Raw genomic sequence first — 144179 nt, 5'->3', positions numbered from 1 at the left:
TTGCATGTCAATGGGTTGAATAATACCAAGGATTGGAATGTTGCAGATGTAACAAAACATTTGAACACCAAAACTCCAACATAATCACAGTAGGATAGGAACGCCTAGTGTCCACTGCTGTACTGGTGCAGATTTGACACGCTGGCTTCATGTGGTATGTTTTCACACGGTTGCCAGTACACGCAGGCATTGTTCGAGAAGATGTTGAAAGATTTTTTTTTTTTTTTTTGAATGCATGTTTTCTGTTGCTTGTGCGTGACCCGCCCGATTGATGCCGCATATTGTTATAGTAACCTAAAACAGTAAAAGGCTTAGTGACTTCCACATTTCTCCTCACAAGAACGTTAACAGTTGCTGCGTTGAGAACAGTGCTTTGAGGCTGACGTCTCTCGTCTTTCCATCTGATCACAATCATTTTGCCTTTTTTGCCGTGTTGATAATGGACCCCGCTACAGTTTGAGGGCCTCATGCGATTGGGGTCACCAGGCGTATCACGGTGGTTTGGTCGTACAGTGCTGCATTCATCAGTTGCCTTTTAAAGCAAAATCTCAAGCAGTTCAGGTGAGGGATAGAAACTGTGTTTATACAGTAACCTCGGTCAAACAGAGTCCATGGTGACAGACAGCACAGGTGAGATGTAGTGATGTCATAGTGACTGAACTTAGTCGCATTTGGTTCCTCTACTGGTGTAAGTATCGAGTTTCAGAAGTTCTCAGGGTTTGCTTTGCATAGCATGTACAGTAGATCTTGATACTAAATCATTCCCTTTTGGATGTGATGTACTTTTATCTACAACAGTTTCCCTAGTAACCCATGAGACATTTGTCAATACTTATGTCATAATCAGGAATGTATATCATGGGCATATTTTGCTTTGCACGCTCCTCCACCATAACCTATCATCTGTGGGAGAGGAACAAAAGCTTTATATTTGTCAAAAATTTCAATCCCCAGTTTTCAGCTGATCTCAACTTTTAGGGTCCTGCCACCAAAAACATCAATATCTCAATGATTGGTGTGCGTCTGTGTGTCCCAGTTTCTTGAGGACAATCTAGAGCTAAAACGACTGGATGGAAAAATACCAAACTTGAAACTTAAGCGTGTTATGAAACACAGTTTGTACAGTTTCAATGCTGGTGATTGGCCGCATTATCATAGTAATTGTTAATAGTGAGATGCGGGTAATTAATACCGAGTGAAAAATGACAGTCACTCATAATTTAACTGAAAAAGGGGCGTCAACAGCAGCCAGACTATGGATCAGTACCATCTCTGGACTCTTAAACATCTCATGGAGCATTGTGAAGACAGTCACCAACAAGTGGAGAAAGTACGGCTCAACAGTGATTCAACCAAGATCAGGATGCCCCTCCAAGATTGGTGAGAAGGTGAAAACTGGCCAGGGAGGCCACCAAAAGGCCTGAAGCAGACTTTCCTGGCAAGTACTCGTCGTTCCTTACATTTGACAACAATCAGTTGTATTTTTTTTATGTGTGTGGGTTGTGGGGAGGGGTGGTTTAGCAAGACGAAAGCCTTTTCTCACAAAGAAAAACATCAAAGCCCAGCTAAACTGGTATGCCCAGTCTCCCATGACAATGTGGGAAAATGTATTATGGCCTGATGAGACAAGGTGGAACTATTTGGCCATAATTCCAAAAGGTATGTTGTGCTGTGTTATTATTCCACTAATCATCAAAAAAACACCATATCCAGAGCAAAGCATGGTGGAGGCAGCATAATGCTTTGGGGCTGCTTTTCTTCTGCAGGATCTGGGGCATTAGGCAAAGTGGATGGAATCATGAATATCTCCAAGTCTAATTTGGCACAAAACTGTCAAACATCTACTAGGGAACTGAAGATGAAGAGGAACTTCACCTTTCAGCATGATAACAACCCAGAGAGAGAGGTTGGGGAACATGCGCTGATAGCACGTTGCCCCACCCACCACACGGGTCGCCACCTGGATTGGGACCAGAGTGCAGTGGGTGACACCTCAGCACCACACTGGAACAGTGTGAGGTTTTTTATGTTTTTATTTTATTTTTATTTACAGTGGCTGGATTGCCATTCCTGCCACCAGCCCCCCAAGTTTTCCCTGTGAGTTGGAGGACCTGCTTGCAGGGCTGGATGCAGAGTAACATCATACCCAGGACAAAGCAATTGTAGCGCAAGGGCCTGACGGAGTAGACTCTCTTCTGGCATTTATGGAATTTGAACTGGCAACCTTCCGATTGCCAATGCAGCTCCTTACCCTTGGATCCACCACTCCACCCTTAACAACCCAAATCATACATCAAAATCAACAAAGCAATGGCTTCATCAAAGTGGAATAAGAGCCTTGAGCATGGGAAAGGCACTATATAAATACATTTTATTATTATTATCATCATCAATATTTTGGAATGTCTCAGCCAGAGCCCAGACCTTCATCCAATTGAAAATCTGTGGGGTGACCTGAAGAGACCGGACTTTTCATATCCTAAGTATGTCCTGCACACACCCACATGGCATCTGCAGTGACAGGCTGCCAGGGATTTTGACGCACGTGGCTTACTCTGATTTTTCTGGTATTGTTCAGCACAGTGGTTTGTTTCAACAATTATTTTCTTCACCAGACAATCTGCTGAACTCATCAGATTTGCAGTATTGCCCAAGAACTGTTTTATCATACAGCATTTAAATGGAATTAACAAGGTAGAGGTGATTTAAGGAATGGCAGCTCACAAATGTACAGAAGGCCAACATGGACGCAGTGCATTGTGTGGCTGCGCTCTTCCTGTCGTCACCTCCCATGTCTTTATCAGTTCATCTTTACCTGCCCAGGCAGTTCACTTGCCTGGGGAGTAATTCACGCATTGTGAAATGCTGACCTTGTTGCCCGAGTTCTTGTTTTCTTTGTGAAATAGCTTGTGCTGCAAGTCACATACAGAACAGCCATGGACATGGAGTGCAACTTCAACTACGGAAGCAGGGGAGTATTGGAAAGTTGTGAAGTCCCACTTAGACATTATCTCGTCTGTGCCGAGGCGGTTTGAATAAGTCTGGTCTCTGAGAAGCCCTGGGGCCTCATGTATAAACGGTGCGTACGCACAGAAACGTTGCGTAAGAACTTTTCCATGTTCAAATCGCGATGTATAAAACCTACACTTGGCGTAAAGCCACGCACTTTTCCACGGTACCTCATACCTTGTCGTACGCAAGTTCTCCGCTCGGTTTTGCAGACTGGCGGCACCCAGCGTCAAAGCAATGCTACTGTTCCTGTGTGGTTACACCTTATTTTCCTGACGGCTTTATAAATACACCGAAACTAACCGCATATTGTTTATTAGTGTAATGCATCTGATTGTAATTAACTTGTAACAATATAATGGTCCAGGGAACAGCCATAGTATTCCACATACCATAACTGCTTTAGCGTTGTTACTCTCACTTCTTCTTCTTCTTCTTCTTTCAGCTCCTCTTGTTAGGAGTTGCCACAGCGGATCATCTTTTTCAATATTTCTCTCACTGCACCACTCAGAGTATTTATATCACTGTATCTGAGTGTGAATCACAGCAGCAGCTGATCGGAAAGGGAATTATCGGTATACAGCTTCAAGGACACGCTGTCTCAGCCACTGCAAAATGTTTTAAAGCCTTTCCTGTACGGACCTCGCGGTTCAAAAACAGAAACCATATCATTTATAAGGTGAAATTCAGCAAAATATGTTGTTTAAACTATACAGATAAAACTTTAACTTCATTTAAATATTCTATATTCTTCACTGGGAGTGTCGTTAAGGATAGAATAATTAAACATGTACTACGAAGATATTTCAATGTTCTTTAAACGTTTTGAAGAATCGGCGCTAAGCTTACAGATGGCTTAACTTCTATTACAGAGCTGATTGTGTGGCAATCGGTTACTTGGCAAAAGAAAAGCACTGACTGCAGTGACGGCTATGCCAATATACATTGAATATAACACAGAAAGAGAAAATAACAACACAGCTAAAAACACCGACAAATTTCGGCAAAAGTTAAATGCTTGTGTCATGAGCAAGTGGCGCCTATCCAGTGTCTGCAACGGACATAGCCATCCACTGTGCATAAGCTACCTTACTGACGGGCGGGCGAAGGAGCCACCGATTCTTCCTCTGCCCAGTGCCACCACAAGCCTAGAGCCGCCCCTGATTGTACTGCTGCAATAAATTATTTCATCGAAGTGAAACATGTTTAATAATGTGCTTTAACTCCTATCATCATGAAAATGACATCACGTATACATCTCAGTATTTTAGTTATTCAGAGAGCTGTAATATCACAAATGTAATGGACTCTGTGTCCAGTTGGAGGAAGAGAGCCAGTTTAAGAAGCAAGTAGTGATTCACACACATAGAGCACATAGAAGATCAAATACAAAACAAAGCATTTAACGTGCTACTTTAATTACGATGTGATTTGAGAAACTGGTTAATTAAACAATTTTAAGATGAAGTTTATGATGTTCTACTTTAATGACAAAATAAACTACGTGATTAAAGTGGAAATGTCGAGATTGAAGTTGACATTTCGTGCTTTTTCCCCACCGTGTGCCTTTTTTCTCTGTACCCTAATAAACTTTCATATGACACTCAGACAGTGGGCTTACAACTCTTCTTTTCACGGCAACTTTGATATGTGACTTCTTTTTTATTTCCGCCACTGTGCGATTTGTGAATGTGAGCTTTCAAGTTTCTCCAACACGCTATGTCACTCGATCAACTTCCTTTTGTTGATTATACCACGGTTTATTTGAACAAATAGTATGTTTTTCCTTTGCCTCCACTTGGTATTCGCTGAAATTCTTATGTTTCCCCCGTGCTTTTCCCATTGTCTTTTCACAGAAGGCTGCGCTTAAGGGCGGTTTATATTGATTTGCATATTCAAATAGGCGTAATTCTGGGAGGATTTGGGGCGTTACATAATGCGCGTGCCGGCGTTAGTTTTCACGCTGATCGGGATTTATATAGCGGAAAAACGTGGAAGTTGGAGTACGCACAGATTACTGCATCTGGATTTTTCTGTGCGTAAACACATTTCGGCTTTTGTGTTTACGCCATGTTATAGTGCAAGTTCTACCCACGGCGTTATACATGAGGCCCCAGGGCTGGTGCATCAGCATTGCAGAGAAGGCCCTTCTTGGTCAAAGCAAGCATTAAACACAGAATTTCACATCAAATTTTGTGTAGATCATTTTACTCCTCATTATGCAATGAGTTAATTTAAAAAAAAAACTTGAGGAAAGCAAAGAAATGAGGCAAAGACCTTTTGAAGGTGCCACCCCTTTGTACTTTCCTTTAATTTGGTTGGCAATAGGGGGCTACAAAACTACCTGAGAGATTCTTCTTAAAGGTTATTGAGTTCACACCCATTGAAAAGGGACACACGTTTAAAGTGAGGTCCTCTGGTGCAGGCGTTTTACTTTAACCCTGGTAAACTGCAGGACATCTCCCAACTTATGTCTTAAGTAACCACCAGCATCACCTCCTCACATCAGGGGTATAGGCCATACATCAGACTTGTTGGCACAAGAACCAGACAATATTATTTTTAATGTCACATCATAATAAGTTTATAGAGGCTTCACTAAATCTAACTGATGGGGTTTGTAATCCCTCATCTAAGCCTGTGCCTGTTATGAGAGTATGCAGTTGTGAACAATGGCTTCTCATCCTATAGCTCTGTTTCCCCTTTTACCATCTGATAACAGCACCCAACTACTTCTCGTTACCAACTGGCCAACTCCAACTACTCCCAGTGACAAGGTGCTGATGACACCGAAACCTACTGATGACACAAGCACCCAAGTGAAGAAGCACAACACTGCTTTTGAGATGTATTGGATGCAGTAGTGGGATCAGTGTAGACCATTGGAGGGGTTGTATCCTGTACAGAATGAAGGAAATTTCTGTATTGCCAGTAGAAGACAACAATGTGGACTGCTTTTAACTGTCTAGTGGTATTTAACACATTTCAACAAAGTAGTCAGTCAGTCAGCCACAGGACTTTTGTTAAATGCTGAACTTTATTTACACCTCCCCTTTAGTACCCCACGTTAATTCATAAGATGTTAGAAAAGGACTTTGATTTCATTTACTTCTAAACTACTCATGTAACAAGATCATTAAAACTAGAATCAAGTATATGCACAAGGCCAATGCAGCTCCTCTACTTTTCATTCTTCTACCAAGTTTAACGGTGGCTTGTAGGCAGCGCTGGCCGCTCCCTCTGTGAAGTTGTATTGTTGTCAACTGACTGCTCTTTAGTTTGCGTTCATCTTTAGCTCACTACACTACAAACATGTCACTTTCTCCTGCAAACAGATCAGTGAATGATTACTTTGATCAAATAGAATGTCAGTTACAAAGCCTGATGAGTCTGGCACTGGGAAGCCATTTCATATATTCCTCTACGATAACCAGATGTTTAATGAAGATGGGATTTGTGTCCACTCCTATTTCAATGGACACAAGTTTGTGCTCAGCTGCTAGCGTCAGCAGATTACCAACCTTTGACTGTGCCCACTCCTCTGTGCACCGCTGGTGGTCTGCACATGATGCAAGCTGAAAGTTTAGGTTTTTCTAAGCCCCACATTGCTCTGATTACCCCTCAACCTTCATTTGGATAAGTAGATTAAAAAAATGGATGGGACTGTTTTTGATCACCTTACTTTCAAATTGTACTCATTTACTTCAAAGTGTTATAGCAATTCAGACGTACCAATACTAAGATTGTGATGACTTGTCTTCAGCTCTTGCGAAGCTGGACATTTAACACACACACAAACACACACTGAAAGTAGTAGTGCCCTTAGAGATTGGCAACTGTAAAGAATCCAGAATCTCTGTGTGTGTTGTGTTCTGCACAGATGCTTCTATCTAGCGCCACACTAGATTAGTAAAGGCCTTGGGTGTATTAATTAATAGCACAAACACCATTTTGTAAACACTGCTGCCTGGTAATCCCAGAAGCAAATAGTGACACGGTCAGTTGGTAGAGTCTATTACTGCCAAAGCAGAGTCCATCTCATGACGAAACGAAACTCGGGCCTTCCTGCTGAAGTATGCGCGGCTGTTGTGGCCTTCGCTGTCGCTGCTGACAGATGCTGTCGATCGAGGCCTGCCTTTCTGGGCAGGAGGCTCTTCAGATGGCTGTGGTGAATCTGTTTCTGCAAAAAAAAAAAAAAAATGAAAGGCACGTTGCTGGAGTCTGTAATGGCATCAGGATTTGTTCACCTCAAACAGAAAGCATCCCAAGTGTGTCTCTAGTACTGAAATACCATAATCAGCGCAACATGGAGGTGCAGTGCTTAGTCCTACTGCCTCAAGGATCCACGGTCCTTGGTTTGTATGCCATTTCCACTTGTGTTCAGTTTGCACATTCCCTCCCTTTGTCTGTGGGACATTCTGCAGGTGGCCTGGTGAGAGTTATGTGCCTTGTGATTGACTGGCAGCCTGTCCATTTCCTGCCTTGTGCCAGTCTTGTGTGAATACGAATTCCACTAAGTAAGGTCTTCAGCGTATACAGTATCGGTCTCTAGCAGGAACTTCCACTGTATCAAAAGTACATCCATCACACATTTGACTGGCGTATAAATTATACATTAAAGCCAAATGACATTAACCATTTTATCTAGAAGTTACTTTGCTTTTCTGCAAAGAATCTATCAGACTGAATTCAGTAATTCACAATTTACACTGTAACCATGTTATTCAAGAAATCCTGCTACCCTTCATAAAACCTAACAAGAGTGAATGTATACAGTAACATTCAATCAAATCCATCTCAGGAGCTGACTGCTACTAGAACCTGGTGGTCTGAATTGATGTGCAGACTTGACTTGAAATGCTGTGCATGGATCAGTGGTCCAGGCCCCTCAGAACTCCTCCAGCCTTCCCCCATTTTACAGGAGGCAACTCAGTGCTGGTATACACTCCAGGAGAGGCAACACCAAATATTAAATGTACAGCTACCTATTTATTTTAAGATCTATGTGTGCAGAAAAATAAATTGCATTTGAGAAATTAAAAAAAAAAAAAGTGTACAGATTCCTTATTAGTTGTAGTCCAAAATGTTACAGCGATTATTAATGTGCCAATAACCAGCTTCAACTCTTGGCTACTGCTATCCTTGTAATTTATCCTATGAATTACACACATTGTCATTTTTTGTTGTTTTAAAATATAGAAAGCAACAGTTAATGTACAACTGTCATTGTGGCTGTGCTCTTCTTCATTTTGTGTTGGAAACCAGTAGCAAAAGACACACACCTCCTGTAACTCTGAAAGAAAACCGCTAATGAAGGTACAATAGGGTGTTGTGCAAAGGAAGCAGTTTTTCTATGTTAACCTTTTTAAAAAAAAAAATAGTATTTAGTCTTGAAACCAAAAAAAGAAATGTAATGGTTTTGAAATGAGTTTAAAATTTCAATTTGGACCTTTTATTAGAAAATTTCTGAAAGGGTGAACTTTGTCTTCAGTTTTTACCGCTCTGATATTTCACAGCCATTGAGCTGCCTTAATGTGAGCCTCAGAAAGTCCGCGCCGAATGTGCAGGGACTGCCAAACAGCTTTGTCTATTTATCAATATCAAGGACAAAAGCACCGGCAGAGCGGTTTATTCTTGGAGTCTTTATTCTGATATTTGGTTCAGGCAGTATTCTTTTAGACATTTGTGTTTCTCTTCTGAACTCTCTTTTACTCCTTTTAAAGAGAAAGACCATTTATAAATGGCAGGATAAACATTATTCAAATTATATTGTTGGTTTTAAACCAACCAATATTAGCACATAACTGACCATCTCAGTATTTAACTGAAGAGTCAAGTTTCACTACTGCGCTCACTTGATCAGTATGCATGTGTTGTATACTTAAAGTCTTTACATGAAAACAAAGGCAAAGTAAGATTTTATTCAGTTGAAACTATCAGCATAATTAACAGAGCCATTAAGTTTAAACACATACAAATTGTAGATGGAAGATTTTGAAATGAATCCCTAGAAGTAAAACACTTCAATTTTGCATTGCTCAGTCTGTAGCTTTACACTCCTTGTAGTCACCATCATAACTTGGCTGATTTGAAGAAGGGCCAATAAACATCTTTGCTTTTGGAAAGCATGTTGTTCAAGAATTTCTGCTACTCTTCATGAAACCAAACAAAAATGAATGTACACAGTAACATTCTATCTATACAATCAATCTATATAAAGAGTGTGTAATGGCCATCTCAGGACGTGATTGCTACTGGAAAACGGTGGTCTGAATTAATGCGCAGATGACCCCAGAACTTGAAATGTTCTGCAAGGATCAGTGGTCCAGGCAGCTCAGAAGTGCTGTGTTGTACACCACTGTCACTAGTCTGTGGGAAAACTGTTGCTAAGAATTTAATGCACATTATACTTCACACGGTTCATGTTTTTTGAACTACACTCAAGGTTCTTAGGGGATATTCTGGTTTTCTGCACAAAGCTTCTACCGTTCATAGAAACCTGTAAACTTAAAGCAAACCACCCTCCTCCTCAGTGTCAATCTGTTCTCACTGGCACAGAGTCTGTGACATCAGTAGGGTCCTCCATCGCTGAAGCCTTCTGCTGTAGAGCAGATGTTCTCAAGTTCAGATCTGGGCCCCTCTGTGGCTGCAGGCTTTTGTTCCAACAAATTTCACAATCTGATTGATCTCACTGTTTATTGGCAGATCTTTTTCCTTTTGTTATTTCATACTCAGAAATGTGTAGGAGTGTGAAACATGGACCGCAGAACCAGGTGTGTCACCCAAGCTGGGGCCCAGGCTTCTTTTAGCCTAATATTAGTGATAAGCCAGCAATTAAAGGAAAGCTGAATTCAGAAAAATTAAACTATGCCATTAAGCAACCAGTTCAATCTGGACCAGTGAACCAGGAACAATGGTGTTTAATATAAACACAACCTTTCCCTATATTTTCATCTCATGTACATCCCTGTAGCTGTGCTAACAAGGAGGCTGCACTTCCCATCAGGCAATAAAAGTTTGCTGTGGCCAGTTGGCAGCTGCCGGATCAGCTGTGCTGAATTACACTTGGCTGGAACAGCTCGTCACACACCAAGTTTGAACAGGAGGACCACAGGTATTTTTTCTTCTCAACTACTTTGTACAGCTTTGTTGCCACATTGGATTATAAAACTTTTGTCTAGCAGTATGCCTTATTTTATTGACAGACAGACATCTGGGACTTTTATCAAATGCTGTTGGTATTTGAATTTGAAATTTGGAATTTAAGTTTTTAGCTACAGAAAAAAAAAATCGTTTTATTCTATAAAATTAGTGGTTGCAGAATATGAAAAATGAGCTTGGGAAAACTAATTTCTTTATAATGAATATGTCTTAAAAGACATTCAAAATCTTGGATGAATATAAATTGCATAGCATGGTACAGTGGCTCAAACAGAGAACATTACATTTAAGATTGCCTAATTCAGTTCCCACCTTTAACCCATTGTGTGACCTTGACAAAGTTCCATAATCTGCCTGTGCTCCAACTGTAAAAACGTGTGTGTACATTGTTGTAACATGTTCTTATCTTCTACGTCTCCTTAGTAAAATATTAAATAAAGCAAACTAGTGTAATGCTTTCCTGAACAATGGAACAAGAGTGCGTTCCATCCCCTACACCTCCAGCTACTCAAAACCATTGCTTATTTAAATTATTTCAGAAAAGCTTATTTTATTTAGGGAAGTATTATAGCATAGTGTCTATGTGGATTTTCCACAATTTCCCCCATGTTCACGTGGATTTTGCGATACATTCTGCAGTTTTCTTCCCACATTCCAAAGAAATGCATGTTAAATGGCAATTCTAAATCAGCCTTATAAGTGGGGTGTACATGGCGCCAGAGTGGTGACCTGCTCAGGGTTGGCTCCAGATTTATGCCTAATGCGGCTAGAGTTGACTCCAGTCATCCACAACCTTGAATTGGAGAAACTGGATTTGAGATTGTCATCTACTTAATTATAGAAAAAAAGCTGTCATAGGCATCAATGGTGCCAAGCAGGATAAGAGGTCAGTGAGCATTCACATCAGTGCATCTCAGTGTTGTCACACAGAACAGAAAATAGTGGCTTTGAGTAGAAAAGAGCCGTATGAGTCAGTTAGCTACAATAGTTTTAAAAATATGTGAAACCAATGTCATCCTAAGACAAGGCTGTTTTTTTTCCCCTTCCAAAAGAGCATTGCTAGAAGGAATTGCCATTACAGTCACACATTCAGGAGAGCATAAGCAGTCTGACAAATGAGTGAAAGCCACTCAGTCTGCCAAGCTGATTTGTATACTTAATGCCCCCTTCCAAGTACATAAGAACCCTTAACCCCTTATATATCCTTGTGTGAGAGCAGACCCAGAAACATTTTACATCAAGGTTAAGTAATCATGACTGTCACAGAAAGATGTGAAGTGCAAGACAAAATATTTTACACAACAGCAATATTGTTTTCCATAATACACATTTTATTACATCTCTCTCAAAAAAAATTAAAGGAACACTTTTTAATCCGAGTATAGCATCAAGTCAATGAAACGTCTGGGCTATTGATCTGATCAGTTAAGTAGCAGAGGGGGTTGTTAATCAGTCTCAGCTGTTTTGGTGTTAATGAAATTAACAACAGGTACACTAGAGGGGCAACAATGAGACGACCCCCAAAACAGGAATGGTTTAACAGGTGGAGGCCACTGACATTTTTCCGTCCTCATCGTTTCTGACTGTTTTTCCCCCCAATAGTTTTGCATTTGGTTACGGTCCGTGTCACTGCTGGCAGCATGAGGTGATACCTGGACCCTACAGAGGCTGAACAGGTAGTCCAACTTCTCCAGGATGGCACATCAATACGTGCCATTGCCAGATGGTTTACTCAAAGGCATGGAGGAGATTCCAGGAGATAAGCAGTTACTCTAGAAGAGCTGGACAGGGCCGTAGAAGGTCCTTAATCCATCAGCAGGACCGCTTTCTGCTCCTTTGGGTAAAGGAGGAACAGGATGAGCACTGCCAGAGCCCTACAAAATGACCTCCAGCAGGCCACTGGTGTGAATGTCTCTGAGCAAACAATCAGAAACAGACTTCATGAGGGTGGCCTGAGGGACAACGTCCTCTAGTGGGCCCTGTGCCCACTGCCCGGCACCATGGAGCTCAATTGGCATTTGCCATAGAATACCACAATTGGCAGGTCCACCAATGGCACCCTGTGCTTTTCACAGATGAAAGGACAGACTTGAAAGGGTCTGGAGAAGCCGTGGAGAACGTTATGCTGCCTGTGACATCGCTCAGCATGACAGGTTTGGTGGTGGGTCAGTGATGGTCTGGTGAGGCATATCCATGGAGTGACGCACAGACCTGTACAGGCTAGAAAATGACACCTTGACTGCCATTAGGTATTGGGATGAAATCCTTGGACCCATTGTCAGACCCTGTGTTGGTGCAGTGGGTCCTGGGTTCCTCCGGGTGCACAACAATGCCCGGCCTCATGTGGCGAGAGTATGCAGGCAGTTACTGGAGGATGAACGAATTGATATCATTGACTGGACCTCACACTCACCTGACCTAAATCCAATAGAACACCTCAGGGACATTATGTTTCGATCCATCTGATGCCGCCAGGTTGCACCTCAGACTGTGCAGGAGCTCAGTGATGCCCTGGGCCAGATCTGGTAGAAGATCCCCCCAGGACACCATCCATCTTTTCATTAGGAACATGCCCAAATGTTGTCAGGCATGCATACAACAAGCACATGGGGGGGCATACAAACTACCGAGTATGATTTTGAGTTGCTGCACTGGAATTTCAGCTAAATGGATTTGCCTGCCGAATTATTTTTTCACTTTGATTTTCAGGGTGTCTGAATTTAGCCCGCTGTAGGTTGATCATTTTCATTTTCATCAAATGATGTGGCATCCTTTCGTTCCTAACACATTACTCAGACCATATCGATATAGATTTTGTTTTTCCCTATTGAGATGTGATGTGTTTTCAAAGTGTTCCTTTCATTTTTTTGAGGTTTGTTTTATCTATCTGTATCAAAGTGGAGATATCAGCTGCCTTTCACTCAGATGAGTAGTTGTATACCATTTCTTACCCAGTTGGATCAAGCACTTCCTTTTGTGCACATATAAGGTTACAAATATGATTGAAAACATGGACAATACCATACCTTGGCTGGTGTGTTCCTGAGGCTCTTTGTTGCGGTCTTTCCTGCGGCCATACCAAGGAAAGCAGTGAAGTACTTTCACACCCATTGCTCTGTGCCCAGTAGGGGTTGATGCTGCTGGAAAGATGGACAGAACAATTATTAATGTACAAAGTTTACAAGTGGCTGAAGGACATAAGGCTAAACAAAAAAGGAAAACTACTTGGGATTATGAACTCGGGTTAAGCAGAATAACTACACACAGACAGAAAGATGTGGTGTAGTGTGCACCTTCTTTCAATAATCTCTCTTTGTCAGATCTTCCTATTTTCTAATAATCTCAAGTATAGATAAGAAATTTAAAACTGTTAAACTAAGAAATGTTGAAATAGATACAATTTTGCATATGCAGACGGGAGTGGTGGAGGCACATTACAATTCAAGGGTTCAGTTTATTGTAGCAGGTTAAGCAGAGAGGTTTCTTCTTCATGAGTCTCCATAATAAGGATGACATTAAACGTTGGCTCTGTATTTCTCACAAGTATTGCCCTGTATGCCAGATTGTTTACCACAACACACTCAGCTTGAAATAGAGAAATCTTTCTATTAACATGTTGGTGAACCAAGGACCTCTTACAAACACAATTCAGTACTCAAAAGAACTTGCTCCAAATGATCCCAGTCGCCAACATTGTCGACATTTTATTACAAATGAGCACTTTCACAGAAAAGTCTGTTTACCACAAAATGGCTTGCCATTTCTAAGATTATGTGACGCACAAATTCTTGTAATACCAAGGGTGCTCATTTTCTGAACCCTAGCAACCCTATAGAGGAAAGGGAAAAAAACAAAAGACAATCGTCTCAAAAGCCTACTTGAAAGCTCAAAGCACATCTATGGATTACTAATTAAGCCCCCAAATCCACATGGAATTCAGAGACAAACAAAAAAACAATGTCATGATTTGTAAACTGTACATGAAAAAAAAATAAACAGAAAGCTATAATCTTTCTGAAAAATTAAGGAGGCTCTTATACTAACACTGGAACAACTTGTATTTTTAATCTTAACCCGCACTTTATTTTGTTCAACCAAGAACTTGCCACAGTTACTGCACTCACATTTTATTGTGGTGCATTTAGATTGTCTACACTGATGCTACAATATGATTTTTTACTCCCTTTTAAGTTCTGTCATATCAAGAACAGGTCAGGTCTGGAAGCAGGCACTGGTACAGCATGTTGCCGCACCCACTACACGACAAAACCGCCTGAGATCCTGGTTGGCAACCCCCAAGGCATAAACACTATCCAGTCCCACCCTCAGGAAATGACCGTCTATCTGCCACAACCAGGTGTTTCATGGGCGTTCCCCATGGCTTGGTCCAGCCGCTTGAGTCCTCAACAAGGAGGATCCTGCAAGCCTGATCACCCACAGGGAATTGCGCCACATGGCCGTAGTGCCATAACTGATGCTCCCTCACAATGCAGTAAATGTGCCTCATTCAGGACTCCATGAGCATCCACTAATTCGACACAAAGTCAAACCAGCGGTACACAAGGATTCTCCGAAGAGACACTGTACCAAAGGAGTCCAGTCCTCGTCTCAGGTCAAAGGATAGCGTCAAAGAGTCTCACAACCATAAAGCAAGACTGGAAGCACCAGAACTCTAAAGACTTGGACCTTCATTATTTTGCATAGATATTGGGAGCGCCACACACCCTTTCCAGTGACCTCATGACCCCCAATGCTCTCCCAATCTGTCTACTGACGTCAAAGGAAGAGTCACCAGACACATGAATGTCACTGCCAAGGTAAGTTAACTTCTCAACAAGGTCGACACTTTCTCTGCAAACAGACACACTGCCAATGGCCGTGCCCAAGAGGACATTAAAGGCCTGCATCTTGTTTTTTTTATCCAAGACACTTGCAAGCCCAGATACTCAGACTCCTCACTTAGTCTCTCAAGAGCTCTGATCAGAAACATCCAATGACTTCACACAGATCACAGCATCAGCAGCAAAATCAGTGAATCTCTCTTCACCAACAGATGCTCCATAGCCATTGGACCCCACGACCTTACCCAACACCCAGTCCATGCAAGCACTGAACAGAGTAGGAGCAACCCCTGACGAACCCCAGAATCAACTGGGGAAAAAAGCAAAATTCTGCTGATGTTCACATTTGCACTCCATAAGAATCCTCAGTGCCAGGTCGATGGCAGAATTCTTAGACGTAAAACCAAACTGCTTCGGTCACTGGTAGGTGAGAAAGTGATCACAGATCATATTGAGGATGACCCTAGCAAGGACCTTACCCAGCACCGAAAGCAGTGTTCTCACGCTGTAGCTGCCGCAATCCAGGAAATCACCCTCCCCTTTCCAGATTTCCGTTTTCAAGTCAGTTGGGAGGACGCCCATCTACCAAATGGAAGCAAAGATTGCTTGCAATGCAAGGAGGACAGCCTTACCACCAGCCTGGGTGGTCTACAGCTAATTGGAGGATCAGTCTCAAGAACCGCGGACCCAGAGATATCCAGTGTCCTAGCTAGAGGATCAGCTTTACATGACCAGGTTCCAAAAGTGACATATCATAGCCTGCACTCTCTCAGTGCGTTGTCTGGAATGCTTTTATGCCTTGTTTTTTTGCTCATCTTTGTTGTTTATGCCCATCTTTTTTCTACCCCTCGATTTTCTGAATAATGTGTACTAAGAGTCAAAACAGTTTGCACCTTGTTAAAGGATGCTCTCTCATTCTGGGATATTTCTTGTGTTTTTTCACTATGGGAATGCCCACCAACTCCTAACCAACCTCAACCAAGTTCTCAGAGAAAAAGGGAAATGCCAAATTTATTTTAATTCAGAAATAAATACTATGCATAACATACAACACTGCACTGCAACACTTAGCACTACTGTACCATAACTCTGGACACCTAGGTTTGATTTAAAGGTGTGTCTGTATGTAAATGCATGTACAAAATAAGTTAAATGATTCTGGCACTGCCCCTTTAACGAGAAAGCTTTATTGTATTAGCTTGGTTAAAAGATCTGGTAGCTTTTATTTCCACTTTGAGAGTGGAAACAAGTTAACCTTGGGTCAAACTACTTTAAGTTTAATATAGCAGAGGGTTTACCAGCATATTCATAGGTCTTAAATACCCACAGCAAAGCTGATCTGTGTCAAGTATAAATTCAGTCCAACAGGCCTGAGGCCTTAGAATGAAGCTGCTCAACCTATTAATCCAGACATTACTTAATGAATTACTAGCTAAAATGAAAGAAATCTGGTCTTGCCCTTATTTATGTGCAAAAAGTTCTTAAAAGGATGAAATAATTATTTTTAATCAATGCCTGTTTTCTTTGCCATCCATGCAATCGGTATAACCCAGAAATATTAAAAAGTTCAACCAGTCCTTTGGCCACTGTTTTTAATACAAGTCTGTTAACAGCTTGAATACTACTATTCTGCAACTAATAAAAAACACAGACAATATACAATTCACACAGATAAGCTTTGGCACATTCACACGGACTTCTGCTAATGATAATATGGTGTATGAGGCAAGGGGAGGAATTCTATTCAACCCCCAAATAGAAATTTTGCTTAATTATTTATTTAACATTGGGCACAAGGTAATAAGCATTCCTGGACAGGACACACATTCATCGGTTAATTTAAACACATTTATAAAGAACTCGAGGTCCAGCTCTGAGGCTTGAGGTGGTTTTTAAAACGAGAGGGTGAAAAGGTGGCAGAGGTAAAATAAAGTAGGCAGCAAGCAAGCCTTCATAGAATCTCAACGCATACTCACACTAGGAATATTTTTATGTTGCTCGTCAGCTAAATGAATGCCTATATAGTCTGCAAAAGAAAACCAGAACAAACAAACAAACTACTCAATAAAAGGCATTCTGTCTTGGGATGAAACATAGGTCCAAATGAGTGGGGCAGCAAAACATCTCTCTAAACAAACTAATTCATTCTCTCTTTTAACAAATGGCACAGAACATCAGAAACAAAAACTAGTTGGATTTCAAACAATGTTTCATAAGACTCATCAACAACAGGAAAAAAAAAATACCGTACATAACTATTATTCTACCAGTGCATAATAATATGCATTATAATAACAGGAAATGTGCCTCATAAAAAATAAGATTTCTTAAAATGTATAATAACACACCATTCTTTAATGTGAGAATTAATAGGTAGGTTGAAAGTGATGGCACCAAGTAGCACACAAAGGTGACAGGCCAAGAAAAAAATAAAAATCTGGAGGTAAAGAAAATATTTCAGAAAATATTGCTTTAAAAAGCACCTACAGGAATCAGAAAAAGAACTGTTCAAAAATCACTGTGCCATTCAGAAGAATAGTATAGTATGTATTTAGAGGCCCTGTAACAGAAGTAAAATTATTTCTGAGAACGGTTATGTGCTTTTAATATATTTTGTATGTGAATTATGGTATTCTGAATTTTCTATATTTGGCAAATTACTAGGCTACAAAAATACCACATGTTCAATGAAGAATTTACCTGGACGTGAAGCCATGGGTTTTATTTACTAATCTACTGCATTTAACTGTTTCTCTAAACTCAAAGTGCACATTAGCAATCCATTTAAAGCATGTCAAAAGTTGCCTTCTTAGACCATGCAATTATAGTTAATAAACAGATATTAAAAGAAGGGATCCACAGTGCCTCCAATTTTAAACAATACTACAGTGTCTTAACTACAACTTCTTTGTATTGCCCTTTTGTTTTTTGACTGGCATGGTCATGCACCATCGTGTGCACTGATGGCTATCAATGATGCCAGTGTCAATACTTTTCCTAGGTCTTCTGAAGTACATCTGTGACTAAAACTTCATAACGCACGTAAAAGGTAATGCTTTTTATGTGTTAGGCCCAAGATTGTGCTGCTGAGCCATGATCATAAAGAAAGTTCTAAAATATTGAGACAGATTATTTAGGACTGCTAAAGCTATGACAGTTAAGATGTTACAGTTGTTATATTTACTGCTTCTTACTCATTCAAAAATCTAATCAAAACTTCAGTATGCTCCTTGGAAAGAAAATGAGAAACCTTAGAATCACTCTCTAGCATTGCATATACGGCTAAGTATTAGTTTGACAGGTTACAAGTCAGGTCATTTCAGCCATAACCTCCCAAATGTATAGTCAACACCTTCTTTGTTTTCAACTCAAATCATTTTAGCTTTAAGTGTAAACATAAAACTGAAACAGTGAATGTTTATGGGAAACCCAGGTTTACAAAATTGCAGAACAGTACCAAAGAAAATGACAAAAAAAATGCTGAGCTATGAAAGGTAAATGTTTTATTGTGAGCTCTGCTCTACTAACGTTTAGCTCAACTTAACTTCATTGTGTTTATTTTCTCACATTGCTATTACAGTCGACCCTTGTCATACGACCGGCCTGACATGTGAACAACTTGATTTACGACCAAAATTTTTGTTTTGATTTACGACCAACATCTTGCGTTACGACCCGAATGCGGTCACGTGTATTCGCTTGTGGGACTGTAAACAAACAGCCGAGAGCGTTCGTAAGCGTCAGTCGGAGCCCAGATACATGTGTTTGTGGACGTAATTTCAGTCAGTGCAGTGATTTATCTATATATAGAATTCACTAAGACCATGGCAAGCAAGACGCATAATTGCTAAGGAAGGAAGAGAAGGTAACGAAGGTAAAGAAAGCGATTGTTAAGGGATGTTAGCTAGCGGGCTGGTGCGGCACATGATGATGTCATCGGGCTGAGTCAGCACCGGCTTGCTTTGGAGTGTATTATGGCAGTTCACAACATGACCAGCTTTAAACGGAGTGCTCGACTACTGTCATTATTAACTTGAGAAACAGCGATCACAATCGAAACGAAGAAGGAAATTGTTCGGAAATATGACAGTGGCGTTCGTGACCGATCTCACTAATATGTACAGCATGTTGAAATCCACCATCTCGACAATTTTACAAAGAAAAGATTTGCATAAGGAGGCTCCTTCTAAATAATAACCACCTTCCGTTTCATTCTCCTCCTCCTGCAGCACAAAGATGTCAAATTAAATGGTGAGTACAGTATGAAATTGTTGTTTCTGGTAGGCTAGGCACTTTTTATAACTTTTTGATTAGTACTTTAGAAAAATTATTGGTGTTTTGGTAAATTATGCACATTATACAACCCTTTTTTATTATGAAAAGGTTAAGTAAGTGTTGCTGTGGGAGGTTCGGAGCGCATTATGGGTATTTCCATTATTTCTTATGGGAAAAATAGTCTTGACTTACAACCAGTCCTCGTGAACGAATTGAGTTCATAAGTCAAGGGTCCATTGTATAGGTTTCACATTTCACTTCAACACATGCTGTTTTTGGAAACAAGGTCAGTTCATCTTATTCAGTTCTCTTATCTTAAAAAATGTTTGGGAAAAAATATATTCAAAGCAAAAGAACAAGCAGCTGCTCTCAAATCATTTTACTGCAGATATCAGCCTCAGTAAAGCATCAGACAATAAACATGTTGCAAGTTGCAAAGTAGACTGGTAAATAGACAATTATATTTTCATAAGGAATACTCTGAAATATACAGTAGTTTTTGTAATCATTTTACAAATTTACAAAATAAGATCTAATCCAACAGCAGTGGTGAAAAAACAGGCTGCCTTCATTGCCGTTTTAATAGTCCACAGCTCCTTCAATATCACCTCAAGCTCTTTGATCTGCTTTATCCCCTACCTATCATAAATTTAAGCCACCAGGTCAAGCTCACACCACTCACTTTGGATCAGAAACACCACCATCTGTCTTACTTTCGCTAACTCCATGAGCTGAACCATGCCAGGATCCTTAAGGAGACCTTATGACAGCCATGCACACAGGTCAATTGATTTTAGCAGAGGAGAAACGCCTCTTCTTGCGAGTAAAGTGCTTGCTGCCCACATTGCTCTGGCACCTCCTCCACACACTGCACAAACTCCTTTCATGACTGGCTACTACTCTGAACAATATTGTTACTTGGCATTTCTTTATCCAGCCTCTACTGTCTTAATAATGTGCATTTTAGTTTCTAAAGATATTGCTTTACATTTTTGTAATATACTGAACAAATTATGTTTATTACTGATTTTTTATTTAATAACTTTGCATTACAGTACACAAAATCTTAACAATCATTAACAACTATTTCATGTTTTGAAGTTGCAAAAATGACTTCACAGCACTCTAGCGGACAGATGCATGAATCTGAACATGTGCCATTACACATTCTTTGTCAATTTCATTATAACAGTAGAGTGGTGTACCGTGTTAACCATAGATTGATATGGGAGAAAGTAGGGTGAAATGACACCTTTTATTGGCTAACTAAATAGATTATAAATGCAAGCTTTTGAGGAGGCTAAGGCCCCTTCATCAGGCAAATTTAGTTAGCCAATAAAATGTGTCATTTCACCCTACTTTTTCCTGTAGTAATTTCATTATAAATGAGGGTAGTTGTCAGACGATTTGTTGACTATCACTGTACTTATTAGTTTTAGAAACTCGGTTTAAAATGTCTTATATATTTGTCAATCATACTGTATGTAGATCACGAAAAATGCATGCTGTGAAATGGTTCATATTTATTTGTTACAAATTTTCTAGAAGATATGAAATGCATCTTTAATATTTTATATTAAAGGAATACATGTATTCCATTCAAGTGATTAAGTTGTTGATCTGTTATTTACCCTGAAATGCAGATAACAAAATTGCTGATACAATGGGTGTCAATGGGGACACTGTATAACTAAAAACAATATCAAGATATTCATAAACAATTCTCAAATTACAAGTTTCATCTAATCCACCTGTAAGGTACCAAGTCATATGCTGTAGTCACACAGGCACTGTACATTATAGCCAAAATAAACTGGTTCCATAAAATATGATGGTGCAGGACGGAAGTATGTTATGATGAAACTGGGCTTTTTAATTGAAAACCAGCCTGTCCCCCATTCATTAGTTGTTAATCTACAAATCCACTACTACTGCATCATGGATAAGCACAAATACAAGGCATATCTTCCACCTGATTAAGTTTTCATTTGCTTTTCTTTAACTTTTAATCTCTTCTTGCACACTTGTCCTAGAATATGCTCTGTATTGTCGATAACACAGCCAGCTAGCTAATGAATAAGTTATTACTTGGCTGGACTCTTGATCAGTGAATGGGGTTGGGAGGATCTTCAATTGAAAAGCAAGTTCTCATTACAGCACATTCCATGTTTGTTCATCCATCCCGCTATATCCGAACTACAGGGTCATGGGGGTCTGCTGGAGCCAATGAGAATTTTCTAGATTGAGTTTATTCAACAATATTTTAGAAAAACAAATGTGTTTGGGTTGTTGGGAGCATACAACTGTATACCCAACACACTGAATTATGTGACATGAGTAATGTGAGATTTTTTTTTTTAATGGGCATTTTGTTATTGCTTGCTGTCACTCGGTGTAAGTCCCCGTTGACATCCATTCAGAAATTGTTGTCTCTGTTCTCCATAAAATCATGAGAACAACAATTTTTGTTGGCCATCACTAGAAACAGTGTTTAAAAAACAAAAAAAGGAACTAAAATTCTGAACAGAGCATTTCTTTCACAGTAAAAATGCAGTATCCTACTTCAACACTGACACAACCAAAGACAGCCACCTGGATATAACAGAGGACAAGAACCAATCAACTCTTATTATGCCTGCTTAGTCCTATTCTGGTGTGTGGGGACTGGATGCCATCCTGGTGCAGAAAACAATCCTAAATAAAGCCTTAGTCCATTGCAGGATACATGCAGTTGATTCTGCACTAAACAGATAATTTGTTAAAACTTAGGGAAACATGTCAACTTCTCGTACACAGTGCCTAGGACTCTGAATCTTTAAGGCAGCAGTGCTAAGCACTGAGCCACGGTGTGCTTAACAGCAGTCTACGGATATTGATTTTTGTTCCAGCTTGGCATAGTAACCTGACAACCAGGAGAATCAAGTGCCTCCATGAGTCGGGCACACACATGCACACTTTTACATAGCAGCAAGCAACATCTTAAAAAGGCAATAACTGTGTAAAATAATGCAGTATTTTTTTTGTATGCTTCCATGGTAACGCATATCAGTTTAACTAACAGATATTTTTACTTCATTTAAATAAGCATTGTGTTAGGTTACTCATTACTTTAATAATATTATGTTTTCCAAAACCAATTTTGTTTCAAATTTTCATATTAGGCTTATTGTGTGTGGCGTAGTTTTCATATTATGGTTAAAAGTTTGATGATCGCTTATCCAAGAGTATATATGGTAACATTTTAAAAATGCATCAGATGCCTATTTTAGCTCCCACTGCTGGGTCTTCAATTGATTTTTTTCTACAACTTGAACGATTTATTTGCTCCTCTAACTGCGTACTTGTAGCACTTGTTAGTTCTTTATCATTTCTTCTTTAATTTCAAGCTAGCTAGTAAGAGTTATTTTTGCTATTTGTACTATATGACAGTAATTCTGAAATACAGACAAATCGGTCTCCTTTTAGATATTTTCTTCACGTCAAGTTAATTTATTGCAGACCACTCTTTAGCATATGAGCAGCCCACACTTACATCAGTTCAGTAAGAGGCACATGCTTCTTGTAAGATTAATATGAAACTCAAAAATGGTGGCTGAACCCACTTTGAGCTTTATGGGTGGCGATGACTTTAAATGATGAACTTAAGGTTGCAATAGAACATTAGAATTCTGACAAGTTTAAAGATTACAATAACCACAAAGAAAATCTTAGCTGTTATGACTGATTTGAAATGAAAATGTAAGTTGCTTTCCTGAATTTCAATCATTGAAGATAACAATGAAATACCTTTTCACCCCGAGACCCTGGGCAAATGTAGCATAAGAAGGCAATCTACACAAAAGAAGTTGCAGGCACAACCATACCCTACCTAGTTTCTTGCAGTGACACAAGAGTTAAATCTTCTTATCAGAAAGCGTATTTTACAGTTTTGAGTGTATAAGAATACTGCTAATACACTGAATTGTTCCTCAAGGCAGTATGTAGAAGAAGAAAAAAAAAAAGTGAAAAAATGATCGTGTGCCATTTTCAAAGGTTTAAGGTTCACCCACCTCTTTGCACAATACTTTAATTATTTTAGTAGAGTATGCTAGTGATTCCTCTTAAATTAAGACCTGTTTCAGTAAGAAAAATGAAACTAATGCTTTACCTTCATGTCTTTTTGTGAACTAGAAATTATGGCCTACTAACTGTGGAACTAGTTTTTAAAATCACATGATTGCTGGTTCAGTTTCCATCCATAAACTTTCCCCATCTCCATCTCAAGGCTTCTGGAAATTACTTGAACTGTCAGTATTCCAAATATGCAAATATTGAAAACACCATTACTATAATTTTACAGTTTTTCAAGTGAACATTATGTGTACAATACAAAAATCAAAAAATAAAAGTAGCAAAGTGTATCACTTGAAAGAAAAATGGATTAATCGCTTAAAATGAATAGTGGCTCTGGGCTTTGAGAGCCCCACTACCAGTGTCAAGCTAAAGGTGGTTTGTGGTTGGTTTATATTGTAAAGTATGGATGTGAATGTGAGTGGGGCAATTGACAGCTTGCCAAGTGTTGCTCATTTCAAGAATATTGAATAGATTTTGAATTGAATAGATGTTTTGAAAAACATTTGCGACCTGTTACACAATATCATTTTTAAATGTGTTCAAATATAATGCACAAAAGCAGCTATTGCAACAGTCCATGTCTGTCTGTCCAAATGAAACATTTTAGCCCCCCCATTGACCAATTTTGTTGAAATGCCATCCACTTATTCTTCAAGGAAATTTGTCAAGAGAGTTTTTTTGTCGTTGTTATATCATTAATAGATTGTGCTATACAGTCACCTATTTTAAACCATTAGCGAATTTGCAAGCTTGCTAAAACAAAGAAAAAACATTCCATGTGACTTCAGCTATGAATTAGTTTTACTTTTTCAATTTTACCTTTTCCTCTTTTTTCACCTCTGATAGCTAATTGCTTGTGTGCATGCGGTACGTCAATCCTCCATCAGCAAGTCTAGATGGGCTCACGCAAGGAAACGTAAACATCAGCAAGTTGTTTCTGCTTTATGAAGTATTTCCAGCAGCTTGAGCGCAAAAAGAGAAGCAATGCACCAGCATCTCACTTCTCCAGAGGCTTAAAGTCAGGGGTATCCAACTCCACACCTGTGGGGGGCGCAGTGGCTGCAGGTTTTTATTCTGACCCTTTTTTTAATCAGTGACGAGTTTTTGTTAATAATTAACTTCTTTTTTTCGTCATTTTAATTGACTTGCTACTTAAGACTCAGACCCTTTATTTTTTTTCCCTTAATTAGCAGCCAGACAATAAATAATGAGATACAAAAACAAGCCAACTCATGACCAGCAATCGGAGTCCATCACACAGTAGTAGCTGATAACAAAGAAAGATGAAAGTCTCTGTAATATTGATCAGCTCAGCTCACCAAAATACCCAATTTAGCTGGTCATCTGTTGGCTCACTTCATATCTCATTTCTGTTTGGCTGCCATTTAAAGAAAAAAGAATCAATAAAGAAAACAGAATCTTAAAAAAAACCAACATTTATAATGAAGGAAAAAGAAGTCAACAGAAATGTGTCAGTGATTAAGAAAGTGACAAAATGGAAAACTAGCAGCAACTGCAGTCCTCCAGGGTTGGAGATTGAAACCCCTGGTTTAAGTTGTAACAGATAAGTTAAATGATTTTACTACCTGTAAAAAATTATAAAATGACAGCATGGAAAAGAAAAATGTTATCTAGATATGAATGTAACACCCTGCAGTGCATAAGCCATTGTGCACAGAGCAAATAAACATTTATTTAGTGTTTATCTTACACTATAATAACCTTACAGGTTCACTGCTTGCAGTTTATAAAGATTTACTATTTTACTATAGTCCCCAGATATCCCTGGACAGTTGGACGATACATAACAATAAATAACCGAAGAATTTCAAAACGTCCCAGTTTCAACAAGCTACCAATCTAATAAAATATTGCTTTGCCAACACAAGCAACCTTCTATATTTAGATTTATAAAATTCCACAATGTAATAAGAATAATAACAGTGTCAAACGTCAGATGAGGAAAGCTTCATTAAGAACTTCTGTTGAATGCGAACAGCACTGCTAGGATGAATTAGAATCAGACAAAAACAAGCAATACTACCATTTATTTGTTTACACTTCAAGCACTGTGTGTGTATTTGTGAAAGTGTTTCTTCCATGCCCTGATCACTTTCTGATGATGATGTAAAGCAGCCATTAAACAAATGAGGACGGGCTTTATGCATGAGCATAGCTGCTATACAATTGGGTTTGGGACTTTGAAAATCTGGTCACTCAACAATTTTCAAAAGGAGTGCCACATTCACCCGATGGCCACAATGGTCTGTCACCATAATAAAATTTGCCTTTCAGTTCTATTACTAGCTAACACAAAACTAACCATTTTGCAAGAAGGAATTAACTGGTACTTGCAAACTGTCACTGTGTATGTAAGCAACAATGGTCCCTATGAAGGACACGTCCTACCCTAGCCTGTTTTCAGCCTTTTGCCCAGTCCTGGTAGGATAGTCTCTGGCCCCCACAACTGTGAAATGGACTAAGAAAGTTATATAACTGGCCTAGTAAACTCAGTCCATTGGGGGCTACAGTGTCTGCACTGTCCTCAAATGCACCTGAATGCTACACCATGCATACATTTTTTAACTTGTTTTTAACTGTGAAACATTTAATAATGATGTATGGACATTGCCCACATCTGTGTTTAATTTGCAGGGTCATACATATCAAAGTAACACAGAAATTCAGCACAGGAAGTGGTCCTGAAATCTCTCACTCAGCATATAATGCAGGATGAGCAGCTCTGTTGGGAGAGCTACAACTAAGCCACAATACTATAAAATTGGCAGCACTTTTCCCCCCATTACTGTATACTGTATATACAGTATATCATTGTGAAGAGTTGTTATTTTAATATGTATTATGCGCTTTTGATCAGCTTCATTATATCATTTTAGAAATTACTTGCCCGCCCTTAAATAATTTCTGCTACTTGGGTAAATACCCCAATTTGAAATTACTAAAATGGTATCTCTCCACATTGCCGATACAAAAAAAAACAATCAAAAGTGGGTAAATATTAATAAGTTAAAAATGAACAATCAAAAAGTAAAATGTCATATTTACTCAAGTGTTAAAACAATCAACAAAACACCAGTCCAGGTGTTCTGGATCTTCATGAGCCCATCTGCTTACACTTTGTTCATCTCACATTGTTGCATAGACTTAGTCTTGGTTTTAGATGGGCTAGTCAAGCACACTTGCCTTGTTGTACTGTAGCCACAGCAGTATTCTTTGGCTGCATCATTGGACTTGTACTATTGGAACAAAAATCTTTTGCAAAGTGCAGTTTTATAACCATTTCTCATACCATGATGACAAATGAAATGAAAACCACTGAAGAAAATGTTATTTTTATGTGTCTTGAAGGAGAACAAAACCAATTGTGTCAGTATATATTAGTTAAAAGTAAGTCCTCTCCTCATGTACAGCAACAGCTCACAATCCAAATATGTAATCATCATTAATTTCAACAGGAAAAAATAATACCTAAGTCTCTAACTGACATCCATTTTTCCCCAAAAACAAATCCAAATTCAATTCAAATTAACACAATTACTTCAATAGTTGATAATAGTATTCAAAAACACACTCTCTTTACTCTCATTAAAGACAATAAAACAGATTTTTCCCAGCTTCCACTAAGGTTTTCAATAGCTTCAGTATAGCTTTACACCATCTGGATGAAGATAGTGATGTGTCCAACTATGGCTAAAAGATCTCCCTCATAAAATGTGTTTTTACATTTGACACCTCAATCTGTGCATTGAAATCTAACAATTTCTACTTCCTACAAGTAATACTTTATATCTACTTTTTAATTTCATCTGCTACAAATCTGTGCAACTTTGTATTCTGTTCAAGTTTCTCTGTAATGATTCTACATTGTGCTGTTAAGGGACATCGACATAATCAACATAGTCGAGTGTGTAATTGCGTCAGTTTCTGCGACATGCATTGTCATCTTTCAAGAGGAAGAGATGACAGCGCCTAGTTCATTGACTCCATGTAAAAGACCCGACACTTCTACAGTATGGTAATGGTTAAAGGAAATGTCAAAAGAATATGGTGACCCATATGATTTGTAAATGTGAAATTGCTTACCACAGCAGAACAACCGCTATAAAGAGGAATATCAGAATTTTCTGTGCCAGCGTCATGCATTCTAATTAGAGCTGCAACGATTAGTCAACATAATCGACAACATCAACTACAAAAAAATCATCGATGCGCATTTTTTATTGTCGATGCGTCATAAACAGCAGAACCTTCAATAGAAGCTCCAGTCACAAAGAACCAGATTCATTTTTGTAACTGCAATGCACTACATGAACGTCTGGGGGCAGTATCGTTTGTTATTGTTTGTCAAGACTGCACACAGTCCTACCAACGAAGAACGATGTCTGAGGAGAAGAAAAATGTACAGGAAAATAAACGTGGTTGCAATGGCGAGTCGGATAGAGGAGGGGGAAGGAGATGGAAAAAAATTGAGACAGAAACTTTCTAAAGTGTGGGAGCACTTCACCGAAAAACAAAAAAAAGTTGAATGCAGATTATGCAAAGCAGGGCTTTCTTCTCACAGCAGCACCACCGCATGAGCATCTGAAACGCAAGCATCCTGGAGCTGTGATGTTGCCGTCTCTTGAGAGGTAAGTTTTAGCGAGTAAATTTATGTCACATGTTAACGTTGATGTTTGTACTATAATGATAGTTAACCCTTAAACTGACACATACTTGTGGGTTAATGTACCCCTGGACACCGAATACTTTTTAGCTGCATTTTTTAAGTAAACCTTACAATTCACAGAGAAAGTGTATCACAATTACTGCAACACTGATCATTTTACACACTGCAAATGAACTGTAAAAACTAAAAAAAAAAAACTACTGCAACAATCTTATTAAATGTTTAAGGTGCCACTGATGCCATTGATGAAATTCAGTAAATCACAGTGCCAATTGCGCTTGAACTGGCTGCACGCAAACACGCAGAAGTAAACACTGATGATTGCAGGCTCGTCTAGTGCAGCGGCTGAATCCCAGGGACATTGGTGCTGCAGTTCTGCCGAGGCCGGCAGTGGTCGTAAGCTGGCTGCTCAACAATAAACGGCACTGACTGTTCAGCTCCGACGTGCTGGCAAATTGCTCTGTGAAGCAAATATAGCCGGTTGAGGGGTTCAATGAATGTACATCACCGAATATACTCACCCCCTGCGTGCTGGCAAATTGCACTGAGACATGACTATAGCCTGTTGCAGCATTCAATGAATATACATTGCTGAATATACTCCGCTCCGGCGTGCTGGCAAATTGCACTGAGTAACAACTTGAGCCGGTTGCAGAGTTCAATGAATGTACGTTGCCGAATGTATGTCACCTCATATACTCGGCTTCAGCGTGCTTCCAAATGGCACTGGAAACTGACTCTAGCCAGTTGAGGCGTTCAAAGAATGTACTTTTCTGAATATACTTGACTCCGGCGTGCTGGCAAATTTCTTTGGGAACAGACTATAGCTGGTTCCGGCAGTTTAAGGGTTAAGTAAATATAATTTCAGTTATGTTTGCTAACGTGTTTGGAGCTATAGTAAACGAGTGAATAGGAGTAGCTGAGCCGTCCTAGTTTTTTTTATCTTCTTTTTTCGGATATTTGAGTTCATATTTTAGTTTGTCATTTTTTTATTTTGGCATAATATAGTACATGATGTGATAAACGAACACTTTTCCTTCAGAGTGTGATGATTAAAACATCTTTCTCTGTTGCTCTTTATGTTTCAGTGGTACTAAGCAAATGCGTGTACACAAGTTTATTCTGAAGAGAGGGCCTTGCACTGTTCAAATGGCTGAAGTGTTTACAGAAAGCATCCTGAACATGATAGATAGATAGTCAATGACATGTGACCTATATATATGGTTGAAGATCAGGGCTTCAAGCAGATGATCAACACATTTCATCCAGGCTACACCTTACCCTCCAGAACTTATTTTACAAAGCTCATTGAGAGAAAATTTTAATCTGCTATTACTCAGATGAAAACTGTTCTTAAATCAGCCAAGAAAAAGATTACCCTGACAGGCGATGCCTGGACCAGTGTTGCCACAGAGGCTTAATTTGGTATCACTTGCCACTTTATAAGTGATGATTGGAAGCTCATTAGCTTCAGCCTCACAACCATGACATTAGATGAATGACACACTGGGACAAACATCGCCGCATGGATTGAGCAGGCTGTGGAAAAGTTTGAGATTCCTCCAAGCAAAAGTGTGGCAGTTGTTCATGACAATGGCTCCAATGTCATCCCGTCTGCTAACATCTTGCAGGAAAAACATGGGTGGATGCCCGTCCGCTGTGCAGTCCACACTTTGCAATTGGTGATCAATAATGCACTGAAACACCGTCAGATCAGTAAAGCACTTAGAGCAGGAAGGTGTCTTGTAGAGCACTTTCAACAAAGTGAACTGGCTTCAAGTAAGCTGAAGAACCAAGCAGAAACAGATGGGGACCCAGGAGCACAAACTTGTCCAAGAGGTCTCTACCAGGTGGAACAGCACTTATTATATGATAGCTCGCCTCCTGGAACAAAGATGGCCACTGACTACAACTCCGTCTGACCCAACAGTAACACAAAGAGGGAAACAACACCTAGACCTCAAAACTGATCAGTGGATCATTTTAGAGGAGCTGGCTAAAGCTCTCCAGGACTTTGGAAGTGCTACAGTCTACTTGAGTGGGGAAATCTAAGTGACGGTCTCTGCTCTGCCTCATAGGGCTTCTGAAATCCACCCACACTGCTTATGACACAGCTGCTGTGCAAGGCCTTCCAGGCAGCTGCTTCAGAGGAGATCACTGCACGTTGGTCAAGAGAGGTCACCTTAAAAGATGATGAGCCAAAGAAACTGATCATTGCTGATCATTTTCTGTCCACCCTGGCCATTGGACCTCACTCTTATTCTATGTTAATTAATGTTAACTTATTTTATTTTCTTACTGTGTCTTTTATTTTTCTATTCATTATGTAAAGCACTTTGAGCTCCTTTTTGTATGAAAATGTGCTATATAAATAAATGTTGTTGTTGTTGTAGTATTGCAACTGCACTAGACCCACTTTTTCGAAAGTTGAAATTCCTGAAACTAGAAGAGAGGTTCAGTGTTCAGAACAAAATACAGGCTCTGGCCCGCCAGTCCATGAATGGGAGTATTACTCAAAACAACCAGTTTGCCATGGGGCACGAAGAAGCAACAGGACCAGATGATGAGGGTGCTTCAACTTCAGTGGAAAAACTTCAAATAGATCTCTAATAGCTCTTGATTCACTGCTTGGATGTGACTCAACAGATAGTGACAATGAGAACACTGAAGATGCTCACGAACAACTGATCACTAATGAAGTAAGGTTTATTTATTGAAATAAGAATACTGCATATTAAACATATCAATATTAAACACTTCAGAAGTAGCCAACTGGCTAATTTTGATCCGATATCCCATGCCAGGTGTTGATGTACTTTGGAGAGCAGCCCATCTCGAAGACAGAAAATCCTCTGTCTTGGTGGAAGGCGAATGAGGCAAAGTATCCCACTCTTGCCTTATTGGCAAAACCATTCTTGCATATTCCTGCTACCTCTACTCCCTCCAAGTGTCTCTTCTCAGCAGCTGGGAACATTGTCTCAATGAAGAGATCCAGCCTCACACCAGAGCACGTCGAAATGCTCACATTCCTACACTGTAATCAGGAATATATGAACTGAATTTTTTATAAACTGTACAGGAATTGTCTTATTTTATTTGAATTGAAGCTTTATTTGAACTTTTGGACTTCAAGACACACCAGTGGCCATTTTAGGTTAAGTCAAATGCACTTTTTTTGTTTAAAGACTACGTGCATTTTAGTTTGTATTGTTTAATGTATTTCTTTTTGATTGTTATGGTTCACACTAATATAAAAATATCTGATTATTTTCAAATTCATATGTTTCACTGGTTGTTATTTTAATTTGATTATTATTAATTTTAATCGTTTTAATGCAGAGATATCAGGGTGACATTCACAGGTAGACAGACGTGAGCAGATGAGGTAAGACATACACTGGAGTCCAGAACCGGATGTGCAACCACAGGTCACAGGCATGAAATAATCGTGACTAATCAAAAAAAACAAAAACGAACGATTAGATGTCTACCAAAATATTCATTAGTTGCAGCCTTAGTTCCAATTACTTCTACCACTTTTGATTGGTTAATAGTTGTATTCTACACTCAGTTATTTGCCTGACTTCCCAACAACAAAGCAGTAACAAGGCTCAGAAGAAGCTTATAATTAGTCAAAAATAATGTAAAAAAATAACATATGGTGTAAAGGTTCTAATTTATTTGGAAAGTAGTCATATAATAAGTGGGATAACATTGTCAGCAAGTGATTATCATATGGTTTAATGTTATCCTTTACTTGATATTAGTTAGCTATTATCAGTATATATCATATAGATTATACAGTATACTCTAAATGGCCACTAATATATTATGATTTATAAAGTTTCTTTTTAACACTAGAATCCCTGAAGCCTACGAAAATATACGTAATGCCGAACCACCTGAAATCCCCTCGCACCTCGCCAGCAGCGTCTTTGTTTTGCAAAAGTGTCAGTCAGCACAAGCAGCCTGCTATCCCATCCTCCAACGAGGCAGCTGAAGTCAAAGTTCTCATAGCTGGTAGTAATGTGTCTGGAATTGTATAGGGTAAGTAATATATCGTTATTTATAATATAACGATCTGTGTAAATGTAGGATGACAGGAAATGCAAGGCAAGAAATGCTGAACACATAACTAAAAACAGAAACGTTTTTCATGTTACAGTAATAATTGACAAAATGTTGACATGAAGTGTATCATGTGTGAAGACTGAAGTCCAAATAAACACTTTCACAAAAGATATAACAAAACAAGTGTGCTGTTATTCAAGAATATAACCGAAGAAAAACAAATTGTTCAATTTACATGTTACTGGCAATGTGTAAAAACTGAAGCCCAACTATCAGTCGATACAAAGTAGACATGACCGCTAGGCTGGTGAAGAGGTAAGAACTGCTGCCTCATAATCAAGAGGTTGCCAGTTCCCAGGTCCTCCGCGCATTTACTGTTTCGAGTAGTGAGCTACATATAAAGTATATAATAAAAACATACATTTGATTTGTAAATTTATGGTACTTCGATGATCATTAAGGACATAAGACCCCTTGCTATTCAGGAGGGTGAGAGTCTCCATTATCTGATCAGCATATTTCACCCAGGGTATTACACTACCCTCCAGGCACTACTTTACACATTTAATGGAAAAAACAATACTCTAGAGTGTGAAAACACCACTTAAGAATGTGAAACCTTTTTCGAAGAGGGAAAAAAAAAAAAAAGACAGACATTCGGAATCTCTACATATGCCTGTACAAGCATCGTCACAGAAGCATACTGAATAGTCACCCCCTACTTAATTAATGAGAACTTAAAGCTGACTTTATATAGCCCGACTACAATGCTACTTGAAAATCAACGTACAGCAGAAAGTATTGCTGCTTTGGTGAAAAGGACAACAGAATAGTTTGGTTTTTCTATCACAAATTTACTGGCAATTGTATATGGTAATGCAACAAATGTCGTAGCAGCTCTTAAGATCTTAGAAGAGAAGCATGAAGTTGCCTCTCATTGTTCTGAAGGACACCATGCTCTGAAGGTTACTCAGATCAGCAAGACACTGGGGGCTGCAAGATGCCTTGTAGAACATTTTAGAAAGAGTAAGCTAGCCAGCAGTAAGCTGAAAGCAAAAAAGCAGAAGTGGAGAAACCTGAAGAAACAGACTGTCACAATTAAGTGGAACAGTTCTTACTATGTGATAAATGGTCTCTTTTAGCAGAGATGGCCTGTGACCACAAACCTGTCTATTTAAGTGGTCGCACAGTGAAGGAAACATTACTTGGGTTTGAAAAGTAATGAGTGGTGCCTACTGGAACAACTGAAGCATGTTCTGAAGTACTTTAAGCAAGCCACCATATTTCTCAGTGGGGAGTTTTATGTCACTGCTTCTGTTCTACCCCTACTGATAAAGGGCTGCCGTACTTCACACAAAACACACCCTTTGAGTCAATTCTTATTAAATTTTTTCAGACAACTGAAGCAAAGAAAATGGGATAAAGGTGGAAGGGGGAAACCATATCCAAGGATGATGGTAAAAATGTGTGCGTCATTGCTGCTGACCATGACGCACAATTCTTAAAACAAATTCTTAACACTTATATGCAGATGATCACAGCAGTGAGGAAGGCAAGAGCCATGTAAATATTGCTGATAGCGAAATGTTGAGGAATCAGGTAGTGCTGTACTTTGGACAGCACTCCATTCCAAAGGTTTTGAGCCCACTCAAATAGTGGAAGAAAAATTCAGATAGGTTTCCCACCTTGGCCGTCTTGGTAAAGTCATATTTGTCTGTCCCAGCAACATCAACTCCTTAAGAACACCTTTTTTCAGCAGCAGGCAATACTATGGCAAAGAAAAGGGCAGGTCTGACTGCAGAGTATGTAGATATGCTTACATACCTCCATTGTACAGTAACTTAAACCCTACCGTCTCCATGGCTCAAAATAGCCTTATGTGTCACATACAGAGAAAGATTTATCGAGAAAGGGAAAAAAAGACTCAGTTTGTGTGTTGATCCAATTCAAATTGCCCTAGGTTTGGTTTCATAATCCAAAGTGTTATTTGAATCACATACAGTATTAAGATGTGTTAAAGTATCACTTAACCCGATCTTTGTACTAATGTTAGATTACTAAACAGATCATATTTTTGTGTATTGTTGAAATCAGATTAAAATAAAATCCACTGTTACTTTTGCACTTATGTTGTACCGATAAGCAGATCTAATCTGTGAATTTGATTCAAACTTTACTATTTTTGTTATGTAGTTAGAAGTCAAGCAAAATGACAACTTTTATTGCCTAATTAAAATGATTACAATATGCAAGCTTTCGATGTAACTCAGACCCCTTCTTTAGGCAAAATTTAATACAAAGACTGTAGTTCCTTGTGTTTATATAGACACTAGGACAGATACAACATTGGAAAAGCTTTAAGTGAGACATCTTAAATATAAAAAAATTAATAGACCTCTTCAGGCTAGGATTCATTAAGCAAGAGAGGAAAACAATGTATAGGCAAGATCTTTGAATAAGATAACTGTCTAACAAAGTCTTTTGAAATTTCAATGCAATGTGGGTCTGTAGACAGGTTGTCTGTGTCAGTCTGAGAGATGCAAACAATACTCATATCTGGCCATAAAACTCTTGTCTCTATTCAAACCATGTTGTAATGTGTTAAATTCTAGCATGAGTTTGACTTTCTCCCACATAAAGTGCAGTGTCAGGACATTTCATACAGAGATTTAGGTAGACCAAATTAGTTGATCTGCAGGTAAACTATCCCCTTTATGCAGTTTTTGTTATCAAACCTTTATTCTTAAACTAGAATTACTTTGATTTGTTTAGAGAGACTGAGTTTGCATACCAGTTTTGCACTTTATCATTAGAATATTGTGTATTGTGCAATAAAAGTGTTTGATGTTTGCTTTTTTGGTATTTGTTAGATTTTTTAATGGAGCAATCGAAAAAATGTTATGTTGATCAACAAGTTAGTCATTAGATTACTTAACTAATCAAAAAAACAATCTCTAGACTAAATCAGTTTAAAATAAAACTAGTCACTAGGTGCAGCCCTATTTCTACATCATTTGCTTTTTTTACTAGTTTGAAGTTACTTGGATTAGCCTGGTCACCCTTTTCTTATAACGTGATAATATTTGCTAACTTCCAGTCTTTTGGAATTACTCCAGTACGCAAAGATTTCTCAAAAAGTACACATCAATGATTTATATATGCATTCATTAACTTCATTAAAACAGGCTAATATATTGTTAAAAAAAATTCCATACAAGCCACAGCAATTTAAAATTAACTTTACAACACAAAGGTCAAAACATATAAAAGATGTGAATAATTTCTTAAAGCACAATTATTTCAGAAATGTAAGCCCTGTTTAAATGTTTTGAAACTTGATAATGCTAGAGGTGTAAGATTATACTTGTTGCTTATACAAATTTTAATAATAAAAAAAATTTACGATGATTTCCCATTTTATTAAACAAATTGTTCTTTTTGCTTCAGAACCTCTGATGATTAAATATAATACTTTAGTGTTTGCTTTTGACATACCTCCTATGTCGATGCTAAAGTACACAGTTCTTCAACTTGAGTTTAATCTGATCTAAAATTACTCAAAAATGCACAAATAAGACCATGAATTTGTAATAAACTGAAAGCTAGTCTCAAAAATAAGTAATACAATAGATTCACTGTTAAGCCTTCATCTAGTGCAATCCTGGCATGAAATATAAATTACATTCTATTAACAGTGAATAATCAAATAGTGCTTATTTCAAATTATTTCTTCTCAAATACTAACATAGGTCCAAAAATGAGTATTTCAACATTTATGCAAGAGGTGTATAGCTCACACCAAATGAACTGATTAAAAAAATAAAATACTCTCTAGCTTAAGGGCCCACCACAAAAGAGATCTAAGAAAATAATACCAAAAAAGTATAGAATACTATGTGCTGAAACCGCTTTATCATTTTTTTTTCCCCTCGCCTTGGAGTCCGAGCCCATCCTGGCTTCAACAACTACAGCAAAAAGTACAGTTTTTTTCTCTCTCTCTTTCTCTCCAGGTCCACTCCCACAGACAATTACACTCATTCATATTACACTAATCTGGCATTTCCATTCAATCGCATGACTTTGGTGTGTAGAAACAAAGCAGAGTCACCAGAGGATATCAATGTAAACATGGAGAGAAGATATAAACTCCACATAAAACCCAAACAAAAACACTCAAGATAAAATAGTTTTGACAAACGAAGTAACAAAACCATGATCACAGCATTAAGTAATTCTTTATGGCATGATACTCAAATATAAAAATAAAACAACCATACAAACATGTACACACATGCTGAAAAATAAATCAGAAATATCCAAGATGCTAACTTATATCTTATAAAAACAAAATGAATACTGAAGATTAAATTTCCAAAGTTCTGAAAGAATACTCAGAAGGATTCCTGTAAACAGAAATGGCCTAAGACCCCACTCTGATGATTTCTTGATGATGCTGGACCAAGCGCAAGAAACTGCAGATCAAATAGTTTATGACACCCATATTTTTGAAAACAACTGCTGAATATTTTTAATTAATGCATTAGAATAAAAGCTTGCAATCTGCCCTTTTTCAGAACAATACATACCTATGTTGTTTATTTTAACCTGACTGTACATGAGTATGCAATGAAATTTTGAACTGCAAACAGGCAACTACATGCCAAATAAATGTGTCTGCAAGCAGTTGAAAGGAATTAATTACTCATGCTTTTGACTAATTATGAAAGACACTGACACACTCTGCAGGGCACAGGAAGGCCTTATTAAAATCCACTCCCAAGATGCAACAAGGATTAATGTTATTTATAGGCACTTGGCTCCAAGACGTGGATACTTTCTGCCGACTAGCTCTCCAAACATTTAACTTATCCATTAGGAGTAACATATACAGAAAATAATGAGCACTTAAGCAATCTATGATTGTTTGGTGTGCATTACTATATTTTTATAATTGCTCTTATCTATCTATTATCTATCTAAAAAAAATTTAAAATGTGAATTTCCCCTTGGGATTAATAAAGTATCTATCTTTCTATCATTTTCTGATGTGGTGTGTATTTTACATGTTGACATATATTACAATATAAAATATTAGAATATATTCTCACATCTCAATGTGAGGGTGTCAACAATTTTTCAGTAGACATCAGGTGCAAAGCAGGGCAGGATACCCATATATATCACAGGGCTCACTTGTGCACACAGTTTGGTGATTGTAAGGCACTATTCACAGCTTTGTACTAGTGATTAACTCATAACTATTTCTTGTATTTTAGATGATAGGAACTGATTCCAAAGAAACATTTACATAAAACGTTTAAGAAACACATAACTGTCTGTTTTAAAATAGTTGTAAAAACAACAAATTTGTAGATAATACAATATTTACTTTATCATTTATAAAATTTCTTACAATTTTCAGATGTTTATCTAGTTTCAGGTTATCTTTTTACTTGGACTTTTACACCTAATGTACCATAAATACACAGCATCCTTGCATTATTCCAGACATGCTGACAAGTTTAAATTTAATTAAATGATACTTTAATATCTTAAGAATTTACAAAGACTCCATGCAATAAGAACTGGAATAATTATTCCATTGAAATTGGTGTACATTACTGTCCTCATTCATGCCATATAACAAGTTGACTCGAATTTGTTCTGTATTAATATCATCACTTTAAATGCATGTAGAAAACAAAGACAAAGGTGTATTTTTTCAATCAATATACCACACTCCTAACTTCATTGTAAAAGTTCTAAATTAGGATCAACTTTGCTACTCTTACTTAATGAGGCTATCCATTCCCTCATGTTTGTTTCATAGATTATGGTGAAGAAAAAAATCTAAATTTCATATAAGTGGTAACAAAAAATAAAGTAAAAATAAAGAAAACGTCCAATAGATAACTGTAAATTATGTGTTGATTAGCCAGTTAAGGATAGGTTTACAAACTAGTGTTAGCTGGGTTTGAGAATATTGATTTATATAAAGGTTACTGTGCTGTTTTATCCAATATCTTCACTGTGTTGTAGCAGACATTTAAATTTTTGACTGCTGTAAGTTGACCACACTGTAATAATCACAGCACAGATACTTTGGCATGGCATATTTCATATTTTATCACATCTGATACCATATCAACAGTAGCCATCCTCTTTTCCCTAAATTCCAGCTGTTGCCATCAGGCTGCAGATTTAGGTTTCCAAAGGTAAAGAGCAACAGATTTAAGAACTCTTATTCCTAGAGATATAAGCATTTAAAATTCTGTTACTTTTAGGGATGATGCTAAATCATAAATTATGCAGTATTATTTTGTATTATTTCGAAAGTAATTGTTCTTTGTATTGATCTTGAGTGTACGTTTATCAAATGTTTCTTTGTTGTATCTACTGGATCTCTGTAAAAATGTCTTCTGTTTTTGTACTTTACTGCTGCAAAGAAATTTCCCACTGGGATAATAAGCCTACCTAAACCTAAATCATATCACCTAGTATATCTAGTATATGTGACGTCAAGCAAAATTACACCTTTTATTGGCTATCTAAAAAAGATTACAGCATGCAAGCTTTCAAGGCAACTTGGGCCCCTTCTTCAGGCAAGATGTAAACACCCTAGTACCATTGCTGGGAAAGGCATTACACTACAGTCCTCTGTTATTTTCTGGCAATATTATAAGCACATTTGCACCTTATTAGCATGCTTAAGATTACTATAATTCTAACCCTGCAATTTCCTTAATAAAGTAACTGTCTCTCACTCAAGTAGAATTCAAATGTACCTATTCTCACATTTCTTGTTTTGACATTTACACTTTAATTATATGAACTCTGCTTTTGCCAAGTTTGCCTTAGGTCAAGTTTCAAGTTTTTTCACTTACTTAGCTGTGCCTTTACCTATTCTTCTGTTTCTGAATTGATTCAATCAATGTGCTGACCCAACTAGCTGACAGCTCTCCAACTAACCACCATGTATTACGAAATTTGAATGTTACCACACCATTATGCAACTCTCCTCTCTTTAGAAAGCTGTCATACTCACGGAAACTTGAAGGAACAAAGAAATAAAGAGAAAAACTGTTACCAACACCTTTTTCCATTAAGCAGAGAGATACAGATAAAGTAAACTGCTGTTTTTCTTCACTTAAATCAGCACATAATTTACAAATGCAAATGCCTGGGCAAAAGCATAAAATGACTTCTGAGTTAAAATATATACTTTTAAAGGTGTCAAAATGAAGTTACAATAACAATATGAATTTACACATTCTTGAAAATAAATATGGGAAAGCAGGGTTCAAATAACTGGCCTTGTGCTCCAGGTGCAATTTACACCTTTTCCCTAGAGGGCTTTCTCCCACATAACAAACATACTGCAGGTTATGGGTACTGGCAGCTCCAAAATCACCCCACCCCTTGACTATGTGTGTGTGTGTGTGTGTGTGTGTGTGTCTGTCTCCTGGCACTCACTGGCGTTTCCACAAGGTTTGGTTCTCACCCTTTGCATACGGCTTCTAACAAAAGAATTGAATACAGCAGTATCGGTACTGGTTGAATACTTAAAGAAAAAATAATTAGTGTTACTCTAAGATATACTTTTGGTTAGTAGTATAATAACTTCCAATAAAACTTTATCATAGGATTACAAAGTAGATGCCACAGAAACAATAACTAGTGCGCCACTACTAACTCAAAAACAGCTACCTGGGATATGAGGATGACAGCATATAAGGCATTAGATGACAGTCTTCAACAGGCAAAGAATGTACACATTTAACAATAATAAACACTACCAAAATGTACTACTCACACTTTATTCCAAGATTAATTTGCTGTAATCTACGTTGATATAATCGCCATTTCAAACAGTTCCTTCTGTTGCATGGGTTTCGGGAGACTTTCAAAGAACTACAAATCTGATGAGAATGTGGTACAAAGTTATAAGACCACACAGGCATGCATTGGCAAGCCGGTTCAGTTTTGAAGGAATGTCGATGGCAGAAGACATCACCGATTGAATTTTGCTCTCATACCAGTCTCGATTTCTGCTAGTCACCAGCAGGAGACCCACCTCTAAACTCTGCACAGAATTTTGTGCTTTTATCTTTATTCTGATAGTATCCTAGATAGCAAGTAACTCAGGTACAACAACTGTGAGACGAGTGATAATGGAACAGAAGTGCATTTGCGGATATCGCGAAGCAGTGCAATCATATCCAGACAGCTCGAGGTGTCCAGTCGCACCCAGCAGTGCACAATCTCGCACTCTCAAGCCGCAAGCATGCCGCGCGTGAGCTCACCTAGACGCGTGCACCCCGTCACCCAGGCGTAGACAACACATGAGCACTAAAACCGTAACATTTTGCGCCTTACCTATCTGTAAGCAAAGTGAAGTTCGTCGTGGTTTGGTATCCAGGAACTCTTGAGAAGTGTTGTTTTATTTTCTTTGCTTATAAAACTGACACATACGCCCTTCACACACTTGTGAGTTATTTGCAGACGTGCAGCCTTGAGAAGCGTCAGCCACTCCCGCCTGTATGAATCGTTTGTGACTGAGTTTAGTTTTCAGGTGAGCAGCACCAGCAGCGGTGTCTGTTTTAGTCAAACCACGCCCCCTTCCGTCTTAAAGGGCCCGTCCCGCCTTAAAAGCAGTTTGTTGGGCACGTACCTTTAAACATCAATGGAGCGGCGACGGCTTGTCTTGTTTATTTGTGATTGTTTGTTGTCTTGTTTATTTGTGATTGTTTGTTGTCTTGTTTACTCTGAGCCTTACAGAGTGGATGGCAGACAAGCAAGTAAAGGAACCGAAAAAATAATGAGCGAGTGAAAGGAGAAGCTAAAAATGAAGAATGGCGAAATTAAGGAATCGGCAAGTATTGTTAAAATGGCTAAAAGACGTACAGTCATGGCCAAAAGTTTTGAGAATGACACAAGTATTGGTTTTCACAACGTTTGTTGCTTCAGTGTTTTTAGATCTTTTTGTCAGATTTTTCTAAGGTATACTGAAGTATAATTACAAGCATTTCATAAGTGTCAAAGGCTTTTGTTGACAATGACATTAACTTTATGCAAAGAGTTAATATTTACAGTATTGTCCCTTCTTTTTCAAGACCTCTGCAATTCGCCGTGGCATACTGTCAATCAACTTCTGGGTCAAATCCTGACTGATGGCAGCCCAATTGTTGCATAATCAATGCTTACAGTTTGTCAGAATTTGTGGGTTTTTGTTTGGCCCCCGCCTCTTGAGGACTGACCACAGGTTCTCAATGGGATTAAGGTCTGGGGAGTTTCCTGGCCATGAACCCAAAATTTTGATGTTTTCTTCCCTGAGCCACTTAGTTATGGTGGTGTTCCATCATGCTGGAAAAGGCATTGTTCGGCACCAAACTGTTCTTGGATGGTTGGGATAAGTTGCTCTCAGAGGATGTTTTGGTATCATTCTTTATTCATGGCTGTGTTCCTAGGCAAAGTTGTAAGTGAGCCCACTCCCTTGGCTGAGAAGTAACCCCACACATGAATGGTCTCAGGATGCTTTACTATTGACATGACACAGGACTGATGGTAGCACTCACCTTTTCTTCTCCGGACAATCTTTTTTCCAGATGCTCCAAACAATCGGAAAGAGGATTCATCAGAGAAAATTACTCTACCCCAATCATCGGCAGTCCAGCCCCTGTATCTTTTGCAGAATATCACTCTGTCCCCGATGTTTTTCTTGGAGAGAAGTGGCTTCTTTGCTGCTCTTGCTGACATCAGGCCATCCTCAAAAAGTGTTTGCGTCACTGTGCTTGCAGATGACCTCACACCTGCCTGCTGCCATTCCTGAGCAAGTTCTGCACTGGTGGTGCCCCAATCCTGCAGCTGAATTAACTTTGGGAGACGGTCCTGGCGCTTACTGGATTTTTTTGGGTGCCCTGAATCCTTCTTCACAACAATTGAACCTCTCTATTCTAACTCAATCAGTATGATAGAGTGACCTCCAGCTTTGTCCTCTTCAACACTCTCACCTGTGTTAACGAGAGGATCTCTGAAATGATGTCAGCAGGTCCTTTTGTGGCAGGGCTGAAATGCAGTGGAAATGGTTTTATTGGGATTAAGTTTATTTATTGCAATTAATTGCAATTAATCTAATCACTCTTCCTAACATTCTGGAGTATATGCAAATTGCCATCATAAAAACTGAGGCAGCAAAGTTTGTGAAAATTAATATTTGTGTCATTCTCAAAATTTTTGGCATTGACTGTATAACAATTAAATGTATTCAATGATTGCTTTAGAAGTGCTAGCCTTGTGCAGTTTTGAAAGACGTCTATACTGTGTGAAGAACAACAAACACAGCGTGAAGTTTTGGGGTTTTTAGCCCCCTATACTGTAACCAAAATCTTTTTACAGCAAAATCAAGCAAGGACATAGAATGATGGGAGGATGGACAATTTATACAGGAGGACCGGAAATGTAAAGGTGGAATGCTGGGAAAGACATGATGCTAGATGGGAGGTTGACGTCATCATAGGGGGACTGAAGGGAAGAAAGGAACCCGGAAGTGTTGAGGCTTTTTGGCTTGTCCAGGTGATGTTACGGCGGTGGCTCCTCGTTCTGGCTGAGAAAACAAGAAGGGAAAGGTTAGTGCGTCGCCGTTGTCCCCTGGCACGAGGTGTCATGGTGCGGCTCGGGGCCTTAAACTGCTCCCCATGCGCTCGTGCGTGATATGACAGCCCAGATCCAATGAGTCGGGCGGTCCGACCTGAGGGGTTGTGAACCTGCAAAAGACCATCAGCGTTGGCCTGAAGGTTATCCCTAACGATAAGTGATGGTAAGCTTATATGGCTGCAGGTCCAAAAACCACCTGGTTACCCGGGGATTCGAGTCCCAGTGAAGGGCCATCCACTGGAGGGCAGCATGGTCCGTCACCAGGGTGAACTCCCGGCCAAGCAGGTAGTACTGCAGGCGAGTCACCAAGGCTTCCCGTTCCACCGCTGCATACCTCGTCTCCTGGTCCAACAGTTTCCGGATTAGGTAGGTGTTGAACACCGTCAATACTTTGGCTCAACACGGCACAGAGACCTGTGTCCGAAGCATCGGTCTGGAGGAGAAAAGGAAGTAAAAAATTAGGGGTTCTCAATATCGGTGCCGTTGTGAGAGCCATTTTCAAGTCACTGAATGCCTGTTCCGTTAGTTCGTTCCACACCACATGCACAGGAGCCTTCTTCCTTGTCAAGTATGTCAAGGTTGCTGCCCTCTCCGAGAAACGAGGTACAAACCGGCGGTAGTAACTCGCTAACCCCAAAAAAGCCTGCACCTGTTTCTTGAGTATCGGACGGGGCCATTCAAGGATGTCTTTTATTTTTGAGCACTGTGGTTTCACCATTCCCCCTCCTACCAGGTAGCCTAAATACTTGGCCTCATTCAACCCAAAGAAGCACTTGCGGGGGTTGATACGTAGGCCGGCTTTCGCTAGCGTCAGGAGGACAGCGTAAACCTTATAAACATGTTCCTCCCAGGTGCCGGAAAAGGTAGGCAGCACAGTAAGACTGGTAGGGCCGTAGCACTCTGTCTACCAGACGCTGGAAAGTTGCTGGTGCCCTGTGTAACCCAAATGGGAGTACCTTGTATTGCCAGTGTCCACTAGGGGTACTGAAGGCAGTCTTTTCTTTGGCGGATGCCGTTAAGGGAATTTGCCAGTACCCTTTGATCATGTCAAGGGTAGTCGGATACCGGGCTGTCCCCAACCTCTCAAGCAGCTCATCGACTCGGGGCATGGGGTAGGCGTCAAACATGGAGACCTGATTAAGGCGTCTAAAGTTGTTGCAGAATCTCCAGGAGCCGTCCGGCTTGGGTACGAGGACAATGGAACTGGACCACAGGCTATGGCTCTCTTCGATAATGCCCATGTCCAACATCCGCTGGACCTCTAATTCTACCTTGGCACGTTTTGCCTCCAGGAGGCGATAGGGTTGTTCCTGACAACCACCCCTGGGTCTGTCACAATGTCGTGCTGAATCAGCGAGGTCTGGCCTGGCGCTTCACTGACCACCTCCGGGACAGACAGGATTGCTCCTTTGAGCTCCTGTCACTGGTAGGAATTCAAATTGTGGCTGAGGTTAAGCGTGACTTTTTCAGAGAAAAGGGAGAGGGCGGGGCTGGAAGAGGTTGTTCTTCCCTAGCTTTCCATGGCTTCAACAAGTTCACGTGATACACCCACTCACTCTGTCAACGGTTTGGCTGGCTTACCAAATATTCGACAAAGCCCTTTCTCTCCTTAACCTCGTACGGGCCCTGCCAATGGGCCAGCAGTTTAGAGTGGGAGATGGGCACGAGCACCAGCACACGATCTCCTATCTGAAATTCACGCATTTAGGAGTTCAGGTTATAATTCCGGGCCTGCGCTGCTTGAGCCCAAGACATGTGATTTTTAAGTATAGGCCAGATTTTGTCTAATCTATTGCGTAACTGCACAATATACTCCAGAAGATTTGTGGAGGGAAGTGCCTCCCCTTCCCAGCCTTCCTTTAGTATGTCCAGTATACCCCGGGGTTGTCATCCATATAACGGATCAAAAGGGGAAAACCCCGAGGAGGCTTGTGGTACCTCCTGGTAAGAAAAAAGGAGTAAGGGCAATAGTTGGTCCCAGTTCCTTCCGTCCGCGCTGACTACCTTGCGAAGCATCTGCTTAAGTGTCTGGTTGAATCTTTCCACCAGCCCATCCGTCTGGGGATGATAAACGGACGTTTTGAGATGTTTAATGCGGAGTAACTTGGCCACCTCCCTGAACGTATCTGACGTAAAGGGCGTACCTTGGTCATAAGGACATCTTTCGGTATGCCCACTCGGGGAAAATAGCCCTACCAATTCCCGTGCGATATTCTTTGTATTAGCAGCTCTCAGGGGAACTACCTCTGGGTACTGAGTTGCATAATCCACCGTGACCTATATGTATTTATAGCCTCGGGCCGAAGGCTCTAGTAGTCCTACGAGATCGACTCTGATCCTCTCAAAGGTAACGTCAATAAGGGGAATCGGGACTAGAGTAGCTCAGTCCTTCCAGGGAATCTGGTGTAACTGACAGACTGGGCATGACTGACAGAAATGCCGGACCTCTTTGTTGATCCCGGGTCAATAGAACCGGAGTTTTATCCTCTCCAGTGTTTTTTTGGCCCCGAGGTGGGCACCTAAGAGGTGGCCATGTGCTAGGTCGCAGACCTCCCGCCAGCAGGTTCTCGGCATCAACAACAATTTCCGTACCTCACCTTCGTGTTCCACAACTTGGTACAAGAGCTTGTTATCTAAGACAAAGTAGGGTCCCTGTGGTGTGGAATCTACCGACGCTATGTCATCTACAGATACAACAGCATTCTGGGCAAACTTCAGGGAATCATCATTCCACTGCTCTCTTTTAAAGGACACCAGCGTAGAGTGAAACTGAAAGTCTACGTCTGTGAGAACATCGGGTGCACGGTTCAGAGCAGCACTCGCGCATCCCGGAACCCCACCCGGCTGTACTTCCAGGTCGGGGTCCGTTGCCAAAAAGCGCTCCCCTGGGCCGTCAAACGTCATCAATAGTTGCCGAGGAGCACAGCGTGGTAGCAGTTTGGAGAGTTCCCTGACCGTTCATAATCAGACCCAGCTTGTGTCTAGGAGCGGTGATGGCTTTACTGCATTTATTTTTGGACCAGTCTTGTCCCAATATAACCGAATACGGGGGCTTGGCATCACAGCGACCAACAGTTGTTTCGGAGTCCCCGTCCAGGTTATAAAACACTTCGCGGACCTGTATGACCTGGTCTCCCCATGTACACATGTTACGCTCGTCCGTTGTGCAAGCCACTGTCACGGTAAAACATAACAGTGAGCAACAATGGTAATATTGCTCCCAGAATCAAACAAAGCCACAACTGAGTACCCATTTACTAACACCACTCCCGTATTCATGACCGCCAGAGGATTAGACAGCTCACAGTACCTCTCTCATCTCACATAGCTGCAGTCCATTGGCTTTGCATTGTGGGGACAGGTGGGAAGGATGTGTCCCACCTCGCCACACTTGAAACAGCTCGGCAGGCCAGGCATGCGGTCTCGCAGCTTCGCCAGAGGCTAAGTAGCAGAAGTAGCACGATGGGTGGGCTCCGGAGTGGCAGCCCATCCCTGTCGGGCCCCACGAGTAGGCTTCTCAGACCCCCCCGAGTTGATTCACTGCCAGCTGTCACTCTAAGACCTCCAGGAGCCCGTTCATGTCACGGAAAGGGTGTCTCCGGAACCTGCTGGGTGAGGTAGTCCGGTATAGCGTACACTAAGGTTCACAGGCTACCTGCTCGACTACCTGGCGGGCCTGGTTGACATCTGGCTGTAGCCAACGTCCGAGATTGCCCCAGAACTCGAACGTCTGGGCCCTAGGCAGGAGATCGGGATTGAATCTCTAGTGCCGTCATACCCTTGCCTGCTGGCCTGACGTTATGCCGTAGCGTTTGTACAACTCGGATCTCAGGAGGTCATATTGGGCGGGAGGTTTGGATAGGCCCGCTGCGCTGGACCTTTCAGGTAGGGAGCCTGGATGGATGCCCACGCCGTTCGTGGCCACTGATTACGTGCCACCGTCCTCTCGAAGACGGTCAGATATGCTTCCAGATCGTCTGCTTCTGTGAGAGGGACGATCGGAGGTGGTGGGGGCCATGCGGGTTCCGGCTTCACTGTCTCCGCGGCCACCAGCCACCTCTTTGTTTCCGCGAGCTCCACCTTGGTGGTGGCCTAGTCCATCTTAACTGCCTAGAGCTCGTTTGCTAGAGTAGTTAACACCATGTTTAAGTCCTGCCCTTTTGACATCTTTCAGGTTCTATCCTGCTGACTACACCAATCTGTTAAGAAGAACAACAAACACAGCGTGAAGTTTTGGGGTTTTTAACCCCGTATACTGTAACCAAAATATTTTTCCACGTATCCATGTTCTTTTTACAACAAAATCAAGCAAGGACATAGAATGATGGGAGAACGGACAATTTATACAGGAGGACCAGAAATTAAAAGGTGGAATGCTGGGAAAGACGTGATGCTAGATGGGAGGTTGACATCATCATAGGGGGACTGAAGGGAAGAAAGGAACTCGGAAGTGTTGCGGCTTTTTGGCTTGTCCGGGCGGTGTTACGGCGGCGGCTCCTCATTCTGGCTGAGAAAACAAGAAGGGAAAGGTTAGTGCATCGCCGCTGTACCCTGGCACGAGGTTTTCGCGGTGCGGCTTGGGTCCTTAAACTGCTCCCCATGCGCTCGGGCGTGACAACTGGAAAGTAGGTTTTTCCTCGTTGAATAAGCACAATTATTTCAATTTAATTTGCTCATTTTTTTGTTAAAGGTGAAACACAGCTATTTTATCATGTCTGTTTATCTGCCAAAAATAACTAGTATGAAAAGATTAATAGCTTGACTACTGGTGAAATGATTTTGTTGAAATTTGTTACACTTATTCTTTAAGTAAATTCCAGTTTTCATTCAGATATCACATACAAATTAGGTACACATATGGGAATTTGTAACACTCACATTTAAAAAGCTTGGTGAAGTTTTAAAAGTGCACTAAAAGAATTGCATTAAAAAGAATTTTAACTGTGAATTGTTATTTATATTTGTATTCATGAACACAATGAAAATATAATTAGATTGTTTCCAACATAAACAAATTACACAATTTATTAATGTATGCAATGTTGTTCTAAATCAATGTAACATTAACATCTTTAGTCAATCTAACTTTTTAAACGTAAAAAAAAGCTACATATTAATTTACTTACATATAACTTGTGTAGTTTTTGTCACATCTTTTTTTTATATTTTTTTATTGATAGAAAACTTGGTTTGGTTGCCCGTCATTTGCACATTATTTTCTGGTGCGTCCTTATGAGCCATCCATCAGTAGTCTGCCATCATAATGACATGACATCCCAACCTCCCTGGTACCATTTTTCTGTTTTTTTTGTATCCCTCCTCTTCATTTACTGTTCCAAGATTTTCAGGGAAAAATTTCAAATGCAAATCCAGAAAGTTAACGTTGAGACACACATTGCAACCCAATTCCTTAAACGTAACTAATACTTTTTTCACTATGTCTTTGTAATTTGTATCTTTATTGTTACCTAGAAATAAAGAAATTTCTTCTTTGAATTATACCCAAGCCTCTTGTTCCAGGTCTTTTATCACACCACCGGATTCTGCATCACAAATCAGTTTTCTAATATTAGTGTCCTTTTTCAATTTTGTCTCAGACAAACCTGGAAACTTTTGGCACAAATGTATGAAATAGGCCACATGTTTTGACAGGGATATGACAAATTAATAAGTTAAATATAAAGCAGTGGTAGCAGCAGACTACGTCTGATGATGTTTACGGCACTAAGCTGTAGCTTTTTCCTAGCTGGCCATTTCTTCTGAACCCAATGTTAATTCTTGGCTCTGCTGTCCTACTCACAGAGAAAACATGGACATTTTAGTATGTCCTGACTGCTAATTCAATAAAAGTTACAGAACTTTCAGGTTCCCACATATAAACCAACTGTGCTCAATGTTGTTAATAACTGTTAAAAAAGTAATTCTTTTGCTTTTAACATAGATTTCAATATTAAAAAAATATTAAATAAAAATATTAAATCAAACCCAGCCACAGGGGATGCACAAGCCAGTGTGTTTCTTCATGCTAATCCCAAGCCTGGATAAATAGGGAGGGTAAAGACTGATCGGGTATCAAAATCTGTATTGTTGCCCACATGTTGAGCTGGCAAAATTTTACCTCAGATGCCCTTCCAGACGAGTGCCAGGTTAACAATGGCCGCCACTAGTACCATTAGCCAACAGGGTGCTGCCGGAAATTGGGCTACTGTTGGCCTAAGAAGGAGAAGAAGAGGGGATAGATGTGTCCAGAGACAGGAGAAGAGGAGGAAGGTAAAGAGAGTGGAACTGAGGGTAGGAACTTTGAATGTTGGTGGTATGACTGGTAAGGGGAGAGAGTTCGCCGATATGATGGAGAGAAGGAAGGTTGATATTTTTTTCGTGCAAGAGACTAAATGGAAGGGGTGTAAGGCCAGGTGGATCAGAGGTGGATTCAAATTGTTCTGTCATGGTGTGGATAGGAGGAGAAATGGGGTAGGGGTTATTCTAAAGGAACAGTATGTCAAGAGTGTTTTGGAAGTGAAAAGAGGGCCAGACAGAGCAATGATTATGAAGTTGGAAATTGGTGGTATGATGATGAATATTGTTAGTACATATGCCCTGCAAGTTGTGTGTGTTATGGATGAGAAAGAAAATTTCTGGAGTGAGTTGGAGGAAGTAATGGACAGTATACCCAAGGGACAGAAAGTGGTGATTGGAGCAGATTTCAATGGACATGTTGGTGAAGGGAACAGAGGAGACGAGGAGGTGATGGGTTGGTATCGTGTCAAGGGGAGGAATAAAAAAGGTCATATGATAGTAGATTTTGAGAAAAGGATGGGCATGGCTATTGTGAATACGTATTTTAAGAAGAGGGAGGAACATAGGGTGACATACAAGAATGGTGGAAGATGCACAAAGGTAGATTATATCCTATGCAGAAGAGTTAATCTGAAGGAGATTAAAGACTGCAAAGTGGTGGCAGGGGAAAGTGTAGTTAGACAGCATAGGATGGTGGTCTGTAGGAAGACGTTGGAGATCAAGAAGAGGAGGAGAGTGAGGGCAGAGCCAAGGATCAAATGGTAGAAGTTGAAAAAGGAAGACTGCAAGGTTCAGTTTAGGGAGGTGGTAAGACCGGCACTTGGTGGCAGTGAAGACTTACCAGACAGCTGGGTAACTACAGCAAAAGTAGTAAGGGTGAGAGCAAGAAGGGTGCTTGGCGTGACATCTGGACAGAGGAAGGAGGAAAAGGACACCTGGTGGTGGAACGGGGAAGTACAGGAGAGTAAACGGGAAGAGAATGGCGAAGAAGTGGGATAGTCAGAGAGATACAGAAAGTAGACAAGAGTACAAGGAGATAAGGCACAAGGTGAAGACAGAGGTTACGAAGGCTAAAGAAAAGGTGTATGATGAGTTGTATGAGAGGTTGGACACTACGGAGTGAGAAAAGGACTTGTACCGATTGACTAAACAGAGGGACTGAGCTGGGAAAGATGTGCAGCAGGTTAGGGTCATAAAGGATAAACATGGAAACATATTCACAAGCAAGGAGGGTGTGTTGAGAAGATGGAAAGAGTACTTTGAGAGGCTGATGAATGAAGAGAAAAATAGATAGAGAAGGTTGGATAATGTGCAGATATTGAATTAGGAAGTGCAGTGGATTAGCAAGGAGGAAGTAATGACCGCTATGAAGACGATAAAGAATGGAAAGGCCGCTGGTCCAGATGACATACCTGTGGAAGTATGGAGGTGTTTAGGAGAGATGGCAGTGGAGTTTTTAACCAGATTGTTTAATGGAATCCTGAGAATGCATGAGAAGTGGAAAAGAAGTGTACTGGTACCGATTTTTAAGAATAAGGGGGATGTGCAGAGCTGTAATAACTACAGGGGGATAAAATTAATGAGTCACAGCATGAGGGTATAGGAAAGAGTAGTGGAAGCTAGGTTAAGAAAGGAGGTGATGATTTGATAGAAGCAGCATGGTTTCATGCCAGGAAAGAGCACCACAGATAAAAAGTATAGAGAAGGCCAGAAGGAGTTGCATTGTGTCTTTTTGGACCTGGAGGAATCATGACAAGGTGCCTCGAGAGGAGTTGTGGTATTGTATGAGGAAGTTGGGAGTGGCAGAGAAGTATGTAAGAGTTGTACAGGATATGTATGAAGGAAGTGTGACAGTGGTGAGGTCTGCGATAGGAGTGACGGATGCATTCAGCGTGGAGATGGGATTACATCAGGGATCAGCTCTGAGCCCTTTCTTATTTGCAATTGTGCTGGACAGGTTGACAGATGAGATTAGATAGGAGTCCCCTTGGACTATATTGTTTGCTGATACAATACAATACAATACAATTTATTTTTGTATAGCCCAAACTCACACAAGAAGTGCGTGATGACATTGTGATCTGTAGCGAGAGTAGGGAGCAGGTTGAGGAGACCCTGGAGAGGTGGATATATGCTCTAGAGAGGAGAGGAATGAAGGTCAGTAGGAAGATGTAGAGGACAGGAAGATATGGAACAAGATTATCCGCTGTGGCAACCCCTAATGGGAGCAGCCGAAAGAAGAAGAAGAAAAAAAACAACTTATAAATAAAATAAAATATTCATAATTATAGTGCAAAAACATAAACAACTATAATTGACAGCTAAAATATGTTTTTTGTGAAAAAAATGTTATGTGATGGAGAAAAATGTTTTTCATTTTTGATTTTAGTACCCAAATATATTTAAAAATTGAATATACAGTAATACTCAAAACAATTTTTTCGATGTATACTTGTGTATTTATCTTATAATAGCAATACATTCTCTGCAACCTCATTTAGTAATTAATTTACTTTTAGAGTTTTTATTTCAACTTGTGCATTTTGATCTTTCACATGTCTGATAGCCACCATGATTGTTAAACAGATCCCCAACATAAGTTGTGGAAACATCAACAGAGTCACATGTGCAGTAGCTGGAGCTCACTGCTGGGTTAGTGGCTTGCATTAACCTCTGAAAGACAAAATCACTTCTAGTTGCTACTTGATGTCATACCAGGTAAGTTAAACAATTTTCAGAACCATAAAAGCAAAAATGAAAACAAGGAAGACAAACATTCATCTCACTTATGAAGAAAGTCATTGAAAGGAAAGAAGCCCTCTTAGCATGTGTCAGTAAGCTGTTATATAGTGAAAATGCAAGTACTCAGTAATCATGTTACAACTGAGACAACTGAGACAACTGCACACCTGCAACTTCAGCCATAAAAGTCATATATGAGCATGGTTTTTAATTACATGATATTAAAAAGGCCTCTGGAAATATGTATTTTATGTACTCTACTCATGAATGTAATTATGTTGTGTTATTTGTAAATGTAACTCATTGTTGAAAAAATATTGAATAAACAAAAAATTCATATCTCTCTCTATCATAAAGTAAATAAACAAAACTTTAAAATGCTCCAACTGCTCGAACTAATTTAGTAAATTTTCAAATGCACCTGAATGTTATACCATATATATACATGCTCCAACTTGTTTCAGTTTGGGAATCTGGAACCACACGTACCTAGAACCAGCCAAGGAAGGAGTTCCCTACATAACCTTCTACACTCAGTAAGGTTAAGTTCACTCAGTTCAACATTTTTTATAACACCCTCTACACAAATCTTGTTAGTTTTTTTTTAATGATAATAAATGTAACTATGATTATACATTATTTTTGCTTATCCTTGTTGATATATGGGAAAGTATTTTTTTCTATTATTAATAATCTTTTCTACTATTAATTACATTTTCAGTAGCTCAGAAACTATGATGAATTCATACTCTGTGCAGGATGGTTTTCTGTTTTATTCCCAGTGCTGCTGGGATAAGCTGAACATCAATCTGCCCTAAATTAGATGAAGTGGGATTGAAAATGTTATGTTGTGTTAATATCTTAAAAACATGTTTACTACTTGTTATTATTAATCTATTGTGAAATTCAGATTTTATTCATTAACCTCTTCCTGTTCAATCCCAAGGGGCTGGAGCTTGTGCTAGCACAATCAAGTTCAAAACAATTACTTTCCTGGGTGGTAGCAGTCATACAAAACATATATTAACTCTCACTTGAGGCCAATTTAGATTTGTCTTTCAACCTAAGGAAAATGGGAGGGACCTGGAAGACTTGAAAAAAATACATACAGATAGTACCTGGAGTACAATTTTAAATTGTGAATTTTTAAGCTGCAAGACGAGTTTACCCATACTATGCAAATTTTATGTGTATGTTTAGATTTCATATTAAAGTTTATTTTCATATGTATTTAACAAGAATTAAGAAAAAAATAGTTAATTCCCAAGAGCTATTTAGATATAGTATTTTACAAAATTTTAATATGTTACAGATTTGTAAAAAGTGCCTCCTTAAGTGAACATTTGAAATACGTAAATATTATAAAAGATGACATTAAGTTAGCGTCTATTCTTCCATCCATTTTGCTAAATCAATTAGCCAAAGCAGCTGAAACCCATCCCAGCAATCAAAGGGGCAGGGCAGGAACAACACCTCGAAATTGCACCAGCCCATCACAGGGCAAACACACGTACACACTCCCTAGGACCAATTTAGCAACACCAGTTCACCTAACTTGTATATCTTCGGACTATGGCTGGAAATCTGAGCATCTGGAGGAAACATGCTGCAAACAAATTTTCCTGTGGGATAATAAAGTCTACCTAAACCTGAACTTAAACCTCACTGACATAGGGAGAAGATACAATAAATTAGACTTCTTAATCAGCAAAGTAATCATTAAGCAATAAATGCAGTGGTAAACCATGTTCATTTAGCAAAAAAACACAACTAAATGTTTAAAATATTTTCACATATAAGATTCATTGTTTTCTGAAGCTCTGTAGTTTGGTATTGAATATCTTTAGGTTTTTATTATGGCAATGTTGTATACTGTCCACTTTAAAATTATCAAATGTCAAATTATTTCTTTTGTTCTAAACTACAGATACCATATCAACATTACTACAGATGCCTCAGTCATATCACTGCTTCTTCAATGTTATTATGTTCTGCATGACTTTACTTGTACAACCGGAATATTCTGTGGTAACAAATCCAGTTTGTGTTCCAATGTCTTAAGTAACATAAAAGAAACTGTGGCATATGTACTTTAAACTTATTCTTGAGTCTATTACAGACATAGTTACTGACCTTTTCTTTCTTGGATTTTTACAATATATTTTATATGTAACGTCTTTGGCTTTCTCTTTTGCCATTGTTTACTTTCAGTGTACCTGACCTTTGCCTGGGCTGAATGATGGTAATCTTGTATTTACATTTGTTCATGTATTTTCTTGCTTTTTTTCAAAACTGACCTCCATGGAATATATCTAACTGCAGGTTAACAGTCTTTGCATGTTCAATCTATTAATAATCGAGGAAGCTTTATCTGAAGCACTGCACATTGATAGCACAGTTGAAGTACTGACATGGAAGACACTCCACATAAAAATGTATAGCCAAGGCCTGTTATTCTCTGCATATGTACATGTCTGAACAAATAAAAAATGTATAGCTAATACAGACAAGGCCTGACATTCTCTACATATACACAAGTCTGAACATACACAAATATACTGTATCTCAAGATATCATATTGCTTACCTGTTTCTTTGTGAAGCAGTCCTTGACAAATGCCTTTTTTGATCTCTAGAATACATTTCTTTTCATGAGGTATGTACACCCAGCTGATCTGCAAGTCCATAAGGATTTCTGACCAGAAAATTTTCTGCAGATATTGCGAAAGCAATAAGAGGCACCCTGTTAGTCTCTCTTCTGGTTGGTGGCATTTGTCTCTTAAAATTAACCCAAATGCTGCAGTTAGTGCTGTTTTGCACCTCTGCTTCACATCCTTTATAATCTCTTTCAGCTGAATCTTGTTTTTTTTCTCTTCAAGAAATCTTTGTTGAAACACAAATATAATCACAGGGCAATCAAAGCCCCGTAACTGTGCCACAGATCTAAATTGCACTTTTTTAGCCATGGTTTTCTGAAACTTTCCTGAGTAGGAAATTTTCTCAGTAGTAGATTTTGTCCTTGAGTCTACATCTGCATAACAACAACCATTAGGATCTTCCTTGGCGAAATCTAAATCCGATACATTCATGGATTTGGAAGAAACTTTCTGACTAACTAATGTTTCTTGTGACTTTTCCTTTTTGAATACTTGATTACTCTTCATGATCTTGGGTGTTGTAAATGTTTGTATGGGATCTTGAAGTTCCAGTGTTTCAAATCCAGATTTTTTTCCCTGGTACATCACAGAACTCGTGAATCCAAGATTCTGCTTGGATGAGGTCAGTAATTCTCCTGTCTCTCCAGTATTTGCAATTATAAATGAAGATGTAGTTGTCATTTTAAAGGCATCTAAAATATCTGATGATCTAGAATGTAGTTCATTTCTCCCACTTTCACAGGAAATATTTTCTAATATTGATTTTGAAGATGTGTGCAAAGAAGTTGAAATTATTTCTGAAGGGCTGTGATGCTGCATGCCCAGTGCAGTGTTTGAAATTGCAAAATAGGATTCATCCTTTGAAATGTTATCTGATACTTGCAACTGACAAGGTTTCTTAGTTATTACCTCATTGTCTAAAGGATTCTCTGGGGCAACCTGAGGTATTTCTGTCTTAGTTATTAATTTGAAACTTTTCTCCTTGATTGAGGATTCAAACAGATCCTGAATGACCATCTTGAAGTGCTCACCTTTACTTTTCCTGATGCCTCCGTTTCTGTTATCCTTACCTATTTGATATGCACAGTCACCTACCAGAAGGAAGCTTTCTTTTCCGCCAGCATGATCCACTGCATTCCAGAACTGCTGATCAATATGCTTTGTGTCCACATCTAACATTTCCATCTGTAGCTTTCTTCTCTGATTCTCCTTCTTTCTGGATTTTCCTTGCTCTAATGTATACATACACAATTCTATCTTTCACTTCCATGCACTGGTGCGATGATACATATAAACTAGCCTTCTTTCTTGTCTAGAAATTGCATGTTTTTTTATTCCTCACCAGGTCTCAATTCCACTACTCTCTGTCTCATTCACTCTGTTTCACTGTTCTCGCTCTCTCTCTCTTGTTCACTTGTCTTCTTTTCCTCTCTTTTGACCTTCTTGGCTACACTTTTTCTGTCCCTCTCTCTCTCTTTCCCACTCCCTCTCCCAGCAAACATTGCTTTGGTTAGCATGAACTCAAAAAGTAAATAACATCTCAAACAAGCTGAGGTCAGCCTTGTAGCAATACTTTTTAATACAAACCATCAGGTTTGCATACTGATAAAATTGTGAATATATTTGCTGCAAATGACCTATAAGGCTAAAAGAAGTTAAAAAGCAAGACATGAAAAATACATTTGTGTAACATTGCAATATTAGCTATGGAAAAAGTCTTGTTTTAATTTTTTATTGATTACTATTTTACACAGACAATTTTTAGACACATTTTTACTTTCTCTGGGCACTACCTGCTTATCAGTGCCTTTCATGTAACATGGATTTAACATAGGTTGATTAAGTGCCACTCTCAAGTTTCCCTGGTCAGAGGTCTATCTTTGCTGCATCATTTGTTCTGTTAATCTCTCTTTCTTTCTTACAAAACCTTGTTAGACCTTGTTACATATTAACACTGGGGACATATTTTTGTTTTCTGTTAAATTACACAATTTTTAAATTGCTTTTCTATTAAAGCTTGTTTTGCTATCAGTATCCAGTTGGTTAGACCTTAGTGTTGATTTTCTTTTTCAAAATGCCATATATAATTTAATCAGCCATCATCTACTTATATCCTGGATAAATACTTCAGATGAATATCTGGGTGAATTTTGATCATAACTGTAAACACTACAGTTTAATGAATTGTCTGGAGTTCTACAGAAAGAATCTCGCAGGAATGAAGTCAACTTGTCATGCTGATTCACAACGCTAAATGGATTCCTGACTATGTGCAGTCTATCACTTCTCTGTGGACCTACCCAGGTTTTCCCACAGGTATACAGATTGTTCTTCCAAATTCCAACAAAATATACTATGTGTCAGCTTGTTTGCAAAAGTGTGGGTACATACTGTACATAAGCAGGCCCTGCAATGGTTTGGTGCCACTTCTGGGGAGGAATTTTGCCTTCTGCCTAGTGTTGTCAGGGTGCGTCAACCCCCAACAACTCTCCACTGGAAAAACTGTCTCTGATAATATTATTATACTTGGGGGCTTTGACCCTGCTCACTTCGCTTGCCAACACCACCCACTGTCTGTGCTTCGTGCCAGCAAATTCACGTCTTTGTCGCACGCGTATGTGGATTTCACTTTCACCAAACAACAAAACTTTTATTTGTCACGGATAGGCCTCTTCATTGGGAAGAAACACTACTTTTCCCTGATGGCAACACGAATTAGACGATCAACAAGTCGCCAACATATTGTTTAAAGCCAAACAATATCTATATACTTCTGTCATATCACCTACGTCCATATATTCAATCTCTTTTCACTTTTACCTTTTCATCAATATCGCATTGAATTTTGATTCTATGTTTGGAATTTCATCATGACAAAGCAACGTATAGCTGCCCATGAGTGAATATCGTTTCTTTCTCTCTACAAGAAATGTGTCTGACAATAGCATCCACACAAATGAGAAATGATTGAACCGTGTGCATGGTTATGTGGGCAGGACTTTTTCAAGTCTCTTTGCATAAGCTCTTGTCTCACGCGGCTTGAAATTTTCTCTCACAGGATTTCACTTTCACCAAAAAACAAATCTTTTAATTCTCTTGGATATGCCTCTTCATTGGTAAGAAACACTACTTTATTTTTCCCCCTGATGGCAACACAAATTAGACGATCTAAAGTTTAAACTCAAACAATATATTCGATCTCTTTTCGCTGTTCCATTATTTCACTGAGTAATAATTTCTGTTTGTTTGCACTAATGCAATCTTTACTATCCTTTTTTGAGACTTTCAAATTTTCGTACTTCCATTATCTCTAACCTGCTCTGCATGTGCACCACGCTAACAGTTTTGAATTCTTTACGACAGTCTACTTTGTCATCTACTTTGTCTTTTATTTCCAGCCCCGGGTGTGGTTAAATCTCGTGGCACAAAGACTTGTCTCACGGGCCGTGTGAGTGTCTCTCTGAGAAAATCACGTCTCGTCTCCTTCCAACCTTCCAAGATTTTCTTTTTAAAAGAGAGAGATATACAGTATATTATAATCTTAAATTATTAAAGGAGTAATACAGGAAAAAAAAATCTTTACAGACATCTTTTGTAAAGTCTTTGAATAAATTTAGAGGCAAACATGACATTCAAGATAAAAAATATATTATTATTTACCTATTTGGCTGATACATTTATCCATGGAAACTCACAGCATCTAAGATATAATTGGTTGCATTTCTTTGAGCGGTTACTTTAACTAATTTCAGACACCCCACTAGTAAGTGCTCTTGCATGAATTTTAACCAAACTATACCATCAACACAAACCTTTTTCATGTCTCAAGGGGTTAAACTTGATATTTTTGTTGCTTTAAATGTCAAAGTATTGTAGATTTTTCTTGCTTTATTTAATTTCCTTATTATGTTACTAGGGGGCTCTGCCCCCTGCTTGCTTCACTCACCAACCCCTTGGCAGGTGCTAGGCGCTAGCTACTTTGCAGCTCTGCCACTCACATATGTGGAAGCGGATGTACAATTTAAACAGATTGTTATTTTCATGGGAATTGTTATATATGCATAATAGAACTAACTATTTTACATTACAGCGAGTAATTAACCATAGCAAAAAATAGTAAAACGTAATAAATTGAAAGAAAATTATGTTTCATGTTGCGTTAGAGGTATTCATTGCGTTATACGTTTTCGTTCTGTTTGGCTTTGAAATTAACACGCAAATACTTTTGAAACTTAAGTAAAAACAATATTTGGAATTAACTTTTCGTCAATATTGCATTGAATTTTGATTCCATGTTTGGACTTACATTGTGACAATGCCACATATAACTGCGCGAGAGTGAATATCGTTTCTTTCTCTCTAATAAATAAACCGACTTTTTTGAATGTTTGTCCCTGTGATTTGTTAATTGTCATAGCAAAAGCTTTTCTAACGGGAAGCTGTAAAGTTTTTAAATGAATGGCATATCAAGATCTCCTTTGGTGTCTAATGTTATCCACAGAAGATGTACTATATTACCTTTCTTGTCACCTGTTAAAATTTTACATGTCAGAATTGTTTGACCAATTTTGAATACTGTACAATTAATCTTGTCTTATTGCATAGCCCATCACTCATACATAAATTACACAATAACATTATGATACATCCTCCTTGAAAAAAATCTCTTGGTAGTAGTCTCGCAAGACATGAAAAAATCTCTTAGCAATAGTCTTGTCTCATCTCATTTTCTTTTATAATAGAGAGATATAATTTTAAGATCTACATGCAAAATACCATTAGATTCATAATCTAATACAGGTTTGTGATGGACTGAAACCCATTAAGCATAAGTAGCAAAAAAGCAACCAACTTTGGATGGGGCACCTGTTCTTCACTTCACAAGGCATATACAAATGCTTACCTGTAGTCACACTTTCTCATACCAAACTGATTTATAATAGACAATTAATGTAACATGTACACTATTAGGATATGGGAGAAGAAGTGTAGTACCGGGTAAACACCACAAATTCCACACAATCACTGGGTGTGAGTTTCAAGCACACAGTTCTAGATCCATGAGAGATTCCAAAAAGAAACAGAACAATAAAAGAATATATGCACTGAAGAGGAAAACCTTCTCATGAAGCTGGGTAGAGACAGAGAAAGTGTCTTGCAACCTATGTAAATGCAACAATGTACAATATATAAAATAAAGCAGAAGGCACAACAAAGAATATTTTCACCCTTAGTGACAGTTAAGTAGCTTTGCCTTATTTTATACACCTGTCATGTGCTAGGCTGGTAACAACACTTCAAGAGAAGCTCACCAAATCAACAAGCTGATTAAGGCAGGTTAAGTTATGAGATTCACTGTTGAACTTCTGGAAATATTAAAAGAAGAGATTATCAACAATACAGTAACACTTCCCAGTCAAACCTTTTTCCATCAGATGTCTTTATCTTCCCCTGTATTTCCATTCTCATCACCTTTTTCCCCACATATTCATTGTCTCTCGTCATGACATAAACATATCACTTGGACCTACTTGCCTGTACTTTCTTAGTATCTCATTTCTTATTTCTTCCTTTTTTGTACCTCTACACATCCATCTCATCATTTTAATTTCTGCCACATCTAACTTCATATCCTGTACTCTCCTTACTGCCCATTTCTCAGCTCCATACATCACTGATAGTCTTAGATTAGATTAACTTTATTAATCTCATGGGGAATTTCAAATACATACAGCAACAGAAGAACACAACACAAGAATACAGACTCACAGGACAGATAATGTATCCAGTTAATCAATAAATAAATAAAATTAATGACTACATCTGGTAGAATCATTGAATTGCCTGAAAGCAGCGGGAAAAAATACCCCGAGAGGCTCTTCTTAGCACACTATTGTGGAATGAGCCTGCTACTAAAAGAGCTCCAAGAGAGTGCCTCCTGGAGGAGATGGAGGGGATTTTTAATGATTGCATCTAATTTTGCCATCATCATCTTTTCTACAACAGCTTCAGGTATGTCCATATTTTGCCCTGTGTTGGAGCAGGCTTTCTTGATAAGTTTTTTCAGGCATTGTGCTTTTTTGTTCTCAGTTTTCATCCACAGGAGACTACAGTCAAAAACACCATACTGGCTACTATGCACTGGTACAACATTTCCAGCAGCTTGATGCACACATCAAAAGACTTGAGTTTCTTTAGCAAGTACAGTCTGCTTTGGCCCTTCATGTACAGAGCCACTGTATTGTCAGGACAGTCCAGTTTGTTGTTTATGTGAACCACCAGGTACTATTTCCATGTCTTCCTCCTGAATGGTAGCTAGTCTCAGAAGCTTCTTGACATATCAGAGGTCCACCACCAGTTCCTTTGTCTTGCTGATGTTGAGTTGCAGATTGTTGTCCCTGCACCACAAGACAAAGTCTTCCATAGCCTTCCTGTACTCTGTCTCGTCTCCATTATTCAATAAGCACAGTATGCAATTCTTTCTTTTTAAATGGTGATTCTCTATGAGCTGTTTCAATTCAAAGACTGCATCAGTTGTTCCTCCCAAACTTTCAGAATGTGTGACATCAACATGCTTTCAGAATATATGTAATGAAGCTGTTCAAGTGATCCAGCTGGCTATTACAGATACAACTCTTTGCAAATCAATTTCCTTTATGCTAACAGTTTAGCTATGTAATGTCCCACATAAACTAAAAAAAATCTTGAAGGGTGTTTAAATATCTCTCTATTATAATAAAAAAATACTGGGAGGAGACGAGACTTTTTAGCTTGGGACAAGACAGAATTTTTTCAGAGAGATACTTTCATGTCCCTTGAGAGAAGACATTGTGCTAAGAGCTTTTGCCACGCCCTGGGCCAGAAATAAAAGACAAAGAGTAGATGACAAAGTAGAACGTTGTAAAGAATTCAAAAATGCTGGCACGATACACATGCAGAAAAGGTTGGAGATAATGAAAGTACTAAAATTCAAAACTCTCAAAAAAATGATAGCAAAGATCGCATTAGCACAAAACAAACGGAAATTAATACTCTATGAAATAACAGAATAGCAAAAAGAGATTGAATATATTGTTTGCATTTTGGAGACTTGTAGATCATCTAATTCATGTTACCATCAGGGAAAAGTAGTGTTTCTTCCCAATGAAGAGGCATATCCGCGAGAATTAAAAGATTTGTTTTTTGGTGAAAGTGAAATGCACATATGTGAGCAGCAGAGACGCAAAGTTGCTGGGGGGTTTGGTGAGCGAATCAAGCGGGGCGAGAAGCCCCCTACTTTTTAAGAAAAAAGTACAAGTAACTGTTATACTCAACATACTGTATATTCTAATTCCTCTCGATTTTTATAACCATACACTGGGCTGTAATTTGAACCCTGGTGCCCAGAGATTTCAGACTAACTTCTGTTAGCATCTTATTTCTTTTTCTTTCTTGCTTTTAAACATACATACTAATGATGAACTTCAAAGCTATATTCACATATTGCTGTCCATATCTGAACATCAGCAGATTATACATTTTGCTGCAATTTATCACAAAACTATTATGTTTATGATTAAATGTGTTAAGCATATGTTTTCTGAAAGTCTCATTTGGATTGCTGAAGCAAATTCTCATTTTAAACTATTTACATTTTAAAACAAATTTATCATTAAACTATGCTTTATGGTGCAGCTCTTAACAAAGGATTATACGGACACCAACAGACTTCAGTTCATCTGGGTTGATATATTACCTTTTTTAAGTATTTCTTGCCCCACTGGACAAGGACCAGAAAAATGCAATAAATAAATTATTTGGTGATAAACTAAAGGCTATGAAATATCTAAAGTAAATACAGATTTGACATTAGGCTTTGAAGAACAAATTATAGTTTGTTGCATGAGTTTTTCCTTCTTCATTTACTATGAGGAGGTTTCCATCCATCCACTTTAAAATTGTATTGAATCCAGTAGGTGTCATGGTGGCAGAAGTTAGTCACTACAGCGCTGGCCGCAAGACACAGCCTAGACCAGGACTGGATGCCAGTTCATCCCAAGGAACATACATTCACACACCAATACTCAATACTGCTGGGTGAGTAGAGGGTTGCAAACCTGTTAGCTTTAGCAGTTGCGAGGAACTGATGCAAGATTTCTAAATTTGCAGGTACTGCTCTGAACAGTTAATATGCAGACTAAGACTGACAGGACTCAGCTGTTTACCTCTAAGTAAGAGTGATTGGCAGGAAATCATCACTCTTTCCATCCATTTTCTGAGCCTGTTAGAGTATTATAAGGTTCAAGAGTCTATTGCTATGTGGTTGGAATGCCAGGAAAATAAATGATTATTCTTGTTTGTAAACCTGGAACTAGAAACCAAGATATGTATAGTATAAGTAATTTGTCTCATGTGTGTAAGAGTATGTGGGTCTGAAAGGGTTAATTTCTAATATGATTAGATTGTTGCAGTGGGTGGAGTTTCCTGCTGACTTGTCTTAGTATAAATAATTTATCTCCAACATGTAATATCACTCAGCCTTTTTATCTTTCTTCTGTGTGCTTCTCTGTGTATGTGATGAGTGTATTAGTATCAACAGTATAATTCAAAATGGTAAACATAATACTGCTTACATTATGAATCAATTGATGGAACTCAAAATGTGCTTCATGTGGGCTGCAGTATCTACTGATGGTCTAGGCTCTGATTCATTGCTGGATTCAATTTTTAAACTTTTAAATATTGATCTGTTAAAATGTTTGAGCAAATCATTTCACATTTTGCTGCAGGAAATTCACAGTATCTTCAAATTAATTTTTCTTACTTGTACCCTGTACCCTGAGATGGACTAGTGCTCCATTGCTTAATGCTTTGTGTCCAGATGTTCTGGGAAGGGTTTTGGCCTTTCTTTCTTATTATTGAGTTTTATGAGTTTATGTGTATTGTAATAAAAATACTATTTTTAAAACATTTGTGTTCTCACAAATACTATAAAGTAATACAATGGATCAAATGTAATGAGTCTGTGCATCAAATTTGTGTTTTTATTTTGGTGTAGCATTTTAGTTTAGGGATATCATTGTGGTGCAATGCTCAGCACTACTGGATCCCACATCCTGAGGTTGTTTCCCACTCCACTTTGTTGTGTCTTTTATGGTAATTGGAAATTCTAGATTGGCCTTCTGTGAAGTAGAGTGTGGGTGTATGCAAGAGTGGGCTCTGTGATAGACTGAGATCCATTTAAAGTTGGTTCCTGCCTCTGGCTTGATGTTTGTAGGATAAATTTCAGCAGTTGATGACCCTAAATTGGATTAAGCTAGTCTGAGAATGTTGATATATTTGTACATAATGCCCTGCTTCCTAGTGAATAACACCATAGATCAGCAGATCCCATGGTCACTGCTAGGGAATACATAATATGGATTGTTCAACCAAGAAGGAGCTGAAGGGGGATTCAGATTTGTCCTTTATATGGTTTGTACCATTTTATTAAGTAACATTTTTTTATAAACATTTACAAACGAGCAACATCAACTGTTTAAATTATTGTTTACAGCCCTCTTCACACATAAATGAATATAAACATGGATTAAGTGGAAACAAGTAGCAACAATACAAGTAGCAAGACATTGTTGTATCATGCTTATATACAAATAGTTTGTAATAATAATCCTTTGTTCTATAATATGGATAATGTAAGTAAGCAATACCTATGAACACTTTTATATGCATACTGAAAACACGTGGCTTGTAAAACATGAAAAACAGAAGCACATTGCTTAGTTCTGCTGCCTCACTAATCCCAGAAATGTGCTTGGGAAACGTGACCTGGTTAGTCTGTGTCTGTGTTGTATTAACACATTATTCTATGTCTGTCAAAATACTCACATTTCACTTTTTCTATGTTTTATGAATCTGATAGAGTAGCACTGGGCCATGACAAGAGAAAGAGGTTAGAGAAAAACTCCATGAATGATGTCTTACGTCACGACAAGTAAAGGATGCCAAAAATTAGGATATTTTATGCATTAAACTACAGCTTTTAGTGTCACTGCCTCACAGTCTTAGAGCTTCAGGTTAGATTTGCACTGCCTGTGCATACTGTACCTTGCACATTCTGCACTCACCTGCATGGATATTCCTCCATGTACTCCTGTTTTTCTTGTTTTCCACACCCATCCCAAAGATGTGCCGGTGTCTGTGACTGTGCCCTGTGTTTAATTCAGTTTAGGGCTTTGGGGAGCTGAAGCCTTCCCCAAACAGCATAAGCCATAAGAACAGGAACCAACCATACAGAGATCGACAGTTTCTTGCAGGGTCAGCGCATTCACACAAACACATTCACACTCACATAACACAAATTTGGAATCTCATATTAACATAACATGCACGTCTTTGGGAAGTGGGAGAAAGTCATTGTACCAAGAGTGAAAAAAAAAAAACAATGTTTATATAGTATGTGTATATTAGTTTTATAGTTGTACATTTTCATTATTTTGAATCTTGAGCTTTAACAGAATCTTTTTCCCCCTTAATGTCTGTTTTTTTCTTAAAATTTGTCAATTGCATAGCACTCATAAAACTTAATTTTCCTTTTTAGCCGCAAAAGATTCCTGGCTTGTTTTATTTATTTATTTGTATATTTATTTAGTCAGGCAAAAAGAAAGGAGGAAAGGAAAATGCTAAAGAGAAGAAAGGTCCTGCTCCTGAGCCACCATCCTTGGAGCAGGTAAATTCTTGGACTGTTTGATAGAAAAAAAATAAAAGATGCACCACTACAACATGCTTGTACATTCTTGCTTATAGTTAATGAGCTGCAAAAGTATTTGGAAATGCTTCCTCATTTTATTCAGGTGGTTTGACCGATGCTGTTTGTATTTTATTACCTTGTCCACCTTTATTTTCTCTGGGTAACCAAGTCCTCCAACATCCAGAAAATGTGTTCATAAACTGACCTGAAACGAGTGAATGTGCTCTATGCTACTGTATGTGCATAAGAAGATTGAAAAGTGATAATAATGTGCAGAAGAAAGACCTATTCTCATCAAACTTGCACTTAAGCTCTTTATTGGAGATCATTTGTGTACTACTGATTTGTAGTAAATATATGTTTCAGTAAAAAGGAATATGTTAATATTTTTACAGTACCTTATAATGGGTTAATAATTCACAACAGGTTAAACTTTGGCTTATTTTTGTGCACAAAACAGCATCAACAAAGGCAAACAAAAAAGTAGTCTGTTTGCACAGACAGGTTCAGCCTGACCTTAACTGGCAGTGGGATGGTGGCTAAGAAACTGGGGGGCAAGTTGTGATATATCTAGTTTTATTCCAATACCTACACTCAGGCTATGACAATTAAATATATGTTACTAGTAATGCTGTAAATCTATACTTCTGATATGGACAATGTAGGAAGGTTCTTTTTCAAATAAAATTTTGTTTGATCTTGGCTCAGAAGAAACCCAGGTGACATCATTCATGATTGGCCAAAAGACCAGTTAATAGACTACAATGACACTGTCTGTGATTGGTCAGTAGTGTTTCGCCAAGTCCTATGTTCCATTTTATATATCTTTAAGATATGCTTCTTTGTTCACTTCCAGCTATTCTGTTAAATATGTGTCCACACTCAGTTTTTCCATTGTTTACAATTGGAAAGATTAAATGTGTTGCAATAATATAATCAGCAGTTTGTGCAGTACTGCCCAGTGCAAATGACTTGACTTGAGATGTTCACAGTAGTCATCCAAGCTAGATCATGTATACTATGTGGATGTGATGTTTGTCCGCACTCAAAGAGGAAAACGCTTCCCAAGCTGTGAAATATAAATAATAGTGTAGACTACGCCTCCTGTGAACACCAGTCTGCCTACTTATGTTATTTTGTTTGCTGCAATTTTAATCTCTTGTGATTTAAAAACAAAATGATCTATGGTGGGCTATAATGCAGTATGATTAATCTTAATGTTACCTTTTCAGCTGGAAGAGGCGTTTGCCTTGGAAAAAAATGAGAATATCAATATTCAGAAACACTTGGATGAAATTACCTATAAAGTGAAATCTATTGAGAGACAGCAGCATTATCTGAAAATGCGAATATACCAGAAAGACTGTGAAATGGATGCCCTTAGAACAAAGAAGGAGTGTGAACTACAGGTAACAGGTTGCTCTTTAATTTTTTCATTATAATTTACAAATTTATCATTTTTATAAGTTGAGCTCTCTTTTAGGAACTGTAGTGCAGTGCATAGTTCCTACATTCTGATCCCACACAAGTTTGCTGTCCATGTGAAGCTGGTATGCTTGTCCCCTGTTTGCATGGGTCTTCATCCTACATCCCTAAAGACAGTTAGATTTAATTGAATTGCACCCCCATACTGGCCCCGCGGATCAGTGCATTAGTGGGCCCTGCAATGGGCTGGTGCCCCATTCTAGGCTGGACGGCACTTTGTACTCAGTGCCACCAAGATAAACGTTATGATACTAAATAGGTTTAAGCAGGTTTGGGAATGTTATGTTTATGCAAGTTGCAAAAATAAAAAGTGAAACAGTCATCAGCAATATGAAACTAGAATCTGAACCATTGCAATGTGATTAGACATAAATAAATCAATATAATGGCATTTACAGTATGTGTAAAGTGTTTTGTTGATTTCAGTTTAATGCAATTGATTATATTGTTCAAACTCTCTCCTCCTTAGGAATGCAGAGATTTCATTGCTTACTTAAAATATGAGGCAGTGGCAAGGCTGACTGCACTGAAAAATTATCAAGCTGCTAGCAGGAATTCAGAACGGAAGAAGCACCATGCCCAAGTTAGTGAACTTGTCACAGTGATCCGCACATTGAAAAAGGAGTTTGAAGAACAGCAGAAAGGATGGGAGGAGCAGCTGAAAGCCCTTAAACTGGTACTTAAATGTATTTATACACACTTACTAGTATTGCTTGTCAAATTCATACATTTTCAAAGCCACTTGCCCTGGGTATGGATTTTTGGGAGACTTTAGACACACCAACTCCAACTACATAGAGAGACATCTTTATGTATCTACGTTTAAGCATGTGGTGAGCCACTCCTCACCTGTAAAATCCAAATCATTTTTCTTCTCTTACAAACAGAAGAGGAAGCATATCTTGGCACATAACTGCGAACTGTGGTTTTATTCTTTATTTCTTGAATTCTTGCTCTCATTTCTTTTACTTCTTTTATTTATTTTACACAACTTTTGGTTCATCTCATACTGTATATCTGACCCAATGCTTTATGACTTAAACAAAATGTGCATTGCACTCTGGACATTGTCTTTTATCTGGATTAGTATTCTTATTCTTACTGAATGTTCTGCAATATTCTTTGGATTCATTACTCATTTTATGTTTTAATTTTTCATAGAAACAAAAAAATGAACTATCTAGGCTGAATCATGAAATGGAAAAAGAACTGAAAGGTGAGATTCATAGCATTCTTCTTAATTTAAGAATGTTTAGATAGATAGATAGATAGATAGATAGATAGATAGATAGATAGATAGATAGATAGATAGATAGATAGATAGATAGATAGATAGATAGATAGATAGATAGATAGATAGATAGATAGATAGATTCCATAAGGAACAAATCAGTGATAATAAGAAAATTGTGTCTAGATGTTACTTGGAAGAAATATCAGAAACACCCAAACATTGAAGAAGTGGTTTTATAAAAATAATACATTGCTAGAAAAAACATAGTGTACTAAATGAACACACAACAAAAAGAAAAGCCTACATGACACTTAGACTTTGAACCACTTCTATCTGCCAAAACTCCAAACTGGTAGGAAGGAGGGCCACAAACCCTTCTTGGGTTCACTCCTGGGCTAGGGACTCTATAAGGGTCAGCAAGGGAAGGGGTCCACCACCAAGTTAAAATGCCACCTGCCCAATTGCATCAGTGAGCCTTGATCATATTCTAAGGTGTTGTGCCTGTAACGCAGCATCCAGGCAACCTGTTTTCTTATTTTAGCAGCGATGCAACACTGTTCCTAATTGGGAGCAATCTGTTGTTTTCTTTTGGCTCTGCTGTACTCCAGCCATCTGTCTCTCTCTCTTCCTAGGTGGGACTTACCACTACCCGCTCTCCTGTGCCTCCATAGTGCCAACACCTTCCACAATCTTTATTTCATAAAGTTCTATTAATAGCTAGCATCATCATAAGGTTTTCTCATTATAATATATAAGTTAATAACATGATGTCTCATTTTTAAACAATGTTAATCCAATTCAGGGACATAGTAGCCATCACAAGCATCAGGTGCAAGGTCAGAGATACCAGTCCACTGCAGGAAATTCTTATACACATATACAATGCGAATTTACAATTACCAAATAGTCCTGCATGCTTCTGAGAAGAGAACTGGAGTACTTGGGGAAAAACGCACACTTACATGGGAAGAACAGTAAACCCCACATCCATAATGTGTAATAGAAGTGTGCAAATAGCAGAACAGTTTGCATGTGAAAAATACATTCAATAGCAATAGTATAGGGTGGTCCAGATCTAATTATGCAATTTTCATTATGCTATAAATTATTAAGTTTATTACATAGAAAATTCACAAAAAATTATTTTTGTTGCCGATAGATTCCAAAATGGTGGAGAGATGGCTGTCAGTCAAACAGCAGGTGCGATGTGTTCATAATTGCATAATTAGATCTGGACCACCCTGTACATTTATTTCAGAAGACTAGGCTGGGTGTGAACTGTTTAAAAACAGCAGAGAACAGCGAGAAGTCTGCCACCCAGATTTTCTTGTAAAGCTTGCGTTGCTCAATCTTGTGTTGTGAATTCATTTTCATTCTGCCTTCCATGTAGAAACTGAGGAGGAGAAAGAAAAGGAAATGAAAGAATTAAAGCACAGTCTGGAGCTGCAGCAGAAAACAGAGCTCCATAAAGCCATTGAAATTGGAAAAAAACAACTATATGACACGAAGGAAGTTAAAAAAACCAAACTGACTGAAGGTAAAAAGGAGAACAAGAGAATCATTGAAGAAAATGAGGCACTCATTGTTGCTCTGCAGGTAAGAACAGTCATTCTTCACAAGAGGTGAAAAAGAAAACTTAATGGTCTAAGTAAATGACAAAGATTGATTAAGAATGGATAAGATAAAATTAGATAGTAGACAAACTTTTGAAAACTTTATTGTTCTGTTGTATGAAAGTTGCTTTGATTCCCACAATGCAATACACAACATAATATTTTCAACCAACATAATCAGATTTAGGGACATGGTGAGCTGGGGCCTCATGCATAACGCTGTGTGTAGAATTCGCACTATAACATGACGTAAGCACAAAAGTGGAAATGTGCTTACGCACAATAAAATTTAGATGCATAAATCTGTGCGTTCACCAACTTCCACGTTATTCCGCTACATAAATCCCGGTCAGCATGAAAAGTAATGCATGTGCACACGCCTGCGGTCCCACCCCAACTCCTCCCAGAATTACGCCTCTTTGAATATGCAAATCAATATAAATAGCCCTTAAGATCAGCCTTCTGTGAAAAGACAATGGAAAAAGTATGAGGGAAAATAGAAGAATTTCAGCGAATACCAAGTGGAGGCAAGGAAAAACTTACTATTTGTTGGTTTAAACAGTGGTATAAACAACAAAAGGAAGTTGATCAAGTGACATAGCGTGACGGAAAAACTTGAAAGCTCAAGTTCACAAAGTTGCACAGTGCCCGAAATAAAAAAGAAGTCACATATCAAAGTCGTCGTGAAAAGGTGAGTCGTACCCACCGTCTGAGTGTCATATGAAAGCTTATTAGGGTACAGAAAAAAAGGCACACAGTGGGGAAAAAGCAATGTCAATGTCAACTTTAATCTCGAAATTTCCATTTTAAGCACGTAGTTTATTTTGTCATTAAAGTAGAACATTATAAACTTCATCTTAAAATCGTTTAATTTACTAGTTTCTCAAATCACATTATAAATGAAGTAGCACGTTAAATGCTTTTTTTTATTTGATCTTCTATGTGCTCTATGTGTGTGAATCACTACGTGCTATATTCGTAATATTACAGCTCTCTGAATAATTAAAATACTGAGAAGTATACGTGATATAATTTTCATGATGATAGGAGTTAAAGCATGTTATTAAACATGGGAGCACAGTTGCACAGTGATTGTTCATGTCTCACGCAAGATGTTTGCTGCGCTATGCACGACCTTTGATGAAATACTTTATTACAGAAGTACTGTCTCTTTCAAACGTACTAACCCCCTTTTCCTGTCCTTACTTTTCGTTCTCCAAATACCCAATTGCCACACAATCAGCTCTATAATAGATGTAAAGCCATCTGTTAGCTTAGAACGCCAATTCTTCAAAACTTTTAAGGAACATTGAAATATCTTCGTAATGTTTAATTATTCAGCAAGAATACAGCACGAGGCAGGAACAATCTGTGAACGAAGTTCCAGCTCCTGGCTAGTGATGCGGCACCATGTAGTTAGTTTTATCTGTATAGTGTAATAAACATTTTGCTGCATTTCATCTTAAAAATGATATTGTCATCATATGTAAATACGCGCTTTATAAAGTGGCTCAGGTTGTGAAATATTATAACTGTATCGCAAGTTTACAGTGAGGTGATTGTACTTATAAGTACAGACAGTTCTACAAGAAGCACTTGATGGACTGACTGAGTGCGTTTAGAGTTCTTAGGATGAAACTGTGAACCGCGAGGTCTGAACAGGAAAGACTCTGAAATGTTTGCTGGATGAGAGCAGTTCAAATAGTGAATGGTTGAGACAGCGTGTGCTTGATGCTGTATACCGATAATTCTCTTTCCAATCAGCTGCTGCACAATGATATAAATACTCCGAGTGGTGCAGTGAAAGTAATATGGAAAAAGATGACCTGATGTGGCAACCTCTAACTCGAGCAGCTGAAAGAAGAAGAAGAAGGTGCAGTGAGAGTAACAATGCTAAAGCAGTTATGGTATTTGGAATAGTTTGACCATTCTGTGGACCATTATATTGTTACAGGTTAATTACAATCAGATACATTAAACTAATAAGGAATACAGTATGCAATTAATTTCAGTGTATTTATAAAGCCGTGTCAGGGATGTGGATCTGAAAAAGAAAGATAAACCACACAGGAATAAGTAGCACTGCTTTGATGCTGGGTGCCGCCATTCTGCAAAACCGAGCGGAGAACTTGCGTACGACAGAGTATGAGCTACCGTGGAAATGTGCATGGCTTTACGGCAAGTTTAGGTTTTATACTGTACATCTCGATTTGAACATGGAAACGTTCTTACACAAAATTTTTGTGCATACGCACCGTTTATACATGAGGCCCCTAGGCCCTATCCCAACAACAGGGACCATCTCTGTCAGGGCACCAGTCCATCAGAGAATGACAAAACAACACCATAAATAATTAATCAAATACAGTTCAGCTAGGGTTAGAGCTGTAGACCTTTCTGGAAAATGACACATTTTGGACGGGGAGGGGAAGTTTTATTTGTGAAGAGGTCAATAATATTTTAGGCCAAAAAAAAAAGCATTTTTTGTTGTCCTTGGCATTTTTGTTCATCAGATCCTCAGATTCATTAAACATGTTATATAACCTCTGTCTAATGACTTCTATGCATCATTGCTCTGCTCCATCAATAAGATTTTCTATCAGCTTTCCTGGTGGTACACTTTTAGTCACATCTTGGCTGTAGTCTTTCCATAGTAAGTATCATGTTAATGCAATTCTGTCTTTGTAAGCAGTTTATAAAATATATTTTGCTTGCTTTAAAAAGTCTCTTTGTCCACATGATGTGCAAGTATAGTATAGCCTTATGGGAAATGCTTTAATTTTTTTTTCAAGAGTTTTAATGTGTAATCCTGGAAGCTGCCCAGAGCGTTGAATTTCTTCACTACAGGTGGGTCATTATTTACAACTGTTTGAACAGAACCCTGCTGCTACACATAATTAACTCTCTCATTTTGGCAGACTTAAGAACTTAAGTACTTTCCTGACCACAACACAAAATCACTAATAACAACTCAAAGAGTTTTTTTTTTCCTAGCAATGCATCAAACAATTCACATAATCAAAATACTTCTATGAATTCATCTCCATTTTCTGGCCTAGCTGAACCTACCTTTGTTGCACCAGTCACAAGGCAGGAGCTAACATTGGGATGCCAGTATGTCATAAGGCACATTGACAGACAGACAGACAGATGGACAGACAAACACACACCTTCAACGATTAGTCATACCAGACCAATTAAGCCCCTGAAATTAAAGTAACTCCTCTGTCAGAGTTTGTGCAGTGGGTGCTTCACTTTAGATCAACTGATGACTATTTGCTTCTGGGTTCACGGCCAGTCTCTCCATGTGAGGCCATGAAATGAAGTGGACAAGGGGTCTGAGTGATTCTTTGCCAGAGACCCAAATACACATGTCTTTGGAAACCAGTGTACCCCGTAAAACACACTGAGGACATCTAAACCATGTAGAGCCTGTGACCCAGTCTTCAATCCATGTCTGTGCAACTGTGAGAGAGCAGCACTCAGCACTATGCCAACCCTATTAATATATTACATTTTGTTTAAGTTATGTATCATTGGTTTAAACTAAATAATAAAATTAGTGAAAGGACGCATTCCGCGGTAGTTTCTGTATTTAAATCAAGTTAACATGGTGCAACGATTTGTTTAGGGAAACCATCAATTTTTAAAATAAAACTTCCATTAACAACCAGTCTGGATAGCTTTAATATAATAGTTCTCATCATATTAAAAGCCAGTCTAGTATCTGTAAATACATCTCTGGCTGTAGATGTTTGACCATTGTATTATATGTTCATCTCCAATACCAAGTGAACCCAGGTGTCCTTACTGCAAGGTAGCAGCGCTACCACTGCGCCACCGTGCTGATCCTACATATTACATGTAAAAATTAAAACAGCATCAAGAATTGACTAATGAATGATGTAACTGATAACTGCTTATCCCATGATTTAATTAAGCTTGTGGATGTTTCTTAAAGTTGAATTTATTAAGAATATTAACAGCAGTTGGGATAAAGGTGTATTTGAACAGGTTGGTTTTTGTTTTTGGAGCCTTGAACCTGTGGCCTGATTTCAACAACTAGAACTGAGAATGCAGAGGGTAAGCCCTGTCTGAGACTCTCTGATTTCCATAATAATTTAATATTAAACAGTTCTGTCAGACTTGACTATTAGCTGATTTTAATTGTCCATTTTAGAGTTTGATTTATCCTGTTTTTGTTTCTGACTTTAAGATTTGTAAACTAGGGCAGCAGAACATAAGTAAAGACAGACTCACTACAAGATTTATTAAAGATTTACATAAAAGTAGGATTAATGCTGAAAAGACTCCATTTCCTTTGACAGTAGAGGTGCTATTGTCTTTCTTTGGAGATGGCTTCAGTATTTTCATTAAAGTTAGTTTTGAATCTATGATAGTGCACAGACATTTTTTACTTTTAACAGGAGGATTGCTTCTTGTAAGCAAATATTGTTTCTCCTAACACCTTTCTGCAACAATGCAGGGCTTGATGCCCTCCAAATAGTTATACAACAGATGAAGCAAAGTGACAATAGCGTCCTCTATATCTCTATTAGACAGGTAGGACAACCTTCCTGTTTAGAAGTTTTTCAAATTATTTCATAACCAGTGATGTCAGAGCAACTGTCCTGTACTAATTTAAAATTGTGGGGATTTGGGTTTAATCTGCTCTACTGTAATTACTGTGGCCTGTTTCCATAGCATTGAAACCTTCTGCTGTTCTAATGACAACCTAAAAATAAAATTAAAAATAGGGCCAAGCTACTCTACACAGGATTTCAAGAGCCTTCCACTACGACAGTCTGGACCAGGACTTTGAAATGTTAATTGCAGTTGCTCAGTAAACGCAAACTTTTTCATTTTTAAGTAGCATTCATTAAAACCATTAACTAAATTAGTTTTGGAGATAAAACCAGAAATCCTTAAATGATTATAAGTTTTGACTGACTCTGGCCAGCTAGGATTTTAGTGCATAACCACACAGAGCTTACATTTTGTGTAGACAATTTCCTGTTCAATTTTATCATTATGATTAAGTTTAGCCTTTTAATACAGAGCCATGTGGTGTAGTGGTTAAGGCTTTGGACTTGATACCCTGTAAGTTTGAGGGTTCAAATCCTGCTAATGACACTGTGTGACCCTAAGCAAGTCACTTGACCTGCCTGCGCTCGAATTGGCAAACCAAAAGAAGTGTAACCAATTGCATCATGAATACTGTAAGTCACCTTGGATAAAGACATCAGCCAAATAAATAATATTTAAATCCGTCTGTGCAGTATCTGCTCCTTAGTGACGACTTGTTTCTTTATATAATAATGACATTATGAATTTGTTGACACAAAGTTTATTGTTAGGATAGACTTTCGTATTTTTATTTGGGATAAGCATGCCTTCACAAAAAGTAATATAGCTGCTGATAACACCAGAAATTAAATCTTATTCAGTGCTTGTATACTTAGACAGATGTCAGACTATACAAAGAAACATCCTCGTTGGTTCTAAATAAGTTTACAAGGATTAATTGTCTTTTCGTGTACTTTCTCTTTTCAAGGTTGTTTTGTAAATAGGAAGAAGGCTCTTTAAATGTGATCAGAAGAGCCTTGTGGGTTTCTGACTGTTGACATATATGCTTCCTTAATTGTCCAACAGCAAAGATCAAGAGTTTATTACTGGTTGCTGGACAGGTTATATATTGACAGCAACTTGTGAGAGATGTTTTCATGCTGTAGTGATAAAATACTCCCAACAAAAAATGTAGGACATTCAGTGAGAGTAACTGCAAAGCCTATACTGCATTAAAATCTCTGTTGTAATAGTAAGCTTTGCCTAAGGATACATGTATACAACAGTAACAAACATTTGGCTAATGTCACAAGAAAAGTAGGACAGTCTATGAGTAACAGAGAGCAGCTCAACAGCTACAGATTATAGCAATTTTCAAACAGTTATTAATTTACACCATGATTCATTTATGCACAAAAGGAATCCACTGCCCTGACCTCCACCTGTGGCTCTGTAGTCTCGAACCATTCTAGTCTTCTGTTCAAAGACATCAGTCAAAAGCTTCATGTCTCTGATGGTCTCAAAGAGCTGCTTTTATGTAAAAGCCATTAATCAAGCTTCTCTGTATTCCCGCTGAATTCATTCACTTTGTTTCATAAAGACTTAACAATTGCCAGGATTAAAGTAGGAAGAGGAATGCAGGGGTTGTCTACATTGTTTGAGTGAGCTTGTTGCTTTGATAATAGTCATCCTGTAGACAGTGGAAAGGTCTAGAAGCAATACAGTGCCTGGCAAGTTCTAGAATCTGATAATGAATTCTCTATGGTTAATTATACACTGATTGAGAAAGTTTTCAGATCCTTTCACTTTCTGTACACTTTATTGTGTTGTCAATTTTATTTTAAGTGGATAAATTTACCATTTTTGCCCATCTATTCTCAATAACCCAAAAAGAAAAACATGTTTCACTTTATATATCAACATGAACAATGTCAAAACATTTTTAAGTTTGCACATTATTTAAAAATCAAGAACTGAAATCTCTCATTCATGTAAGTATTCAGGCCCTTCAAATTTTGGTGAAGTGAATCCTATTTGCTTTAATTCTTCTTGAAGTGTGTCCAGAACTTGACTGGGGTTCACCTGAGGTAAACTGTATTGACTGGACATAATTTAGGAAGGCACACAACTGTGTATGTAGGGTCTCACAATTCACACTGTATGTCAGGGCAAAAACAAGTAATGAAGTTCCAGGAACTCTCTAAAGATCTCCACACTAAAATTGTGGTGAGGTATAGATCAGGGCAAGGGTATAAAACCATTTCTAAGGCTTTGAGTGTTCTCATCAGTACAATGGCATCAGTAACAGTGTAATGGAAGAAATCTGGAATAGAATCTCTTCATAGAGTTGGCTGTCCAGCCAAAGCAATGATGAAGAACCTTGGTCAGGGAGGTTACCAAGAACCCAATCATCTCTCTGACAGAGCTTCAGAAGTCTTCTGCTGAAATGGGAAAACCTGTTGGAAAGACAACCATCTTAGCAGCACTCCATCAATCATGTACATATTACAGTCCGCTTGGAGTTTGTCAAATTAAATTTAAAGGACTCTTACAAACATGAGAGAAAAGTATCTTTGGTCTGTTAAGACAAAAATTTAACTATTCAGGCAAAACTCCAAGCATTGTGTATGGTGAAGACCAGGCACTGTGCATCACCTGCTTAATACCCTCCCTTCAGTGAAGTATGGTGGTGGCAGCTTCATGCTACTGGGTGCTTCTCACTGGCGTGGACAGGGAGACAGGTCAGAATTGAGGAAATGATGAACACAGCAAATACAGAGTGGTCCTTGAAAATCTCGAAATGGGGCAACATTTCACCTTTCAGCACGACAGTGAGCCAAAAAAAAAACATTTAAGAGGACACTGGAGTGGCTTTGTGTCAAATATGTAATTGTTCTTGAGTGGCTCAGCCAAACCCAAAATTAAACCCCATAGACGATTTCTGAAGAGTTCTGAAGATGGCAGTTAGTTTTATCAACACTTCCCTTCCAATCTAATAGAACTTCAGTGGATCTGCCAGAAAGAATGGCATAAACTCCTTAAATCCATTTGTACAAAGCTTGTAGAGATTTACCCAAGATGACTTGAAGCTGTAATTTCTGCCAAAAAGGATTCAAGGTATTGCATTAAATCTGAATACTTATTTGAATGAGAGATTTCAGTTTTTGGTTTTTAATGAATTTGTAATCCTTACTGAAAACACGTATTCACTTTGTCATTATGGGGTTTTGAGTATCGATTGATGAGAAAAATGGCAAAATTACCCATTTAAAAATAAACCTACAACACAATAATGCTTGCAGAAAGTGAAAGGACCTGAATACATTTTGAATCCACTGTAAGGGGCGTCTGGGAAAGGACAATTGAAGTGAAAAAAATGCTCAAAATAATAATTAGAACATGGTGACCTCATAACACATTCAGTGTTAAATATCCTACTTCATACCTGTTCAGAACATGATCTTATGATTAAAAATGAATCACAACAAATGTAAAGTACTTAGACAAAGACAGAGGCACACAGAAATGTCACCACTAGAGCAGCTGTAAATTTACTCTGTTACTCTTGTCAAATTTTGTAGATAGCTGGTAAATCCTAATAAGATCTAAATAGTCTGCATTATATTTCATTACACAAAATCGTAATGAAGCAACATTTATCAGTCCATGTTAATACAGGCCTGTCCACGTTTAAGGTTAGTCTAGCAACACACCATTCCAAACCACAGTAGATGAGATATCATCTGTTGTATAGGCACACACATTAACACTGAGAAAATTCAGGCATGCCAGTCAACCCAACAGGAAATCACAGAAAATGCCCAGAGTCTTGCGGTGTACAGCAATCTGAAGTATTACTATACCTCCCTAAAGCAAAAAAGGTTGATTTTAAGATACAATCAAGTCAATCTATCATTTTTATGAACCTGTTTTACTACTTGTCACAGTCACATGGCATATATTTATTTGGTTAAGGCACTGCGCTCAAGGTTGCTATTTTTAATGACACCTCTGTCTGACTGTGTGACCCTGAGCATATCATTTAACTTGCCTGTAAAAAAAAAATAATGCAAGTCACTGTGGATAAAGGTGTTAGCCAACCATATAACTTTGTATTAATCAACCAATATTTGATTTATATTACAACCTTCACAGTAAAATCACAATACTTTTTATTGTTCTCTTATAAATGTAGATAAGCCTTGTGTTAAATCTGCCCTATTTATTTTTTGGTTCACAGGCAGAAAAAAAAAGCCTGCTAGAAAAAGCTGAAAAGGAAGATAAGAAGAGAAAGGAGCTGTGTGGTGTGATCACGCGCACCCAGAAAATTCTGCAGAATGTCCAGAAAGAGAACCAGGCATTGCAAACTCAGATAACTATACATCAAAAGGAGAAGAGTTACTTATTGGTTGGTATTAAAATATCACTTAAATAATAAAGCTCATCTTTACATTTGTCTTTATACTGATAACTCATAGTACAAACTCATCTCCGCAGAATATTTGACTGGTGTATATACTCATATTTTAATTTCTGTTTTTTTCAGCTAATTGCAGCAAGGATAAAAATAAAAGAGAAAGACATTGAAGAACTTCTAGAGGAGCAAACTGAACTGGAGGAAAAAGTTAGAGCAGTAAGAAAGTGCCAGAATGACTACAATTGATCACATAAATCTCTTACTTGTGCTACACTTTAAATTAAGATTTTGTTTTTAGTGGTTTCAATTGTGGAGATCCATAAACTGTTCTTTATGCAAGTTAATCATCTCCAGCCCTGCTACTTGCTGTAAATGCCTTTATATTAAATATAATGTAAACGTAAACATAACTTACAGTAAATACACAATGTTGGGAACTATAGTATCAGACATGGAAAAAATGGATGTGATGCTCCAAAATGCTTCACAAAAGGCAGGTCAGAACCTTCACAGGGCAACCCGGAAAAAATTAAGTCATATCCAGCTTACCACAACTGCAAAATTCAAGCTTCACCCTAGCAGGCCCTACAAGAGAGGGGATGACCATATACACTTGGCTTGTGGACAGAGGGGCAACACAAATTCTTTATGAATAGATTTGTTTATCAACATAGAAAAATTAAGAATGATGCAAAAAAAAGAGAGAGTTACCCGAAAGGCAAACCCAAGCATACAAATCCCAAAATGTAGAAGAACTGAATCCAAGAACAGAGCAGAATAATCAGAAAAGTCAATAAATCTAACAAAACAACAACACCTACAATAAGATTCCAAACAACTCCAGTACTCAACTACTGAGTCTCATATTTTAGATAAATCTTTAAACTTGTTAGTTAAATAAAGGTTATCTAAACCCATTTTAAACATGGAAATACTGTTGTTGGCATAACCAGTTTGATCAATGTGGATCACATCTTTGGTCTCTTAAACCTATGTGCAAATCTGTCAGCCTTTATGGTAGCTCTTGAGTGTGTTCCTGGTCTAAGCAGGTGTCTTCTAATAAAAATGAAATGCATTGAATGGAATGTGATAGATAGATAGATAGATAGATAGATAGATAGATAGATAGATAGATAGATAGATAGATAGATAGATAGATAGATAGATAGAAATGCCAAAACCTTAAACTGTCCCAAATGCATAAAGGAAACACTAATTGAGTATCTACAGTAAATGCAACATTGGTTGATTAATAGTTCAGTTAATTTTTAAAATAGAACAGTGTCGATTAAAAATGACATCAATTAGAACAAAGAAAACAATCAAAAATTAGCTTAAACCAAAAACTAATTAATAGTAAAAGAAAAAACAAACAGGTTTTAACAAAAAAAAAGAATTCAAGAAAAACGCTAGTATTTGCATTTACTGAATGGAATGCAACAGATTTGGCTTCCACCTGAAATAATAATCAAAACTAGTAATCCAACCAGTCTGCTAAGCAAACTAATACCAGAGCCACCCACTGCAATGAGTGAGGGTCTTTAAAAGACCTCACAGGTAACTATGGCCTTATTCAATACAAGTTGCTGTCCCTGAGAAAACAGACAACAATTTAACAACAATTTTCAATTTATTTGAAAAATACCCAATAAAATTTAAACTAGACAAAGGAGAGGGAATTCTTATATATAGTTTTCTTCTTTTGTAGATTTCCCCTGACTTTACTCCTTATAATCTGATTATTTAGTTTGATTTCTTCAAGTTTAATTAAATTCACTCCCTTTACCTTTACCTATTGCTCTAGCACAATAGCCAGTCTAGACTCAAATTCAAATTCACTGATTTTCGGTCACTATTACTCCATTGTATGTTAGTCATTTCTGCTACTGTCCTCTAAATGTTTTTTCAGGTATCTGTGTGTAGTCTGCATATTTTTTCACATGATAGCATAAGTTTTTCTCCACATATTCTGGCTTTATTCCAGAAGGCAAGCTTGCTAAGTTTATTGTTGGCTCAGTGTATTCCAGTTTCTCCCCTTCAAATATAATTCTAGATTTTATGGTTTGTGTCCATCCCATTGTCTCACTATAACTTTCTTATTGTTGTCCAGCCAACTTCTTTATATTTACTTATTGTATTGCCTTAATACATCTTTAGCAATGACCCAAATTCATTCTTGACATCAAAGTGCCTTGCTTTGATTTTCCAATTTTTTTATCACTTTTTCATTTTGGACCACTGTGTCTTTATTTATGTTTTATATGTTTTCTCCTTTTTTCAGTATTTCTCTCATTTCTTGTACTGCTCCAGCCCTCCATTAACATGGTTTGCTTTATTCTTGCCATTTTTATATTTAACATTAACTCCTTTTAAAACATTATAGCATACATATTATATAGCCTTAATTAACATGTATGTTTATGAGTGTAATATTGCTGATATTTTCACTTTATAGTTGATTACACATATTATGAGATATTCTTTTTCTGTGAGCAATAGCCATTCCCCCATGTTTCTCATAATATGTTTATTCTAACCTAGAATCTTGTTTCAGTGTTTTTTTATTTTTTTACATTATTTTGATTCTCTTAATAGTGCTGATTTGACTGCCAAGGGTTTATACATATTTTGAGGCTCTCAGAACAAATAATGTCTGTTTCTTTCCTTTCTCAATTTACCAGCAGGGCACTTGATGTTCCAGCAAGCTCAACAGCACCATCTTTTGTAAATCTTTTGAATTTTCCAATTATTCCTTTGCTTCTTGCCACACATTTCCTTGGACTTTTTATATTTTAAAATATTATTGTCCTATTCATTTAATTGTATGGTCATAAAATATACAGTAAAAATATGTTAACAATCATTGTTCATTTTCAAGATGTATACATTTCACGTTTTGCTGTTTTTCTTTCTGGATTTTCCAACATTTTTATTTTATTACATTAAATCCATTTCCTTAAACTCTTTCCATAAATTATTTTTCTGCATTTATTTGGCCTTGGTAGCTTCAACCAACTGCCTCGAGTTAAACATACACCATTATGCACAGGTAGCGCATTTAATCTATCTGGTTTTAGCAGATCTTACAGAAATACAAAATATGAATTTGAGGAACTGGGTACAGAAGTTGATAGCACTGCTGCCTCACAGGTCCAGCATCCCTCACCTGGCTGTTGTCTGTTGCTTTTTTATGATCTTTCTCAGTCTACTTGGGTTTTCTACCAAAAAACCTGGTTACATAACATACATGTCAAGCTGATTGCATATTCTAGACTGGCCACATGGGAGTGGGTGTGTGTGAGAGAGACCTGTGGTGGACTAAACTCCATTTGTGTCACAGATTGGCCTCTACCAAATTTTGGTGGAAGTGTTCTGCATTTTCTGAAAACTGTTAAGGCTGTATACAGTTTTGAAGAATGCTATTTAACATAAAACATTTATGCTTTCTTTGCAAACTAAAAAGTTAGTCATGACAATTATGAGTTAAACATTAGAAGTTTCCAAAAGATGTCATCAATATGTGAAGCCATTGGTGGACATATATTTTTGGGACCCTTTGCACCCAGCAGCAAAAAGGTCTGGGTAACCACCATCTTCTTCAACTTTACCATAAATTTTATATATTTATTTTTTTCATACTTAAACAATCCTTCCATTTTTAACTATTATTGAATGATGAATTATACTGTATTTTATTTATTAAAACCCCCTTCTGATATAGTAGAGACTCAACATATTTAAGCAATGTGGACTAAAGTTCCCTCTGAGATTTGAAGCCCTGAAGCTTAAGCTTCATTAATTTTAATAGTAGATCCACCAATTTCTGAAGAGACATGTAACAAACATAAAATCAAAGAAAAGGGTAAAAAAAAATTAAAAATTTATCAATCAATCAATCAAAATATTTATTGTCATTGTAGCAATGAGACATTGTACAACGAAATTTTTAGGTGCAATTTTCCAGTGCAAAAAATAAAATAAAAACAAAACAAAAACACAATTATTCAAGTTAAAACTAAAATAAAAAGGGAATAAAATAAGTACCAAAATAGTCCATAACAGCAGAACAATATTTTCCACTCATACATGCTGTTTGCCATATTGCACTTGTCCCTTATCCAATGTTAACTTAGTAATTAGTATTGTAAACATGAAGGTGCACTCGGTCACATTGACCACTTAGCAGCATTCAGCATGGTGATGGCTGAAGGATAGAAACTGTTTCTCAGTCTATTTGTCTTAGTCTTTATGGATCTGTAATGCATGTCCTGGGTGTGATGGGTCATGAAGAATTTTCTTGATGTTCCTGAGACAACAGGAACTATGTAGTTCTTCTGGTGAGGGGAGAGGACAGCCGACTATCCACTGAGTGACCTTAATGACCCTGTGGAGCTCTGTCCTCTGTGCTACTGTGCAGCTGGAGAACCGCGCACAGAGACAGTAGGCCAGGATGCTCTCTACTGTGCAACGGTAAAAGGACACCAGCAGTTTCTCAGGGATGTTGTTCTTCCTAAGCACCCTCAGGAAGTAGAGTCTCTTTTGGCCCTTCTTCACTACTTCAGCAGTGTGTGTTCCCCAGGTCAAGTCCTCCCTAATGGTGACTCCCAAGAACAGGAAGTCTGAGACCCTCTCCAAATTTAAATTCTCAGGACAAATTACTTTGAAAGTAAAAGATCTTGATAAAACATTTTGAACTTGTCTTAAACTTGCATACCTGGTGCTCAGGTGAAGCCCTAGCATTATGTAGGTGTGCATGCACTCATCATTGACCGCATCACAGAATAGGGACTGCACTGTCGTGAGTGAGTTGGAGTGTATGGGTCACTGGGACCTGTAATACACTGCAGTCCCATCCATGTTTGTTCACTGGCTCTCACTCAGAAGTTCCAAGATAGATTTTGGCTCCCCATCACTAAGTATTATTCTCAGTTTTAGTACATGAAGTAATAGATGGAGGGATGGATAGATTAAAAAAATGGTTCAATATCTAAAGAAAAGTGCATAAGACAATATAAACACAAATGCATACATGCACAAAGACTGCATTAGTTAAACTTTTATTAACACTTTGAGTACATAATATGGAAGATTTAAAAATACAGAAGGAGTGCTGCGATCAGTAAGAGAGTTGTACATATAGACAATGTATGTTTAAGTGGAACACACTTAATCTAATTTAAGGTCTGTGAGGCTGTATGCTATGCTGGGAGCACTGGGTGCAGGGCTGAAATCACCTTTGGACGTGGCTCCAGTTCCTTGCAAGGTTTAATTACACAACCACATCCATAATGGGGACATTCACTTAACAGGCAAATATTTGGAATGTGGCTTTGAAACTGAAGTACCCAGTTGAAAATTCATGCAAATATAAGGGGAATGTGCACAGTCCTCACAGGAAGCAACCCAGCCCAGGATTCAAATTTAAGGTTCCCAATCTGTGAGGCAGCAGCAGCAGCAGCATTACACCATCATGCTGACACACACAATACATTTTCTCTCCAGCTCAGAAACAGTAGCGAGTGTTTTGACAAGAAACTGGACAGCCTGTTTTGTGGGCTTTTTTGTTGGGAGTGAATGTTTCTTATAATTGATTTGATGGAATTCTGCCAATAGCTTGTTAAAATGAGAACAATTTAGAGAGATGAGTGAATTCTGGAAAATGTGTCATGTATAAAGTAGAAAGACAGCAGGTATTGTACTGTTGTCAACAGTGTGAAGGAGGCATGTAAGCAGGAATTCCATCACACCAGTACATGTGACACAAAATAGACTTGAACCTGAAATGTGAACTTTATGGAAAACATATAGGAATGTAGTCTAACCTGTGCAATATGGTTAGTGTTCTTTATATTGTGGAAAATTTGAACTAATTTAATATTCTGTTTCTTCTAAAGGAGAAAGCTGAACTAGACAAGATGAAGATGATATGGACAGAAACAATTAGCAATGATCAAAGAAAAAGTGAATTTAAAAGCTTCTATCTGAAGAAACGAGTCAAATGTGACGACACTTCACAGACAGAATAAGAGAACACCTGCTTTTTGACACTTTACGTTTTCCTTCTGGCCACTCTCATCCACTATAATCAATTAAACCAAAAAATCCACAGCACTTTTGCCACAATGCAACATGCACAAGAGAGTTGCCATCCGTAGCATAGGATGTACAGTATGGACCAATTATATTTTAAAAAATGTATGATTTCCTGAAACCCACATATTGTTTCACTTTATTGTTACCCTTTTCAAGGGTAAATGTGATACTGTTGGAAACCTGGTCACTTATGGGCTTGAACCCAATTTGGTACTCAAGAATCGTTTTGCAATTTTAATAGCATACATGAACATACACAATGTGAAATTTATCTAATGTTCAAAATATCTAAACCAAGAATCTGGACACTTTTCTTTATTGTAAAGATTTGTAAACGTGTACAGTACTGAGTCTGACTAAATAGAAAGGCTCTGCATTAGGAGAAGATAAACTGATCTGTTGTGGTTCACCATTTCCTGAATACAGAAGCCCCCCGTATTTGCACCCCGGCTTTCCCTGCTCCCTTATTCCAAGTCACTGGGCTCTACCAGCAGCAGCCATAAAGGAACTTCAGTAGGAAACTCTCACTCCTATAAATGTCTGCACTTGGGTCATTAACTGGCACTTTTCTCTCTGACTTTATTATTGTATCTCTTTTCTCATGCACTTACTATAAATCTTAAATGGTTTTGTATCTCAAAATAATTATAAAAACAACCTGTAAAACATTTTCCTTTAGATGTTAATTTTCTGAAACAAGCAATATGAAACAAATATTAAGAAGATGATGTCTATATTTCAATTTGTATCATTTTGGTACCCCCTCAGTGCTCATGGAAAAACATGTAAAGAGTAGTGCAAAAAAAAAAAAATTGCTTTTGACTATTTTTCTGAATGCTTTTCACACATTAAAATCTGATTATTACAATTTCGAGTACTGGTATTTGGTGAGCAAACACATTGAGTGTTGGGTGTCGTATTCACATTTGCTAATGTGGAGGCTGGTAGCACGGTGTTGTAGCGTTGGGCACCCTTACCTCACAGCTGGAGGGGTCCATCCACCCTCTGTGTGGACTTTGTATCAGTGGGGGGTTTCTCCATATACTTAAGCTTCCTTCCAAAAGACGGTCATGTTAGATTGATTGATGATTGGTTTGGCCCCCACATGATCTTAAAATCCATAAAGTGAGTTCATAAAATAGATGGATGTGTAACTGGTCTTCAATTCTCAGTTTTTTCCAATGCTTTAAAGGCATTTGTTTAATTTTTTAATAAAGAAAAATTCTGATTAGTTGTTATTATTAGGCATTTTGCTGACCCCTTTATCCACAGCGACTTACAAGGTCAGGATATTTTGCAAATGTTCACAGACATTAGGAGCACAGCTAGATTTGGTGGCTTGAACAACATTACACAGCAAGGCAGTGGAGAGGACTGAAGCAGACGCCTCCGCTTTTAAAGCCAAGCCACACGCCGTAGCCACTAATCTGAACTGTCTGCTTGGTAACTGTTTACTGCTAGTAATTTTTTGTCTGTGTTTGTTATACTTGCCTGTTTTAGATTTGTATTCCCACTGTTCAAAAACCTCCACTTTTTATGACTCTTTAAATATGTCTCAAGTGTTTTACTATGATTTGTTTCCTGTTTACAATTCTACAAGAATGCATAAGAAAAGATGAAATCTTAAAGTCCCATTGGTGAAAACTTTATTTGAATAATGTTGTATTATAATGGCTGCATGTATTTATTTATTTAATAGTAATGCTTTGATTTCCTATTTTTCTACTTTCAACGCTATCTCAAAGTGTGTGCTTTTAAAGTGTATTTTACCAGACCCCGTGATCATTCCTGAATCACTAGAAATGGAACAGCAAACATTACTATGAATATACACATTCAACACATAATAAATACATGCTGCAGATTTGATCCCTGTCTTGTATCTAATGCTACTGAGGTACGGCTCAAACACCCTACCATCCAGGACTGGATTAAATTGAATGACAAAATTAACAAATGAAAATACACAATCTACATCAAAGCGGCAAAGCCAACACTCAAGGGGCTTTCATTAACCCAGAGGTTTCATATTGGACTGCATTCTCAGACTCTGATGTCAGATCAGCCTATGTTAATAATAATAATATATTTTATTTATATAGCACCTTTCCCATGCTCAAGGCGCTTCACAGAGTTGACGGATTAGCCTCCTGTGATTCCATCCCAGTTCTGTGTAGTGTCTGTGAATCTGATCTCACGCTCCCCAGTAATCTTACAGAATGGGGAGATGAAAAGCAAGTTGTTCCATTGTGCCATTTGGACCAACTCGTGTCCTCTGGTGAACACAGGAATTATAAATTGACAGAGATAAATAACTGTTTTCAATCACTCCTTTCACAAATGCTGGAAATGCCAAAAACATACCTATGAATTGTTAGGTTGAGAATTTGTGTAAACAAAGATAAAGGATTTCTTTGTGCCATGCTTGTACACCCAGTGCCCTGGCAAATTTATTGTCTTGACTCTCCGCAAGACAAGCAGAATGACAGTGGAGAAACTCAGAAGAAAACTTTAATAACTAATGTCAGGGAAAGTAGATAACAGATATGACTATGAGGAATTTCTCTCGATGACTCCATTTCCTCTCTCACTGAAGGTCTGACAGTTGGAATCTTTGTGCACTTTAAAGAAGTTTAGGCTCATCACTCTAAGCTACTGTTTCTCAACCTTTAAGTATTTGCGACCCGAGTTTTTATAACAGTTTTAATCCATCCATCTTTCAACCCTCTGAATCTGAACACAGGGTCACGGGGCTCAAGGCAGGAACCAATCCCGGGCAGGGTGCGAACCCACCCACACACCAGGGACAATTTAGAATCACCAATCCATCTAACCTGCATGTCTTTGGACCGTGGGAGGAAACCGGAGCACCCGAGTAAACCCACGCAGACACGGGGAGAACATGCAAACTCCACGCAGGGAGGACCAGGGAAGCGAACCCAGGTCTCCTAACTGCGAGGCAGCAGCGCTACCACTGCGTCACCGTGCCGCCCCAGTTCTAATCGCGCCCAGATTTTTTTGAAAGGAGCCCACTAATACCAATTTGTTCTTTTTCAATTAATGATATATCATAGATGCATATTTTATTATGCCTACTTAACTTTTATCGACATTTATCTAACTCTATATTTATTTTTCTAGTATCAGAATGGAGTTTAAGTTCATTTGTTTTGGTTTCAATAGATGTATTTTTCATATTTTTGATTCTTGTTTTCTTTTTTTCACATCTTCGCACCCCCCTAGGGGGGCCCGCACCACAGTTTGAGAACCACTGCTCTAAGCTTTGAGCCCTCATACAGATGGATCTTATTTTAGTCAGCAGACCTGGAAACCTGGATGTTCATCCCTTTAAGATTACAAATGATTCCTAGGGAGGCAAACTGCATTGACTAGTGCTGCTGTGGAGTCTTTTCTTTTTTTTTTAAACATTTAATTTCTGCACTTTGAAGTATTTTTTTAACTAATGTTTAGCTTCTACACCCTCAAATATTGGCTCATTACTACAAATACATTTAACATGCAATGCAATGACTCATATTTACATTTCTGTTTATTTTCAACACTATTTACCTCAATAAATCCAGACTCAAGTATCATCACAAATTTCGTCCATCCATTCCCATTCAAACTTAATCCAATTCTGTGTTGCAGAGGGTCAGAATCCAGCCCTGTGGCATTAGACAAGAAGACAATGGTACATCTAAAACTTCTCAAGCTCCCTTTCAGTAGGCCTCTGTGACTCCTTAAGCAGACAGACTGAGGAGGGATGCTTAGTTAAGAACAGAATATAAAATTGGTTCAGTAGAAAAATATTTGCTAATCTACTGGAAGCAGAGCAGAGCGGCAGATTAAATTGGAAGAGCCTTACCAAGCATTGACTTACAATGTAAAGTTTTTTGTGTTCCCTGCTGTTTAAATTGCACTTCTTATTATAAGTTCTTCAAAAATCAGCCTATCCTAGTGTGATAGATGGCCGGCCGTTCATCCCAGCCAATACCCCCACACCGCTAGGTGGAGCCCTCCCTGCAGCATGGAGGTGGCCCGAATGCCAGCAGGGAATTATGGACATTGGAGTTTTCCTTTACAGCCCTGCTGGATACCATGGGGGCCACTAGAAGCGCTGAAGGGAGGAGCAGTGAATATTATCCTTACGCCCCGGAAGTACATATGGACAAGGGGAATGACGTGCTTCTGGGGTAAAGAAAAAGGATTTTTATTTGACCCGGAAATGTTCCGAGTCACGTGGCCAGAGAGGGCAAAACACTTCTTGGGGCAAGGACTATAAAAGACTGAAGGAGACACCAGAGTGTTGAGCTGAGCTGGGTAGAAGGATGGCAACGCGTCTGGGAGTGGAGGATTGTATATTGTATTTGTGATTAGTGATTATTGATTTGTTTAAGAGTATTGGGGAGGAGAGGGTGCTTTGTGCACTTTATTGTCATAATAAATCAAGTATTTGGACTTTTACCTGGCGTCTGACGAGTGGTCTGAGGGTTCAAGAGGTCAAGAGAGCCCCAATCTGTCACACTAGTTAGAGTATCATAATGTCTGAGGTTATGTCTAAAACAGGGGACATAAGGCTTGGATCTCATTTTCATTATTCATCCAATGATTTTTTAATTTACTTTTTTCAACATGATCATGGAACACCAGACCTAGCCATCCACTGAGAAATGTCTCTAATAATGCACAATCATAGACGTACAGGGAGAAGGTGACCATGCTGGAATTTAAGGTCAGGACTCTGCAGGCTCACCAGTGTGCCACCATCCATGCATGGACACCGATATATCATAAGGATGGTGTTTAGGAGGGGGCTACAATATAAAGTATACAATTTAGTTACATTCAGTAGCTTACTACTGACAACACTCAGTTGTATCAAAAGACTCTGCAGCACAGCACTAAAGTAATTTGTTGATTTAATCAAAGCTTCAAAAAGTCAGACACGTTTGAGCAGTCTAGCAACAGAGAGGAGGTTTGAATATTTGATGAACTGCTTTGAAGGCTATTTTGGTGTTACAGTTTCTAGGAAATATTCGTGCTGTTTGTAAAAAAAAATCATTAGAGTAAGTTTTTTGCTTGAAACTTATATTTATAGTGCTTTATTTTCCAAAATAAGGAAAATAAGGGTTCATGTGCTGGGTGCTCCCCACGTGGAGTTTGCCTATTCTCCCCATGCCCTTGTGCATTTCCATCAAGTTCTCTGGTTTCCTCCCACAATCCAAAGACATACCGGTTAGGTAAACTGGCATTGCTAAACTGGTCTGAGTGGGAGTGTGTGTGTTCACCCCATGATGGACCTGCACGCTGTTCAGGTACTTGATGATTGCTGGGTAAATTCCAGCTTCACACCAACCATGCCTTGGATAAATGGGTTAGGAAAATGGATGGATGGATCATCATCATCCTCCTCCAAATAGAGTAGCTTAGGACACCCAAATGTAGCAAAATAATACAAAGCACTCAATGTAACTGCATTACTGTTACACCAGGCTACCAAGGGCCGATTATTTCCAAATTAATATATGAATGTTTCCAAAATGGCCTTGCCTCCTGGCACACCGAAAAGTTCTCTAGATATTGCGGAGACAGTACATGAATAATGGGTCAATGTTTAAAGATAATACAGTAATCCCTCCTCGATTGCAGGGGTTGCGTTCCAGACCCCCCGGCGATAGGTGAAAATCCGCGAAGTAGAAACCATATGTTTGTATGTTTATCTTTATATATTTTAAGCCCTTATAAACTCTCCCACACTGTTAACATTATTAGAGCCCTCTAGACATGAAATAACACCCTTTAGTCAAAAGTTTAAACTGTGCTCCATGACAAGACAGAGATGACAGTTCTTTCTCACAATTAAAAGAATGCAAATATATCTTCTCTTCAAAGGAGTGCCGTCAGGAGCAGAGAATGTCAGAGAGAGAGAGAGAGCGTGACAGAAAAACAAACAATCAAAAAATCAATACGTGCTGTTGGGCTTTTAAGTATGAGCACAGCGATAAAGCAGCTGCAAAGAAGGGAGCAATGTGAAGGTAGTCTTTCAGCATTTTTTAGAGTAGCCTCCGTATCTTCTAAACAAACAGCCTCTGTGCAAACAGCACCTCTGCTCACACCCCCTCCGTCAGGATCAGAGAATGTCAGAGAGGGTGAGAGAGAGAGATTAAAACAAACCATCAAAAAATCAATATGTGCTTTTGGGCCACCGCGATAAAGCGGCATTTCTTAGAGGAGCGTCCATATACTCCAGGCAAACAGCCCCTCTGCTCACACCCCCTCCGTCAGGCGCAGAGAATGTCAGAGAAAGACTGAGAAAAGCAAACAATCCGTTCGGGAAGCACATCGTATATCATTGAGGAGTTTTAGTTAATATGTAATACATGCTCTGATTGGGTAGCTTCTCAGCCATCCGCCAATAGCGTCCCTTGTATGAAATCAACTGGGCAAACAAACTGAGGAAGCATGTACAATAAATTAAAAGACCCATTGTCCACAGAAATCCGCGAACCAGCGAAAAATCCGTGATATATATTTAGATATGCTTACATTTAAAATCCGCGATGGAGTGAAGCCGCGAAAGTCGAAGTGCGATATAGCGAGGGATCACTGTATTCATTGGCATCAATACTGTATATTGGGCTAGTCAGCTTATTGCTGGGGGGTACATGAAATACTGTAGTTATGGGGCTGGTTTGGAATAATTATGATTTTGATTTCTAGTTAGGCTGACAGGACAAGTGTAGATTCAACTTTATAAGAAGCAACATAGAGACTCAAAATGCAACTGGGATAGACATTTACTCAACTTTTCTTTTGCATTGTCCTTTGGTTTGAGGGTATCAACTGACCAGATATCTATCCATAAATGGTGACTATGCACCTATGCCACCCATAGCAGAATTAGCATGTTCAGATAATGTAAAGGCTACAGATTTTGTTGAAATTTGGCACACTCATCCTTCAAAGGAATTTCGCATGACATTTCGATTTTCATTGAGATATCAAAGAGTGCAGTATACCAAGTTTTGAAATTTCAACATCTTCCACTGAAAAGCTTACTTGTCTATCTGAAAACAGAGAAATGTTTTGTGCAATTGTTTCCAACTCACCTTGAGAGATGTCAGTTCTACTTGATTTTCATCTTTTATACATCTGACAGCAGTAAAGGTAAGGCAAGATAGCTAAAGCAGGGAGAGGTGTAGGCCCCTGCTATGGCCACTCACTTCTCCTGCTGCTTGAGGCAGGTGAATTGTAAAAGAAAGAAAACAAGGTGACTAATCTAGAAACAAATGTAAGAGGGCGGGAATTCTGTAAATGTCATAATCATGGAGCGAATTAAAACATACTCAGCATTTATGTTACACTAAAAACAACCTCACGACTGCATGATCTGCACATTAGAGTGCTTCCGTGATGCTTGAACTCGTCATCGGGCACTTTTTTTCAAAAATGTGATGTTTAAGAAATTACAACTAAAATTAGTCACAGACACTCCACATCCAGCAAGAGTCCTAAATCAATACCTTATTTACATCACTTCAATGGAATCTGCTATCGTTGAAAGCTTTTGAGCCACCCCAAGACTGCTAGGGCTGCATTTTTAATGGCATGATATAAGAAAGTGCTTTGTATATAAGGTAGTCTATTAATGCATGTACAGTAATTGCATTGTGTTATCACTGTTATTTTAAAATGTGACTCAATGTTGCAAAAATATTTAATACACAAAAATGTGTTTACCGACTCTTTAATGAAGTAACTAAAACAATTTAAAATGCTCCCCACCCTTTCAAATCAGTTCACTAAGTTTACAAACACACCCGAGTGTTCTGCCATGCATACACTTTCTAATCCTTAATTCTTAAATTGTCAACATCAGGATTAGGGCTATCAATCATTTCCTTACTTTTCACCATCCTTATGTGATTTATTTGTTTCTGAACTGTTAATTACAACTGGACAGATGACAGCCTAATTTCCGCCTCATACCGTATGTGTTAATGGTTTAATTGTCACTATGGTGCTCCTTTTCAACATATCAGATTTTTTTTTTTTTGGTCATTTTCAGTCTTTTCTTTCATGGCAAACAGAAACAATTCATAATCTCCCTGTTCAAGTTATACTTTTTTCAACATGTTATTTATTTGCTGTTATTCCTCTTTGATGTTTTTGTGTTTTGTTTGTTTGATCGAAATACTTCTGACAACAGAACTGTATGTGGTCAACACCGAGAGACTTCATGTCGGTGCTTCATCATATTCTGAAATATTTCCATATAATCTAATCAAATCATTCAAAAACCCTAGAGAATGTCTGGAATCTGCACAGAATGAAGTTTCAATCCTTAATATTTATGTGCAGTGCTCTGGGTAATAAAATGAAGTGCGAAAACCAATCAGCAATTTACACAGCGTGACCAGAGGGGAGCATTCTAGAGTAGACAGAAAGATACCAGCACAGTCCAGATAAGTAATAGGAAGACAATTTATAAACAAAATTAAGCACATAAGAGTGGGAATAAAGTATTTAGGTAAAATAATATTAAACAAAATGAAAGGAGAAATTTTACAAAGTCTAGATAGATGGATAGATAGATAGATAGACACAGGATGTAAACAAGAGTTTTGATCACTTTGTAACTAAGTTAAAATTGCAGGTGAGGGGCTGTGCTTATGCAAATTCCGAGACTGTGTTTGTGGGGATTGACAGTTAAGGCGGGTGGGGGAGTCACATCATCATCTCCCCTCTCATTCACCTCATTTCGCTCTGAGCTGAGCTCCGCAGCTAACGCAGTGTTACGACTTTGTGACGCTGTCACCAAATACTCACAGAAAAATCCACAAGTTAATACACACGCTGTCTCTAGAGTTTCTCCACACTGAATCCTCCAGGCACTACTTACAAAAGGTTAAATTGACAATCGTGTTACGTTATTTTTAAAATCTTTCCTTTTCTTAGCACAAGCACAGCCGAGAAGCTTCGATGCATGTGCTCCATAACGCGTTAAAAATCATGCATTTAATCACAAGCAAAGGAGAACTTCTGTCAATGCATGATTTCCTGGTACACCGATTACATTGATCAGCGGTTCCCGATTCATTTTACCCTCGCACCCCCTTGGTTTGAGAAGAAGTATGACAAAATATGAGGTTAACACAAAAAAACAGATCACCAATTGAAGCTTTATGAATAATCGATTCGCCATCAATAATTGTTTTGGTAAAGCCATACTCAGTGTAATCCTCCTTCCATTTTATAATTTTTCCGCCACTAGCCATGATTAAATGAACGGTAAAAAAGTAAGAGCGAAGCGAGGGTGACTTATTCAGGCAGGCAGGCGACAGCTCAATAGCTCAATTTGGATATAAGTAGGTTCTATTTAGTCGCCAGAAATATCTTTGCTAGGAATGGAAGTTGAATTTAGTCTTTAAATTTCTATGGTAAAGAAAAAGTTATGCAATGATGACTAAATTTAACTATATAAAGTCAAAACTTGTATATATAAAGTCACTGTTGGAATAAATAAAGTCAAAACTTGAATATATAAAGTCAATACTTGTTTCTGAATATATAAAGTCAAAACTTGTATATATAGCCTAAAGTCATTCCCAAATATATAAAGTCAAAACCTGAGTATATAAAGTCAGCGTTGGAATATCCATCCATTTCTCAACCCGTTGAATCCGACCACAGGGTCACGGGGGTCTGCTGGAGCCAATCCCAGCCAACACTGGGCGCAAGGCAGGAACCAATCCTGGGCAGGGCACATGCATCATTTTCAAAACATTAACCGAACAGTGTTTTTGAATTTATTTTTCTGAATACGTTTTTGTTAACTTAGTTCAGTTCAGAGTCGTTTCAATCAATAGATTTTGACTTTCACTTTATATATTCAGGAGTGAGTTTATAAATTCCAGCGCTGACTTTATATATTCTGACGCTGACTTTATATATTCAAGTTTTGACTTTATAGATAGATAGATAGATAGATAGATAGATAGATAGATAGATAGATAGATAGATAGATAGATAGATAGATAGATACTTTATTAATCCCAAGGGGAAATTCACATAATCCAGCAGCAGTGTACTGATACAAAGAAACAATATTACATTAAATAGTAATAGAAATGAAAAGAATTAAAATAAAATTAATGTTCGCATTTACTCCCCCGGGTGGAATTGAAGAGTCGCATAGTGTAGGGGAGGAACGATCTCCTCAGTCTGTCAGTGGAACAGGACAGTGACAAAAGTCTGTCACTGAAGCTACTCTTCTGTCTGGAGATGACACTGTTCAGTGGATGCAGTGGATTCTCCATGATTGACAGGAGTTTGCTTAATGCCCGTCGCTCTGCCACAGATGTTAAACTGTCCAACTTTACTCCTACAATGGAGCCTGCCTTCTTAACAAGTTTGTCCAGGTGTGAGGCGTCTTTCATCTTTATGCTGCCACCCCAGCACACCACCGCGTAGAAGAGGGCACTCGCCACAACCGTCTGGAAGAACATCTGCAGCATCTTACTGCAGATGTTGAAGGATGCCAACCTTCTCAGAAAGTATAGTCTGCTCTGACCTTTCTTACATAGAGCATCAGTATTGGCAGTCCAGTCCAATTTGTCATCCAGCTGCACTCCCAGATATTTATAGGTCTGCACCCTCTGTACACAGTCACCTCTGATGATCACAGGGTCCATGAGGGGCCTGGGCCTCCTAAAATCCACCACCAGCTCCTTGGTCTTGCTGGTGTTAAGGTGTAAGTGGTTTGAGTCGCACCATTTAACAAAGTCCTTGATTAGTTTCCTATACTCCTCCTCCTGCCCACTCCTGATGCAGCCCACAATAGCAGTGTCATCAGCGAACTTTTGCACGTGGCAGGACTCCGAGTCATATTGGAAGTCTGATGTATATAGATTGAACAGGACGGAGAAAGTACAGTCCCCTGCGGCGCCCTGTATTGCTGCACACAATGTCAGACCTGCAGTTCCCAAGACGCACATATTGAGGTCTGTCTGTAAGATAGTCCACAATCCATGCCACAAGGTGTGAGTCTACTCCCATCTCAGTCAGCTTGTCTCTAAGGAGCAGAAGTTGGATGGTGTTGAAGGCGCTAGAGAAGTCCAAAAACATAATTCTTACATCTTCTTATATATTCCAGTGCTGACTTTATATATTCAAGTTTTGACTTTATATATTCAGAAACAAGTTTTGACTTTATATATACCGACGCTGACTTTATATATTCAAGTTTTGACTTTATATATTCTGATGCAGACTTTATATATTCACAAAATCAATTTATTTGCCTGTTTGGCACCCCATAGTATATGTGTGTGTATATATGTACACATATAAATATATATATATATATATATATATATATATATATATATATATATATATATATATATATATATATATATATATATATATATATGCCAGCAACACTCATGACAATGACAAAACAATTACATTGTCAATCATGTTGTTATTATTAAAATGTTTCCTTCTCTTTTTACTTCTCCTGCCAAGCTGGTATTTTACTAGGTATTTTACTAGATATATATATATATATATATATATATATATATATATACACATATATATATATAATATATATACAAACACACACATATATATAAACATATATATATATACATACATATCTACATATATACACACACACACACACACACACTCAACTATCGTTTCTGTTCAAGTTCTATTTAAATTTTAAATAGAAGGAATTTTTATTTAGTCGACAGAATATTATTCCGGAATAAATCAACTCAAACCTTAATTAACTTGTAATATTTTGCTCTCCATAAAAATATATCCTGTCTAAATTATACAAGTTAGAAATAAAGTAAACGTTAAAAGAAGAAACATTCAAATTTCTTTACTCTAATGTAATTTATATAAAAAATAAACTTAAATTTTAAATATCCCAAAAGATTTTGCTCTCCATAAAAATATATCCTGTCAAAATTATACAAATTCAAATATGAACATGCTGCATAACAAAACCTGGAAATATAAATAAAATGTGTTCTTTTCAGCAATAACAAATCAAATCATTCAGTTGTCTTTGCTCATATGTCATTTTAGAGCTGGACGCCTGGCATCTTTTTTTGGCAACAAGTTCGTTTCTGTTTGCTGTGAGGTTCTGTGTTGTGGAGATTCTCAGGATGGATTGCAGGTGCTCATCAGTGAGGCGACTCCTGTGTGCTGTTTTGTTAGTCTTTATCACTGAGAAGAGCTTCTCACACAGATATGTGCTACCAAACATGCACAAGGTTCGAGCCGCATGTAGACGGAGCTGGAGCATTTCTGCGGGAATGGAGTGAATAAGCTGTGCGGGCCCTGCCTGCAGTATCGTACTTTGCCTTCAGTGTGCCATTACACTGTAGCTCAATCACCTCCATCTGAATCTGCACAGGTGCAGTTTCCACATCGACCGCAAATGGGTTGCGAAACAACTCAAAATTCTTTTTTGTTTTTCAAAGTCACCAAAGTGCTGTGCGAGTTTATCAGCAAAGTGCGTATTTGGGAACACCGTTGTGCCGATTTGGTTCAACATTACTTGGCAACAGGGAAAGTGGGGCAAGTTGCACTGGTGCATTTGTGTCTCCCATAAAAGTAGCTTCACTTGAAATCACTTTGTGATTTTGCACGGTAAAACGTCTGCTGAAGTGTCAGATTCTTCTTTAACTCTTCTGCTTTCTGTATCTTGTGCATTGCATTCAGGTCTTTCAGGTTATCTTGATGTTTTGTCTCATAGTGCCGTCTTAGATTAAATTCTGTAATTACAGCCACATTAGCTCCACAAATGAGACACACGGGTTTACCGGCAGTGTCAGTAAACATATACTCAGCCTCCCATCGGTTTTTAAAGGCTCTATGTTCAGAATCACCTTTTCTCTTCAGCATCGTGTGAGCTAGCTTCGCAATAACTTGCAGCATCATAAGCTAGACTTGATTAACGCGGTAAGTGTTCGGCAAGGCAGCTGAAGCGCTGCATTATGGGATCTGTAGTTTATTGTGTTACCAGCGCTTCATATCCCCGGCCATTAATAACAATAATACAGTATATAAAATGATCTCGGGCGGATATAATTACGCCGGGCCAGATGTAGCCTGGGCCTAGAGTTTGACACATATGGACTAAATAGAACTTGAAAAGAAATATTTTTTCAAATGTGATCGCGCAATTCAGATCGCGTTGATGCTCACTACAGTACATCGAGCCCGCGTGCTATTGTGGTTTTGTCTGCGTGCCTCAATAAGTCATCCTCCCCTCACTCTTACTTTTTTACCGTTCATCTAATGAATACACTGAGTATGGCTTTACCAAAACAATCATTGATCGCGAATAAAGTATCCATTATTCATAAAGTTTCAATTGGTGATCTGTCTTTCTGCGTTAACCGCATATTTTTTCATACGTCTCAAACCAAGGGGATGTGAGGCTAAAATGTATCGGGAAGCGAGCGTACATACTTAGTACATCCCCTCTCAGGAATCGAACCTCAGAAGCCGGCGCTACTACTATTGCGCCACGGCGTGTGGTTTGTCTATTTGAGCGTAGCAGTGTAATTCAGTTTTTGTTCAGCACTCTTTGGAACTGTTGCTTTTTGCCTGCGCACTGCGTCAGTTCACGTGAGCCGCTGAATATGGTTTTATATGTCACTCGCTCGCTTCTAATTGTTTCGCTGCCTTCTTAATTATATAATGCATGTTTTCTTCAGCGCTTTTTGTAGCTCTTCCTGGTTTTCTACGTAATGCGTGATTACATGGGAGGCATGATGATGTCACACGAAACTCCACCCCCCACAACTTTCGAGCTCAACTCCATTACAGTAAATGGAGAAAAATAGCTTCTAGTTATGACCATTACGCGTAGAATTACCTGCCCAACTTTTGTAAGTAAGCTGTAAGGAATGAGCCTGCCAAATTTCAGCCTTCTACCTACACGGCAAGTTGGAGAATTAGTGATGAATGAATAAGTGAGTCAGTGAGGGCTTTGCCTTTTATTAGTATAGATATGTATTAAACAGGTGTATATATATATCATATACACTCACCTAAAGGATTATTAGGAACACCATACTAATACGGTGTTTGACCCCCTTTTGCCTTCAGAACTGCCTTAATTCTAAGTGGCATTGATTCAACAAGGTGCTGAAAGCATTCTTTAGAAATGTTGGCCCATATTGATAGGATAGCATCTTGCAGTTGATGGAGATTTGTGGGATGCACATCCAGGGCACGAAGCTCCCGTTCCACCACATCCCAAAGATGCTCTATTGGGTTGAGATCTGGTGACTGTGGGGGCCATTTTAGTACAGTGAACTCATTGTCATGTTCAAGAAACCAATTTGAAATGATTCGAGCTTTGTGACATGGTGCATTATCCTGCTGGAAGTAGCCATCAGAGGATGGGTACATGGTGGTCATGAAGGGATGGACATGGTCAGAATCAATGCTCAGGTAGCCCGTGGCATTTAAACGATGCCCAATTGGCACTAAGGGGCCTAAAGTGTGCCAAGAAAACATCCCCCACACCATTACACCACCACCACCAGCCTGCACTGTGGTAACAAGGCATGATGGATCCATGTTCTCATTCTGTTTACGCCAAATTCTGACTCTACCATTTGAATGTCTCAACAGAAATCGAGACTCATCAGACCAGGCAACATTTTTCCAGTCTTCAACTGTCCAATTTTGGTGAGCTCGTGCAAATTGTAGCCTCTTTTTCCTATTTGTAGTGGAGATGAGTGGTACCCGGTGGGGTCTTCTGCTGTTGTAGCCCATCCGCCTCAAGGTTGTGCGTGTTGTGGCTTCACAAATGCTTTGCTGCATACCTCGGTTGTAACGAGTGGTTATTTCAGTCAAAGTTGCTCTTCTATCAGCTTGAATCAGTCGGCCCATTCTCCTCTGACCTCTAGCATCAACAAGGCATTTTCGCCCACAGGACTGCCGCATACTGGATGTTTTTCCCTTTTCACACCATTCTTTGTAAACCCTAGAAATGGTTGTGCGTGAAAATCCCAGTAACTGAGCAGATTGTGAAATACTCAGACCGGCCGGTCTGACACCAAAAACCATGCCACGCTGAAAATTGCTTAAATCACCTTTCTTTCCCATTCTGACATTCAGTGTGGAGTTCAGGAGATTGTCTTGACCAGGACCACACCCCTAAATGCATTGAAGCAACTGCCATGTGATTGGTTGATTAGATAATTGTATTAATGAGAAATTGAACAGGTGTTCCTAATAATCCTTTAGGTCAGTGTATATATTAAACAGGTGTATATATATATATTAAACAGGTGTATATATGTCATATATATTAAACAGGTGCATATATATATATATCATATATATATTAAACAGGTATATACTGTATATATAAACCCTCGGCTGATGGACGCGTTATGCTGCAGTGCTGCAGACTTGCAGTTGCCTCGGTTGTGTGACGAACCCTCGACTGACACATCACCCATTTCAAACAGTTTCATGTCTTTGTTATTATTTTCCAGAAAAAGAATCAAAGGTGACCAGGAGAAGTCCACCTCATGAACTGTGTATATCCAGAGACAGTTAATCCTTCCTGAGCTAATAGAGGAAAGCCAAACAACAGACCAAGAAATGCATCAGGGATTTTAAAGTTTTCTTAAACTAGTGAAGAACATCCCCACAAAGAGGTAGAGAGTCTGTGCATTTTAGGACCCACTGACTCTTCCTCAGGGTTAGGCTGTGAGGTTGAGAACAGAATATGAATTGCAGCAAATCATATACCAATGAACTGTGTAAAGACTTCAAGTAGTACACAGAAGATACAGAACTAGCCAAAGACCCAAGATGTCCTGTGATTAACAATATTATGTGATTTCCAGTGCTTCATACTCTGTTCCCTACTACTAAGAATCCCGTTCCTGGAGGCTTTTCTTGGTCTTTTGAGCAGCTTTCCCCTATTTACCCAGGACTGAAAACCTCTGGATATACCATTTAAGAGATGGACTTCTCCTATTCACCTTTGAGACTTTTTTTGGAAAATAAAAAGACAGACATGGAACTGTTTGAAAATTAAGTACATTGAACTATATAACTACCTATTTAATTGTAGGTTTATAGAATTTTGAGTACAATTGTTGCACTGGTCAGTGTTTCCTTGTGTTTAGTATTAAGTTTGTCTTCTCTCTTTGTTGATTTGAATTATAAGCTTCTCTTGACCTAATGTTTTGCTTATCAGTACTGAAAAACTTCAAAATTGTTTAGGGAAGAGCAAGTCAACCCATTACAGTCAATTTTTTGATATTTTTGTCTAAATGCTCATTGACACACAAAGGTGTCTTTCATCACAAAAGCTTTGATGGGTTTTATCAGCAGATTTAATTAACAAGAAGGCACTTGGGACAACAAAGCATGTGGTGCTAGCGTGGGGCTCAACTTCGGCTTTTGTTCTTGTTGCACTTTTATTTTCTATTGTGTGTCTGATGTGAATAAATACTTTCAAATTATGTCAGATGTTTTATAAACTAGCTCATAATTAAATCTCTCTGTACTAACAAAAAATGCCCAACACGTATAAAAAGTAAGCTGGTTAAAATAAATGTTTTAAATAACTGTTTTCAACACATCAGCCTTCAGGTATAACAAGTGGAAAGAACGCTTTTGCAGAGTGCTTTTCTTTAGCTAACCGCAGGCCACACTATCTGCTGAGCTCACTTGTTTTATTTGAGGTCACATCAGCTCTTATCAGGCAGTCCTCCTCTACGCTCCGACCGAGCCACAGGTTCAAGATGCCAGCTGCGTTTCCACTTGTGACAGTGCTGCTCTTGCATTCTTTGGGTAAGTCAACTTTTTTATTAAAATAAATCTTAACAAACAAGGAAACAATGCGACATTATTCGTTTTTAACAATCTGCCATAAATTTGGGAATCGCTGTGTCAGTCAGTGCTAATTATGCTTTAGTTTGATATGTTAAATTGAGTCTATGGCTACACATTTGCCACATCTTCTATGTTTCTGACACTTGTCTCCTAATACTAATATAATAATTCTGCAGATATTCAGTTTTAGCCACTATTGATAAAAAATAAAAATTGCACTTGATGATTTCAAATTGTATTTTAAAGGTAACAGATATTTCACTAATCATCTTCTAATTTGGCACACTTTACAGTAAGTGCTTATTAAAAATGACCTCCGTATTACTAATCTGCATTTAAAGACAAATGTGCAAAAATAAAAAATAGACAATTATTGCACTTGTTTTAAGAAAGTATGGCATTTTGGTTTTTATACTTATTGAAAAATTAACCAAAATGGTGTGCTACTTTTTAAAACTGTCCATGCACAAAATTATTTTAAAGACCTAAATGCACAAACAAAAGCAAATGTATGGAAATAAGTCAATGCTCTTTCTCTTTCCCTTTTTTATTTTATATTATTTGTTCAATTTATATTATTTCCAAATTACTAATTCTTAATTAACTACTAGGATTTTTTTAAAATAAAATATAACCCTGCCGTGGGCTGGCGCTCTGCCCGGTTTGTTTCCTGCCTTGTGCCTTCTGTTGGCTGGGATTGGTTCCGGCAGACCCCCGTGACCCTGTAATTAGGATATAATGGATGGAGGGATGGATGGAAATTTGACCAAATATTAAATAATAATAATAATATATCATTATAAATCTACTATTGCTATCATAGTAATTTTTTTAAAGTTATAAATTAATCAGGGCATCTGACACAAGTGATGTACGCTCGTGTAGCCACTGGTATTTTACAGATCTGTTACCATCTGTTCATGGTTATTTATTCACTGCTATTTACTTTATGTTGCCTGTTAAGGATCTAAATAAAAGAATATTTCTTTCTGGAACCTTCATGTGGATGGGTCGTTTGGGAACTTTTGATTCCCTTATGGCATCACTTTAAAGAACTTCTCTGGCACCTTTATTTTTAAGCGTGCATACAGTAGCTGCCATGTTATCATCATCATCATCTTGTTCTTCTTCTTGTCGCCCCCTTTCACCCCTTTCCTTCTTCAATCCATTTATTGAACTACTTAATTTAGTTTTAAGCTGACTAAGAGCAGGGCACAAAGGAGAAACTAACAATGGACTTGGAGCCAGTGACATCGCAGGGAACATCAGCCACACAAAAATTCATGTGCCATATGGGGCAAATTCACCCTTTCAACATTGACCAATGGAAGTAAAGCTTCAGGGTCTTTTCAGCACATGGAAACGTGCAAGCAGCCCCTGTGATGATGCCAGGGCAGCCTTCAATACTTCTGGGTACCCTATAGTGGGTTCAGCTGACTGATTCATAGATGTATTATTGTAGTGCAATTTAATTAATAAAGTATATTAAAATCCACATCAAAATAAATATGTATTATTATTATTATTCATTATTATTATTACTACTACTATGATGTTTGCATTTAATGCAAAAAGCTCCTATTGCCATTGCCTTGTCTGTCTGTCGGAAACAACTGGGATCCCAGTGGACCGATTATGTTCTGATTTGGCACATTTATTCTTTAAGCCAATTCATTGAGAAAGTTCAGTTTTTGTTGACATATCTTGAATAGATCACACTGTACACATTTTTGTAATTTCAAAATCACCCATTTAAAAGTATCAACAATTTGGGAACTCGTCTAACAGAGAAACGTTGAACACATTTTTATATATTTTTTTATTAATTTTATTGCACTCCATACAAAGCAATCAAGTTTTAACAAAAATAAAAATTGAGTTAAGAACAGATCGATCCCCACCCCTGAGAGAGAGAGAGCGAGCCAAACGGCGTAAAATTTAAGGCTTGTAAACATACCTAAATTAATAAATTCTCTGTGCTTTATAAACTTATTTTAAAATATTACGGATTAGATCCTGACATGTTTTGAAAAAAGTCTGTACGGATCTTCTAACTGAGTATTTGATTTTTTCCAATTTCAAATAGTATAACACATCGGTTTCCCAACGACTTAAAAGAGGAGAGTTTGGGTTCTTCCAGTTTATCAGAATCAGTCTGCGTGCCAAAAGTGTAGTGAAAACTCTTTCAAATTTGCCTTCAGAGGGGTCACTTCACCTTGTACATTTTGCAGTTTCTCATCTTTTATTCATCTGACAGCCACTAGTGATGTGGAAACAAAAACGCAATACAAGTTAGTCAAAAGCCGGGGAGCCGCACACACTCTTAAAAATAACGGTGCGTTATTGGCACTTTATGGTTCTTTACTGGGTCATCATTGCTTTAACAAAGCACCATTTCATTTTGGGAAAAGTCCTTGGCAATGAAGTTGATTTTAACTACTTTGAAAAACTAATATGTGGGCTATAGGACTGAAATCTTTAATGCATGGCAAACTACCCAGCAGAGCACTAACAGATTAAGAATTTCTGAACTTCAACTGAGTTATCGTATGCAGCAAGAGTCCTTTTGAAGTCATGACTTATTGGTATTTCACACCATCGGTTCATGGTTATTTACTGTATGAGGCTGACAGATCTGAAAAAATGAAAGTTCTTTCTGGAACCTTCATGGTTTCTTTTGGGAACCAAAAATGGATTCATCGCTCTGTAAGAACCACTCTGGCACCTTTGTTTTTGAGCCGCTCACTTCTGCTGCGTGACGCAAGTTAGCCGTACAAGTGAAAAAAAAAAATAAAAACTATGTGAGAGCAAATGAATCATGAAAGCGTTGATGTGTAAGCACAGAGTGAAGAAACATGTAGTCATTTACACTAAAAACAACCTCATGGCTGCATTATCTGCACATTCGAATGATCCAGTATTCCTATGACTTTGGAGTCTTTCGGCAAAAAGCTTCCGACCTGCTCTCAGTCGTGAATGGTAGCGGCCAGCAAGTTAGCCATGAGACTTAAACTGAGATTTGAACTCTACATCAAACGCTTATTTTAAAAAAGATGAACTACAGTTAATCACAGACATTCCACCCCCTGCAGCAGCAGACGTAAGAGGATCAATCAATGCCATTTTTACATCACTGATGTCTACCAAAGTGCCTTTTGAGTCACCTTAAGCCTACCTGGGCAACGTTTTCAACTATATTATAGTAAAGTGCTGTTAATAGCATGTACTCCACTAAGGCATGTTATTACATTTCATGATCATATTTATTTTTGTAAATGGATTAACACAAACAAGCTTTTTGATGAAGTAACGAAAAACTGAAAAAATTTCAAATCAGTTAGGTCATTGAATGCACCTGAAAGTCACACCATGTGACAATTCTAACCTGGTAATAATAATAATAATAATAATAATAATAATAATAATAATAATAATATGCACCTCACAAAAAAGCGCAAACAGCAGCCCCAGCACTCGCCATCCATCAGCAGCTTGCACGACATCTTGCAACATCAGCTCTCTTCTGCAGTTTGAAGTCGCAATAAGTATTTGTAGTCATAAAAGTAAAAACTACAAGCAAGGAAAACAAAACAAGCGATTTTAGAAAAGTGAAGGTGACCTTTATGCTTGGTTACAAATGCATACAGTGAAAAAACAAATTAATGTTACAGAAAAACAACTTCTGCAAATTACGATGATTTAATATTTCATTGACATTACACGTGTCATTATACGCCACAAGCTATCCATAATGGTCAATACAGGTGTGTAGGCAGTCATTTTAGCTTGAGGCTTCTTGCAAAAACATTGCATTCTGTCCAATTTCACTTTTTTTTGTCATTATACCTTAAAGAATAACAATAAGCCGCTCTGGGCCGTGCAACTTGGACTGGCACCACCATACACGGAAAACCTCCAGTGCAGATGATCTACACAAAATAAAGCGCAACGTACAAAACTAAACAAGATCAGGCAAATGCTGAATAGTGAACTGCAGATTTATCAAATACAAAATGTTAAAAGTGAATTCAGAGAATAGAAAAAAAGATATGCTAGCATAATATTCTACATAATGTTTAATAAGTTTGAACTACAGTTAGGTCCATAAATATTTGGACAGAGACAACTTTTTTCTAATTTTGGTTCTGTACATTACCACAATGAATTTTAAATGAAACAACTCAGATGCAGTTGAAGTGCAGACTTTCAGCTTTAATTCAGTGGGGTGAACCAAAAGATTGCATAAAAATGTGAGGCAACTACAGTATTTTTTAACACAATGCCTTTATTTCAGAAATGGTTCTATAAGAGGAGCCATCTAACACAATGAAGTGCAATTTTAGCACCGTTACTTTTAAGAGTGCAGGCGCTGCTCGGTTTAATCTTGTGTTTACAGGTTAGTACTTATGTTCAGCTATATCGCTATCCTGTTTTCTTAGCCTCATTTCGCCTTTCTTATTTATACAGGAGTCATTGGGCAGACAATCCCTCGATTATGGCAACCTCATCCTTCGGTGACGGCCACCAGCGGGCAGAACCCTAAGATACGATGCCAAGTATTGAACGACAGAGCTGTCCATTTTGTCTTTTCCTGGTACAAGCAAACAAAGGGCAATGCCATGAGTTTCATTTTGAGTGTTCGTGCTAAAAACAAGCCGAGGTACGCAGCAGGCATCAGCGAGAGATTTGTGCCCGAATTCAACACAGTGGAGGACAGCTTGGACCTGACCATCGGGAACTTCGACACTTCTGATGTGGGCACGTACTACTGCGCCATCTGGTACTCCAGTCAGTACATCTTTGGAGACGGGACGGAGGTTGAGTACTCGGGTAAAAATGATAAAAGGAATTACTGTATACCTGTCCGATTCAGCAAGAGGCTGTGGGGCATTTCTATATTAAAGTTCTTAAACTCGTCAAATAAGATGAAAAAGTCTGTTCGGGTAATGCAGTTGTGAAATTACCAAGAATTCGACAAAAAAAAAATCTCAATGTCTAACTAATGCGACGATTCTTTAGTGTTTAATTCACAGGATCATTTTTAGGCAATGGTAATATCGTCTATCAAAATATAAACAAAATAGCTAATCATTATAAAAAAGCTAAGATTTTAATAATAAAATAAAATTGTCAGATCCAATTCGGGATCGCATTAGGGCAGTGACCAGAGTCCAATAAAAAGCATTTAACAGTTTCTAATTCAGAACTTTATAGTTATGATCACTGATAACACATAGAGAAAGTTAGTTTAGAATAAAGATTTTTACATTTGTTTTTAAATTATGAGGTTCACATGTGATCGGTGAGTAAAAGAAGACACCGGAGGAATGATCTACAAATTTAACTCCACGGTCTTGTTGTTCAAAGAGCAGCCTTATATTTCGTGACAGCCTTTCACGAGAAGAGGCCACTTTAACTCAAACGGCATGTATCTGAACTGATAAAACAGCTACCGCTTCATTGTGTTCATACGAAAGGTTTTGAAATCACTTTGTTTTGCCTCCTGACTCATCGGTACGAGAAACACCCCCATGTATACTGTACCGTTCAACTCGTACGAGGAACCCCTACCCCATATAGCCTATGATTTACGGCGCCGTTCTACTCGTCTTCATGTCTGCTTATACAAGGTGTCGAGCTTCTTCCACCAAAAGCCCACAGACTCGAAAACACATCCTTTTTAGTCCTTTTTAGACCATATTTTGAGCAAGAAATTACATCCTTAAGAAAAAGACTAAACCAACGGGTTCAACAAAAACGATCAGAATGACTTGAAGTTGTGAACGTCACATCAGCCGACTGCAGGGGTTCGATCTATAACAGAATACGAGGGGTCAAAAGTTACTTCTTTTCACAAAATAGGCGTTTTATGCTATTGCGAGGTGGCAGATCACAAATATGATCACATTTCTAATATATGATTCTTTACCGGTGGTCATAGACCTCTAAGAGCCACTCCCAGAAAGTAAAAATGACCATTTTCAAGCAAAAGCACATGGGGTTTTGTATTATACTATCTCAAAGGCAGTACAATATAAGACGGTAATTTTGATCCTCTACTGGATCTAGCAGTCTGGACCTCGAAGGTGAAAATGACACATTTCTATTACAATCGAAAATATTTAGACTTTAAAACTGAAGCACATATTTTAATATTTAAAATATTTGCTAACTGTTCTTGTTTATTGTTTACTTCTGTTTAATGCAATTCTTATGAATACCCTCAATTAGGACTACTTACCCTAATTCAGCCTTTGTTTTTAGATTCTGCTTTCTGGTGTCTTACAGCATGCATGTGTCTTATATGAGTGAGTCTTTCTAAACAATCTGCAGATATATTAAGTCTAAGATAACTATCTGGATATTTCTAGCAGAAGGACGCTGCCCTGTTTTCTGTCTACTTGTTAGCCTAATCAAGTCTTCATTGTCGGAACCTACGTTAAGTGAAATGCACTTATTAGAACATTAGAACACTCTAGACGAGAACAGGCCATTCAGCCCAACAAAGCTCGCCAGTCCTATCCACTTGTTTCCTCCAAGAAAACATCAAGTCGAGTTTTGAAAGTCCCTAACGTCTTACTGTCTACCACACTACTTGGTAGCTTATTCCAAGTGTCTATCGTTCTTTGTGTAAAGAAAAACTTCCTAATGTTTGTGTGAAATTTACCCTTAACAAGTTTCCAACTGTGTCCCCGTGTTCTTGATGAACTCATTTTAAAATACAAGTCATGATCCACTGTACTAATTCCCTTCATAATTTTAAACACTTCTATCATGTCACCCCTTAATCTTTTGTTTAAACACTATAAGATCAGCTCTTTTAATATTTCCTCATAATTCAAACCCCTGTAGCCCTGAAATCAGCCTAGTCGCTCTTCTCTGGACCTTTTCTAACGCTGCTATGTCCTTTTTGTAGCCTGGAGACCAACACAATTTTTATGAACTTTAAAGGACCACGCAATTTCTTTTATTTTCTGACAATAAACAGGCGTAATCAGGATTTACGTTTGCTAATTTTGTTGATTACACTTTTCTTACTTTGTTCCGGGCTTAGCGGTAATATTCGAACGAAAACAGAGACGGTCGAAGAGAGACAGAGGCAGCACGAGCAGTTCGAGAAGCTCGGAGAGTCGGGGTATTTATTGTGTCACTTCACAGCAGAGCAGGCAAACCGCGACAGTCGCGTACCTGCAGCCCATAGCCGACTCGTCGCGATCTTCTCTCTCCAACACGCTAGCTCTCGGGACTCCTCCGTAGCACGCAATCTCTCCCAACACTCTCCGAGATCTTCACACCGGAACTTAGGGTCCTTCCAACTCTTGCCATTCTCTCGAAGGCCTTGCTCACCTGGAAACGATGGAGCGGCAGCAGATTTAACGCATCCTCTGGACTGTGAGGGACAGACAGTGGACTTCTGGAGAGTTCGGTGATAGTCAGCTACCTAATGCTTCTGAAAGTGCCGAGTATTAGAAGTTGTTTTTCACTAAAAACATTTTTTGCTTTATTTATTAAAATTCAGAATGACTGCAGTCAAAAAATATTATACTTTGATTTAGCCGTGGAGTGTGCATTCATCTATATTGTCTAAATATTCTAATATTTTTTTATTTTCACATTTTAAATAAATATAAGCAGACAACACGAATTAGAAGCCGACGAGCTTGAAAGGAATATCAACATCTCTGGTTCAAATCCCTGCAATATCCGCGCTGCCATTATAAAAACCGGCTGCATTGTGTTTGCTATTTTCATATCGAAATGGTAAGCGTTGGGTCTGTTTTGTCTTATGAAATGTTAAATTGACGATTCAAATTTTAAACATAGATAGATATATAGATAGATAGATAAAAAGTGGTGTTTAGGGGTGGCAAGTGGGGCGACCGCCTCAGGCTCCGCGCCTAAGGGGGCCCCACTTTTGAGGTCCGCGTGTCATCTTCGAGCGGATTTGTAAAGTTATATTCTACAGTTAGATTTTGATAAAGTCCACGTGTTATCTTGCAAATTGTAGTTGAATACTGTAATATGAAACTCCGGTGTATGTTAATATTATTTTTTATTAAATTCGCGTGCAAGTTAATATAGTCCACACATACCGGTAACAGCGTTTGACGTAACCGACCCCGCGTGGAGTTGGTCAGCCCTAGGCCTCGCACACCCCTAAGGCCGCCTCTGAGATAAATAGATAGAAACCCCAAAGATTATCTGTGAAGTGCACAGAAAATAAATCACACAATAAGTAATCACCCCCCTGAACCTGTAATTAGGATATAGCGGGTTGGATAATGGATGGATGGATAAATTAAGTAATCACCACGCTGGAGTCTCGCAATGCAATTGTGCTGGGTAAATAAAATGCATTATTATTAATATTAGTAGTAGTAGTAGGAGTGGTATAGTAGTCGACAAATAAGTCTTTGACATTATTTGCCATTCCATTTAATAAAGGTTTCACTTAATAGAATTTCTCCAAATGAGCGGACCTTTGTGCAAAAAAAAAAACAAGTAATCGTGTTTGCGAAACATATGTAAGTATTTGAATACGTCCATCTATTATTTTTAACAAAACAGGACTGCGAGGTAGTTGCAGCCTCCACCGGGCGCAAAGTTGAAACAACTGGACAGAGCGGCAGTCCATCGCAGGGCAAACCCCTCCCAACCTCCCTAACACACACACACACACACTAATCCGACACGGTTTTTTTCCTCCGGGTTCTTTGATTCCCTCCAACAGTCCAAGGACATGCAGATCACGTGGATTTCTGGCGATGTTAAATTGACTCGTGTAAAAAAAATATCCTTTGAATTCTAAAATCATTTACGCAGATTTTGGGTAATTTCATACATTTCATAACGCCCAGTGTTTTGCGCTCTTTGCTTACTGGTTTCCTCGGTTGTGTCCTGCTCACGATCGTTGTCTGTCGTCCTCATAACCGCGTGGGGTTGTCTTCCTCGTCGATTGTATTGTTCGTGGTAAATTGGGATGGTCTGGTTCTCAGTCAAACAATGTTTTCTTGTGTAAATTAAAATCTGTCGTTATTTTTCTTTTCGTGTTAAATGCATTAAAATAAAATCAAAGGTGCAGAAGACTGAATTAGCGTAAGCCGCCCTAGTTTTTAATTTAATGTTTTGCTTAGTGAAGTACATAATAATCAAGAACAGTTGCGTCAGATATTTGACATATGCCTAATTTAAATGTTTAAATTCTAATTATTCTCAGTTGTAATAGAGAAAATAATATATTCGTATAATCACTGACCTTAAACTAGTCTGAAACGATAATCCAGGTATTTATGAATCAAATTTGTCATTTTTAACCTTCTGAGAGAGGCTCTTAGATGATCTAGGACCTCCAGTAACGAATCAAATATCATAAATATGCTGATATTCGTTATCAGCAGCCTGCACGTATTACCAATCCCATTTTTTTAAGTTTTGTGAAAACAAGTAACTTTAACTCCTCATATCTCATTAGGGTTTGGTTAATGTGGAATACAAAAAAACAATATTTTCTAAAGTCAAAAGAAAGAGAAAAACTGCAGTGATTTCAAAGCGTTCGTAAGTAATTCTTATAAACACATTATATACATCAAGTATGTATGTGCTTTATAGCATGCTAAAATGAAACAGCAAGAAAGTTCAGTATATACACATTTCTGTTTTATAACCTAAACTAAAAGGTTAAGTTAAAACTACTCAAGCTAAAGTGATCTGTGATGCGCTTTTTAACTTTATTATATACCTACAACACACCATTCATTTACCTGTATGACCCTAAGAACAACATTTCTGGCTTGTTTATATTAAAAGATAAAAAGTCAAACTGCTATTTTAATAGGTTAATATAATCCAATGTTTTCAGAGAGCAGTTCAAGTTGTCCAGTGGAGAAGGAACAGTTGCCTTTCTAATAAAGGTTTGCTACAGTCTTGGCAGTATATTGAAAAAAACTCAACATGAATCTGGTTCCATAACCATCCAAAAACACAGAGAGCACATTCAAAAATTATTTTGCTAACCATCATTATGCCTTGGTTTCTCACAGTTAAAGACAGGGGTTATCTGGAAGAATTTGCAGTGTTTCTGTAAGAGGGGCGTTTCCTTATGCAAATATGCCAACTTTATGCAAATTTAGAATTGATACTGACTTAAATGTAAAACTTACATTTGTCCATCTTTATATATAGAACATCCAATGTCTGTCTTTCTGTATGCCTGTCAGCTTTTCACAAGAGAAATACTTAACGGATTTAGATCTTTTTTTTCCTATACAGTCATTTGCTCGAATATTCCAGGTTGATTTTGCGACTTCTCTCATCGCGCTATGTATCTGTTGTATCCAGACACAAAAACTCGTCACACACGGGTTTTGCCCAAATGTTTTCTTATTGTCTTTTATTTCCAACCTTCTTTTTCCCACAAACCCTCAGTTCACCACACCCTATTTTATACCCATCCTGCCTTGTCTTTTAGTAAAAAACTATGTACAAACTTTTAAAGAAACATAGGGTTAAATTCTGGACATAACATTTTCCCCCCTTTCCTCCTTAACCTTCTGTTACATAATCACTGAGCCAATGTGGGGGAACCCGTGCCCTTTGCGGTCGATGATAAGTTTGTGAAGAAACAGGAAAGGTCTGGGAAGATAACCCCAAAGATGTAGCTTCTGTTGTGGGGCACTGCCAAGTGAGGACCGAAGTCTCCGAAAGTGTAGTGCTGGCTGATGAAGGCGGTGGCACTGCACAAAGACGATTAGCATGCCAACGTGACCCATCTGTAAGCTGGAAAGTGGAAGGACCCAGTTGCCTTAAAATTTGAATGGGATCTGACCAGTAAGACTGTAGCTTGTTCTTGCGATTTGCATGCTTTACCCTTACCCAATCTGAAACAGCCAGTCTGGGTGACTTTGCATGTTTGGCCCTGTCATAATTATGTTTCATTTGATACTGTGACTGTAGTACCTTTTGAGCTGCTTTTGTGGGCATCTGTGCCCCATAACCAGGTTTGGATTTTGGTGCTAGTCGCGTTAAAGGCAATTTTAGTTCTCGGCCTATCATTAAAGAAGCAGGGGAGACACCTGTAGTAGCATGCATGGAAGCTCGTGTGTGCAACAGAGTTAGATGGAGAGCATCATCAAAAATCCTTCCTTCCATTAAGTATGCTCTGATGCCCTCTTTCAGTCTACGGTTCAGGCGTTCCACCCCACCATTAGCTTCAGGGTGATACACTGCTGTTTTGATGTGTTTAATACCATTGTCTTTGAGAAAAGAAGTAAACACTGCTGATGAAAACTGGGGTCCGTTGTCTGTTGTAATAACACTTGGCAAACCCCACTGACTGAAAAGATGGCTTAGAGAACGTATGATAGAGTGTGTCGTGGTGGAGCTCAGCATGATAGCCTCAGGCCATTTTGAATACAAGTCATGCACAACCAAAAGGTACCTTGCATGAGCCGGAGCCCCATGGAGTTCCCCACAAATATCTATTTCTAAGTGTTCCCAAGGGGATGCCGGCCATGCCACAGGTCTCAAAGGAGCTGGTGTGGGCCTCATTGTCTTGCCACTCGCTAAACACGCTGAGCAGTCTTTCACCAGCAGTTCCACATCACGATCAATGTTTGGCCACCAGACCGTGTCCCTGCAGCGTTGTTTTACTTTCACAATTCCCAAATGGCCCTCATGGGCCATGTGGAGTACTCTTGCCCGAGAGATTCAGGAATTAAGGTTCGGTGGCCCCTTGCTACACATACTTCATCCCAACAAGAAAGTTCATCTCGCACCCGATAAAAGGGAAGAAGTGCTGGCTCCACAACTTTTGGCCATCCCTCCACAGCATATTTTCGTATCAGACAGAGTAGTTCATCCTCACAGGAGGCCTGACGTAGTTCCTCTATGGCTACTGTGCCCTTAAGTGCTTCCTGCAGCGTGTGAATCCAGGCCCTCTCCTCCTCTGAGACCACACCCACAGGCAGGGATACGGAAACAGCCCTAGAAAGTAAATCAGCAACTGTATTTTCATAGCCAGGTGTGAACTGTAGTTTAAAGTTGTACTGGTTTAACTGATCTGCCCACCGGAGGAGCCGGAGTGGCTTGTGACCTGAACCCCCCTTGCCCAGAAGAGCGGTTAATGCCTGGTGGTCAGTGCGCAAGGTAAAATGCCGGCCATAAAGATAAATATGCCAACGTTCACAGGCCCACAAGCAAGCTAGCGCTTCTCTCTCTCCCACAGAGTACTTCTGTTCAGCTTCTGTGAGGGCACGGGAGGCAAAAGCAACTGGGCGCTCCACACCATCAACTATCTGGGATAGAACAGCACCCAATGCCACAGCTGAGGCATCACATGTGACCAGAGTGGGGGCAGCTAGGCTGAAATGAGCTAGTGTCGGTGGCCTTGTGAGCTGTTGTTTGATGTCATGAATTGCCTGTGTACAAGCAGCAGTCCAAACCCATGTAGCATCCTTTTTTAAAAGGGCCCTCAATGGTGCTGTTTTGTCAGCATAATGTGGTAGAAAACGAAGGTAGTAATTTGCCATACCCAAAAATGAGGCCAACTCAGTAGTTGATTTAGGCTCCGGCAAGGCCAGTATAGCATCCACATTAGACAGCAAGGGCTGGATGCCATTGCACGTAAGTTTGTGCCCCACAAAGTCAATTTCTGGAGCGCTAAAAATACACTTTTCAACATTTAAGGTGGCCTGGTTTTGCTCCAGTCGGTGCAGTACCTGCTGCAAACGAATATCATGTTGCTCTTGTGTGGGGCCATGTACCACAATGTCATCTAAATATATCGACACACCAGGAATGTTTGCCAGTAGTAGTGACATGATCTTTTGGAAACAGCTTGGAGCTGAGCTTAATCCAAAAGCCATCCGTGTGAACCTGAAAACCCCCAAGTGAGAAACAAAAGCAGTCAAATCCCGACTAGCAGCATGTAATGGCACTTGTAAATAACCCTGTGCAAGGTCCAATTTAGTGAAAACGGCTGAGCCCTGGAACTGCGTTGTGAGCTCCTCTGTTGTAGGCAATGGATATTTATCAGGAATTATGGCTTTATTAACTTCCCTCAAATCCACACACAAACGAATTTTGCCATTCTTTTTCCGTGCCATAACAAGATTTAAAATCCAAGGTGAAGCATCAACTGGCTCAATGAGGCCAGCCTCCTGCAACCTTTCCAACTCCGCAGAGACCTCCTCACGTAGTGCCAACGGAATCCGACGAAGGGGCTGAATCACTGGGGCTATGTCTGTGTTAATCGTCGGCTTGTGGACAAAACCAGTGATACAGCCAAGACCTGTGAATAAGGCTGGAAACCTCTGTAGCCAGGAGTCCACAACTTGCAAAATTTGGCAACCCTCAAAGTCTGATACTGTAAAGCTTAAAGCAAGGAAAAGATCAAGCCCCATGATGTTAGCTCCACCTGCTGTGATGTGGAAAGACACTGCTGAAGTGGTTCTATCTTTGTAACTCACAGTCAAAATAACTGTACCCAGGACATTTATAGGAGACTGATCATAGCCAGTGAGTTGTACAGCTGCAGGTTTAACAGGTACATGAGAAAAAAACCTGTCAAACGTGGTTTTATTTAAAAGAGACACTCTAGCACCAGTATCTAGTAGGAGTGGGATTTCCACACCACCCACCATGCAGATGAGGTGTTTTAAGAACGGTGTGTTCCGCTGCACCCAATTTATAGGTTCTGGCGAGTGAGCACGCCGATACTCCCGTGCAGGCTCACTTGCAGTAACAGGTGCGAGAGCTGACCGGCACCAGCGTGCGAAATGATTAAGTTTATTACAGCGGCGGCATCGCTGGCCTTGTGCAGGGCATGTGGCTGCCCTCGTATTATGCTGATTTGACCCACAGTTTGAACAACGTTGCGATGTAGTCGCAGCTGTGACTTTGTGCACAGGGATTTGATTTGAAGTCTCCGCGTGCGCTCCTTGCAACTTTTGCGCATCCGCAACAGCGGTTTCTGTCTGTTTTCCTAGTGACACCGTTTTCTCTAGTGTGAGGTCATCGGGTTCAAGCAGTAACCTAGCGCGCAGCTCATTGCAATTGGTTTTCTCAATGATCTGATCGCGGATCATTTCGTTTTGCAGGGTTCCAAAATTACAATGCCGCGCCAGTTCATGTAAAGCAGAGACGTACTGAGTTATCGACTCACCCGGCTGTTGTGCTCGTTGACGAAAATGAAAACGATGCATAAGGACACTGCGACCAGAGCTGAAATATGCCGCTAATGCTGCCTTTGCTGCTGCATACGTAGGTGCGTCCGGTTGCAACGTGGAGAAAATGCGCTGCCCCTCTACTCCCAAACAGTGCAACAACAAAGCCCTCTTCCTAACATCCGCCATATCCTGAACATCAAGGGCTACCAAATATAGTTCGAACGACTCAATCCATCTCTGCCAGGGCACCGGAGGCTCACCTGGGATGGTCAGGAACGGGTTAGGAGGTGGTAACGTGAACTCAGCCATCCTCGTCTGCTAAAATGTTGTATCCAGACACAAAAACTCGTCACACACGGGTTTTGCCCAAATGTTTTCTTATTGTCTTTTATTTCCAACCTTCTTTTTCCCACAAACCCTCAGTTCACCACACCCTATTTTATACCCATCCTGCCTTGTCTTTTAGTAAAAAACTATGTACAAACTTTTAAAGAAACATAGGGTTAAATTCTGGACATAACAGTGTCATAGTTCGCTTTTGGTGGCAGCGGGCCGAGGGGAGGGGAAGCGTGACGTCAGGAGTAGGGTGCCAGGCAGAGCCCTTCTCACTGTCCTGTTTCACTACTACGCGGGCGAAGCTGCGGTTTACTGCTAGTTTAAAATAATTATTTTAACCATTTATTGTATTAGTTTTTTTATTGTGAAAATATACAATTAAGGTTGTGAAATTTTAGTGCCTTTTTTTCTTTACAGTGTAAAGATTTGTTCAGCCCACCATGTTGATGTTTGTACAGGTGGCACATCCCCACATATAAACCACAGGCATGCATGCGCTGCCATTTCAGTAGCTTGTTGTGACTACCGAGGATCTGTTTGACTGACCCAAGTGCTATCAGATGTGTAAAAGAAAAAAAAAATCTATATAAAAAGTAATAATCTCTTTCAAGCTAAATCTGAAACAGAAAAGAAATCTGTAATAGAAGTCATACAGAATGGTTCTCTGTTTCAGAAGTGTCACCCAAACCAAATCTTAAGGCAGGTACTGTATTTGTATTTCTGGCAACTGGCACTTGTCAGTATAAAATAAATGAATATTTAATTTAAGTCTAGCTTTGGAGAACTATTTTAATAAAGGTTTGATATCAAAAGAATCTGTAATCAGTTAAGCACTAGATTGAAGAGATGGTTCATAACAAGAAGTCAGTGCCATTATGTGCAGACATTGGAATAGATCTGTTACTCAGAGGACACACTTAGAGAGTACCAAACAGCAATACAAAAAACACAACCAAACAATCAACACATTAAACATTTGTTATTATGAAAAAATCTGAATTAAATATTGTAATATCTTGTGCTATCCATCTAAGACAGGCTGAACTCTAAGTAATTAACATAGACCTCATTGTTGACATTCGCAGTGCACCTTGCAATACACATGTCTCAGTTACATGCCATTTGGTATGGGATTAAAAAAAAGTGTTAATAATTGTGATGCGCCATCTGTTGGAATGATCGAGACATAGTGATTGGACGGAAACAGACAGATACACAGACATTTATCCATTTATTAAGGTGGATGAATGCTATGTAACAATTACGCATTTAACACCAGAAGTAAATGAGGGATCTTATCAAGACAGGTTAAGATGTGGAGCCATTTGGCTTTCCTTATAGCCCATGTGTTGTCATGCTTGATGCAGGGAGGAGCAGTACATACTATTGAAGGGTGGACTCTAGGAAAATTAGTGGAATATTAGCCCACTAGGACTGGTTAATTGCCATGGTATTACATATATTTGTGCATTTTATTGTTGTTTCCAAGTTGTAATGTGTTTTATTTTTAAGCATTTACTGTTATATTTTGAATTATTTACCATCACTTTAAATTTTACTTATTTTTCCATGTTCTTTGTGGGTGGAGCCCCAAGAGGCAGGGCCAACTTGACATCACCCTGTCTGAGTTCTTCCTCTGACTATTTAAGTCAAAGCCAGAGGAGAGCTGAGACATGTTGCATTAAAGTTTAGTTATCATGTTTTTGTCCTGGGTATGATGTTAAACTGCATCCGGCTCTGCAAGTGGTCCTCCAGCTTGCAGGGAAATCATGGGGGTTGGTGGCAGGATTGGAACTCCAGCCACCGTAAAAAAAACTTCACAAAGCTCCGAGACTACAGAAAGGACTCCTTTTTGCTCTCCGCGGGAGTAGCTCAGCTGCAGCCACCCAAAGGAAGGCTGCTCGCATCATGGAGGGAATGGAAGAAAGCCCTCGGGAGTCCCATCCCCGGAAGAGTCGAAACCGTTGGAGCGGCAACAGGGTCGGGTCTGTTGGGGATCGGAACTGGTGCTGAGGCGTCGCCCACTGCACGGCAGCACTTGGGTCCCAATTTGAGGTGGCCCTTACAGGTGGGCACATGGAACGTCTTCTCTCTCCGGCAAGATGATCATCTTTCTCTGCAGTCGTAGGAGCTGTGTAAACTCCGCATTTCAGTGGCGGCACTCTCTGAGGTGTGCAGACCAGGGAGTGGCCAGATCTCTGTAGGTGGATACACCTTTTATTGGTCTGGTCAGTCTGATGGCTGTCATACTCGGGGAGTAGCTATGCTGTAGCGGACTGGCTTCTTCCAATGGTGTCCGATGTCACTCCTTTCAATGAGCATATTATGGGATTCAGATTATGGCACTCCCTGGGTGCCTTGTCTGTTGTCTCAGTGTATACTCTGACCGCGGTGAGTGATGTTTTGGCGAGGGAGACATTTTATTCACCACTTCGATTGGTGTTTGATGGGTGCCCACGAGGTGACACTCCTCTGGTCATGGGTGACTTCAATTCAGCTACTGGCACTGACAGGGCTGGCTATGAGAATTGTCTTGGTCCCCATGGGTCTGGTGACCGTGGTGAAAGTGGCTCCATGTTCTTTGACTTTGCAAAAGGTCAGGGGCTGTGAATCGCTAGATCCTGGTTCCAGCACCCTGAACCGCATCGTTGGACTTGGTACTGCAATACTGGTGATGCGGTGAAGGAGTTCGATCACATCCACGTGGGCAGACGCTGGAGGCTCTTACACAACTGCAGGGTCTACAGAAGTGCCCAGTTTGTGAATTCTGACCATAGAGTTGTTGCTACTCTTAGGCTCCAGCTTTGGTCCAGTAGGTTACCACCTACTAGGAAAATGAGCCTGGACTTGGCCAGACTTCAAGACCAGGCTGTTTCTAATGATTTTGCATGCAGTTTGTGTGAGGAACTTGCAGATTTGGGTATGACTGCCAATTCTAATGTGATGTGGAAGACAAGACCCTGAAGGTTGCTGAGGGTTGTGTTGGTGTTCATAGAAGGAGGTGTTTCATCTCGCACTGTACCCTGGATATCATTGAGAGGAGTCGCAGCACATGGCTCAATGGCAACTCTGGTCTGTACCGGGAACTGAGAAGGACGGCTGCGAGGGTTCTGAGGGCGGATAAAGAGGCGTTTGTTAGAGGAATCTGTGAGTAAGTGACACACCATCTGTGGTCTAGCAACCCATGTCCTGCTTACAGAGGAATCAAAACATTACACATATCTGAATCTGTTCCTCAGAGAGTCGCAGTCAGGGCAGCAGATGAAACGGTCCTAATGGATGACACTGCAGTTGTGACCCGCTGGGCTGGCTACTTTGAGCAGTTGTTCAAAGCTGATCCTCTGGATGTTGGATATCTCTGGGTCCATGGTTCTTGAGGCTGGTCCTCCAATTAGCTGTGAACCACCCAATCTCATTGAGATTGCACAGGTTGTGAACCAGCTGAAGGGGTTAAAGGCTGCAGGGATCTGTGGTATCTGGGGTGAACTTCTCCAGGCTGGTGGTACGGCTGTCCTCCTGGCATTGAAAGCAATCTTTGCTTCCATTTGGGAGACTGGCATCATCCCAACTGACTGGAAAATGGGACTTGTCGTCCCTATCTGGAAAAGGAAGGGTGATCGCCTGGATTGCAGCAACTACACGGGGATAACACTGCTCTCTGTGCTGGGAAAGGTCCTTGCTATGGTCATCCTCTATAGGATCCGTGATCACTTGCTCACCTCCCAGCGACGGAACAGTCTGGTTTTACGCCTAAGAAGTCTACCATCGACTGCATCCTGGCACTGAGGGTTCTCATGGAGCACAAGTGCGAATATCGGCAGAGTTTCTTTGCAGCCTTTGTCGATTTTCGCAAAGCGTTCGACTCAGTTGATCGAGCTGTCCTGTGGGACATCCTGAGGGTTCACGGGATCCCCTCGAGGTTGCTGGATATCATGGCTGGCCTGTACACTGGTACTGTGAGTGCTGTGCAGAGTGGAGGCAGGACCTCTGCGTTTTTCCCAGTTGATTGTGGGGTTCGTCAGACGTGTGTTCTTGCTCCTACTCTGTTCAATGCTTGTATGGACTGGGTGTTGGGCAAGGTCGTGGGTTCCATTGCCTGTGAGGCATCTGTTGGTGAAGAAAGCTTCATGGATCTTGACTTTGCTGACAATGCTGTGATCTTTGTGGAGTCAATGGAGGCTATGATCGGGGCACTCAAAAGACTGAGCAAGGAGTCTGAGTGTCTAGGCTTGCGAGTGTCCTGGATAAAGACCAAGATCCAGGCCTTTAATGACCTCTTCGGTACAGCCATCAGCAGTGTGTCTGTCTGCAGATAGAGTGTCGACCTTGTGGAGAGGTTTACTTACCTTGGCAGTGGCATTCATATCTCTGGTGACTCTTCCTGTGAAGTCAGTAGATGGATTTGGAGAGCATGGGGGTCATGAGGTTGCTGGAAAGGGGTGTGTGGTGCTCCCAATATCTATGCAAAAGGACGAAGGTCCAAGTCTTTAGAGTCCTGGTGCTTCCTGTCTTGCTATATGGTTGTGAGACATGGACGCTATCCAGTGACCTGAGATGAAGACTGGACTCCTTTGGTGCTGTGTCTCACTGCAAAATCCTTGGGTACTGTTGGTTTGACTTTCTGTCGAATGAGTGGTTGCTCATGGACTCCCAAATGAGGCACATTACCTGCATTGTGAGGGAGCGTCAGTTATGGCACTACGGCCATGTGGCGTGTTTCCCCGAGGGTGATCCAGTTCGTAAGATCCTCACTGTTGGGGACCCGAGTGGCTGGACCAGGCCAAGGGGTCACCCACATAATACCTGGCTGCGGCAGATGGAGGGTCATTTCCAGAGGGTGGGACTGGACTGTGTGTCTGTCTGGGGGGTTGCAAACCAGGATCCCGAGTTGTTTCTTCGTGTAGTGGGTGCGGCAACGCAGTGTACCAGTGCATGCTCCCCAACTTGACTTGACTTGATAGTGTTTTTGTAAATATTTTACTGTGTTTATTTGACTCTTTTACTGGATTTGCAGATTGGGACTTCTTTGGCTTTTGGGTTGCCTTTTGGTAATTGCTTGGTGCCTCTTTTCTGCTCTTCTGAGCATTTCTTTGTATATTTGAAATGTTTGGAAATTAACCCTTTCATTTATAAAGACTGTTTTTTGCCCTTAACTGCACAAGCCAAAGTTTTTGGTCATCCTCCTCTTGTGGGGCTTTGATACATTTTTGAGCCATTTTAAGTATATTTTCAAGGCATATATCCCTTTTTGGTTGCAACGCTTGAGGCAGACCAGGACAATTTGGAGCTGGCCCATTGGGATAAAGCTTTTTCTAGGCAGGCGTAGGAGGCCTGGCCTGGTCAGTGAATACTTTTGGGTCCTCGAAGCACATTCTTGTCATGATTCTGACTTCAGCTCACTTCAGTCAGGGGAAGGAGTCGTGGGTAAAAGAAAGGGTTCGTTATTAAGCTGCCAGTAATTGTTGCTTTCTTTCTTTAATTTTCACCCAGGGGGCTGTTTTGGTGCTGTCTTTTGTAAGGTGGAAATCATGAATGATGGCTGGTAGGGCATCCACACGTTATGTGGCATCACCAAGGTAGAAAAAACTTGGGTATAGTATGAGCAGTGCAGACACCAGAGTGGATAAAATGAGAACTGACCAAGTGTGGAGCTCCCTCAGTGTGTGTTCAGCAGAACTTGTTTAGGAGTGTCTGTGCCCACATCATCCATAGTGAGACTTGGCACTTCTGATTTAGTCTGACTTGCTTGGTGCCTCCTTTGTGACTAATGCTAGCGTGAGCCCTGTTCCTATTCCCTATTCTGTCACCGTCACCATTGATGTGCTGTAATTATGGATTGGGAGGCAATCTGCAATCCTATTAGTAATTAAACTTGTCTAATTGATTTTATGAAGTTCTTAAAATGTATACTATAATTTGTAAAACATGAAGCTCTCTGCTCTCTCTGTAATTCAACAATCTACATTAAGGACTTGGCTCATGCAGACAAACTACCGTCTACTGTAAAGCTAACACCAGCACCGAATAACCAATCTAGCTAAGAAACAGAATGGTGGTTACCATGAAGGATCCTTTCAATTAAAAAAGAAATCACCCACGTAGAATCTTAGTGAATTAACCAAAACTAACTAACACTAACATTATTTTTTTAATTTTCTTGTATTATTTTTTGTATTTTTTAAATACAAAAGAATATTTTTTGTCATTGTATTCTAATAGGGCAGGCACTACCCTCTGAGGCCCAGCCAGAATGACGTGTCTGTCCTGTTTTAAGGATTGGTGATGTACAGAAGACAGTTGTTTAGAGTAGGTTGGATTTAAATATCAAATTCATTGATTATTCACATGTTTACATTACCTGTTACCTGTACAAAACTTTTGAGGAAAAAAATACCCTTTTTCTGAGATTTATTTTAGTAACTTAGAGGATCAGTTGGGGGATCTAGACACACCTTAAACTCCGCCCATGGTAGGGACTGTCAGGAGGGGCGTGGCTATCTGGAGAAGTCGGCCATAAAAGCAGCTCCTGACATCGTGGATGGTGGGGCACATACACAACATTTAAAAAAAGTGCTTATAGAAGACTAAAATCTACCTGTGTTCATGTGTGACTGCCGGTGAACCTCAGTTAAAATCTTGGCTCCTGGAGCTGGAGAAAGTGTGGCAGATGGTGTCACTTCTGACCCCACAGCTGATGCTATTCTCAGAGTCTGTGGAATCACAGAACATCAGAGTGGCACTTCAGAGCAGCCAAAGAAGGAGATAGTGGGTTCAACAGAGATGGCTCCAATTATCCTTTAAAGCAGCGTTTCTCAACCTTTAAGTATTTGCGACCCGAGTTTTCATAACAGTTTTATTCGCGCCCCCCCTAACGTTTTTTTTTTAAAGGAGCCCACTAATACCAATTTCTTCATTTTTAATTAATGATATATCATATATGCATATTTTAATATACCTACTTAACTTTTAGCGACATTTATCTAACTCTATATTTATTTTTCTAGTATCAGAATGTGGTTTAAGTTAATTTGTTTTGGTTTCAATAGTTGTATTTTTCATATTTTTGATTCTTGTTTTCTTTTTTCACATCTTCGTGCCCCCTTTTGTTACTTCATGCCCCCCTAGGAGGGTCCGCCCCCACAGTTTGAGAACCACTGCTTTAAAAACTGTAACATTAGTTTAATATGTTACTGTCCTCTGTACAAATATATTTTATAAATCTACTTCTCTTTCTACTTACATGCACAGTTGACACAGAGCCAGATTTAGTACAGAGGCTCATCATTTAGAACTGCTAGGCAAAGCATAAGACAAGAGAGATAAAGACAGCTGAGGAAGCGTGCAGTCAGACTGACAACAGTCGTATGTTATTTATCGTCTGTCAGAGTCAGCATGCAACTGTATCCTCTTTGCCTTGTTTGGAATTGTATTATTCACCTAAGTGTGGGCCAGCACATGAAGAAAGAGTATGAAGCCTTGGAACATTGCCGACATTTGATGCCAACGGACGGATGGGAGATAACGTCATTCGATCCTGAAAATCCTTCCAACGCAGCAGCGATAATGGCAGGCTCTACACATCAGGCTCCCACTCCCAAACTGGGTTCTTGCCATTGGCTTCCTTCGTCTGTTATGCAGCGTAGGCCGTCATTAAAGAAAGCAAAGTTATTTCTCCTATGTGATTTCTTACCACCACATCACTAAGGGAGGGATATCGCATTTTAATTTCATATCTATATAGATTCGGGTTATGTAACACGCCGCAATTACAAAATAACTCACTCCAACAAGGGAGCTAATGATCCCTGCTGGATACACCAGTATTGTCAGAGTGATAGTTCCATTTCTCCGTCTTTCTCACCCCACAGGTCCTCCAATCCTAACTTAGTTGTGCCCAGTGCTATTCAGATAGACTTCCCTATGCCAGGAAAACCCATTTAGGGTACTAGTTTCCCAATGATCTAGCACCACTTCAGGCTCATATCATCATGACTTGATTAGATTATCTTCTGGTGCAAAGTTCATCTAGAACCTTATCATGTCATATAAAACAATCTGAAATGTAAACAATGTGCAAATTTAAATTACAATGTGCAATTGAATTGTATTTTTTACTCCATGGCAATGGTTTTTATAACCTCCAAGTGCCAATGGCTTTTGAGCTCACTGTGTTTTGTAGGTGTAGGATGTCATTCAATGTGTAAATGTAACTTAAGTGTAAGATTTAAAATATCTCCACTCACTGTTGTTTCTAAAGTATTTGTGTTTTATTATTGTGTTTGTTCTGTTAAGAAAAAGAATGGTTGGTTATAGCAGATGCTGGACTTCATTTTTGCCCCAAACTTGCCATATAACGTGAATCTTTACATTTTACTGATGATGTATCTTCTAGTCAATAATGTGAGTTATGCTGATCCCTTCATTAATCCTTTCTTTTTTAGATTCGATTCAGCCACCCCGCACTCCCCTACTCCATCTTTTCCCACCATCACCTCAGCAACTTCATACTAAAAATGAAGCCACGCTGCTGTGCGTGGCTCGACATATGAGGCCCCAGCATGTACGACTGCGCTGGGCAGTGGATGGGCAGGCACAAGACCTACAACAGCAGGTGGAGGCATCTGAACGTGAGCCAGAGGGCACATTCACCTCCTGGTCGATGCTGCGCATTAGTAGTGACACCTGGCAGAGGGGAGCGTGGGTAACGTGCCAAGCAGACCATGAAACGGTGGATCCGAGTACTCCGCTGGAGAAGAGTGTGGAGTTGGGGTTAAGACGAGGAGGTAAAGTGCATTTTTTTTAATATGAATTATGTAACAATTTTTAGTTAGCTATGTTTTTCTAATGAGGGCTGCATCATATACATGATTTCTTGGACATTGCAGGGCTGTCAACTGGTGACTGTTGTATGTGTGTGAGCCTCTCAATGGATTAGTGTCACATCCAAGGTAGATTTCTACTTTGCACCCAGTGGTTCCAGCAGAGGCTCCAGCCCACTGTGACCCTGAGTGGTGTTATGGGTCCACAGCTCGTTGAGTAAAGGCCATTTTTAATAAATAATCATTGTGCTCGCGGCTTAGCGAGGGACGTTAGCCATAGTGAGCCGGGACGATCCGTAGGGTGTGGGCGTTTCTCACCTAGTGCACAGGTGAGGAACTGCCCACATTCATGATTGTCCCGCGGCTAATGCTGCAGCTGCTGTGGCCCTCGTCATTTTAAAAAAAACGAGTCGGTTTTAAAAAAAGAAAGAAACGATCAAAGAAAGAAAAAAGAAACGATCGGAGAGAGAAAGGAAAGGAAAGGAGAGGGCGGAGGTTACCGGGAGCAGGAGAGGAAGCAGGTGGTGAGAGAGAGAGCCGCGAAGAGCGGCGGACGGGCGCGAATGGCGCTCGTGGGCAGCTGCGTTGAAGCTGGGTGTTAGGCGACACCCAGACGTTTGTGTTGATGTCGCTCCGCTGGCGATCAGGTAGCGGGAGTGACCAGGGAAGGCGACTGGCGCGGAGAGGCCATTGAAGGCAGGAAGTCGGAGACTTGGTGGTGGGAATCCCCAACGTGGCGACCTGGCGTTGTGGGAAACCAAGTTCTCGGGACTGGGATGAGTGCCATACGAAGCCAGGGATCGGGAGGTCTCCAGTCTCGTGCGTGTGTTTCAGGAGGGCAGCTGCAGAGAGCGTCTTGCCTGCTGCGATGCCCAAACAGGATTAGCAGGTGAGACGCATACAGAAAATAGGCACGGATTTTGTTAGTGTTTTAAGACTGCTTCCATAAGAAGATTTAACCTCACGTTTTAAAGGATTGTGTTTTTCTATTGATTTTAACCTCCACGTGTTCATTTAATGGATTATTTATTTATTTATTGAAGATCTGCACTATTTATGAACACTGTTTTTGATTTGTTGACTGTTTTAATAAAAGCGCTGTTGCACTTTTTGTATACCTTCCCCTTGCTGGAATTATTTGCCTCCATTGACTAGCTCACTCGGTAACATTATCGACGGTGTTGGGTTCATGTGCTTCCAATATCAAAGGGAGTGTGGAGCCTGAACCCACATCGTCACACCCTGAACTAAATACACCGGGTTTAAGAGTGTTGCACTATATGGCCAAAGGTGTGTGGACACATGCCCATCACCCCTGTATGAGCATGTGAGCTGTCCCATTCCAAAACCATGGGCATCAATGTTTTGTGGCTATAACAGCCTCCACTCTTCTGGAAAGGCTTTCCGCAAGATGTTCAACTGTGTCTGTGAGAATTGGTGTCCATTCAGCCAAAAGAGCGGTTATGAGGTCAGGTAGTGATGTTGGATGAGTAAACCTAGTTCACAAAAGGCATTTCCATTTTATCCCAAAGGTGTTAAGTAAAGCTGAGGTCAGGAATTTGTGCAGATCACTCAAGTCCCTCCATGTGTCCATGGACCTGGCTTTGTGCACTGGGGCAGTCCTGCCAGAATAGAAACAGGGCCTTCACAAACTGTTGGCATAAAACTGGAAGATCCACTGGAACCAAGGGGGCATTTTTCAGACACTTCGATTAAGTCAAACAGAGCTTGCCTGGAACAATGGAATAAACTGTTCAAATCCAAGTGAGCAAAGCTTGTAGAGGCTTACCCCAAGAAGACTTGAAGCTTTAATTGCTGCCAAAGGGGCTTCTACAAAGTCCAGAATTAAGGGTCTGAATACTTGCATGAATGAGAAAGTTCAGGTTTTGATTTTTAGCAAATTTGCATTTTCACTTTGTCATTATGGGGTATTGAGAGATTTATGCAGATTTATAATTGCAAATTTATCTATGTAAGATTAAATCTACCACATAATAAAGTGTGCAGAATGTGAATACTTTCCAAATCAAAATCACTTTATTGCTAGCATGTGAAACATATCAGAATTGACTTTGGTTAGGTGCAAAAACATGGAATATAAGAATATAAGACATTGCCAGCTCAAGACCACATTTTATCAACCCACCATTAATCTCATATTGTGCAGACAACTATACAAATACAACTTTTTCTTGCACAAAATGATTTACAAACTTCAATAATACCCTCAAATAAACAGAAAAACTATACAAAATAATATATGTATCAAATAGTACAGGATTAACAAGTATGGAGTATTTCCAAATAAACAGCTCAGTTACCAGTTATATTTTGTAAAAACAGTTAGGAGTAACCCAATGTCAGTTTATTTAGGATCTGAATACTTTGAGGAAAAAAGCTTCAGAGATGACGTGTAGTGCGTGTTGTGATAGACCCGTACCTCCTCTGTGATGGCAACTTAATGCTCAGCTGGCTGCTGGGGTGGGTGAAGTCGGACGCAGTTTTTCCTGCTCTCTTTTTTTTTTTGCTCTGGTGATGAACGGATCTTTTAATGTTGGGACATGTCAGCCAATGATTTTCCCAGCTGAAGAAATCACCCGCTGCACCTGACTCTTAGAAAGAGAGGAGACAGAAGGAAACCAAACAGTGATGGAGGTGGTCACAATACCCCCAAAGATGGCTCAGTAAAAGTGTAACAATATACGCCTTGATAAGCCAGGCCACATACACTGTATTGTAAGGCATTTAGAATTTGTGTTGAGCTTTTTGTCTAAGTACAGATGTAACAGCAAGACTTGAGTGTAACAGATGTGTGATGTGTCTTCGAGTATTTTTTTTTGCCAGATACTGGCAATTAAACAAACAATGAGAAACTGAGGAGGATGTGAGTTTGTGTGTACTGTGCTGACGTTTTTCTGGAGCAGAGTGTATGAACTGACGGGACTGATTTATGTCTAAAAGGGGTGCCCCCTAATTTTTTTTCCTAATCGTTTCATGGAATTGCTTCTTGACATTATCGTGATTTCTTTTTCTGCATGTTTCTGAAGGTACTTGTCTTTTACTTTTCTGGTTAACTCCACCTTCTTAGTGATTTTTAAAATATATTTTATCCAAATTATAATTTAGTGTATTTTTAAAATGTATTACCTTTGTTCATTGCCCTATCATGCACAGTGTATAGGTTTTGTGTTAAAGTGTATAAAGGATCTGTTGTGTTTTGACAAAAAAAGTTAACAAAAATCAAAAATTATTTAATGATATTTTAAGGTTTATTTTTGAAACTGGAATATTTATTATAGAGTAGATTTAAAACTTAAATTGTTAGTATTCTACATTTCATTTATTCGCAACACAAACAGCGCTTTCTTTCAGCTTGTACATTATACCAGTGGTTCTCAACCTGTAGGGCGGGCCCCCCTTGGGGGGCGCAAAGTAACAAAAAGGGGGGCGCGAAGATGTGAAAAAAAGAAAATCTGTTGAAACCAAAACAAATTAACTTAAACTACATTCTAATACTAGAACAATAAATATACTGTAGAGTTAGATAAATGTCGATAAAAGTTAAGTAGGTATAGTAAAATATGCATCTACATTTCAAATAAATGTTAGGGGGGGAGCGATTGAAACTGTTATGAAAACTCGGGTCGCAAATACTTAAAGGTTGAGAAACGCTGCATTATACTATACTTAAACTTTATATGGGGTGGCACAGTGGCGTAGTGGGTAGCGCTGCTGCCTTGCAGTTAGAAGACCCGGATTTGCTTCCCAGGTCCTCCCTGCGTGAAGTTTGCATGTTCTCCCTGTGTCTGCGTGGGTTTCCTCCCACAGTCCAAAGACATGCAGGTTAGGTGGGTTGGCAATTCTAAATTGTCCCTAGTGTGAGCTTGGTGTGTGTCCTGCGGTGGGTTGGCGCCCTGCCTGGGTTTTGTTTCCTGCCTTGTTGGCTGGGATTGGCTCCAGCAGACCAACATGGCCCTGTAGTTAGGATTTAGCAGGTTGGATAATGGATGGATGGATGTACTTTATATTCAATGCTTCTTTCTGACAATTCCATCAAGAAAGTATTCATTCCCATTGGTGTTTGTCCTGTTTTGATACACTGGAGTTAAAATAAAATTTCTTTTGGATATTTTGTAATGGACATAACAATGTATTCAAAATTGCTGAAGTGGAATGAAAATAAAATACCTAGCATATATCTAAAAAAAAAGGAAAAACTAAAAAGTTATGAGTGCATATGTATTCACCCCCTTTGCTATGAATCCCCTAAGTAAGATTTGGTCCAACCAAGAAACTTTAGAAGTCACATAATTACAAGCACTGTGAAATATCACTGACCTTCGTTTTTATCTGTTTTTTTAGCTCTTTATCACTGGCTGAATGTTAGCACATCAAAAGGAATGTGTCTCACAGCTTTAAGAGAATGTTTCTACATTTCGTAGAGCAACAGACAAAAAATAAAAATCCTTCTTTAGAACAAGCTAAAAAAATTTTATATTAGAAATGCAAGCTATGTCTATGTGTTAATATGGCAAGTGTGGCATATGGCCGGTCGTTTATCCGCCACCAGATGAAGCCCTTCCTGCAGCATGGAGGTGCCCCGAAGACCAGCAGGGAATCATGGACAATGGAGTTTTTTTCCACAGCCCTGCTGGATACCATGGGGGCCGCTAGAGGGAGCTGCAGGGAGGAACAAAGACTATTGGCCCTACGCCCCGGAAGTACGTCCGAGTCACATGGACAAGGGGAATGACGTGCTTCCGGGGTGAAGAAAAGGACTTTAGATCTGACCCGGAAGTGATAGGAGATCACATGGACTGGGGATTGGAACATTTCCAGGTCAGGGATAATAAAAGGATTGTGGGAGCTCCCAGATGGCGAGCTGAGCTGGATGGAAGGGTGGCAATGCATCTGGGAGTGGAGTATTTTTGTTTATTGTGGATTATTGTGTTATTTATGAGTATTGTGAAGAGGAGGGTGCTTCCTGCACTGTTTGTGAATAAAAAGTCAACTATTTGGACTTTTACCTGGAGTCTGGCATCTTGGACAAGGGTTCAAGGGAGCGACAGTGCCCCCTATCTGTCACACAAGAATGGAGCTTATATGATTGTAGATTTGTGTGCTGGGTGGCTAGCACCCTTACGCAGCTTTATCCCTTGGAATGCAAGATGGCAGTCCCATGGGTTCCCTTGGGGTTTCATGGGAGATTGAGTCCTGCTATTCAGCCCTTTTGGGTCCCATGGGCACCTCCAGAGGGTGCTGCAGGGACTGGGGATCCCTGCTTTATTGGGCTCCTGCTTGTCTTGGAAATGATTCCAGACCGCACAAACGGTCCACCAGAAGTACTCCCGGGTGTCACATAAAAGAAGCTTTCTGCCACAGTTCCAGGAGCCAGAGTCAGGAGGTAGAGGGATGAAAGTTGCTGGAGGAAGGAGGAAGTGGAGAGAGAGAGTGAGAGAGAGAGGAAGAGAGAAAAAAGAGAAACCAAAGAAAGAGTTGCTTTAGGGCTTGCTGGTGTAGTACATAGTACTGTGCCGTGGGAAATGCTTGGGGAAGAGTTTCCCACAAAGCAATTAAAAGCCTGTGTGTGTTGTGAACTTTATCCCATGTCTGCCAGTGTTGGGTTTGGGGAGTTGGAGTGCCCCCTGCAGGCCATATTTAATTAAAGTAAAAATTATTACAGTGTCGTGTTGATTGTCAATTATTGATGATTGTAACTGCTAACTGCACAGTCCATATCAGAAGGTGCTCATTTATAAACTTTTACTTTCGGTACATTTCAAAATGAAAACAGCAGAAAAATTACTATTTTGAACTTTTGAAATACTTATCGTACTTAAATGGTATGCAATGAATTCTCAGAAATCCTGTCCATCACTGCATGTCTAAAAACTTAAGGTGAATTGTGACTGAATGTTGCTGCCGGGTGCTGCTTTGTTTTTTTATTGTGACTTAAACACAAGTAAGAGACATGTAGGGATAGAAGACTGACTTATGTATTTGGAAAGTTGATTAAGGTTTCCCCAAACCCTAAAAAGGGGTGTTTTTAAGAAAAAAAATCTTTTGTCTCTTTTAATCTAAAGATTGTAAAGAAGAAGATAAATCCGGATGGAATATTCAAGATGACAATATGACCAGCAGCAGGAATTCTTTCTCAAATAATTATGCAGGTAATGTGTAATATAATAGTTATGTTATAACCCGTAATTCATTGGTTTTATGTCATTTTACAATTACAAAATATTTTTTTGTGGAAACTGAATTATTTGTATATAAAGATTTTGCCATGCAATTGTTATATTAATATCTGTTACAATTTTAAACATTCTTTAAAAATACCCACAATGGTGGTACTTGTATTGAAATGCTGCCCACTTTTCAGAGTAAAGTGTTCTTGGTCAGTTTTCATGCTCATCATTTTATGGAACTCTCCCCTCCTTCTCCATCTCTGTGCTCTGTCTCCTGTATTTTGGTTTCTTTTGTTCTTATTTTTCTGTGTGTTCTCCTCTATTCTCTAAACCAGCCTATTGTCTTCCATGCTCCCAAAGCACTGGCATGATGTATATACCTATGCCACACTCTTGAAGATTAGGAATTAACCATTGATGCCATCTGCTGTTGCCCCCTTCTCATCCAATCACACACACACACACACACACACACACACACACACCACACTGCAGTTCTTTTTTTGGTTTAAAGAGCCTAGCAGGCGTCACACTGAAAACGTCCTGAAATAACCAACAGCTTTGGACTAACTGAGTCCAGACACTTAATAGGAACCTCATAATTGAATTCAAAATATAGCTACATAATAGGGTGTATTGGGTACAATAACTTTCATTTTATTTTCATCTCTTGGTTCATAAAAGAAATTAATTCATCATTAAATAACAATATAATAATAATTATCCTTTGCATTTATATAGCGCTTTTCTCACTACTCAAAGTGCTCAGCAATTGCGGGTTAAGGGCTTTACTCAAGGGCCCAACAGAGCAGAGTCCCTTTGTTTTTGGGAAACAATAAAAATGAATCTTAAATTATACACAATGAAAATAATTGAACATTGGCTAAAAAGCTACTCATTAAAATTTCAAACAGGTTATAACATACACATGTACCCAGGTTATGGCATAGAATCACAAAGTTTGACTTTTAAGGGGCCGAGCACTTAAGCACATAAATGCCCTCCTGTTTTGCTCTCAATCTTTTTCTTTTTGTTTTTCTTTTGTTATCTTTACAACTGGATTCATCAAAGACATTTGAAGCTCTAACCTTATAAATTACCAAGAAATAGCAGGCCATTTAAATCCTCTCAGACATGGAAGAGTCCCCCCAAAAGTGATGGTCCTTTGTAATTTTTGCTTTTATTTTGTCAAAGCACTATTAAATGTCTCCATTCCAGACAACAGATTTTTATGAATGGCAGCAAAGAGCACTGTGACAAGTTCAAAATATGGATACAAATACAAACTAATCCCATAATAGTACGCATAAAGTCACAGATTTACGGAAGCGTATTAGGGCCACGGTGAAAAAAAAAATACGGACACAGCGAAAAAAAAAAGTCTAAATGTCGAGATTAAAGTCGACGTGCTGACTTTATTCTCGACATTTCCACTTTATTCTCGCCATTTATGCCGAGATTAAAGTCGACATTTCCACTTTATTCTAATAGTTTATTTTGTCAGTAGAATGTCGCAAACTAAACTTCATCTTTAAATCAATGTTCAATTTACTAGATTTTCTCAAACCCCTTCATAAATTAATGTAGCACATTAAATGCTTTATATTAAGTGTTCCCCGACCCAGTTTTTAATCTCTATGCGCTTCTTCAACTGACTTCCTCTTGCACTGAGAGGCGCAGACAGCGATCGCCGCACATTGACTTCATGATATTCCTGCTCTAAGAACATTCAGAATACTAAGAGAAATACAGTACTTGATATCTTTTTCACGATGAAATGCATTAAAGCATGTATTAAACATGGGTGGCGGGGGGCACGGTGGCGTGGCTATAGAGCTGCTCCCTTGCATTAAGGGGTCCCCAGTTGTATGTTCAGTGTAGTACAAAGTCCCCAAAACTGGATATATGAATGGGTATCGCACAGGTTTAACTTAAATATTTTGTAAATATTGGGCTTGATGGGTCGGAGACACGAACACAGGATTAAATGGATGTTCTTCTGAGCGGGCTTTCTTTATTGCATGCGTGCTGTCTCTATCTGACGTACTAAACCTCCAGTTTCTATCCTTGCTTTTTCTTTCTGCACATAACCAATCACCACAAGATAAACAACAACAACATTTATTTATATAGCACATTTTCATACAAACAGTAGCTCAAAGTGCTTTACATATTAAAGAATAGAAAAATGAAAGACATAATTATAAAAAATAAATCAACATTAACATCGAATAAGAGTAAGGTTCAATGGCCAGGGGGGACAGAAAAACAAAAACTCCAGACGGCTGGAGAAAAATAAAATCTGTAGGGATTCCAGACCATGATACCGCCCAGTCCCCTCTGGGCATTCTACCTAACATAAATATAAACGTCTTTGTGAAATTAAAACAAGTTATAAACTTAGACCTCGGAGTTTTCAGAACTTTAAATTATTAAAGCATGTGAGGGCACGGTGCTTGCTGGGATGGAGTTTCAGAAATTAAAAAAAAATCTTCATTATACATGTTTAATTATGCCATCCATTCAGGGTTGCGCCCATCCCAGCAAGCATCTTGTGCGAGGCAGGAGTAAATCCTGAATGAGACGCCAACACATCGCAGGGTGAATACGAGCAACACAAACAGTAGCAGGGTCAATAATACATAACAAAACCCCACATCCTACATGTCTTTGAAAGGAAACTGAAACACGCCGAGTAGACCCACCAGAAAAACATGCAAACTCAAGGCAGGGAACACCCGGGAACCCCTTGCTGCGAAGCAGCAGTGCAACCACCACGCCACCGTGCCCCCATATGCTTTAATACATTTTAAGTTCTGTACATTTTAAGTTTTGAAAACTCTGGGGTCTAGGTTTATAACTTGTTTTAATTTCACAAAGACGTTTATCGTGTGGTGATTGGTTATGTGCAGAAAGAAAAAACAAGGATAGGAACTGGAAGTTTAGTACGCTAGATTGAGACAGCGCGCATGTAATAAAGAAAGCCCGCTCCGAAGAACATCCATTGAATTCTGCGTTCGTGTCTCCGACCACCACATCACGAACCCAACATTTACACGATATTTCAGTTAAACCTGTGCGATGCCCATTTATATATCCAGTTTTTTGGAGCCTCGTCACACTTGCCATAAAGTTCACTACACAGAACATACAACTGGGAACCCCTTAATGCAAGGGAGCAGCTCTATAGCCACGCCACCGTGCCCCCCGCCACCCATGTTTAATACATGCTTTAATGCATTTCATCGTGAAGAAGATATCAAGTACTGTATTTCTCTTAGTATTCTGAATGTTCTTAGAGCAGGAATATCATGAAGTCAATGTGCGGCGATCGCTGTCTGCGCCTCTCAGTGCAAGAGAAAGTCAGTTGAAGAAGCGCATAGAGATTAAAAACTGGGTCGGGGAACACTTAATATAAAGCATTTAATGTGCTACATTAATTAATAAAGGGGTTTGAGAAAATCTAGTAAATTGAACATTGATTTTAAGATGAAGTTTAGTTTGCGACATTCTACTGACAAAATAAACAATAGAATAAAGTGTAAATGTCGACTTTAATCTCGACATAAATGGCGAGAATAAAGTGGAAATGTCGAGAATAAAGTCAGCACGTCGACTTTAATCTCGACATTTAGACTTTTTTCTTCGCTGTGTCCGTATTTTTTTTTTCACCGTGGCCCTAATACGCTTCCGTACAGATTTGTTTAGATAGATACTTTATTAATCCCAAGGGGAAATTCACATACTCCAGCAGCAGTATACTGATACAAAAAAACAATATTAAATTAAATAGTAATAAAAATGAAAAATGAAAAAAAATAAAAAATAAAAATAAAAAAGCAGACAATAACTTTGAGTAATGTTAGCATTTACTCCCCCGGGTGGAATTGAAGAGTCGCATAGTGTGGGGGAGGAACGATCTCCTCACAATATGCAAGCATTCGAGGCAACTCAGGCCCCTTCTTTAGACAATCTTGCATATTGTAATGTTTTTACTTACCGGTAGCCAATAAAAGGTGTCTATTCGCTTGACGTCTCACTACATCCATAATGGCTATCACAGTACAACACCCTAATACTTTTTTAAGTAGACAGGAAAGCAAATTACTTTGAAACTGATTAACATAAATGGAGCCCAGCAATATCTGTCCATTAACCAGCTGTTGAACTGTGGCCAGCTGACAATGCTTATGATATCCGCTGACAAGGTTACTGCCCGGCCATGTAATAGTAGGAACCCAGGACTGACCGGGAGGACCACTGGTTTGGAAGATTAAACATGCTTTTGAATTGCATAGGAGATTAAATCCATCCATCCATCCATTTTCTAACCCGCTGAAACCGAATACACGGGGTCACGGGGGTCCGCTGGAGCCAATCCCAGCCAACACAGGGCACAAGGCAGGAACCAATCCTGGGCAGGGTGCCAACCCACCGCAGAGGAGATTAAATATTAATTTTTAAATGTCAGATGTAATAGCAATTTTCCCAGGTCAGACTGTAAATCTGCAATGCTTCATTATAGTGGGTTTGTACTTTTAATTTTGCAAAATGTATTTCTAAAGTTTTCCTTTATTTTAATATTTATTGAGCCTTTTTTGTTTCTTGTGTCTGCAGAAGAAATTCTATAAATATGTTAAAAAAAATCACAAAATTCATATATGACTTTTTCATCAGTGCATTTCAACATTAAAAAATATTCTCTCATTAAAAATGAAGTCTGGAGGAATTATCTTCATTTGTTTAGAAATCCTTAAACTTTGCTTTATTTGTGCTGGTTCTCTTTATTGTTCGACCTTTGTTAAGTTGATATTCCTATCTTCAGAAATGTCTTTTTCTTTCTGCACTGAACCACATTTATATTAACCTAAAGAACCTCACCATACAGATTTAGTTCTTTTGATTCTTTCAGTGAGTGAGCATTTTTCCTGCTTTGGTTGTGCTTACTGTATGTCCTTTCATCTGAAGGGTGGTGTAGCGTAGTGGTTAAGGCATCAGACCAAAACACCTCCAGATATCAGTTCAGTCCTCATTACCACAAGCAAGCCTTACAAGGTGGCTGTGCTTCAATAACAAAAGCCATACCTTTACATAGGTGTGCTCTCCCTCTGTTAGTAAAGTGCCTTGGCATGGAGTTCACTACACATGGGGTTTACGTTTAAGTTCTATTATCTGTAATTTAGTTATGTGCTTAATGTCATTTTCTAACCTGCTCGATCCAGACCAGGGTCGTGGAGGAGGCCTAACCCAGCTAACACAGAGATCAAGGCAGGGATAGGGCATCAGTCCATCACACCCCACACATTAGGGCCACTTTAACGTCACCAATTCTCCTAACCTGCACATCTTTGAGAACGTGCAAACTCCATGTGGGGAGGAGATGGGACACAAATCCCAGTCTTGTTACTGACAGCCTGCAGTGCTACCATGTCACTGTATGCTAAAATTCTTAGAAAAATATGATGATCAAGGTACATGGGTAATTAATTTAAGAGACTAGCCACAAAATTCCCAGCAAATGACATGCATCTTTTCTCACTGTTGTATTTGCTATTTTCATTGTCCGTTTTTTTATTCATTTGACTATTTGATATTTTCATTCCAGGTGACCTGGCGCATATTTTGGACATCACCACTTTCTGCTACTTTTGTCTATTGGTCTTCTCCATCTTGTTTGGAAGTGCAATCACCAGCTTAATTTTTTTTAAAAGTAAAAATCTCCGGGATAGGGTCAAAAGCCGCCAAGCTCCACTTGAGGTTGCACCCAGAGCACGTCCTAAAGTGCAGAAGTAATCATCCGGTTCACTCTTATGATCCAGTTCTAGACCGGTGCTATTCAAAGATGACCAAACCTCATAGCAGACCCTCTGTAATCATTCCCTTAGCAGTTGGCCTTTCTTTGGATCAGATGTTCTTAGTCCTCTGAGTTTTTATTAGGTTAATTAAGTCTGAAAACTGAATAGAGAGCCAATCAACAAAATGGAAACGTGGAATGTGATATAAAAAAGAAATAAAAAGATCAGGCATAAATATATGACAAAACTGTAAACGATTCTGACTAACAATCCTGTTTAAACAGACAGTGGCAGCCATTCAACACGTAGTGAGGTTTCTGGGGGCTGCAGTGGCGACTCCCTTTGTTTCCAAGTTAGTCTCTAATTCTTGGGTACTGCAGTGTATTAAAGTTTTTCCAAGGCTGCAATATTCTAAGATGAGCAATATTCTAGTATATTCTCTGCGCCTGGGTCCTGTGTAGAACAGGGGTCTGCAGTCCTCAAACCCTCCTGCGGCTTCATTCTAATCATCTTCTTAATTAGTGACCAGTTTTTGATGTTAATTAACATCTTTTTCCTTCATGTTAACCGACTTGGTTTTTTAAGAATCAGTCCATTGAATTCTTTTATAATTTTCTTTAAACAACACCCAAACAAAAATGAGATTTGAAATTCACCAAAAGATGACCAGCTAAGCCAAGGCCTCAAACTCCAACCAATTTCACTCCAACCAGTTTCTTAATCAGAAGCTGATTTTTGTTGTTAATTAAACAATTACTTAACTCCATGGCTTGTTTGTACCACAGTAGACATGGATTGATAGCCCACCCAAGCTTGGTCCAAACTTTGAATCTAATGCTTCTGGTAAAGGCTTAAGCCTCATTTGGAATACATGGGTTCACTGAGTGATGAATAATCATTTAAAGCAGACTGGCAAGCAGGTGAAATCATTGTTCAGATGTGCATTGTGTGTTAAGAAGGACAGAAGCAACAAGAAACTTGACAGGAACATTTTTCCAAAGGATCCCAGCATAGCTGTGCTGGCAAATACACCAAAGACACATAATCATTTGTCAGGCAATGAATGAGTTTAAGGGATAGCCATGTAGGGTCCGGCATCCCGAGAAGATGCGCTGTGTTACTGAGATAAATCTCCATTAAAAGGTACTCTTACTTTAAATTTTTTTTAAAAGCCACTGCTAGAGTTTAAATATGTTATTATTAACATATGTGATAATTAAATGCTCCCTAGCTTAACACTCTTACACATCTCCTATCCTTAGAACATACAGAGATGCTTTCTACACACCTTCAATTTCTATTAGCTTACAGTTTCAAATTTGGATTGAGAAAAGTCACTTCAACCTGTATATATATATATATATATATATATATATGTATATATGTATATATGTATATGTATATGTATATGTATATGTATATGTATATATATATATATATATATATATATACGGCGTACTGCACGATAACGTGCACTGAATACACTTGACTTGAGCATACATAGTTTTCCTCCTCTTTCTCTGTACGTTTACAATTTGTTTGCTCAGAGTTTGATGCGCTTGCTGCTTCCTGAGCAGCTCGTCTTTTCTCCACCCTAATGGCCCGCTGCATTTTTAATTTGTTATCATCTTTTCGCGTTAAAATTGATTAAGTCAGTGTTTGTGTTGCAATTACTTAGTACGTTTTCTTTAATTTTTCACTTAAGCTGGCACTTACATCTTCAATCTGCCTCAAGAATGCTTGAAGATATGAAGAGGTAGTGTAAGTGACCGCAAAGGCAGTAATGAATGAGAACGGCACCGATACACATGCGCCGCACGGCCGCCCTGCTGTGCGCTGCTGAGAGTTGATTCTACAATAAAATAAAAATAAAAAGAGTAATAAAAATCATCACCATGAAAGCGGATAGTAGACGTCACGTAGTATATGTGTACCAAATCTCAAGTCAATAGGTGAAACGGTTTGCGAGCTATAGGTGATTTAAAATCCTGGACAGACAAACGAACAGCCACGGTAGCGTATTATTTAAGAAGATATATATATATAAATATTTTATGTGTCAAAGAGCTGCTCCTGTCAATAAGCAGATCCTCAGCAATCAATCCAAACAATTGAAATGGCCACAGAGTCTCACACTGCAGTCTGCAGCGCAAGCCTAATTGTGCTGTCTGTACAAATCGACATTCTGAGCAAACCTCAATCACAAGTCACCCATACCACTGTGACAATGTTATATTCAATAAGCAAAAATGTCTCGATGAAGTAAGTAAAAAATTAACAGCAACTTCTATGTCCCTAAATTCCCAAGGGTAGATTTACCTAACCCTAATAAAACTAAAATTCACAATTCAGGTGCCTGCCCAAGCATTCATAAATATAATTCCTTGACACACGCAGCACTAAGGTTGGCCTTTTATAAAAAAAAAACTCGCCACTGCATGGCAGCCCAACACTAACAAAGCTAGCAAAAAAAAAATGAGGATTATTCAGCCCTAAATCTATTATTACCTTCTCCCATTATTTTAGACTGCTAACCATACTGTATAAATTGCATTATGAACCGAACACATTAAACAAACTGACACCAGAATGTTGTGACGTTGTTTAGACAATTAACCTTCAAATCAGTGATATTAATGATGGATTTAGTGTGTCACAGGTCTGCTTTGGATTTTTTTTTTTTTTTTTTATTTTGGACCTATTTGTCTGTCTTTGCATTCCAATATTTGTCACATGCTTATGGAAACATTTTCCTGTATCTTTGTATCTTTCATCTCTGACTCCCTGCTTGTACTTCAGATTCTGTTTTTGGATTATGGACTTGTTTAAATAAAACATTTTACCTTTAAACACATCTACTTTCATGTTTGGAGGCGCATGGCGAGCTGCATTCTAAGAAGCCTCACATTGATGGGACCCCAGTGCTCTCCATATTCCTGCATCTGTTGGTGTGGTGAGCCAACACACACCTATCTAGTAGACTGTGATTTATATTACAAATAGTCTGCACTTTATTTGTTTTATTTTAATTTTAAGTTAATCCTTTGTTTCATGTCTATTACTTTAATTATATTAAAGGGTTCTCCTTTGTTAAATTAATGTGATTTGCTGCAGTTTCTGGCGATTCATTGATTTATATTGTTGAGCTGCAGCAGAGCTCCATGGCCTCAAATACAGCATTGGCTTTAATCGCTCAGTTTATAATTGGGTGTATTGCTAGACAGTCCAGATAACTTATTTTCATTCACAGAACTGTCAGCACACAGACTTTTGTTATAATCTAGGATGTTAAATGTGTCTGAGTTTTTATTTTCTCCTTTAACCCAAGAATAAACCTGGATGCAGGTATCGCCTCACACCACATTTTGTGAACATCTGTAGATGCTCTTGACCCGCCAATAGGGCATATTATTAACTTACCAAATAGGGTGGTAGACAGTAGGACTTTGGGGACCTTCAAAACTCTATTCAGTGTCATTTTGGAGAAATTAGGTGACGAGGATTGGCAAACCTGTTGGGCAGATTGGGCCATTCTCTTTACAATGATCCTAATACAATGCACAAAATGGCAATTACAAAATTAAAATATAGTGGTAATATGGAATTAGGTCTTTTTGAAAAGTATATTGGTCAATTCTGTGAAGACAGTCCAGCAAACATGTACATAATGCCTTGTCTTTTCTCTGCTACTTTTTATTAGGTCGCAAACCGAACAATAAGCACTAAAGGGGCAGAGCTATGGCATGAAAGATATGGTGCACTGGTGAAGGCCTTCAGCACATAAGGTTGTGGGTTCAAATTCTGCTACTTTTCATAGTGTGACCATGAGTGGGTCATTTCACAATTGGAAAAGCAAAAAGAAATGTAACCAGTCATATCTCAGATGTTGTAAGTCACCTTGGATAAAGGGTTCTGCCAAATAAGAAATGGTTAATAATTCTTTGCATTTATATAGTGCTTTTCTCACTATTCAAAGCGCTCAGCAATTGCAGGTTAAGGGCTTTGCTCAAGGGTGCAACAGAGCAGAGTCCCTTTTTGGCATTTATGGGATTCGAACCAGCAAACTTCCCATTGCCAGTGCAGATCCATAGACTCAGAGCCACCTCTCCACCTATTATTAAGTCAGTGCCTCAGTAAAAATGTGTGGCTATGTTGACTTGTTTTATGGAAGAGCAGGTGACTGCCATTACTGACAGAGGATTAGGTGACATTTAAAGAGAACAAATGGAAGACAGAAATGGTGCAAAGCTCCAATTAGATCTTCACAGTCAACTTTTATGTGCAAAATACAAAGTAACTTAAGGGAGAATCCCGCATAACTTTGGTACTGAGTGGCCCTATAATTTGATTCTTCCAGGAATTCTAAGAACAGCAGATGTTGGATCAGCTTGTTCATTGTACAACCCTTCATGAAGACCAAAGGGATTTGTGCATCTGCAGAGGTCCTCCTATAGCTGTCTTCATCCTCATAATTCCAACCTGAAAAAAAGTCCTTCACTTGCTGATTATCCACACATTCAGTCCTTCAGAAATAGCCATGTTCTCTGTACACAATGCAACAAAGAGTCTAACATTTTGATTGATCCACATGCACAGCTGTCCATTCCGATCATTGACTTGACTTTCCTTCAGCTCTTTGTTGAAGGAGGATATCATTGTGCTGTTGAAAAGTCTGAGCTGTCCAAAGTCATTTTTCACCCGTCATAAAAGTACAGCAGTTGTTTTCTTGTGGATGAGAAGTCCATTGAGTATACATGCATACATTTCAAAGGGTGGGCCAGTGATGTCCTGTGTGGCAGACGACCAGGGATTCTGCCCCACCGAGACACCTGGAAGAAGGACGGACCAGGACAGGGTCACTATCTTTCCCTGGGTGCAAGAGGGCAGCCCACCGGATTCCATCAGGGCCACTGAGATGGAGCTGGAAAACTCAACCCTGTGGGGACCAGTGGCCACCACCAGGGGGTGCCTGCCTGGACAGTCCTGGATGACAGCACTTCTGCCACAGTAGGAAGTGCTGCCGGAAGACCATTACAGAGCACCTGGAGCACATCCGGGGCGTGATAAAAGGAGCCGCCTCACTCCATTCAGGAGGCCGGAGTCAGCTGGAAGAGGACTGAGCTTGCGAGAGAGTGAAGGCGGCTGAAGAAAGGAAAAGGACTGAGTATAGTGTGGTGATTTGTGCAGTGTGCTGGCGTTGTGTGTGCACAATAAAGGGTGCGTGTTTTGAACATTCAAAGTCCGTGTCTGTCTGTGCCAAGGCTGGTCTTTTACATCTGGCCCTGCCATCTTAAACGTCATTGCTCTTCTTGTCACTTATCTTGTCTTGTCTTCTGGCTGTCTATTTGAAGTATGTAATGTTCACTTTCAGGTGATTTTTGTATAGTTCTCGTCTCTGTGCCCAGGTGCCCAAGCGCCATGACATGTTATTGGGTGTGGATAAAGGCGCTATACTGCGCCTGACCCAACACAGATTCACACTGAGGCACGTGTAAAATAAAAACAATATTTATTTTTTTTTCACCTGTGGGGCACGTCTTCCCCATGAACCTCACAGGCAATACACAGTCCTAAGCTCACACATAAATACCAAGCACTTTTGCCACCACCACTCCTCCCAGGCAACCTTGTCCTCCTCCACTCGACTACGGCCGCTGAGTGGTGGTCTCTGGCTACTTTTATAGTTCACCCGGCAGTGCTCCAGGTGCTTGATCACCGAGTTCTGCCTGCACTTCCGGGTGTGATGAACATGTTGCCCATAGGGGCTCAGGAGTCCCAAACACAGCACCCCCTGGCAGTGCCTGCAGGACCCAACAGGGCTGCACCCAACTCCAATTCCCATGGAGCTCTGTGGGAAACCAAGGCACCTCTCCAACCCAGGGTGGCAGCCATTTAGCATCCAGGGGGAGGTATTGCAGTGCCCAGGGCTGCTCCCCCTGAATATAGTGTGCAGGGGCATCCCAGCTGGGCATGGACCCTGGCTGCCTGCCACATGGGTGAAATGCAAGTGTAAATTTTACAAATTACTCAATACAGAATTGGAACTCATAAAGACAAAGATTTGTTTAAAAATGCAGGAAAACAAAATAGCTTTAAACTGATTAGCATAAACAGAACCTAAAAATATCAGTCCATAAATTAATTGTTTAGCAACATAAAAACTCTGATCAGCAGTATCCCTTGAGAAAATAAACCTTACCGTATGTACTGTAGGTCTGAAAATCAATGTGCAGTGTAAAGTGAAAAGTCATAAAAACCTCATTACACTTGCAAAATGTCTGCACTGCCTTCGTATTATTTAATGCTGCTTGACTCTGTACTGAAGTGATTATTTTCTGTGGCACAATTTTTCATATCCATTCCATATCATTCTTAAAAGTTGCATTTTATAAAAGGTCATTGTGCTCACAGTTAAGTCTTTTAACTCTACCTGTATATGTGTGTTTTTGAATTTCAGTTAAAATATACAGTATATTTATGCTTACACTATTCGACCCAGGGAGCTACAGCATACAATCATTTCAAATGTTATATGAAAACTGAAGTGCATCACCCATCATAAAGTGAAAACGTTAATACAGAAACACCGGAAAAGACTCTTTAATGTCAAAATGAAAACAAACCTCTGCAACTTTTTCTAAATCTCTCTATATATAAAATCCAATGTCTGTCTGTCCTTCTGTAAGTCTGTCCACTTTTCTCGAGAGAACTACTTAACAGATTTAGATTGGGTTTTTTCTATAATTTCTTGAACATTTCCGGTTGATTTTGCAACTTCTCTCATTGCGTTATGTATCAAAGTTCGTTTGCGGTACAGATTTATTTGAATCTGAGAGAGACGCAGCAGGCCGAGGGGCGGGAGGTGGGGCCCTCTTCACTCACGCGCCAATCCTCGGAGCATATCTTACATCCACTTAGCTAGTGAACGAGAGAACTACTTAATGGATTTAGATTTTTTAGTTTTTTTTTCTAGAATTTGCTTGAACATTCCAATTGATTTTGCGACTTCTGTCATCATGCTAAGAATCATAGTTCACTTGTAGGAGCGATATATTCACGCTAATCCGAGACAGAGGCGCCGGGGAGGTGGAAGTGTGACGTCAGGAGTGAGAGCCCGGCAGAACCCTCCTCACTGTCCTGTTTCACTACTACACAGGCGGAGCCTCAGGACGGCTAGTTAATTAAAAACATATTAATTAATAATTAGTTAATTATAAACTCAAAATAACTGATTGCTTAATTATGGGATACCTAAATCATTGCTGGTGCCGCCAGTAGGTTCTAGAAGTCCCAGAATTAGTCCAATGGAGGTCACCAGTCTGGGGTTTCAGTTGA

The 144179-nt window shown here is 39.1% G+C and overlaps 3 protein-coding genes and 1 long non-coding RNA gene across 10 annotated transcripts; 2 read left to right on the top strand and 2 right to left on the bottom strand.

Moving 5' to 3' along the window:
• Nucleotides 1-6027: 6027 nt before the first annotated feature.
• LOC120525138 lies at nt 6028-55911 on the bottom strand. 5 transcript variants are annotated; one of them, XM_039747193.1, is made up of 3 exons: nt 54436-55909; nt 13197-13310; nt 6028-7189 (listed from the first exon to the last, which is right to left on the bottom strand). In XM_039747193.1, the coding sequence occupies exons 1-3, from the start codon at nt 55748-55750 to the stop codon at nt 7008-7010; spliced, it is 1611 nt and encodes a 536-aa protein (XP_039603127.1). In that variant the 5' UTR covers nt 55751-55909; the 3' UTR covers nt 6028-7007. The 5 variants fall into 5 exon arrangements, with proteins under 5 accessions (XP_039603127.1, XP_039603128.1, XP_039603131.1 ...); XM_039747194.1 differs by having other exon boundaries at nt 13197-13307; XM_039747197.1 differs by lacking the exons at nt 6028-7189; nt 13197-13310 and adding exons at nt 42434-42760; nt 43145-43243 and having other exon boundaries at nt 54436-55911.
• Nucleotides 55912-66049: 10138 nt separating this feature from the next.
• LOC120525135 (dynein regulatory complex subunit 4-like) lies at nt 66050-85400 on the top strand. Its single transcript, XM_039747190.1, has 7 exons — nt 66050-66643; nt 67189-67395; nt 67881-67935; nt 69344-69549; nt 78373-78540; nt 78679-78765; nt 84444-85400. Exons 1-7 carry the CDS (start codon nt 66452-66454, stop codon nt 84573-84575), a joined length of 1047 nt encoding a protein of 348 aa, XP_039603124.1. The 5' UTR covers nt 66050-66451; the 3' UTR covers nt 84576-85400.
• On the bottom strand, nt 68261-116208 carry LOC120525137. 3 transcript variants are annotated; one of them, XR_005632894.1, is made up of 3 exons: nt 115967-116208; nt 104983-105111; nt 68261-69346 (listed from the first exon to the last, which is right to left on the bottom strand). It is a non-coding gene; the product is annotated as an uncharacterized LOC120525137 (long non-coding RNA). The 3 variants fall into 3 exon arrangements; XR_005632895.1 differs by lacking the exon at nt 115967-116208 and adding an exon at nt 115703-115773; XR_005632896.1 differs by lacking the exon at nt 68261-69346 and adding an exon at nt 103669-103801.
• On the top strand, nt 101434-138182 carry LOC120525136 (immunoglobulin kappa light chain-like). The gene is made up of 5 exons (XM_039747192.1): nt 101434-101499; nt 106009-106371; nt 124484-124825; nt 130945-131031; nt 136655-138182. Exons 1-5 carry the CDS (start codon nt 101451-101453, stop codon nt 136840-136842), a joined length of 1029 nt encoding a protein of 342 aa, XP_039603126.1. The 5' UTR covers nt 101434-101450; the 3' UTR covers nt 136843-138182.
• Nucleotides 138183-144179: the final 5997 nt, after the last annotated feature.

Source organism: Polypterus senegalus, chromosome 3 (assembly GCF_016835505.1).
Source record: "Polypterus senegalus isolate Bchr_013 chromosome 3, ASM1683550v1, whole genome shotgun sequence".
In the NCBI taxonomy this organism is placed as follows: Eukaryota; Metazoa; Chordata; class Cladistia; order Polypteriformes; family Polypteridae; genus Polypterus; species Polypterus senegalus.
The sequence above is the reverse complement of the archived record's forward strand: the minus strand, read 5'-3'. Positions and strand labels throughout refer to the sequence as shown.

Excerpts from the sequence above, each read along its gene's own strand:
- LOC120525138 (XM_039747193.1), bottom strand. The coding sequence starts at position 55,750 with ATGTATACATTAGAGCAAGGAAAATCCAGAAAGAAGGAGAATCAGAGA. Across the intron at positions 13,311-54,435 it reads ACTGCTTCACAAAGAAACAG|CAGCATCAACCCCTACTGGG; the intron begins GTAAGCAATATG and ends CCATCTTTCCAG. Across the intron at positions 7,190-13,196 it reads TCAGGAACACACCAGCCAAG|AAACAGATTCACCACAGCCA; the intron begins GTATGGTATTGT and ends TTTTTTTTGCAG.
- LOC120525135 (XM_039747190.1), top strand. The coding sequence starts at position 66,452 with ATGTTACCTTTTCAGCTGGAAGAGGCGTTTGCCTTGGAAAAAAATGAG. Across the intron at positions 66,644-67,188 it reads AGAAGGAGTGTGAACTACAG|GAATGCAGAGATTTCATTGC; the intron begins GTAACAGGTTGC and ends TCTCCTCCTTAG. Across the intron at positions 67,396-67,880 it reads AGCTGAAAGCCCTTAAACTG|AAACAAAAAAATGAACTATC; the intron begins GTACTTAAATGT and ends AATTTTTCATAG.
- LOC120525136 (XM_039747192.1), top strand. The coding sequence starts at position 101,451 with ATGCCAGCTGCGTTTCCACTTGTGACAGTGCTGCTCTTGCATTCTTTG. Across the intron at positions 101,500-106,008 it reads GCTGCTCTTGCATTCTTTGG|GAGTCATTGGGCAGACAATC; the intron begins GTAAGTCAACTT and ends TTATTTATACAG. Across the intron at positions 124,826-130,944 it reads GTTGGGGTTAAGACGAGGAG|ATTGTAAAGAAGAAGATAAA; the intron begins GTAAAGTGCATT and ends TTTAATCTAAAG.